This window comes from Grampus griseus, assembly GCF_964374135.1.
Source record: "Grampus griseus genome assembly, chromosome: 14".
Classification (NCBI taxonomy): Eukaryota; Metazoa; Chordata; class Mammalia; order Artiodactyla; family Delphinidae; genus Grampus; species Grampus griseus.
Genome location: NC_139008.1, coordinates 74,305,167 through 74,448,331, shown reverse-complemented (window position 1 = coordinate 74,448,331; position 143,165 = coordinate 74,305,167). Strand labels below are relative to the sequence as shown.

Sequence of the window (143,165 nt, the reverse complement as noted above, 5' to 3'; positions counted from 1 at the left end):
GTGTCCCTGCCTTCCACCCACTAGATGCCAGTAGCACCCCTCCAGCTATGACAAGCAAAAGTGTCTCCAGACATTGCAAATGTCCCTGGGGGTCAAAATCGCCCCTGGTTGGGACCCGCTGTTCTAAGAGCTTTCTCCAAACATCACACAACCTCTGCACAGCAGAGGGTTATGTCGTGGAGGTCTGGCGGGGAGACGATACTTGAACTCATGACCCAGCCATGACCCGAGAGGACATATCATATTGATATTTCCACAGAGTCACATTTTCCCACTTGGCCTGTTAGAGGGCAATTCTTCTCTTTGTCAGAGCCAATCGCCTGGTAGTTTCTGCTGATGATGCTAACCTGGTCCACACACGGAAGTTGTGGAGGAGAGCCAGAGGTGGGGTCCTTTTCCTGCCCCCCCCCCGCCTTACACAAAAGGTCACTTCCTTTTGTGTAAGGTGAATTTCCCAGAATGCATTGCAGCTAAAACCGGGGACTGCTAGGTCCCTATTAGGGTCAGAGGTGAAGAAGAGATCTGAGGCTGTTGGGGATGAAGCCTAGGAATGACCTGGGCTGGTCTCCAGGGAGGCTCGGGAGGATCTGGAGACAAGAGAAAGCCATAGGCAGGTCAGGGGGTAGGTACAGCTTCAGCAAAGATGAGGAGGCTGGAGTGAGCAGTGGTAGGGAGCGAGGGAAAAAATGGCCTGTACCCATTCCAGAAGGATAGACACGAGGACATCCTTCCTTCTCCAACGGGCCCTGCCTCTCACTTTCCCACCTGAGGAAGCCACCCCTTTTCCCCCGGGTACACAGTTCCTCCTAGCTCTAAGTCATTCCCTCCAAGCCTCCTTCCCACTGGGACTCATTACACAGAGGTGGCCTGCAGGGGCAGGAAAGGTGGATGCTTTGATGTGGGACACCGAGGGTTTCAATTTCAAACACAGATTGGAACTTACAGCCCTGTGGCCTTGGCCCAATCATATGACGGAGGACGACTGACAGTCAAAATATTTAACAACTGGCACAGCACAGGCACTGACCAGTCAGAGCAGATGACACCTGGAAAACAAACAAACAAACAGTAGTGCTGGCTGAACACCATCAAGCCTGCCTCTGCACCGCTACTCCACCTCCACAGAATGGTGACACATCTGCACTGTGGGGCTATGGGATGAAATAGAGGAAAAGCGCCCAGCACAGCAACTTGCATACAGCAGGCAATCAATAAATAGGCCTTAGCTTCCCCAGAGGATCCAGAAGGTGCTGAGGTCCCTGCAGCGGACCCTGGATGCCAGCAAAGACTTCTCTCTTTCCAGATGTTGAGGAAGCTTTCTAATGATTCCGCCCCGCCTCCCCCGCTGCCGCAACCCTCCAGGGCTCAGGAGCACAGAGGCTGGAGAGATGCACGGGGTCCAAATACATCCACTACAACCAGTGCGCTGAGGCTGTGGGCCCTGGACCCTTACCCCCAGGGGTCTCCATCCTGCCCAGGGGCCCTGGAACACCAACCGTCACCTGTCCCAGGAGGACCCGGATCTGTCACTCCATCCTGGCGCAGCCAGCCCCCCTCTCGGTGTGTTGAGGCAGCTTGTCATCATGAAATCCATTTTCTTTTTCCTTACCATATCTATTTTTCTAATTCTTCCTTAACGAGCTCCCCTGAAAATAAGAAAATCATTGGAACAATTTCCTTAAGTGTGAAAGATTAGTCTGAAATCGGCATTAAGGGGACTAATTACCTTCATTCTCCCACCTTTCCGACAGCCGTTTGTTAGTGGCAAGGTCTCATTCATCTGCTGCTCAGGGAGGGCCGTCAACATTTGGCTGCGATGGGATTCTCCGCTCCTGCTTTTACTCACAGGGTGCGTGCGTGCGCGTGTGTGTGCGTGCGTGTGTGTGTGTGTATGTGTGTGTGAAAGAGAGAGAGCGACAAATGGGAAGTGGGCACAGACAAGAGCAGAATGTCCCATGGGCAGGTCTGGGGGTGGGGGGAGAGTGGGGTCCTGTTCAGGGTCAGGGGTGGCTGGGTACCTGGGGGTGGTGGAGGCAGGGTCCTGCCACGCAAGCTCCTCCCCAGGGACCTCGATTCCCCACCACTACTCACTGGATGGCTTTGGGAAGTCGCTTTGTGTCTTTGGGCCCATCTTCTCATCGGTAAAACGAGAGTAGGGAATTCCCTAGTAGTCCCTTGGTTAGGACTCCGAGCTTTCACAGCAGAGGGCCCGGGTTCGATCCCTGCACGGGGAATTAAGATCCCACAGGCTACATGGTATGGCCAAAAAAGAAAAAAAAAAAGTAAAATGAGGGTGATTTCCCATAGCTACAGTAACAGCACTGTCGGGCTTTCATGGAGACCAGGCCCTGCACAGGTGACCCGGTTAGTCCTGGCTATAGCCCCAAGGGCATCCACTGTCATTAGCTCAGTGTACAGAGGAGAGAGTGGACGATCAGAGACGTTAGGGAACATGCCCCAGGTCACGCAGACAGCGAGTTCAGAGCTGCAGGTGGAACCTGGGTCTGTCTGATTCTGGAGCTCAGGCCCTGTCCACTCTACCTGGACTCCAGACCTCCATCTGCTCCCAGAATAGCACTCCCAGAGAAACAGGGTCTGAAGACCTGGGCTCCAACCCCAAATGGAGCTCATACCAGTGGTGGGACCAGAGACACCTCCAGGCACCTCTCTGAGCCTCGGTTTTCTCCTCTGTGAAATGGGGATGGTTGTCATGCTTCCCACCATAGAAGGGTGTGGCGAGGCCCACATGTTGGAACTGAAGCGTGAGGTGGCCGAGTGAAGGATGGCAGCGGCAAAGCTCATCTGAGGGTGGAGGACACAGGGAGAGGCAGAGACTTGCTCATAGGCGTCCTCGGAGTCTGTGGAAGCTGGGGACAAGAACCCAGGTGTCTGCACTCCCAGCTCCCCTACACCTGCTCAGCTGCTGCCTCTCCTGTCCCCAGTGTTGAGGGGCCTCCTTTTGGAACAAGGCTGTGAGCGGCAGGAAGGCAGACTGACAAATGGTGACGCCCAGAGCGAGGCAGGGATTATGGGCTCAGCGTCCAGCCTGGTACCTGGTATGGGAGAGGGGCCGTCACCCTTCCGGGGAAAACTCATTGGGGGAGGCGGATAAGCTCTGAGAAGATGATGGGAACATCTTCCATTTTCCATTTAACCACCTGATATTGAATTATAAATAATTCATACACCTGCCAAACATTTGATTAAAAGAACCCAATTCGCACTGCATTTGTCAAGGGGTAAGAATTGCATTTGGTGTTTTTATTTTAATCTGTCCTTAACTCTTTTACGAATATTTATTTATACTTGGCTGTCAGGTTTTATTCTATTTGCCCTGATTTGATTCTGGCTGTAGCTGGCGTTTCTTCCTTTCCCTTTTTATTTTGTCACTTCTGCCTAGTAGTCATGCATTTGAGAGCCCAGAGGTAATAAATAAGGAAGTGGGACTCTGTCTCTGCTCTCTCCCTGCACTCCTGCCCCACCCCTGTCTACACCCACTGTTTATGGACCCCTCTCTCCCCTGATCTTCTCCCCACCCACCCAGGCTAACCTACTGTGGGTCTCACCTGCCAAGTCCAGGGTGTCTGGGCATGTCACACACATACACACACACCTCTGTCTCCGGACCTCAGCCCATGCCCTTCCCTGTCATCCTCCTTCTTTGTTACCAAGCACAGAGGAAGCCCTCTAATAATTATTTTTTTGAATGAATAAATGAAGCAACATCATTATCAGTGTGTTTGGAGACAAAAAGGAAAGTATTGGTAGTCATCAAGTCTGGTGATGAGAATAAGCTGTCACTGTGGACTAGACAAGCTCAAAACCCCAGCCCTGCCACTTACCCTCTGTGTGAAAGTGGGTAAAATACTTCAGTTTCCTAGGTCTGCACTCCCCCCATCTGTAAAAGGCATACATTAAAATAGCACCCATGTCAGAGATCGATACAAGAATTAGTGCGTGTGCCCAGCACATAGGAAGCATTCAAAAACTAGGAGCTGCTAATTTTTATTATAATCTTCAGTCTCTCTCTCTGTCTGTCAACGCTGCCCATATTCCCACCCGCCCTTCCTGCTTGTCCCTTGAGGCTGAGTTTCGGGCGTTTGTAATATTATCCTGAATGCCGGGTGTAGGTCGACAGATGTGTCTGTGACAAACAGGAAAAAGAAAAGCGGGCCATTCCTTTTTTGCTGGCTACCTGCTTCCGCAATAACGTTCTGTGTTTGTCGGAGGGCTTACACCAGTCGGTTTGTGAGTTGACATAAAAACTTGTTTCTGCCAAGTGATTCAGGTGAGCTGGGAATTTACTTGAGACCTTGTGGTTGCTCTCTGAATACAAAGGGCCTGGGAGGCTGTATGCCCAAGAAAGCCTGTGATTTTGATAACAGAGCATTAGAGTGGGGATATGCGATTTTTTAAAAAGTTTATGAAACGTATTCTCATATACATCATGTGTTTCATCTCAATCTCCTATAAAATTCTAGCGTCTTTCAAAATCCATCCAGCCACCCTACTCTCCCCTGGCTTTCCCCAGTCCGCCAGGTATCTCACAGGATTAGACGGGACCTCAGGGCCCTATCTGTCACCTGAACTGTTCAGAGCCTCATCACGGGTTCCCTGCCTCCGGGCTTGTCCCTTCCAAAGCCATACCCCACACTGAGCGTTCTTTCTGAGACCCAGCCAACCCCATCACTCTCTTGATTAAACCTTCAGTGGTTCCCGCGGCCCTCAAAGTAGAGTTGAAGTTGGCCCTTGATTGTGAGTGGGGTCTGCCACCCCAGTTAGATGGTGGAGACTTTTCCTTTTGTCATCGATAATTTAATCCTATGAGAAGCCAAGGCACAGCTTCCCTGCGTGCCTACTTTATGTCATGTACTGTGCCTGGCACAGGGTTCAGGGGTGAGTCAGGCCCCTGCTTAGAGCCAGGAAAGCTGTGGGAAGAGAGAAAGCGCAGGAACCAACATTCACGGAGCACTTCCTATGTACATGTTGCCCACTGCAGCCTGCAAACTAGGTAACATCTTGCAGAGCAAGGAAGTGGCTTGTTCAAGATTGCAGGCTGGTAAGTGACAGACCTGGGATTCAAATCCAGGTCTCTCTGAGTCTGATATTCAAGGTCTATGTTAACACTACCTCCCAGAAACTAGTGGGTGAGGGTCTCAAGATAGAGGGCAGCCCCCAGACCATGAGGCCGAGGTCTCTGGGGCCAGCTCAGCTGGGGCTGTGGCACTCCTGGGCGGAGGCTGCAGGTCCTCTTGAGAGGGGGCTCAGAGTCAGGACAGCGCCTCCACCATGATTAGCCTAAGACACCAGTGGCCCGGAGACAGTTCAAAAGGCATTTGCACCCTAGAGCCTGAAGAAGTAGAAAGAGGGGCCCGTGACTTTCCTCGTGGTCCTGTGGTTAGACTCGGCGCTTCCACTGCAGGGAGCACGGTTTCCATCCCTGGTCAGGGAACTAAGATCCCGCATGCTGTGCGGCCTGGCTGGAAAAAAAAAAAAAAAAAAAAAGCTGGGCCCAGGCTATGGAGCCAGACAGCCGCAGTCTGAAATCCCAGTTTTGTCCCCACATGACACACATATGACCTGGGAAAAATCACTTCACTTCTCCATGCCCTGGTTTCCCCCTCACTAGAACACACATTATAATCCAGCCCTCAAAGTCTTATTGAGAGGATGGAGTAAGGTCACGTGGGTAAAAACATGCTCTCTCAGCTAGAAAATAAATTATACATTCTCTGTGCACATATAATTTTTTTTTTTTTTTTTTTTTTTTTGCGGTACGCGGGCCTCTCACTGTTGTGGCCTCTCCCGTTGCGGAGCACAGGCTCCGGATGCGCAGGCTCAGCGGCCATGGCTCACGGACCCAGCCGCTCCGCGGCATGTGGGATCTTCCCGGACCGGGGCACAAACCCGTGTCCCCTGCATCGGCAGGCGGACTCTCAACCACTGCGCCACCAGGGAAGCCCTGTGCACATATAATTTGGTCCTCCAAACAATTTTGTGAAATAGGCAGGGCAGAAATTTTTTTCAGTTAATTTCTTTTAAAAACTTAATTTTATAAGAAATACATGAATCCATTCTCTTAGAAACCAGGACACTGTTGATGAAACTAAAGTCCCCTTTATCGCCACTTCCAGTCTGGTCTCTTCCCCACGTCCCTAGAAACCACTCCTGGGATGAGTTTGATTTGTATCATTGCATGCCATTTTTATACTTGAGCATACATGACATGTACCTACAGAAAACAAGGAGCATTATTTTGTATTATTTTAGTGTTAATGGATTCCTACTAGATCTATCATCGCGCGGCGACTTGCTTTTTTCTCTCCTACGATGTGTTTGAAAGCTATCGACGTTGATGGATCTGGTCCATTCCATTTAAGTGGCTGTGTTCCATGGTATGAAAATAGCCTATTTTATGTGTCCCCTCTTTTACCAAGAGACATGTAGAATGTTTTCTCTTTTTCCCTTATTACCATCAGTGCTTCTGTAACTACGTACGCATCTCCTGGAGCATATGCTGGTGTTTGTCTAGCCCAGATGTAATAGATCATGGCGGGGCTTATTGATAATGATGATAGTTGTCCTATACTGAGCTTTTGCTGTGTTCTAGAAGTGTCACATGCATTATCTCATTTAACCCTCACCTAAAACCTTGCGTGAGTGAAGATCTTGTCCAGTTTTCAGATGAGAAGACTGAGGCGCAGAGACATGCAGAATTTATTCATGGTCACACAGCTGGGTTGGGGCAGAGTCTCCACCAGGCCCTGGTTTTCCTCAGCCCAGCACACACCCTGCCCCAGCAGTGGTGTCCCCCTCTGCTCATGGGGGTTTAGGGCAAGAATATTTGGAAAAACCAACTGGGCTAGTCTGCAGTCAGAGCCCAGAATCCACAAAATTCCAAGTGGCAGGTGTCCTCTGGTGATAAGAAAGGTGTCCAGGTCATTTCTGGGACAGGAGGCTCAACTTGTCAGCTGGGAGGACCACCCTCCCCCTTCCTGAGTTTTCCTTAACGGGGACATCAGAGGCTGAGGCAGCAGAGGCGGGGACTGGCAGGGACATTGAACCGTGAAATTGTAGGATCCTGGAGCTGGGCCTTTGAGGAGAAACTGAGGCCCAGGGCAGGGGTAGGGAGGACTTGCTGACGACCACACAGGCAGCCAGGGGTCGAGCTGGATCGGGAGGCTGCCGTGCCCCGTCCAATGGACCAAGCAACTGAGTCGAGGGGCCTGGAAGCCTGGGCCTGGATTAACGGTACTTGAGATGCAAAGCCGTTACTGTCCCCAGAAGGCCACAACCACATGGGAAAGAGCAGGAGGGGTGGCCCCAGGGAGCAGAGGCCCCACCCCTGCTCCCAGCTCCGCCCTTTCCCCTCCGGTTCTGTCGGAGGAGCCAGCCTCTCTCTGCCTGTGCTCCAGGCCCGGCTCTCCCGCTTCTGCCCTCCGTCTTCAGCGTGTCAGCACGCGGGCACACTCAGCTCTCTCTCTTTTAAAAGTCCCTCCCTCCCCCGCCACATTCCTCTCCAGCTACTGCCCGCTCCCTCCTTCCCTTCCCAGCCCCACTGATCGAGTTGCCTCCGTTTCACTCCCTCCCACTCCTCAGGCCACTCCAATCTGGCGTGGGCCCCCCTCCCCGTTACAACTCTCCCAGGGTCCCCGCGGCCTCCTACACCGCGATGCTTCGGTTCCTCACCTCCGATCCCTGCGCCATCACCGTCATCACCTTGGTCCTTCATCGACATTGGACGCCTGTGGCCCCGGCATCCTCCGAAATCTCCTTCCTCTGACCTCCGAGACCCCTCTCTCTGCTGGTTTCTAACTGCCTCTCTGAGAGCTCCTTCTCCATCACCTTTGCCATCTCCTCTGCCCCCTGCTCCTCCGTTTGTTTAAAAATACAAAAAAGTATACAGAGAAAAATGAACCAAAATGACTTGAAATCTCACCAGTTATTCCTCGTTGATGTTTTTTTGAAGTAGATGTGGCCCGTGAAGCACGTGTCCAGGAATATGCTGTGTCCAGAGGGCCCCTCCCCTGCCCTGCAGCCGCTCTCCAGAGGCAAACCCTGATCCCCCATCTCGTAATTCCTTCTAGAAAAATGTCTTGTTCATACTCCAGCACATATGTCTTTATATTATTTTTATTTACCCCAAAGGGGTCATCCTGACACCCCATTCTGTGCTTCGGCTCCCCTTTATATCTTGGAGCTGACCTGGGCCTTTTCTCACTCCCCTGGCTTGAGCCAGGGTGGTGTCTTGCGGGGTGTGATGCCCAAATCACTTGTTGCCAGCTTTCATTTCTTCTCTGGCTTCCAGACCCACACATTCAACTGTACAGTTGGCATCTCCACTTGCGTGACACCTCACACTTTTTGTGGGTTTGGCATCTTCCTCCCCCACCCCCAGCCCTGCCACCCCCGTCTCCCCAAATGGCTCTAGCACTCATCCAAGCCAGCAGCCTGGGGTCACCCCTGAAAGCCTAACGTCATCTCTGGTCTGTGTCTGAATCCTGGAGGCACCACTTCGGTTGTGGAAACACCGTGTGTTTCAGGTTCCTGGTGTGTCCTGTGGATTAAGAGATAGGACCTGCCAGGTGCTCAGAGGCTTCCCTGGCACACAGTACCTGCCCAAGAAATGCTGGTTGTGGTTAGGGATATTATCCATGTTCCCTCCCTTTTCCAATCACCCACATCCAATCCATCACCTACGATTGTCCATTCTCCCAGCCAGACTGGCTTAAAGGCCCTTGTCTAGCTCCCCCGCAATCATCGTGGGCCCCTCCAATCTGTTCCACTCTTAAGTGACCCTTCTGTAACCCTGATTACAGCCACTCCCCTATTTGAACCCTTCAGTGATCACCAACACGTGTAAACTCCACGGTCTCTCCCGTGGCTTAGGGCACAGCAGAGATTCAGCCGGCAGGTCCCAGCTGTGTATGACCAGTGTCTTTTCTGATTGGTTGGTGCCCTGCTGAACTGACCGTTACATATTTCCATGTGCCCCAGGTCCTGTGCGGTCCAGCCCCTGCCAACCTTGCCAGCCCCCTCTCTCCCGCCACTCCCCTTTCAGTTCAGGTTTCAACTGGAATAAACATCTTACGTGTCTCCAAACAGGACACACTTCCTCTCTGACCTCTGGGCCTTCTCACATGCTGTTCCCTGGGCCTGAAACCCTCTTCCCTCCTCCCCACATGGCCAATTCCTACTTACCCAACGGGTCACTCTCCAGGAAGCCCCTCCCTCATCCCGCTCCCGTAACAGCCTTTTGTAAAGTTTATCACACTCGGTGGTTTCTTGGTGATGGGACTCGGTGTTGCCTTCCATTACCGATTTAAAATTTGTTCTTAACTATGGTCTCTCTACCACTGAAACGCAAGCCATTTAGGGGTGAGAGATTTTTTTACCCATTCACTGCTGTATGCTCAGCTCCTGACACAGAGAGGGTGTTTAGAAAACGTTTGTTGAATCACTTATTAATTCTTCCACTTAACAAATATTTGTTGAACTCCTTTTTCTGTCAGGTATTGTTCAATGGCCTAAGGGTACATCAGGGAATCAAACCGACAGGAATTCCTATCCCAGCGAAGCAGATATGCCAGGGATGAGAGAGAAACAAGCAATAAGCACAATAAATAAGTAAATCATATATGAAAAGGTGATAAACACTATGAAAAATCAGGAGGAGGAAAAGGGGGTTGGAGAGGGGCTGTAATTTCAGATGGAGTGATTGGGTTGCTTTCCACTGAAAAGATGATATTTGAGCAAAGATATTAAAATTGATAAGGGAGGGAGCCCTGCCGATATTTAGGGGAAGAATATTACAGGCAGATGGAACAGACAGTGCAAATGCCGTCAGGTGGAAACACGTCTGCGTGTTCAAGGAAAACCCAGAAGCCCAAGGGGGCTGGAGCAGAGGGAGGGAGGGACAGGGTGGGAGGAGGGATGAAATCAAAGAGGCCATGATCGCAGACCATGCAGGGCCTTGTAGAAGCTCTGACTTTTACGCTGAGAGAAATGAGAGCCTTTTTTTTTTTGACAGCTTTATTGAGGTATAATTTACATACTATAATATTCATTCATTGTCAGCATACAATTTGATAATTTTTAGTAAATTACAGACTTGTGCAACCACTGTCACTATCAAGTTTTAGAACACTTGTTTTATCCCAGAAAGATCCTACAGTCAATCCCCATTCTCACCAGCAGCCCCAGGCAACCACTAATCTGTTTTCTGTCTCCGTAGATTTGCCTTTTCTGGACATTTCACATCATCAAAACCAAACAGTATGTGGGTCTTTTTTTTTGGGGGGGGGTCTGGCTTCTTTCATTGAGCGTAATATTTTTGAGATGCGTTCCACATGATAGCACTTATCGGCGGTGTGTTCCTTTTTATTGCTTAATAGTATTCCTTTGTGCTGCTATACCATACTTTGTTTCTCCATTCACCAGTTGATAGATTTTGTGTTTGTTTTTGTTTGTTTTGGCCACACTGCACTGCATGTGGAACCTTAGTTCCCCCACCAGGCGTCAAACCCACCCCGCCTGCAGTGAAAGCGTGGAGTCTGGACCACCAGGGAAGTCCCTTGATAGACTTTTGTATTGTTTCCACTTTGGGGCTATTCTGAATCATGCTGCTCTGAGCATTTGCTTACAATCTTCATGTGGACCTATGTTTTCACTTCTCTTGGGGAGATACCTAAGAGTGCAATTGCTGGATCATATGGTAAATTTATGTTTAACTTTTTAAGAAACTCCCAAACTGTTTCCCAAATGGGCTGCTATGTGGAGAATAGTCTACAGTGGATCAAGGGTGGAAGCTGAGAGACCAGTTGTTTAATGAGCATAATTTATTAAATAAACCCACTGGATCTGAGGAGAAAGGAATTAGAACAGTCATCCGATTGGCACCAGAGACCCTCATGGAGGACCCAGGCCAGGAGACCCCGGGCTGCAAACCCAGCCTTCCCAGCTCCAGAAAGGTACAGAGAGGCCTGTCTCACGCCCACCCCTCCCTCCACACTACCCAATCCCCAGACGACTTTCATGCAGCCAAAGCGTGAAAATCCCCCGTATGGAAAAGGATCGGCATCAGGCATGACTGTTCGAAGCTCTGGAGCCCTCTCCCCCCAGGGAGATGACAACATTTTCTTTGCAATTAAAATTCCTTTGAAACTGAGACCAAGGAAAATTCAGAGGAGAAAGCTTTTTAAACTAGGGGAAATACTCTTCTTAGCAATTACCATGTGTGCATTTCAACAAAAGCTGTTTCTCCTCCCTCCTCCTGCTGGCTGCAGGGAGCTGTCTCTGCCGGCACTCTGGTTCCATATTCACACTGAGCCCAGAAGTCTCCCTTGGCCTTCAAAACTTTTCCCTGGCTGGTCCTTGCTTCTCTGTCCACTGCCCACTCTTAGCTCCTGGCTCCCTCACACATTCCAGACTTCACTCCAGGCCTTTACTTACAATGTCACTTCCCGTGAGTCCTCCTTTCCCAACCCAATGGCTCATGTGCCAAGGTGAACTTCCATCCTTGTGCTCCCTCTGGCTCTATCCTCAACCCACTGCTATTGTCCCTCCGCATCCCACAGGGATCTTCCTCGCTCTGAGCTCACAGCTCTACCTTTCTGCGCAGCTCACTGCTCTGACCACAGCCTTCTCTGTTAGTATCTTGGCCTGGGAGTGTGATGTCCAACACATTAGAAAGAATGGGATGTTGGAGACCTGGGTTCACTGCATCCATTCAATCAACACATATTCATTGAGTCATTACAACGTGCCGTGCATGTTGCCAAGCTCCAGGGATTAGCAATTTCTGTGTTTAGAAACAGGAGGCTAGGTTTTTTGGAACAACCCTTCAGCTGAAAAGAGCTAAGAATACTGGATAAAATAGGAAAGGCATCTTATTAAAGCATCAAAGAGCTGACAAGTAAGCTCTTTGTAAGGAATTACCAGGAATTATTAGGTCAAAACTGAGGGAAAAGAGAAACCCAGAGAAGTTTGAGAGCACAGGATCTGTTTTTGTCCTGAGGGCGTTTGCTGATCTCGGAAATTTTGAATTTGTTTTTGATGATCTCCCAGCGTAAAGGGAATTGAAATCAAAGTCCATAGCCCAGACAAAGTGGGTGATCAAGAAGGAGACCCTCACCGAAATAAGCTGGGACTCTGGAGGGCTTCACCCTTGCAGTAAGGGTGAACCAAATGTAACCCAGCTTTGAATCATAGATTGGCAGCTTCATCCACACTACTTGGGCATTCCAGGGAACTTTGAACCTTGAATTTTATTTAAAGCAATCCCAGTATGGTCGCACCACAGCCAAATGCAAATCCTTTTTAGAAGCAAATACCTTTATTCTAGGCCTGAAATTCTTCCTAAAAAAACAATAAAAGTCCAAGTATTAGGCTGGCGAAAATTTCGTTCGGGTTTTCTGTAACATCATACAGAAACCCGAACGAACTTTTTGGCCAACCAAAATGTTGGTTGGCCGTTGTATTTTGGCCAACCAAATTACAATGGCCAGCACAGAGTCAAAAATAACCAGACAAGCCAGAAAGCAATGCTAATGAGCTAGGTAAGCAGTAGCGGTACAGTGTGAGCAAACAAATGACACCCCTTGCCTCATAGGGCTTACAGTCCAGCAAGGAAGACAGGTATCAACGCTCTTATCAAGGCCACTAACAACCTCTGCACTGCCTAGTGGAGTCACTTCTTCATCCTCAGTTTACTTTGCCTCTCAGCAGCTTTCAACACGCTGACCTCTAGTTAATGCTCTTGGTTTCCATGACACCACAGTCTCTTGGATGGCCTCCAACCTCACTGGAAGCTTCTTCTCAGTCTTTCTGTTTCCTTCTCCTCCTCTGTTTCATCTCTGATGTTGGAGTGCCTCAGGGATCACTTCTGGGTCTGCTCTCTGTCTCTTCCCAAGTGATCTCATTCATTTCCTCAGCATTAGATACCACCTACATGCTCATGAATCTCAGATTTATATCCCTTCTCCTTGGAGTCCAGACTGTTCCACCCAACTGCCTGCTACTTATCTCCTCTTGCAGATCTCGTCAATGTCTCCAACATAAGATACCTAAATAGGAACTCTTGCTTCCTCTTCCAACCCTTCCTTCCCTCATTTGCTCCATCACGGTAAGTGTCACACCATCCGGTGTTAAGCCAGGAATCTAAGAATCATCTTGAATCCCTGGTTTGAATTAGGGTGGTAATAAAGATGATGCAAAGTGGTCAACTTAGAGAGTTATTTAGGAAGTAAAGTGAACCAGACTTAATAATAGATCGCCCACGGGGGCTGCAGGGGTGAGAGTTGTCAAGCATGACTTCCAGCCTTCTGGCTTGGCCCACTTGACATATAAGGATGCCATTCACTGAGGTGGGGCGCCCAGGAGAAGGACCAGCATGGAAGAAGAAGAACGTATGTTTGTTTTTTCACATGTTAGGTTTGAGGTCTCTCAGAGGCATCTAAGCGGAAGTATTGAGAAGCAATTGTATTTTTTATCTCTGGACTTCAGAAGGGAGGTTGAGACTAAGCTTGGGGGTCATCATAGTATTGATGGTAATTGGAGCCATTGGCATGGCTGAGATTGCCCAGGAAGAGATTGAGGAGTTTGAACATGGGATAGAGGCAGATATGCCTGCAAAGGAGATGCGGAAAGTATTGTTAGAGAGGTGGGAAGGAACCCAGTTGTTTAGTTTCATGTTTCAGATGCTGCTGAGAGGTTAAGTAAAATGAAGAGTGGAGAACATCCATTGGATTTAGCAAGATGGAGGTCATTGGTGACCTCTGTGAGCCGTCTTGATGTAGTGCTGGGGATGAAAGCCAGATGGCAGTGGGTTGAGAAGAGAGTGGGAGGTGAGTAAAGGAGTTCGTGAGAACACCCAGTCTGCAGAGAAGTTCTGCTGTTAAGGGAAGGGGCTGAGAGGTGTCAAGAGGTGTGTGCCTATTTTTGTTTGCTTTAAGATGGAATCTTCCTGAGCACATGTAAATGCCAGGAGCCAATCAGAGACAGGTGGAGATAAGGCAGGAGAAGGGAGAATTTGTAATGTAAGGTTTCTCAGATGCCGGGAAGGTGTGAGTGGGCTTCCGAACCCAGATGAGGTGCCTGTCCTCAGACAAGAGACATTTTCTCTGTTGAAAAGAGGAAGAAAGAGGAGAGAGGAGATGTGTTCTCTCATCTATCAAATGGGGATGATAATAGTGCCTATCTCTGGGACGGGTGGGGTGGGGATTCCACGAATGGACGCTTATAATGGGCTCAGCCTGGGGTAGTAATGGCGGGTGGTTAAAGCTCTACAGACAGCAGCCACTACTATTATCTTTCACTCTCAAAGCTCTGATCCACTCTCGCTTGTGGGTAATAATCACCAGACCTCAGCTGGTTATAGCACTTAACTCTTTCCAGAGGATTACTTTGATATTCATCTATGTGAGCCTCACAACAGACCTGGGAGGATTTATTTCCCCTGTTCTCCAGAAGAGAGTGCTGCGGCTCAGAGAGGTGAAGTCACTTGCCCGACTGAGGTCCCACAGCTGGCAGCAGAGTTGGGAGTCCAGTCCAGGTCCACCTCCCAAGCCTACTGCCGCCACGCCAGTTCCTGCCTTCTCCACAAAGAAGAACTCGTATCTAGGGTCTCACCACTCCCCACATGCAGCCCCTACAGTATAGCCCTGTGTGTGAGCTCTGTTTTCTTCAACAGTTGCAGTGTCAGTGTCCCCTGGAGGAAGGGCTGAGGAATTCATGACTCAAATCTATAGCTTTAAACTCAGGAAGGAGAGGATTAAAGTTTGAACAAGGTGCCGAGCTCGGCTTGCTTTCTTATTCCAGCCCGAGACAGGAGATTAGGGAAGAAAATACCCAATCTGCCAGCTCCATCGCTTGTCAGGAGAGAGAGGAAAGTGAAGCCTCCTTCAGGCCTGGCATCGGTGCTGCCTATCTGTCACCCCAGATGAGGCCCTGCTCGGAGTCTGGGGAGTGATTTGGCCAAACTGGCTTGCAGCTTTCAGCTCCAGCAGTCCCAGCACGGGGATGTAGGACCCGTGAGAAATATTCTCTCCCTGTTCCCTTCTCCCATCTGTTCCAGGCAAAGCTAGGTCATAATGAGTATTTCCACCTCTAAGTTAACACCCAGCCCCTTGCCAAGGTGCTCAGCCTGGCCACACCTTACCTTTCTACCCTCTTCCCCACCTCCCAGTCCCACCCCCGCCCCGCACTCTGGATATCCCTTCCTCCAAGACATCACCCAAGTAGTTCCCTCTGCCTGGTTATCCCTTTCCTCTTTGTTCAACATGGTGAACTGCTACTTAACCTTCAAGGAGCAATTCAAATGTCACCTGCTACAGGGAGCGCCATGTGACTTCCTTAGAGAAGGAAAACGAGCGTTTATTGAGCACCTACTATGTTCTAGTCCCTGGGTTAGGCTCAGAGATGCGTCAGATCCTGGCCTAGCCTCCAGGGGTCCAGGATTGCAGTCCAGTAGGAAGAAGTGGCAAGGCTGGAAGTCCCTGGGGATTTGGACGGGAAGCTGCAGAGAAGGTGGGAAGTGACAACCCCGAATGGGCAGACTCGGGGCTGGGGGAGTGCTGACCTCAGGGCCCAGGCCCGGTAATGCAAGTGACAGGTCAGTTTCCCTGACAGAGCAGCCGCCTGTACTTCTCCTTGGTATGTTGGCTCCTCTTGGCATCTTCTGTCTGCTCAACTGTTCACAAAAAAGCCAGGCGGAGGGCAGCAGTGGGAGCACCTGGTGAGGAGCTTGGCTCTGATGTCAGACCACCTGTGCGACCTTGGGGAAGTCACCTGACCTCTCTGGGCCTCATCCCATCCACAAAATGGCAATAGAAATAGGGCCTGCCTTGTAGGGTTGTTCGAGAATTAAGTGGATTACACGTGAGGTGCTTAGGATGGTGGTATCAAGCACTCAGTGGGTGTGAGCTATTTTATTACTATTTATTATTTTCACTGGCAGAAGATTTGGGCCCATTATCAGCTCCCCCTGTGCACTAGGTCATCCTCTCTCTGAGCCTCTCTCCAACAGGGAAATGAGGAAAGTAGTGGATTTCCAGCTCTGATATTCTGGGATAGGAATGAAGGGGGGTAGTAATTGTGAGGGGTTGGGGGAATAGAAAGACCCAGGGACAGAGCTGGGCCCTAAGCAGGGCGGAGACCAACCCCCCCCCAACACCCCCGTACTGCAGGAAGCCTACTGTGTTGGTGAGCCACAAAAGGTAAGTTTCCAGAAGGGAGCTGGCACCTGGATCACAGAGAACCTTAAATGCCAAAACAGTGCTTCTGAGAGGTGACAAGTCTTGATCAATGATTTGGAGACCGTGTCTAATCATTAGACATGGGTCCTTCAGAGAGGCAGGCATCTCCCCATCCCCAGAGGAATGCAAGCAGAGGCTGAGATCTAAGAGACATCAGACGTCAGATGGATGGGTCAAGGTCTAAGAGGGCCTGAAACCCTCTAAGAGACTACAGCCCTCCAGGAACAGTGGTTGGGGGAAGAGGCGGTGGCCATAGTATTAAGTGCCACAGCCCTGGAGTCAACTGCTTCTTTGGTATGTGACCTTGGCAGTTGACCCCACGCTCCCTGGCCCCAGTTTGCCCGTCTCTAAAATGGGGTGATGGTAGTGTCTTGCATCACGGTTAGTGTGAGGATTAGCTGGAATAGCATCGATGTGCTCCTTTATTGCTGGGGTTACTGTTGCTTCTCCGCCTTGGCCTCCAGAAGCCTATTCTGCTGTCTTGGCCTCTCCTCTGTCCCATTCTAGGAGGAATCGGCCACACTGGAGATTGGGGCTGACGAGCCTCCAGCCTGAGGCCTCCCTAAGGAGCTTGCCATGGCTACCAGCTGCCTGCAAGGAGAGGCCATAAATCCTGAGCCTGGGGTGGTAGGAGGGAAGGAACCCGTGTGCGGGGTGGGAAGGGGGGGCAGCTAAGTGGAATTGAATCTTGTTTAAGGAGGAGGCTCACACCTCCCTGGGCCTGTAATTTACTGCGAGGTTGACAAGATGAAAGCGGAATTTTCAGTGGCATAATCACTGGGACTTCGGGAAGCCGCGGGAGACAAGCCATGAGGCAGGTGGTGGCAGCCAGTGTTTAAGCGAGATCTGGGGCGCTGATCCCGCTGTGATCACAGCGGGCAGCAGACTGGGAGCACAGGGCTCCGAGTGGGGCCGGCCCAGCTGGCTAAGCCCAGGGCTCAGGCCACGTCTTGTCTGCTGTCATCTCCAGAGCCAAGGTCAGGCCCCGATTTTTCAGCCAATTTTATGTAGTGGAACGTACCGCCCAAGACAGCTGTGACAGTGGCTGCTGACAGCCGTCAGCTGAGCCCCTTCACCAGGATTGCCCTCAGCTAAAGGGAGGTGTCTGGCTCAAGGTCACACCCCCTGGAGAGGTGGACAGCTCACGTCCAATATCTGGTAGATGCAAGGATTCCAAGGCCAGGCCCCTTGCCTCAACTTGGAGCATCCCAGCTCCAGAGCGCCCCATGGAAGCAGCTGGGGCCTCTGCTGTGACAGCCTCACAGCGCAAGTTCTCCCTCTGTGCAGCCTTGCCTCTCTCACCCCCGCCACAGTGTTCCCTTCAACTCTCCTCAATAAACCTCCCGGAAGCACATCTCTACCCTGGAGCCTGTTTCCAGGGAAGCGGACCTAAGGCTTTCCATCACCAGGAGGCTTGTTGTAAAACAGCTTTTGTGTACAGTGTTGTAAGAGGATCACAGAACCTTCTTTTCCAGATGGGGAGACTGAGGCCCAGAGAAGCAAGAAACTTACCCAAGAACACTTGGTGTTAGGGGCAAAAACTGGGATGCCGGACTCCCAGCCCCGTAGCCCAACTCCTCCATTTTGCACATGGGCAGACGGAGGACCAGAGAGTTGGGGGATGCAATTCAGCATCTATTACAAGGAACAGGGGAGAGTGGGGTCATGGAGGCAGTATGCTAGGGTGAAAGCTCACAGCTTTGGAGCTGGATCCTAGCCACATGGTGTCTCGAGCAAAGCCACCTCTTCTTAAGTACTTCTATTTTTCATCAGTAATTGGAGAGACTAAAGCCCATCTCGGGAGGATAGGGTGAGGCTCGCTTAAAATACTAAGAGCTCGCACTGGTTGGTTATTGGATGAGCCCTTCACACACACCTTGATGAATCACTGAGAAAACATGTTGCTCATAGTAGGTCCATGATGCTTGATCTTTCTTATACAACTTTCTGACCACCTGGTCCAGGGGCTCCCGGGTCAGCATCAGAACCTGCTAGGGAGCTGTCCCAGACCTAGAACAGGCTCTGGGGCCAGACTTTCCTAGTTCAAGTCCTGGATCCCCACTTCTTGGCTATGACTTTGGGCAAGTTACTTTACCTCTCTGTGCCCCAATGTCTTCATCTGTAAAATAATAGTAATAAAACAGACTGTGGCACAGCTTAAACCAGGGAACTCATGTAAAGTGCTTAGCACAGCGGTTAACTTATTTTTATTTCATGAAATACACAAGTCCTGGCACGTAGAAAGAACCCTATAAATGTTGCCTATTAATATTATTATCACTATTACTGAATCAGATGCCCCGGGGACCTGGGGATATGTGTTTTAAGAGTCCCTCTTGTTATGCTTCCAACATGACCCTGCTCCCAGCAGGTCCTCTGATGAGCTCTGGGAACCACAGTTTGACCTTCCATTGTACAGAAGCCCAGAGGGGGCGGGGACTTGCCCATGGTCACCCAGCACGGTGGGATCACATCCAAGCTCCAACCTAGTCAGCTTGCCTTCCAGCCTGGAGAGCTTCCTTCTGTGCTGCAAAGGGACAGATCCCTAATGTCATCTGCTTGGGTTGCAATAAAAATTAACTACCCTGAATATATGCAGCTCCAAGACAGATAAGGGACGGAAATGAGATGTGTCACACATGCTCCTGGGGTATCCAAGCAGTCTCTTTAATGACTCCCTGGAGGGCCCTCCACTCCTCTGTGAGGACAAGGCAGCTGGTCTCCTCTGCTCTGCCCTGGGTGAGACCCATTGCTAGGTCTGGGATGGGTGCCCCAATAAGCCTTGAGTGAGCAGAGCTGAGGGTGGGGCTTCACCCTTGGCCGGCCCGGCTCCAGTCCCCCCTCCCAACTCATCTGTGCATCTTACAGGTGCATCCTGACCGGGACCACCTCGGTTCTCACCCCAGCCCAGATGGTAGTGTTTTACTGTCTGAGTGAGGGTGATGGGTGAGGACCTCTCCCCTACGGATGCTAGAATAGAAGTTGATGCCCAGGGGCAAAGGACCCTGCTGTGGACCCCCAGTCTCTGTCCCTAGCGATCCTCTGCTACAGATAAACGTTAATAGACTCAGGTCTGGGGAAACCTCCCTGTGGCTGGAGCCATGTATTCCAGGAACTGCGTGGGGGAGGGAGAGACCCAGAGGGAACATCCAGGCCCCTGGTAGGATGGAGGAGCTGGGATCAGGTATGTGTGTATGTGATATGAACAGATACAGCAGACAGAAAAATGGGAGACAGACAAACAAGGAGGCAATACAGGGGGAGAAGAAGATAGAAGGGAAGGAAGAGAAAGAAAGAAGAGCAGGAGAAAGGAAGAAAGCAGAGGAAAAAGGAGAATGACTAGAATGGAGATATAAATCATGGTATACTCATGCAATGGAGTACTATACAGCAGTGAAAAGGAAACACGAAAGAACAAAGATGAATCTCTAAAACAATGCAAACAAGATGCAAAAGAGTGTATACAGCATGATTCCATCTATCTCAAGTTTAAAAACAAAAGAAAACTAAACTAAGACTTTAGGAAGGCATAATCAGATGATAAAGCATAAACAAAGGCAAGGGGCTGGTTACCGTAAAAGCCAGGGAGAAGGGAAGCAGTAGGTTATGGTCAAAAAAGGGACACAGTTGTGGGGCTTCTGAAGGGGGGACAATTTTCAGTGTTTTGATCAAAGGGTGATCCATGGGTTCATTTTATAATTATTTGTTAAACTCTGCATTTATGTTTTGTGCACTTTTAGGTATGAATGTCGAATTTCACAATTTTAACTGATTACAAAAGTCGAGAAAGAGGAGGAGGAGAGAGAGGAGGGAGCAGCTCAGGCGTGAGAGAGAGAAGGACCTCCCAGGGCTCTGCTTGGCTGGTACCACAGCAGGGCCCTGCCCCCCATCCGGCTGCATTTGTAAAATGGAATAAATATTGACACGGCCAGGATGGTATTCAATTTGTCCTGATCACTGGGCTGCAGTGAGTTCTGACAGGGCGAGGTGTAAAGCAGCAGCTCGGATGTAATTTCTACTGTCAACATGATGTACAGCAGGCTCTGCCTGGGGCACCAGCAGGCGGGCAGGGCAGGGGCAGGGCGGGGAGACAGGTGCAGGCCCCGGGGAACCTGGGCTGGAGGGTCCAGGTGGCCACCCCAGGGCAGGTGAGCAGTGGCAGCTAAGGTGTGTGTGTGCATGTGTGTGTAGTTGTGAACGTGCATACACGAGTGTGTTCATAACTTTCATGGGAGGTCATGCTTTAAGTAGACAGTCAGGCCTCAGGTAAGCAGTGTCAAGAGGTGTTTGAGGGGAGGGACATAGTCCATGCTTAGAGCTAGATGAAGGCCTTTCCTTCCTTCCCAGCAACCACTAAACACCTCTTTGCCCATCCTCATGCCCCTCCCTCTGCCACAACCCATTTGAATTCCACATCTACCAACTAGCTAGCTGTGTGATCTTGGGCAAGTCCCTCAACCTCTCTGAGCCACTGTCCTTTCTTCTGTAATAGAAATTTTAAAGAGAGCTGTTGCAAGATTTCAATCAGATCCTTGATATAAAGTGTCCTGCATGGAGTTTAGTGTCACCTCTTATTATTAGCTAATTGGATGGCACTGGGCCCGGCACACAGTAAAAGTTCTAAAAATGTTATCTGTCATCATTCTCACTGACTCAGAATCAGCTCAGAATATGCAGCCTGCCTCCATTTCTTCCTTCTCTATCCCTTTGATCTGCCAAGGATGTTGCCCCAAAGGAACAGAGCTTGGGACAAACCCCACTGGGTCCCATCAGCCCCTGCATTCTTATCAGAGTGAAGTGAGACTGTGAAGGGGGCTATTGTGAGGAATAAGCAAGGGATACCCATAAAGTGTCAGAACAGTGCCTGGGTTTTAGTAGGTGATCAATAAATGTCACTTAAAAACCAGGGGTCATGCCGATGTCGCTCTCCCTCATCACCTACGTCAGACCCATCAGCAAGACTGGTCCACTTCCTAAATATTTCATATCCGTCACCTTCTCTCCATCCCACAATGGCCTCCCTGGTCTGAGCCACCACCAGCATCTCTCCCCCAGACACCGCCACCGTCTCCTCTTAGGGCCCCTGCTTCTGGTCCTGCACATGCGCAGTTTGTCCTTTAAGCCTCAAACCCGTGACCTCCTTCAAAACACAAGTTTGATCACATCTCCTCTGCTGAAAACCCTTCAATGCCTTCCCATTGCTCTGAGCTAAAAATCCAAACTTCTTAAGCCCATTCGAATGTTGCCTCTCCCCGGCCCCACCCATCCCTAATGAGCACACGCTGTGCTCTGGTCCCTGAATTTTCAGGCCCTCAAATGTGGCTTTGCACATTCTGTCACCTGGGCCCCAGTATGTCGCTCTCATCCTTTACATTTCAGCTCAAAAACCCCTTTCTCAAGGAACTGCCCCTCCCCGGCCCCACCCATCCCTAATGAGGTTGTGCCCCTGTTAAATGTGGGAGTCCCCTGTACTTTCCCTCTGTGGAACCTGATCCCGTTGGTAATTGTACATTTACTTGTGAGATGATTGGATTGATGAATATCTCCTCCTTACACACACACACACACACACACACACACACACACACACACACACACACGGAACAGAAGGCCATGGGGGCAGGGACTTCGATTTGTCCACTGCTACATCCTCAGCCTCCAGCACAGTGTCCGGCATAGAGTAGGTGCTCAATAAATATTTAATGAATCAATGAATGGAACAAACAGAAGGAAACAATGCCATAGAAGGGCAGTCTCAGGGGAGATGGTGTGGCCGTAACCAGGCAACCCCACCACCTGGCCTTCCACCCATCCATCCAGCCATCCAGCCATGCATTCTTTCATCTGTTCATTCACACATTCAGTAGCACCCACTCTGAGCACGGCACAGAGGTGTGAGCTGAAGGGCAGAGAGCAGTGAGGGAGGTGCCCACGGCCAGCTGGCAGGATGCTGAGACCGAGACAAGAGAGAGTGTGGTTCTGAGCCACCACTCAGACAAGTGAGCTCACTGGGGTCGGGGGTGGGTGAATTGGGGGAGGCAGAGAGGCTGCCTGGAGAAGAGGGCATGGGCCCCGAGAGGTGGGTCAGTGTTGGATGTGGGGCAACATGGGAGAAGGGTATTCCTGGCAGAGGGAACAGCAGGAACAAAGGCCTAGAGGCACAAAAGTAGTAAACAGTGGTTGGTGCCACCTGCCCAGAGAGATGAGTACATGAAAAGATGCAGTGACAATAACGTAGAGGGGGGCGTCCAGCTCTCACGGGGTCTTGAGTGGCCGCATCCTCCCGGTTGTATCTTGGGCAAGTTTCATGAACTCTTTGTGCCTCAGTTTCCTCATCTGAAAAATGAGGACAAATAACAGTCCCCACCTCAAAGGACTCTGTCTGTGTGGAGTCATTGAACAGGAAAAACTCTTTGTTACTCTGAATGGTAACTAACGAGTGCCAGGCCCAAGTCTGGACTTTATCTTGAAGGTGAAAGGGAGCTGGGGAAAATTTTGAAAAGAAACTTCCAGGCTGAGCTGGGCTTCATGAAGGTGCGTCTGGCAGCATGCCCAGCATAGACTGGGGGCAAGACTGGGGGCCCTTGGACCAGCCTTTGCAGATGGGGTGACCCTGTATATGGGGTACATATGGCCCCAGCTCTGCTCATCCCTGTCCCCTGACCTCCCACCTTTGCCATCCTGGGTCCAGCTACCAAGCCCAGAAGCTTCGGCATGTTCTGACCTCCCACTAAAACACCCAGAGAGGCAGTTGCTACCCCCCCCAGCAATATAACGCTGAGCTTATAGGACACGTGCATCACCCCCAAGACCCCAGGGACAGCCCACGGACACGGCCCACACAGAACAGGCCCCCATCTAGTCACTCGCTCCACACTTACTGAGTGCCTACCACAAGTAGGAAGTTGTTCTAGGTGCTGGGATACGGTGCACACGCATGCTTCCCCTGCACACATCATTACTGATGCAAACGCACACACGTGCTCAGGCACACACACGCTCATGGATGTCAAGGCAGCCCAAGGCCGTAACTGGTCTGCTCTCCTGTTTATGGTTTCACCGTGCTTTCCCTGGAGCAGGGGGCGGGGGAGCAATGAGAGGTGAGCAGAGACAGGTGACCCTGCCCAGCACCCCTCCACACCTCAACAGCTCCCGCATTACTCTGGGATCCATTCTGGCCTGGAGGGAGAGTACTGAGCTGGTAGAGATCATTTCCCCCCAGGGAGAAGGCAGCGGCCAAGCACAGAGATCTGGGCTCAGGACCCAGCCGGCATGGTGCCCTTGGGACGCGGGCAGGGCAAACAGGAGCCAGGCTGCCAGACACAGTTCCCACTGGCAGACCGGGGAGCCAGGCGGGCACGGAGAAAGGACATATACACGCCAAGCCAGCGTACAGAATGGAGGGAGTGAATGAATGAATGAGCAAATGAATGAGCTGCCTCTTCCTGCATCCCCCAGGCACCAGCCTAGCCCTGGAGCCAGAGGACCTACCCTGACCCGGTACAAGTCTTCACTCTTCTTGGAACAAGGTGCACTCATGGGCTCATAGCAGTTGTTAAATATTTATTTATTTGTTTATTTTTTGGCCACACCATGTGGCGCGTGGGATCTTAGGTCCCTGACCAGGGATCAAACCCGAGCCCCCTGTATTGGAAGCGCGGAATATTAACCACTGGACCACCAGGGAAATCCACAGTTGTTAAATAAATGCATAAGTGAATAAATGAATGACTGAGTGGACAGATAATTACAAACCCCTTTTACCTGGTCAGGATACTTTGTACGTAATAGGGGTCTAGTAGTATGTTTCAAGTGACCAAAATAATAATAACAACAGTAGCCATTATCGGTACACTATCTAACATTTATTGCGAACACTGTGGGTCCCTTCACATGCATCATCTCATTTATTCCTCACACTAGGTCTAGAAGGTAAGCACTGTTATCCCCATTTTTCCGATAAGAAAACTGAGACTCAGAGAAATGGAGAAAATTACCAAGATCATACGTAAAGTAACACAATGGAATTGGGACTCAAACCCTGGTCTGACTTTGGACCTTGTGGCTTTAGGTTCCCTGAACATTAAATTCTGCCCCAGAGATAGGGGCCGGGAAGGTTATCAGGAATCTGGGGGAGGAGGCAGGGGTGAGGAGCCCCAGGCTGCACCGTGAAGTCTCCCCTGCTTTGTCCTGCCTGTGGAGTCACTGAGCCCAGCCCCTCTTCTTGGTCTTGGCAGAGTGAGAGTCTGGGAAACAAATGTGGGATGGATAGGATAAGAATTCCTTCTCTGTCCCCGGGGAGACAGCCAGATGACAAAGGAAGGCCTGGCGCTACTGAGCTTGCAGTGATACAGCCTTGGCAGCAGTGGTACTAGGGCACTGAGAAATCAAGAAAGGACATGCTGGTCACCCAGCCCAGATTCTGAAAGTATACAAGGTAGGCAGTGGCAGTGATGCCCACAGCAAATCAGCAAGTCTAGCAGCTCCTCAGTGAGAAGGAAAGGCAAGTTGCCCAAGCAGCTCCTCAAAGCTATCCGAGGCAAAGTTCTCCTTAGTCCCTCCCAGACCCCAGCTCCCTGTTCGGCTCTTCCAGGTGTGTGTGGGAAGGAGCAGGGAGGGATGGAGGAAGGAATAGGCATGATCTCTGTCCTCCAGAAGCTTGCCATTACTGCTGACACCAAGCCCCAGAGGAAGACCCAGCCATAGGGGTCTGAGGGGGTTCAGGGGAGAGAGAGAATGAGTCTGGAGGAAGTGGGGCTGGAACTTGGTCATCCAAACCCAGAATGAATAACTTTGGTGGTTCAACAATATCGTCAACGATACAGATTGTGCCCTCATTTCTTAGTAGGTGCCTTTGGCCTCTTGGAGTAGCTCCCCTCATTGTCCCAAAATGGCTGCTATTGCTCTGGCCATCACCTTTTCACACATGCAGAAAATAAAACATTTCTCCTCAAGGCATCTCTTTTTAAAGAGTAAAAAATATATATCCAGACGCTCTTCGGGAGTTATATTTCACTGGCCAGAATTATGTCACATGATACTTTCTAGACCAATCACTGGTGGGGATGGGGGAACGGCTCTTATTGGCTTAGACTAATCACTGTTCAGAGGGGAGGGGCTGTACACATGGCCAAGCTGTGGGAAAGTGGCTATCAAAAGAAAATTGAAACAAGAAAGAAGGATGGGGGGATGAATTAGCCTTTAGCAGCCAGCCCATCTTTTATATTTCCCATCGCTCTCTTTTACACACCATAAAACCCAGCCAGACTGCTGAGGTAGGGGCGGGAGCTGGGAGAGCAGGCAAAACGAACCTTCAAAAATCCCTAGAGGGGCTGCGGCCCACTCACACGTGTCTCCACCTATTCTCTTCCCAGTCTCTCCTGAATCCACTCCAGTCGTGCCTGCACACCCACCACTCAACCAAAATAGCTTTATTCAAGGCCACTAATGACCTCCGTGTTGCTAAATCAAATGGTCAATTCAAAGTCCGCATCTGATTTGACCCATCAGTAGGATGACCGTATAGATTATCATCCAATCTGAGAGCAAAAGAGGGTATGACGCTATTCATAGTTATGCCAGGACAACAGATGTAAAGTGGAACTGACACAAGCAAAGGTGGACAGACAGTCACCAGTTAATGCCTCCTTCTTCCTTTCTTCTGTGGGCTTCCAAGGTACCTCCTCTCTCCTCCCCTCCCCTCCCCCTCTCTCCCCTCTCTCTCAGCCTCCTTCGCTATTTCCTCCTCATCTACCTGATCTCTATGGGCTGAGGTGCAGGAACTCTTCCCCATCTACGCTCACTCCTTCATAAGCTCACTCAGTCTCAGCTCTAAATATCCAAATTCCCTCATTTGTATCTGCAGCCAGGACCTCGCCCCTGAGCTCCTGACTGTAAGTACTGTTGCCTGCTCAACGTCTCTGCTGGATGTCTAATAGGCATTGGATGTAGCACGTCCAAGACTTGATTGTAATATGTCCAAATGAGTCCCTGATTGTCTTCCAAATCTGCTCTGCCCATGCTTGTCTGCAGCTCCGTGAAAGGACACCCCATCATTTCCGTCGCCTAGGCTGCAGATGTGGTCGTGCTCGGTTCCTCTCTTTCCCTCACACCCCATTTCTGACCCATCAGCATATCTTGTGATACAGCCTTAATTCTCAGCACCCCCACCGCTCCCACTTGGTCCAAGCCGCCTTTACTCCTCGTCTGGATTACTGAAATAGCTCCCTTGCCCCCTCCCAGCGCCAGCTTCTATTTTGAATACAGAAGCCAAACAACCACAGTGATCTTTTAAAACACAAATCAGATCATGTCATTCCTCTGCTCAAACCCTCCTACTGGGTCCCATCTCACTCAGAAAAACCCAAAGGAGACCCTGCAGAGTCTGATGCCCAGCTCCACATCTCTCTGGCTTCATCTCCTGCTGCCCCCCTGCACTCACTCCATTTCAGCAACACTGGGCTCCTTGCTTTTCTCCTGCACACCAAATATGCACTGACCTCAGGACCTTTGCCCTTGCTGTTCCCTCAGCCTAGAATGCTCTTCTTCCAACTATGTGCACAGCTCTCTCCTTCCCTCACTTCAGATCTCTGTTCAAATGTCATTTTCACTGCTGGGCGTTCCCTGACCACCTTGTATAAATTATCATTTATAATACACGATTGAGAGAGAAAGAGGGAGAAAGAAAATCCCCATCCAGCACTTCCTGTGCCCCTTACCCTGCTTTGTTTTTCTCCATAGCACTTACCATCATCTGACATGTTATTTGTTTGTTTATCGTCTGAACCCACTAGACGTGCAAGGGCAAGGACTCTCTTTCTTTTCATTGTGCTGAGAACAGAACAGAGTGGAAACTCACAAATATCTGTGGAATGAAGGAATGGGCACCAGATACACACATGCGCTGGCATCCACGATTGCAGACCTGTGCCCGCACGCACGTAGGAACCACACGCACTTACGTGGGCCCGAGGGCACATGGGTTATAGGAGGTGAGGCTGAAGAGCAGACAGGGCAAAGCCAACATTTATGGAGCAAGGTTGGGGCTCGGCTTTTCATCCCATTTGGGATTAAACAACTGTGCAGTAGGCTGAGACGTGTGGCCCAGAGAAGGCCACCCACATGCCCAGGACCTCACAGAGAGGCCCAGCAGAGCCAAACGCAGCTCAAAGGCGCCACAGCTGTCTCCCCTGAAGGACTTGGAATGCCAAGACAGGGTCCTGTAGTTGACACCCACTTGGGAAAAGCAGCTGGAGCAGGAGAGAAAGGAAGGGAGGGAGGGATGGGGCAGTGAGGGCCTCGTCCCTCAAACGACAGCACAGGATGTGCCTCGTACAAGGGGGTAGGTGGGGACTGAGATGCAGCCACCCTTGTCTTGCCAAGCGTGCCTCCTGGCACTGGGCTGCATCCACTCAGGGGGGCGTCTTTTCCCATCCCCTCAAAGGTGCCCTCCCCCAAGGGGAATCCAAGTCCTGGGTTTGAGGCCCTGCTCCACCACCAAGGATCCTATGCAACTTTGGACAACACTCTTGGACTCTGCCCCTTTCTAAAGTGGGATTTGACCTCAGACCTTTGTAGCGCTTCCACAGGGCACTCCCTCTCCTCCCCAACACCCCAAATTCCACATATCCAAATCCCTCCTGTGCTTTAACTCCAAGTGCCACCTCCTCTGTGATGCTGTCCCTACTCTGCAACCCACTATGCCTAGCCCTCCAAAGTTAAAGGACTCACATCATGAAATTCGTGATTACGGCCATGTGCCATTTCAGTCTCCCATGGTTTTTATTGTATAAAGTCCCTCCTAATATTTCTCTGCACGCTCAGAATAAAACGGACACTGCCTTCCTTCCTCCAGTCTGCCTTGTACCCGCCCGCTCCTGATGCACCTTCAACCACCCCCTTGCTCTGTACCAGCTTCAGTGGCCTTACTGTTCGTCAGCTTGTTCCAGCCTCTGGACCTTTGTACACGTTCCCTCTGCATCGAACCTTGCTGTACCCTGCTGCTTCTCATTCTTCCAGATCAGCCAATGTCCCTTCCTCTGAGAGATCCTCCCTGATGCCCTGTCTATAATAACACACACCCCGGTCCTTCCATCATCCTCTTCCTCCCTCTTTCCTGCTTTATATTCCCTCTTATCAATCTCCAAAACTATATTGTAGATTTCATTCCTTTGTTACCAGAAGGTCAGCTCCATGAGAGCCGGGACTTTTTATTGCTTTGTCTCCAGTGCACAGGGGCTGGCATCAGGGAGGCACGGGTAAATATTTGTAGAAAGAGTAAATGAATAACCAGAAGAAATGCATCTCTCCCCTGTCGTATAGCTGAGCAGCTGATTGCATCTTGCCGTCTCACACAGAGAAACTGTTTTTCAAGGGTGTTGAATGAATAAATGAAGTGCATTTCTGTCTCCCTAGTTGCAGTAGATGCTAATGTATGATGAACGAATGAATGACTGAATCTTAGTATGTCCCCCTCTTGTAAAAGGTGTTATAAAGAAAGAAATCAAGGAAAGGAGGGAGAGAGGGAGGGAGAAAGAGCCACAAGAGGGTGCCTGCAAACATTGGGGGAATCTCCCCTTGTTCCCACTTCCTGCGCCAGGCCTCCCCAGAAATGGCCCCAGCCTCCGCCAAACCCTCCCTCCCACCAGCCCCTCCCCTCTGCGTCCCTGCAAGGCTGTGATGGGCCCTGAAACTGCCTGATGGAGCCTGGGGACCAGTTCCTGCAGCGCGCATGGAAGTCATAAGCTCCAGGAAATGAAGGCTTCGGAGCGGCACCTCCTTCTCACCCATGACTCCAGCCTCGTTACAACCAGCCCAGGCCATAACGTGGGGAATCAACGCTGGATCCCCAGAGGCGGCAGCACAGCTCAGGGATTGCGGAGAGGGGGCCGCTTGGGTGGGGGAAGGTCCACCCACATCCCTGGGCGGCACCTTCATCCCTAGACCCCATGGAGTGGGCGAGGAGGGGGTGGGACAGGGGAGCTGCGGATGCTCACAGCAGGGTCGTGGGCCTTCCTGATGTCCGTTAATTCAGGGTGGGTCCTACAGGGAAAGGGCTGGCTCAGGACTCCTCCCCTCTGCTCTTCCCTATGAACCGTTGATGTTTTCTTATTCTCATTGCCCTGAAATGCAGTTTTAACGCCCTCACCGTCACCCGCACCTCCCAACAGATGACTCCCTACCCTGGAACCCCTTCCATAAAGAAATTCTGGAGCTGACAGTGGGAAAGAGCACTGGGGAGTCGAGCATCTGCAAAATGGGTATAAGACACCAACTTTCACAGTTGTTGTGACTCATGTGAGTTACTGAGTTAAAGGTAGGAGAATCACCTGCTGTGGTCCTGGGTCACAGGAAGTGATCAACATGTCTTCTGCCCCAAAGAGTCCAGCCACTTCCTTTGTCCACAGGAGGACCTGGCTGGGGCCAGGTCAGACCCTCACAGATTCTCTGCTTAGCCACACACCTCATATTTCCAGCCTGGTCCCCCAAACTAGCCAGATCCCCCTTAGCCTGGCTGCAGATTCCTCTGTCAAAATGCCCATCCCTTTCTTCTCACCGATCAGATGCCCCCTCCTCCAAGAGAAGCAGCCCTGATGCCCTCCCACCCACCTGCCACTTCCAGACAGCTGTGCCCACTCCCTTCCCTGAGGCCCACAGCTGTCAGGTTGCATACCCTTTTACAGCTCTGGTCACAAACAACCTGGCATTTAGGTCGTTCGTTACTGGGGGTTTTGTCTCTCACCCCACTAAACTGTGAGCTTATTGAATCTTTATCTTAGCATCCAGCCCAAACCTGGCACAGAGTCGAAGCTCAGCGGAATGGAGTTGTTGAACTGAACTGAGCTTGGGGAGAGGAAAAGGGGGGCTGAGCCCCTCACCTCCGCTAATGCTTCTCCGTGCCTGAAACTCCTCCATGAAAGCAGCATTGCTGTCCCCTGTAAACACCCACATTAAGCCATTATTCATCATTATGGCTTGAGTAGGAGTTAGTCCCTCAGATCCTTTCTTGCTGAAAGCAGAATCTGATGGAGGGAGGGAATGAGAGATGGATTGATCTGGGGAGGCAGTGCTGGTCCAGGAAGGGGAAGTGTCTTCCAGACTTTGGGAAAGGAAGGTTTTTCTGGGGAGTGTGGAGACACCAAAGGCAAGCTCAGAGGGGATGTGACCCTGCCCAAAGCCACACAGGGAGCCTCCAAGCAAGGCCCTCTGGGACTCAGGTGCCCCACCCGTGAAAGGGAGTGTGCAGGGACTCACATGAGGTCAGTGGGCCTTCTCTGGGTCCCTGGTTTGGATGGAATGACCTCTCTGTGCTGCTGTGGGGAGGCAGGAGTGGTGGGTGGTGGGCTGCGTGCTGGACTCTGTGCCCCCAGGAGGCCTGGGTCCTGGGAGCTCTTGAAGACCCCTTCTGGAAGGGGCAGCTTCCTCTCTAGGATGGGGGTTTTCTATGGGGTCGGCCGGGCTGGAGAGATTGTCAGCCAGGGGGCAGGGAAAGCAGCTCATAAGGTCCCTGCCCCTGTGGGCACCCGGGCTGGCCCAGAACCACCAAGAAAGGGCTGGATGCGGGGGCTGTGAGGAAAGGAGGCGTGCTGGGAGAGTGGGGGAGAGGAGAGGTGTGCGACGGGAGTGGAAAGGGAGCAGCCAGGGCTGGGGGAGGGGGAGAGGCAGAGCTACTAAGCCGTGGGCCAAGGAGGCGGGAACCACTCTGTCTTGTTTGCCCCACGCTGCACAGTGCCAGGCACATGGTAGGTGTCTAATTAGTACCTAAAGGACAAAAAGGTGGACCCAACCTGCCCTGTCCCCGCAGAGAGCCTCCTCTAATGTTTTCTTGTTTTTCTCGCAGGCTCCTGGCCCGGACAGCCTCTCGTCCCCAAAGGACCCCTGTGCTCAGGGACCATGGCGCACCCCAGACTCCGGAGCTGCCAAGGCGCTGCCTGGTGATCCGGCCGCGGCGACGCCAGGGGGGCGCGGGCGGGGACCCCGGGGGGCCGTCCATGCCCCGGGTGCGGCCGCGCCCCCTCCCCCTCCAGCCGGGCGCCTCCACGGCTGGGCGGCGTTCAGGGCCGCGGGCCTGTCCGGGTGCCCGTCGGGGGCGGCGCCCCGGCGGCCGCGCTAAGGCCACCATGTGACGCGGCGCCGCTCCGTCCTGCCACCAAGCGGCGACGCCCTGGTACCTCCCGTCCATGATCCTGGGCCCGGGCCCCTCGCAGGCCAAGCATGAGGCCGCGGCCCGACGGTCGGGGGCTCCGGGTAGGAGCGGCGCTGTCGCCCGCGATGCTGCTGCTGCTGCTGCTGATGCCGCCGCCGCCGCCGGGACCCCTGTGGGCGGCGGGCACGCCTGCGCCCTCGGCGTACGGGGCTGCGCAGAACGGCGCGCCGGGCGCGGGCCGCGTGAAGCGCGGCTGGGTGTGGAACCAGTTCTTCGTGGTGGAGGAGTACACGGGCACCGAGCCCCTGTACGTGGGCAAGGTAAAGTGGGACCCCGCACCCGCTGTCCCGCGCCCGGGACCCCGGAGACGCCCGCTGGTAGAGGCAAGGGACCCCAGTTCCCCTCCCCCCCAAATCCCAGTCCCTACTGCCTCCTCCCGGCTGCCCCTGGTCAGGAGCAGACAATAGGGTCATCACTCTGCTCCCATTACTACTACGCATCCTTCTCTAGTCCCTCTTCCTTCTGCATCTTAGAGCAAAGAGTACTAGTAGGGAGGGAAACCCAGTCCATCTTGTCGCTAGATGCATCTAGAATGGAGAAACGAGTTTGCACATCTGATCATGTCACTCACAAACTGTCCCCACTGTGTTTAAAATTCCTCAGTAGCTTCCCATGCACTTGAGGTCAAATCCAGATTCCCTCCCGCCGCTTGCCAAGACCGGCTCCTCCTCCAGCCTCATCTGCTGCCACGCTCGCTCTGAGTTTCCGACCACACACCCTTCTGATGCCCTTCTGATGGTCCCTCCGATGCTCCCACAGGCTCCTGCCAGCCCCGTCCCCCCTTATCTAGATTGTTTGCCTCCCTCAACTGCTCTGTCCTGCTCCGTTCTACTACTTCTGCTGCTTACTTTATCTCACACTCAGGCCTCTGCTCAAATGCCACTTCCTGAAAGAAGCTGCCCCTGACCACACCAGGCTGGGACAGACCCCTCTGCATGTGGCCATCCCTCCCTGTTATGTGCCCTCCTAGGTCCTGGTATCTTTCCTTCATAACACTTAACTATGCGTGTGTTTGTTTGATTATGCAATTAATGCATGTCTTTCCTATTAGATCGTGTGTTTTGCTCACCATAAAATCCCTAGTGCCTAGCACAGACATTGCTCACAAATTGTTCATTGAATGAATGAAGGAAGGAATGAAAGCTGCTTTCTCAAACTCTCTGAGTAAATGTTGCTTAACGTGGCAGAAGATCTGTGCCCTAAGAGTATAAGGAGCTGGGAAGGACTTTCGTTCATCCATTTAATCCCTGCGCCCCCAAGGGTGCGATGCTGGAGACACCCTGGTACATAAAAAGCTTCACAGGTCAGCCCCTGGCACTGAGTAGGCATTTAATAAGTGGTATGTGTTGGCTGGCTTCATGGAAGTGTTTTCTAAATGCCTGAGCTGGGTTTTGATGTATGAGTAGGAGTTTAGGCTGATGGGGAAGAGGGCATAGCCTATCAAAAGACATGGAGGCCTGACGGAACCTGGCTTTTTCAGAGACTTGTCCGCAGTTGAGATGTTGAGGTGGAGGGTGCTTATAGGGCAGGAAGAGCAGCGCAGTGCCCAGGGACAGTTCTCTGGCTTCTGCCGAGGCCAGTCAGCTTTCCAGGAAGTTTTGGTCAGCAGAGGTGAGGGGGGACCAACTGTGGAATTTCCTGTGTGCTTAAATGAGTCTGAGAATTGGGAGGCTGACCAGGCTGCTCAGTTCAAGGCTCATGGCTCAGGACCCTCGACAAGGAGGAGAGGAAAGTTTGATGTAAACCTTGTGGGTTTGTCTTGCAGGAAACCCAGATTCTCACTGGTCTAGATACAGTCATCCCTGGTCCTTGGCTACTCTCCCCTCCATACATGTGGCTGAAGTTGATCCCCACAACAGAGCAAAGTGAAGATTTGACAGAGCACAGAGAGGTTCATGTCTCTGCTCAAGGTCACCCAGCAAACTAGTGGCAGAGCCTAGGACTCCTGACTCCCAGCCAGGGCGGTGAGATGGTGGGGCTGGTAGAATGGGGTGAGGGGAGGGGGAAGGAGGAGCCAGTGCCAGCTGGGCAGTAGCTAATGGTGAGGCAGCTAGGGATGCAGACTTTGGAGCCAGACATGCCTGAGCTCGAGGCCCGGTTCTGCCAACCAACCCATTAACCGTATTGCCTGAAACAAGTTACTTCACCTCTCTGGACCTCAGTCTCTTCGTCTGTAAAAGTGGGGCTAGGGGAGCCCACTTCTGAGGGTTGTTGAAAGGATTACAGAAGAAAACTGAGCACAGAAAGTGTTCGGCCTGTGGCCTGGTTGTTTGTTTATTATTGTTTTCTCATTATTCCCACGTGAAGCACTTAACCCTTAAACTGCAAGGTAGAAATCGTTCCCTTTTGTGGGCAAGGAACTGGAGGCGCAGAGAGGGCAGGCAGACAGTGGGCAAGTGGCTTAGCCAGGATTGGAACGTGTGTTCTGATTCTCCAAACATCTCCAAGACCTCCAGGCCTGGGAGAGAGATTTTGGTCCAGGAAGCCCCAGAAAGTCAGGGAAGGACTCTGACACATCTCCCTGAATGTCAGCTGTCGTGGTCTCAGGCGCCTCAGCCCGCTTGTCTACCCGGAAGCTGGGGCTCTGAGAAGGCTTCCTCAGCCGCTCACCTCCTGAAAAGATGAGAGAAACCAGCCGCTGATTCACCACTTGCAACCTGCATCCACCTAGCCATTATCGCCATGAGTCAAACGCCGCCCCTATTGCCTTGAACCACAGTCTGTCGGCGATGGGGGGACCCTAGTAAGTCCCTGCCTTAGAAGATGGGGAAGCTGAGGCTAGAGGCAGAGAACATCATGCCAAGGCCAGTTAGCTTTCCAGAGAGTTTGGATTAACAGAGATGGGGTGAGACCAGCACGGTGGTAGAACCAACCCCAAGAGACGAGGCTCTCCTGACACCGGGTCTGGGCCCAGTGCAATTTTTAAAAAAATTTTTATTGGAGTATAGTTGATTCACAATGTTGTACAGCTATACAGCAAAGTGAGTCAGTTATACATATACATATATCCACTCTTTTTTAGATTCTTTTCCCATATAGATCATTACAGATTATTGAGTAGAGTTACCTGTGCTGTACAGTACCGTCCTATATTAAGCATCTTCTATTAGCTGAACACTGTGCCCAGCCCTGGGGGTCTTCTCTTCACAGCAGCCTCTCGCAGCATCCCCACTGCTGTCATGACTACGTTATCTTCCCCCTCCATCATCTTCACCCAGAGCCCCTCCTTGCTTACTCTCAAGGCCACCTACAGAAAAGCACGCCATGCAGGAAGGAGAGAGAAGTTTCCATCTCTTTGCAAACATGTGCCCAAAGCACCCTTTCTTGTGAAAGATGGTATAGTGTGTGGTTCAGGGAGGCCAACCAGAGCCAGACTGCCAGGGCTCAAATCCCAGCTCTGCTGCTGATTCCCTCTCTGACCTTGGCACATTATTTAACCTCTCTGTGCCTTAGTTTCTTTATCTGCTGAGTGAGGCTATACCTGGCACCTCCTCAAAGAGTTGCGGTGAGGATTCAATGAGTTAGCATATGTCAGGAACCTGGAGAGCACCTGGTATGTGCCCAGTAAGTATTAGCTTTTATTATGATGGGTCTCACCTGTTATTTCCACCACCTAGAGTATGCATAGATACTATGAACCCCTGCCCCCAATTCCGAAAGCCTTCTGGGCAACCTGATGTCCTAGTTTCTCACCACAAAGTAGGGGGACGTGGTTGCCAGCCCACCCCTCGCTCTAGGAATATGAGCTCAGCCTTTTAAAAAAACCACCTGTCCCCTTTCCAGCCAAGTCCCACATTTGTTCAAGTGGTCGTGTGCATGCATGCACACACACACTCATACCATGCTCTCTCGCTCTTCAGGGAAAAAGGACTTCTCCACGGTTTCAGTTAATTCACTGCTTCCCGGTCCCCCGCCCCAGGGAGCCATAGGGAGCATCTGTCCTTGCCGAATTCCAAAGGTAGCTTAGCAACAGCACCATCAGCCGAGTGAACCCTGGGCACCCAACGGTAACCTATTTTACAACTGCCTCCTCCATCACTCACCGCCAGGCTCCTGTCAGCACCTGCAGGAACCACTGGCCCCAGTCGTTGTCACCAGGGCCCCACACCAACAGCTCCCTCTGCTGTCCTGCCCCCCCTACTCCCCACCCCCGGCAGCCTGGCTCACCTCTTCCCCTCACCTTCTCACAACACCCACCCTCAAAGCAACCTACCAACATTTCCATATAATCTGGGTACTTGGACTAATCCCTTTTCCGAACTGTAATTTCCCCCGAGGCTTCTGTCAGCTGGATGTGGATTTTGTAGGATTTTTAATTTCTTTTTTTTTTTTAAAGAGAGAATTATGGGGTCAGCACTTATGACCAACTCCTGTGGGCGGTGAGATCTATTTTAGATATGCGTCAGGATTAAGGTGAGGAGGAGAGCAGATTTAATTAAGTTGCTAATATTTAAAGAAAATTGATGAACTCCTGGTTTACGAGTAGCACAGACATGAGCAAACCCCTCGTTCCAGGGGAGGCTTTTTATTTGATTTGCTTTCCGTTTAAATCCTGGACTCGTTTTATTTGTGTAGCCGCACTGTCCGTTTAATTGTCTTTAATAAGGGAAACGTACCTCTGCTTGCATTTAATTTTGATTTAATTAGGAGGAAGTAATTAATGGCCTCGTAAATCCCATTTTTCAGCCCCCCAGGATGAGAAGCCATCACTCTGGTGTTTTTCATGTTGTTTATGATCCAGGGCTGGGGCTTAGGGAGGGGGAATTCCCTCAGGGGCCGTCTACACTCGATGCAAAGAACCGAGGATGTGGAGCCAGACAGGCCTCGGACTGCCTCTTGTTAGCTGTGTGGCTTTAAGTATGATATGGGCCCTCTCTGAGCCTCAGCTTGCCAAACTGTACAGTGGGGAGAGGATAATCTGAGTCCCAAGATCATTATGAGCTATCAAGGAGGTAACAGTAGGGGGTCTAGAAGTGTGCCCAGTGATTGACCTTCCAAGTCTAGCTCAGGTGCACCTGGGATTTAACAGAGTGACTGGATCCTCCAGAAATCCCAGCAGACAGTTGGAGAATTCTAATGACAGCTGTATATTTCATTATTCATGTATTCAATGTTTGGTGCTGTGGCCTATCCTGGGGACCAGGGAGCAATGAACCGCCATATGCTTGATCCTCAGGGAGCTCACCATCTCACACACACATACACACACACGCACACTCACACTCACCTGTCCCACTCCCCCTGTATTTTCTCTGCATGCATTGTCAGGACAGCTAGCGTGTGCCAGGCGTGGGGAGTTCAGACAAAGACAAATCAAAGTTAGTCCCTGCCCCTGAGCCCCATGACAACTGAGGAGACAGATTGCAACACGAAGGTGTTACAGGGGAGTGTGGAGCAGAGGGGAGTGTGCATGGGACAGGGGTACAGAGCAGCGGGAGGGCAAATGGGAAGGCATCTGGGAGGGCTGCCTGAAGGAGGAAACAAGCTGAGTTTAAAAGACAAGAAGATATTGCATGATGGCCCCTGTGTCTCCAGTGGGTCAGGATTTGAGCCTATGGTTCTCGTGTCAGGAGATGGGGGAATGAACTAGATGACCCTCAATCTCTTCTGAGACCAGGTTCCAGGAAAGGAGAGAAAACTCATCTTCACTGAGCACTCACTGTGTGCCAGGAGCTCCCACATATTATCTGATGAATCTTTGGACTCTATGGGGAAGCATTATCCATTTCATTTATAGATGAGAAAACTGAGGCTCAGAGGAGGGTAGCCTCTTGCTCAGGGCCAGGCAACAAGTGGGTGACAAAGCTGACGCTGGCACCCGGCCATTCCTGAATACAAGGCCCATCACCTCTCCTGATCTGTGCCCTGAAGTCCTTTTCCAAAAGATAAAATGCATAAGATAGAGGCTCAGATTGAAAAGGCCATCGATAACCATGGCCTGCGGGTACAGGGTGGTACAGGCCTCTCCCCCAGCCGTGAAGCCCAGTGAATGCCCTGTAACCTATTCCATCTTCCTTTCTCCCGCTTCTTTAGCCAGAAACGTTGTAAGTGGACTAACCAGGTTCCAAAGGCTGCAGAGGGACTAACCTGCGCTTTGGAATCAAACAGAACTAAGCCCATCTCAGTCTGTTCACCTGGAAAATGGGGAGATATTTACATAGGCCACAAAATTAAATTAGATTTCTGCAGAGGCCTGCAATCCGGCACATAGTAGGCGCTCGGTCAATAAGAGCACCGTCCTCCAGCCTCATAGCTGAGATTCTTGAGAAATACCCTCCTGGAGTAGAACCACAGGCACTTCTCCTCCACTCCAGAGCCAGGACCCAGGCAGGTGGGGCGAGCAGCCCCAACCCAGCCCAACTCTGCCGCTCTGAGCTCTCAGCTTCTCCGCAGGCCGACCAGCCCTGTTCGGACTCTGCAGTCCCCAGAGAGTAGCCACTGCACCCCACTGTGAGCTCTGTGTCGTGCTTCACGGAAGAGCGTCAGTGACATCACTACTGGGTTCCACTCCCTCCTCCCCCATCCTCAATGGTAGGTGATCCCTGGCCAGGGTCTGAGATAAAATGTCAAGGGCACCAGGGACATGATGGAGACAGAAAGGGAAGGAGACAGCCACTTACAGAGTGTGTAGGTCATTACCAACATGCTCACGTTTCATCTTCACCACACCTGTGCGAGGTAGGACTTGATCTGATTTCTCAGATGGAAAAACAGACCCAGAGGGGTAAAATTAACAAGCCATGCAGGTTGATCGCAACATTAGTGAGCCGTGGGATCAGGAGATTGGCTTCCTGCACTTAGCTGGGTGACAAAGCAAATGACCTCCCCTCCCTGTGCCTCAGTTTCCTCATCTGAGAAATGGGAATAATAATAATGTTTCATAGGGCGGTGACGAAGACTAATAAGATTACAGGTGTTAAGCATTCCCCCAAATGGTATCTATTCTCCCACACTCTTTGGGAATGTTTACTGATTAAATAAAAGCTCGCAACAGGTCTGATTGGAAAGTGGGTGGAGGCACCCTAAAAGGGAACACGTTTGCCCTCTCCTGTCCCCAGCTCCCCTGGGCAAAGGTGGAGGAAGAGCATAAACAGCAAACAGCAGAGACAGGTCTCCTCATCCCCAGCACTGCCGGTGATTCAGGGCTGATGTCTTGAGATAATTTTATTGGGGGTATTAAACTGAGTTATGAGGTTTTTACAATCCAGCCACTTATGAGAAATCTATTAACAGTAACTGGACAGGAAGAAGGCTTCACAGTGGAGCCCAGGATGGGCATTAATTGGGGCAATCCATAACAGGACAGGGACCCGGAAAGTTTCCACCCAACGCCTCCATTTACTCCCTGCAATTTCTGCTGAGAATCAGCAGACTCGCCAAAAAGAGAGAGATGCCCATTAATCGGCTAATGAAATATGAAAATGTTTATGGGCCATTCAATCTTCCAAATAGCACTTCTATAATCCACCCTTCAGACACAAAGTTCCACCAGCAGAATTTATACTCAGACTCCTCCTGCATGGCGGGGGGTGGGCTTTCATCCCTCTTCATGGTGATTTCATTGGCACCTGTTATCCTGCTGAGTGGGCTGGGGTACATGCTGTCCTGGCCCGAAAGGAGCCTTAGGGATTTTCTTGTTCACGTCCCATCTTTGCGGAAGCTTAGAGAGGAGCAGGGACCTGCCCAAGGTCACCAGCTTCATTGGATGCATTTTCCTCTGCTCAGAGCTGCCTCAGAGATTTGGACGTTGAAGGATAAGGACTTGGGCGTTTCTATTTGGGAGAACAGTCCCTCTGCTGGTTCCTTGCCCAGGAGATCTCAGTGCAGTGAAAACAGCCTGGGTTCTGGAGCTTAACAGTGCCTGGATTAAATCCTAGTTATATATAGCTAACATTTAGTAATAATATAATAATAACGATAGCTACCATTTATGGGACACTTATTATGTCACAGGCAGGGCTGATTTTCAGCTAGTACAAACTGGTATAGTTGTGCCGGTTGTTAAAATAGTGAAAAAGCTCCCCACCTGTGGTACATAGTCTGTTTCCTCTCCCTTGCCTCAGCCTCCTCAGCCCCTCCGACCTGTCTGTGATCCAGCATCCAAGGGGTTCCCATCTGAACCAGCAGGGGCTTTGCTGCAGTACCACTCCATGGGCAGTGCCTCTGCCGGGCTGGCCGTTACATATTGTGTCACCTGGTGCCAGGCAGGTGCTAAGGGCTTTATGTGGACTTTATGCTCAATTAACCCCTCCGGCACCTCTAGAAGGAGGTGCTATTATGACCCACATGTTAGAGAGGAGGCAGCTGAGGCCCAGAGAGGTACAGTGACTTGTGCGAGGACTCACAGGGAGGTGATGCTGGAGCCGAGGCTGGACCAGGCTGGACTGCCTGTTCTGCCGCCATGGGCTCCTCCCAGGAGGCCTGAGGATGGAGTGAGAAAGCCCAGGCTGTGGACCAGGCCGGTTCCTCCAGCAGTCTGACCTTGAGCAAATCATCCTATTTCTCTAATCCTCAGTGGGAAAGTGAAAAAAAAAAAAAAATCTGCAAAGTGACGATAGCAAAACCTACTCTAGTAGGGATTTTTTTTAATATTTATTTTATTTGTTTTTATTTATTTAATTTTTTAGGCTGTGTCGGGTCTTAGTTGCAGCATGCGGGATCTTTCGTTGCGGCACGTGGGCTCTTCGTTGCAGCGCGCGGGCTTCTCTCTAGCTGTGGCACGCGGGTTCCAGAGTACGTGGGCTCTGTAGTTAGCGGCCCGCGGGCTTTCTCGTTGAGGCGCGCAAGCTCAGTAGTTGTGGCGCGCGCGGGCTTAACTGCCCCGCGGCATGTTCCCCAACCAGGGATCCAACCCGCATCCCTCGCATTGGAAGGCGCATTCTTTACCACTGGACCACCAGGGAAGTCCCCTAGTAGGGATTTTTTTTTTTTTTTTTTAAAGAACTCTGAACCAGATAAGTATGTAAATTGCTTAGTACACTGCCTGGCACATAACAGGTGCTCCTCCAATTTGCATCCCCTTTCCCCCTCTGTCCCTTAACTCCCTGTCCCCGGCATGTGCCAAGCCCTGAGGCTGACTCTCCAGGTACCAGATGAGTAAGAAAATACCTCCGGGGGCTCAGAGACTAGGGATCCTGGACCTATAGCTCAGAGTGAGGTCATGGCCAGCAGCTTGGAAATTTGTTAGGAATGCAGATTCTGAGGCCCCACCCCAGACCTCCTGGGTCAGAATTGCTTTTTACCAGGATCTTCGGGTGATTTGCATGCACATTGAGATCTGAGAAGCGTGGCTGCAGCAGTCCTACAGGCTGAACGTGATAATGATGACTTGCTGTATTGCAAAGATCTTGGAGGGGAATGGTGGGGTTGGAGGTAGGGGCAGGGAGGGAATCCATAAACGCTTTTGGGAAGAGGCGGCGTCTGAACTGAGCCTCGCAGGATGAGTAGACTTTCCGTAGACAGAGAAATAAGGACAGGGCGCTCGAGGAAGCAGCAGAGAGCTGTGGAGGTGGTTCTGATTTCTTTGTAAGGGCGATAGGGAGCCATGGGAGAGTTGCAGGCGGGGGAGGACGTGTTCAGGTCTGCCCCTGAGGCTGACAGCTCTGGCGGCAGAGGGGAAGGTAGATTGCAGGGGCGGGGCTGGAGCAGGAAAAGCCATGGCGGGCTAGTGAAGCACTCCAGCCCAGACAGTGAGGCCTGGGACCGGGATGACGCGTGACTTCCCCAGCCTCAGTGTCTTCACTGAAGAATGGGTATGTCAGAGAAGAGATGTGCTTAGGCACAGGCCCCCTGTGGGACTTGGCCAGGGGGAGTGCCAGGAGGAGCCCCCACCCCAGCCTCCACCCTGCCTCCCCAGATCCACTCGGACTCAGACGAGGGTGACGGGGCCATCAAGTACACCATCTCAGGCGAGGGCGCTGGTACCATCTTCCTGATCGATGAGCTGACGGGCGACATCCACGCCATGGAGCGCCTGGACCGGGAACAGAAAACCTTCTACACGCTGCGGGCTCAAGCTCGGGACCGCACCACCAACCGCCTGCTGGAGCCTGAGTCGGAGTTCATCATCAAGGTGCAGGACATCAACGACAGCGAGCCCCGCTTCCTGCACGGCCCCTACATCGGCAGCGTGGCCGAGCTCTCACCCACAGGTGGGTTGCCGGCTCTGAGGGGCGCGGGGAGCCGGGGAACGGGGGAAGGGGAGCTGCCAGGTTGTGAGAAGGAGCCTGCTGCGGGGAGGGGCAGGGGAGACAGTGTATAGGTGTGAGCCCAGGTGCCCACACGGACTCAGGCACAGTCCCGGGCAGTCGCAGCTGCACTTCTGGACAGAGACACACACGTGATCTCAGGCACATACATGGGCACAGTCCCTATGTGGACATGGACCTACGTGCAAACACAGAGATGTACTTGGACATGCTTATACACCCACACAGAATCGCACAGGCCAAGACCCACTTACAAGCTCGGCTGTCCACGGCCCGGCTCAGGCACGGCCCCATGCGTGGACAGCATCGGGACAGTCACACACACAGGCATGGCTGTCCACCTGGACACGGCCCTTCCCCAGACTTCAACTCACCCAGACACAGCACAGCCCTTGGCCGCAACTCCCACACAAATGCAGGCACAACCGAACATGGGCACACCTACAACCTAAATCAACCAGAGTGGGCATAGCTGAAACAAGACCCCACCACACAACCAGACACGCCCTCACACTAGACACAGCTACGTGCAACGTCACCCAGGAAACAGCCCCTCACGTGGACGCAGCTTATGCACAGACACCTACCTAGACACAGGCGAAAGCCACAGCCAGACATCTTTACCATCCTGGGGTCGGGCTTCACCAGAGCGTAGCCGCAGACAGGCATGGGCACAGCCAGACGCGACAACCTCCAGACAGCTTCCTCCACGGCCCACAGGAAGCCCCAGTACACCAAGACCCAGCCACCTGGGGACACAGGCTCACAGAGGTGGCCGAACCCCCGGGCACAGATTCAGCCACCCCCTCCCAGGTGTGGCTGCAAACACCAGGGGCGCCGCACACACACAGTTGTAATAGAAAAGGCAGGACGCACACCGAAACACACATCTGCAGGAAGCCTTCAGACCCAGACATCCTCAGAAACACAGCAGCGGGACACTGAAAGGAAAGGTTGGATGAATCTGCCTTCCCCCACCGTAGGGCCCACAGGTAGTGGAACGACCATCAAGGTCCCACCTAGCCGAGGGCTCCTGGTAGAAGCTGGAGTCGTGGCGTGAGGGGCAAGCCAGTAGCTGCCACCTTCCCCACCGCGTTAGGCTAAGTCACCTGCAAGCTAGACCGGACAGGGAGCAGTGGCCCTAGGTCCTAGAACACGTGCTGTCGCTGACATACTGTGGCCAAGGGCTTGGCACTGCCTCTCACTTGGCCTTCCAGCTCTGCAGCTACATGGCAGAGGCCGGGGGAATTTGGGTTTTGGGGGAAGAGTGCAGTCAGCCCTGGCTTCCCCGGATTGGACCAGATCTGGCAGGTTGGTGGGTAGTGAGTGGGCAGCCGGTGACAGAAGAGAAGGGAGTGGACCGGAGAAAATGGTGAGCATGAAGGAATGGTGGGAGAACAGGGAATGGCGAGGGTGTGAATGTGGGTGTGGGCTGGCATTCACACACTCATGGTGCACGTGTGCCTGCTGTGCATACGCATCTCACACGTGCACAGGTGTGCCCCTGCACGGCCATAGCCTGTGTATGTGACAGGCTATGTGTCTGTTGAACGGATTCATTCATTCATTGAACAGATATGCATAGGCACTGGGGACACAGCGAGGAGAAGGTAGACCAGCCTCCCTGCTCTCTCACAGAGCGGACATTCTGGCCGAGGAAGACAGGCAGGAAACAAGTTAACAGATCATGGGTCTGGGAAGATGACACTGAAGCAAAGACTTGAAAGAAGTGACGGCATGGGCCCTAGGGAACAGCATTCCAGGCAGTGGGAACAGTACATGCAAAGGTCCCAAGGTTGAATTCCCTCTGAGGGGAAGCAGAAAAGCGACCAGATCACGCAGCCACGTGGTCATAGTCAGGGTTTTGCCTTTTAGGCTCAGCAAGCTGGGAAGTCAGTGGAGGGGCTTGTTCAGAAGAGTGACATGATGTGACTTAATTTTAACAGGATCCTGTGGCTGTTCCATGAAGATTAGATGGGAAGGTGGGGTAAGGGCAGAAGCAGATTGCCCGTTGAGAAGGATATTGCAGTTACCTAGGCAGGAAATGATGGTGGCTTGGAACAAGGTGGTACCAGTAAGGGTATTGAAAAGAGGTCAACTTCTGGATATATTTCAAAAGTATAGCTGAAAGCATTTGCTAATAGATTGGATATGGGGCGTGAGAGAAAGAAAATTCAAGGATGACTGTCGAGATTTTGACCTGGGCAATTATATAGATGGGATCTCCATTTACTGAGATGGGAGAAACAGCGGGAGGAACAGATTTTGGGGGGATGGAGGGAAATCAGGAGTTTGGTTTCAGACTTGCTAAGTTGGAAGTATTTATTAGAAAGCCAAGGAGAGATCTTGGAAAAGGCAGTTCAGTATACAGGTTCAGCAGCAAGGTCTGAGCTAGAGAGATAAATTTGGAGGTTGTCCATGGCAAAGACCCAGGGAGCACTTAGAACTCAATTTTGCAAGTGGGGAAACTGAGGCTCAGAGCAGGAGTCCAAGGTCACACAGCAAGTGAGAAGTAGCTTAAAGCCCTGCCTTCCCAGGTCCAGCAGCCCTCACTCCTGGACTCAAACTCTGGCCAAAGGAGACATGGCCCTCTCTCCAAGCAAAACTGAACTGCATGTTTCTGCATGGAAAAGGCTAGAAAGATGACGAGAGAGATAAGGCTGGAGAGGGAAGCTGGAATCATATGCGAAGGACTTGAGGGAAGCACATAGCCTGGGAAAGGCTTAAGCAAGGAAGTAACACGGGCAAACTTGCATTTTAGAAATTCCCCTCTGCTGTGGGGTGGAGAGTGGATGGGGATGAGGGATCCAGAAGGAGGTGCAGCCCCATATGCGCCATGGTGGCTTGCCCATCACCACTTCACTCACTTCAACTCCGAGTGGTGGCAGGACTGATGTCAACATCCCCATTGAACAGATGGGAACACCAAGGCTCAGAGAGAGGAGAAGATGTACCCACAGTCACATAGCAAGTCAATGACTGAGCAAGTTGGGCTTGGCTCCCAGGCTGTTGGAGCAGCAAGCTTCCTGTGTCACTCGTGGGGAAAGTGAGACCGAGAAAAGGGCAAGGACTCATTCAAGGTCACCCAGAGAGTGGGAGGCAGCGCCAGCCCCCAGCTTCATGAGCACGGCCCCAAGGAACCCCAGCCCTGCCTCACCTTCCTCTCCCGGTCCACTGACTCTGACATTCTGCTCAGGAAAAAGTGGGGACTTAACTAGGACAAGCCAGGGGAACCCAGGAGGGGGAAAGAGGAAGCAGAAATTAAATTAGTTTGTTTCATTTGAGCAACTTTTTGAAGGGGAGGCAAATCCGACACTGTGGTGCTTACAGAGACTCCAGGCGGCTTTGAAAATCAGTTACAATTACTGAGCTTCCTGATCTGGGCTAAGCGGGGCGGGGCCGACAAGCAGCACCAGGGTCTGGGCGGCTTCCCGAGATCAGAAGAAGGGACACAGCCTGGAACATGAAAGGCAGCAGCGCTCACCATTTAAACCACTCACAGCTTAAAAGGGAAGGGAGGTGTGCCGGGGGCATCCAATGAGCCATGCTTCTGAGGAGGGGCACGCCAGCCATGCTGAGCCTAATGTGGTGAAGCGGGTCCTGCATCTGACCGCCAGGAGGCCCGGCTCCCCGCGTGACCTTGGGAAAGTCCCTGCCCCTCTCTGGCCCCCAAATTCCCTTTTGAGCACGGAGGGGGCTCATTCATGCCTAGATGTTTACTGAGTGCCTACTCTGTGCCAGGCACTGTTCCAGGCATTGGGGATTCTTAGAAAGCCTACATCTAGAGCAAGGAGAGAGACAGGAAAGAAATAAACAAGTCAACATATAAATGCACCCTGTGGTGTAAGTGCTGTGAAGAATAAGGGAATTGGGAGTTATACTGGGGGAGTGCTATTTTAGAGGGGTCAGGGAAAGCCTTTCTTTTTTAGAAAGGCTGAAGAAACCAAGGGAATGGACAAAGGAGAAGAAGAAACCAAGGGAATGGACAAAGGAGAAGAAACCGAGGGAATGGACAAAGGAGCTATGTGAAACAGTGGTTTTCACAGTTTATTGTGCATCCAGGTTACTTGGAGGACTTGTTAAAACACAGATGGCTCCCCTCTCCTCCCCAGGGTTTCTGATTCAGTAGGTCTGGGCTATTAGAAATGTTTGCTTTTTTTTTTTTTTTTTTTTTTGCGGTACGCGGGCCTCTCACTCTTGTGGCCTCTCCTGTTGCGGAGCACAAGCTCTGGACGTGCAGGCTCAGCGGCCATGGCTCACAGGCCCAGCCGCTCCGCGGCATGTGGGATCTTCCCGGACCGGGGCAGGAATCCGCGTCCCCTGCATCGGCAGGCGGACTCTCAACCACTGCGCCACCAGGGAAGCCCTAGAAATGTTTGCATTTTTAACAAAGATGCTGTCAAAGGTGATGCTGATGCTACTGGTTCAGGGACCACACTTGGAGAACCACTAAGCTAGAGGAAGAATGTTCCAGGCGGAGGGAACAGCGAGTGCAAAGGTCCTGAGGAATAATGTTTGGTCATGTCTGAGGAATAGCAAGGAAGTCAATGTGGCTGAAGAGAAGAGTAAATGAGGGGGAGAGGATCCAAGGAGGTCAGAAGAGGTACCGGAAGGTGGACCACATAGGACTTTGTAGCCATTGAAAGCCTTGGTTGTACTGTGAGTGAGATAGGGAGCAGAGGAGTTATATGATGCAACGTAGATTTTTAAAAGATGATTTGCTGGCCGCCATGTTGAAAATAGACTGTAGGGGTCAAGGATAGAAGAGGGAGATCAACGAGGAGACAACTGCAGTCTTGGGGGCAAGAGGTGATGGTGACTTGGATCCTGGATGTATGCTGAAGGTAGAACCGACAGGGTTGGTGAGGGATTGGATGTGGGAAGTGAGAGAGAGAGAAGACAAGGGTGATGCTGAAGTTTTTGACCTGAGCAACTAGGTGGATGGAGCTGCTATTGCTGAGATGGGGAATGATCCAGGAAGAGCAAGTTTGCAGCACAAAATTAAGAATTCATTATTGGACACGTTAAGATTGAGATGTCTACTGGAAATCCACGTGGAGTTCTCAAGGGGACAGTTGGATCTCTGAGTCTGGAGGTCAGGAGCAAGTTCAGGGCTGGAGTTACAACTCTGGAAGTCATCAGCAGAGAGAGAGAATTTAAAGTTTGAGACTGGGTGAAATCAACAAGGGAGTGAGTTTTGGTAGAGAAGAGTTAGACTAGATAATCTCTTGATGTTGGGGGGCTAGACCCCTTCCCTAGGCTGTCACAACCCGACCAGTGGACCACAAGAGAATTTCACAGAGCTCCTGTGCCCGGTTCAACTCCACCTACTTATTAATGCCAACTATGTATAAGACAAAATACTTGGCACTGTTGAGGATACGAAAATGAGAAGTTCAATCCAGCACACATCTGTTAGCCACTGCTTTACTCTGGGCACTGCAGGGGATATAAAGATAAGTAATTGAATTAAATCCACAAATGTTTATTAGCACCCATTATATTACAAGGCCTCCAATGTACTTGGCTCTGGAGGGGTTGCAAAGATGAGTCACCCAACTAAGCAAACACTTATTAGCACCTACTTTATATATATATATAGCCCCAAGCGGATAGAAAAATAAGCAGTTGGTTTAATTCAGTAAATACATAATAGTTCCTACTGTGTACATGTCACTTTTTCTTTTCTTTCCTGTACGTGTCACTGCTAGGTATGTGGGGATACAAAGATAAGCAAGATACTGCCACTGACCTCAAAGGGGTAGCAGATCAGTTTCATCTGTGGTGCCAACTCTGATCGACTGGTAGTGACTGTAGGGCTGTGTTGAGGAGTCTGAGGTCTCATTTGGGCTCAGCAGAAAAGAATGCCACAGTCGATTAGTGATGTCTGCTGGGAGCAAAGGAAGGAGAACGTGGTGAAGGAGAACGTGTATGTGGTGGTACATATACCGTAGGATGGGCATTACTGGACCACAGGATTGGGGCTCAACAGACTGTCGAAACGGGCAGGGGCCCTGCCACAGCTGCTTTCCCATGGATTCCAATCCCTTCTGTGAGCAGCATCTTTAATAGATGGAAAAAAGACTTTCGTAGTACAGTCTGCACTTCTTGGGACAGTCACTAAATAATAGCTATCGGCCAACACTGCTTTCACAAAGCTATTTCCGTTTATTCTCACTGTCCTGGGGAATAAGCAGGGCAGGTATTTCTATCCTCATTTTACCAATGAGGAGAAAAATGCAGAGAGAGATAAAGTAACTTGCCTGAGGTTCCATACTAAGAGCTGGAGCCGGAACCAGACCCAGAACCTGGAATCAGAACCTAAACTACTTGGCTCTGTGTACATGGGAAACAGTCACAACCATCTCTTTAGTGTGCACAGGACTTTACAGCTTGCAAAACACTTTCACATCCCTAATCTCATTTCATCCTCCCAGGAACTCTCTTGGGTTAAGTGCTGATACCCCCATTTTACAGATGAGGAAACTGAGGCTCAAGAGAGGAGGGGAAATAATATCGGGAGGGCACACTATCTGATTCCCAGGTCCCATGCTTGGGAGGAGGGCGGCAGAGAGGAAAGGAGGAAGGCAGGAGGCAGTGTGCTCCCCAGGGGTCTCATTCGGGGAGGGCAGTGGCTGGCTGGGAGCCTCCAATTGTCCCATCTGCAGCTGGAGAGAGTGTGGCTCGACAGCCCTCAGGCCCAAGCCAGGAATCAATCGCTGGCCTCTGCAGAGACAACTTCTAAAGATGTTTTTAATTAAAGTCCAGGAAGATCTATATGTGCAATATCTCCTTGCCTAGCAACGGCACTGGCTCTCACCACCCAGGATGGGGAGAAGTGGGACAGGAGGTTTCTGGTGGAGAGAGGTGTCAGAGAAGAACAGAGGCCCTGGCCCTCAGGAGTCGGCCCCATAGCTTTCTTTGTCTTTTCCATCAACAAATCACTCAGCGAACACGAGCACCCTCGCTATGCTAGGCCCTGTGCCCGCGTGGCAGTGGGTACAAAGGTGACAAATCTACCGTCCTGCCCTCAAGGACCTAGCACATGGTAGGTGCTCCGTAGATATTGGGTGACTGAATGGAACTGAATTAGAAGCCAAAACTGTTTGCTTTCTGCAACTGGCAGAGGGACGCTACTGCAGAAACTTAGAATGTTGCTGTCCCAAACAAACAAGGTGACCGGACTACTCCGCAGAGGGTCCCGTTTAAATGTGGAGAGGATAGAAGAGCCTATGGGACTCAGTTAGGGATAGTAGGGGAGTCCCTTCTCTCAGGGGGACAGATGAGATCCACACACACACTCAAGTGTTGCCCGCCTGGGTGAGTCCGTGGCTACCTCTTTCTGTCCCACTCTCTCTCTCTCTTTGTCTCTCTCTATATCTCTGCCTCTCTTACCCTCATCTCTCTGTCGCTATTCTAATTTCTCCCTATGTGTCTGGGTACCTCTGTTTTTCTCACTTTCTCTCTGTCCATCTCTCTGCACCTCTGTCTCTCTGTCCCTTGTTTCTCTGTCTCTGACCCATTTTCTTGCTCCATCTCTCTATGCCTCCTTCTCTGTCACTTGTCTGTGGACCTGCCTCCTCCCCTCTATCCTCCGACCTCCCCTTCCCATGCAGCCACTTTCCTGAAGCTCCTGTGTATCATTCGTCTGCATTAGGCTGCCTTGGGTGGGCAGCCGGAAGTGCGGTGGAGGCCAGTCCAGTAAGCTGGCATTGTAAGTGACGAGCAAAGAGGGAGTTGGGAGGGGCATGGTGAGGGGGGGAGTTTGAGAAGGGGCTTGTTTCCTGTGTAATCTGAATGTTCCCAGGGACTTGACAAGTGGTTTTTAATTTTTAATAGAAAGCATTCCATACAGTTCCGGCAGCAGCAGGGGGTGGGACTCATGTTTCATAAATGTTTGAGAAGGTAATGGGAGCCAAGGGTTTCCCCAGGCCCAGCAGGGAGGCAAGGGGAGGTAGGGAAGAGGCAGGATGATAATAATTACAAACATCTTCATAATCATGACACTTGGTCACCTTAGTTGAGGACTCTGTTCTTTTCCAGAGCGTTTCATCTCCTTCATCTTATTAAGGGATATCCCTCACCCAGGAGACAGGAAGGGTAAAGTGTTGTTTCCATTTTACGGAAGGGGAACTGAGGCCCAGTCAGGCCGAGTAGTTTTCCCACCGCCACACAGAGAGCCAAGGAGAGGGCTGGAATGAGAATTTGTCTTCAATCCCTGACATCCACTCCACATGACATCACCTTCTCCCTGAGCAGCTGGAGGTCCTGGGGCCCAATTTTGCGCTTCCGTTGGATTTCACAGACAGCAAGGGTTAAAGGAACAAGAAGGGAAAGAATTCTGGCCTGGGAGCCAGAGCATGGATTCCAGTTCTTGCCCCGTGACAAACCATGTCAGAAAACAGATAAACTAGAAATGAGGAGTGGGCAAGGCCCCTCCTTCCTGATACTGGTACCCACGAGTCTCCTGCGCAGGGCCAAGGACACAGACCTAGAGATCTTCTGACCATACAGAGAGAGGAGAAAGGAATAAACTCTTATTGAGCACCTACTACGTGCCTGGCTTCACCAGGCACTTAAATCCATCATCTCTAATTCCCATAGCACCTCTGAGAGGCAGAGTGGGCCCCTCTAAAGTACCAGTGAGGAAACAGGTCAAACAGGGGGAAAGACTTGATTGAGGGCACAGAGTGAGGGAGTGGTGGGATTTGAACCCAGGACTCTCTGATGCCAAAGTCCACCCAGTCTCCATGAAGTTGTGAGGGGCATCTCGTTGTAGGAGTGTCCAACTTCTCATGCTGATTTGGTGGCTTGTGTCATCCTTGCTGCTTCCTTCTGGGTGCCGGTCTCAGTACAGGCACAGTGAGTCCAGGAGGGTGACATGCTGGCTACAGTGTTGTGGGTTTGAATCTTTTCCTACCACTTACTAATAACCTAATCTTGGGAAAGTCATTGAGCCTCTCTGTGACTCAGTTTGCTCATCAGTTCAATCAAAGGCTGGGGCATCAGTTCTCAGTCTGGAATGCACTTTAGAATCACTGCAGGAGCTTTTAAAATCCCCTTGCCTATGCTCCACCCCAAGAGAGCTCTATTAAATTGGTCTGGGATGGGGACCCAGCATCAGTTTTACTTTAAAGCTCCTAAGAGATTCTAATGTGCAGCCAGGTTGAGAACCACTGGTTTCTGTGCTCTCCAAGGACCAGCCTTTTCATAGCCAACATTCCACATGGAGCCCTGGGCTCTGAGATACTGTTTACCCGAGAATCCTTTGGGCAACCCTTCCTATGCCAGCCTGGAATTAGGCCCTTGATCCCGCGTAGCAGGACTGGGTGGCAGCACCATGGACAGCAAATGGCTCATTCTAGCCAATCCCACCCCTGCTTCTGGAAGCCTGGGCTTGAACCAGCTGCCAGAGAGCGAGAATCCTGAGCCCAGTTCCTTGCTGTTCCTCTGCTCTTCCCTCGCTCTCCTTTCTTTGACTCTTCTCTCATTTGTCTATCTACTTCTCCTACGGATCCCCTCTCCTACAGCCTTATAAGGCAAGGTACATGTGTGTTTTGACATCAGATCGACCTGGGTTTGAATCCCGCCTCTCCTATTTCCTTGCCGGATGAATTTAGCCAGGGGCTGTCCTTGCTGCTGAACAAGGAAATCTATTTGAGTTCTCACAGCGATCCTGAGAGCTTGTTAGTAATATTACCCCCGTGTCACAAATGATGAAATTGAGGCAAAAGGGGTTCATTACTAAACATCACTCAGTCTCCGTCTCCTCGTCTGCAAAGTGGAAATCTTAATAGAGCTTACTTCAAGGCTCTATTATATGAATTCCATGAGATACTATACATAAAGGGCTTGTTATAGCATGTATCACAAAGAAGTTTTTAATAAACCTAATCGATCATTATCATTGAATAAGGGTATATAATAATGGGTTTCATTATTAATTTACATTGTCACCCTTCACTGTGTGTAGCAGTTTCCTCATCTGTAAAATGGAATTGATGCAGGATTGCTCTGGAGTCGGCTCGTATCAGCTCATGAGAGCCAAGTATTGATTTTCAGGAGTTTTATGAACCACTTGATACCACATTCATAGCTTGAAATTGGCCATGGTGAGAGTATTTACACCGTAGAAATCAGCAAACACTACAAAGCAGGGAATTCCTCCCTACCCCTCCATCCCCCAGAGCCAATGGTTAAACACGTGCCAGCATGTCCCCTGCATCTACATCAGAGACTTGGTGTGAGGACTGAAGAAGAGAATGGCTGTGATGGCGCGTTGCAAAATGCAAACTGCTGAACATAGGGGCACGGCACAAGGTGGTCCTACAGCGGCCACAAGCCTGGCACCCTTTTGTCTGTGGATTCTGGGGAGCTCCTGACTTGTGAAGAAGGTGGGAGGGCGTGTGGGGCCTTGGGGAATCCGTGGTGAATCACTGACCCTTTGCCATCCCCACGTGTCGGCATTAACTGTAACGGCTGCAATAAAGAAACCCAGATCGGGGAAATGATTCCATCATCCCCGCGGGTGTCCCAGGGATGCAGCCAGGGATAGAGAGAGAGAGCTCATCCTTGTCCCTGGGGAGTCACTCAGCCTAGCACTGTGCCTTGCCCAGGGGGAGAGGGGAACATGCAGAGGAGAGTGACAGGGAGACCCTCTCTCATAACTGTTACAGCAGCTACTAGTTATTGAGCACCCACCGTGAGCCCGATGCTTTATGTATCGTCTCTCATTTCAGTTTGTCCGTGAGGGAGGCTTGATTGTGCCGTTGTATACGGGCATGCAGCATCTGCTGAGAGGACAGCAACCTGCGTTTATCGAGTTCTTAGTGTGGGATGGGCACTGTCCTCGGTGCTGCATACAGAAACCTATTTGAATTCTGAAACCAATCCCAGGAGTTTGGTGGTACTCTCACCCTCATTTCACAAATGAGGAAATTGAGGCAAAAATGGGGTTCATGACAGGCCCAAGGCCACACTTCTAATAAGCGGCAGAGTCACTGATTGTGATTCAGTACACCAGGCCACCATCCAGAGTCACTGTGTGTGTGTGTGCTGACTCTGGCTCCCAGAGGACTTTGGCCTTAGAGAGTCCTGGATTCAAATCCCACCACTTCCTCAGTCTGTGCCCTCAGTCGAGTCTTTTCCCCTGTTTGACCCCTTTCCTCACCTGTAATTTAGAGGGGCCCACTCTGCCTCTCAGAGATGCTGTGAGAATTAGATTTAAGTGGCTGGTGAAGCTAAGCATGTAGGGAGTGCTCAATAGGGTTTATTTCTTTCTCCTCTCTCTGTTTAAGAGGAGGCGCCTAGGATCATGCCCTTGCCCTGAATAGGAGACCCCTGAGTACCAAGCATCAGGAAGGAGGGGGCTTGCCCAAGCCTCTTCCCCAGCTTCTGCAGGCAACTCTGACATGGTTGATAGGGGGCCGGAGCCTCCAAAGAGAGAGGCGCATTGCAGGGCCGGTTTAGGAGGCTGGGGCGGGGGGGACACGGAGAGGGAAATGAGAAATGCAAAAGAGTGAAAAATAAATACATGTGTCTGTCTGGAGTGATCGAGGGCTGGAGGCGGGAGAGGTGGGTGGCCGGCTGGGCTTAGCAGAATTGCTGCAGTAGCACTTGCAGAGCCCCACTCATTAGCCAGGCAGTGGACTGGCGTCACCCCCCAGCGTGCTGCCCCGCTGGCCCAGAGAGCCCAACCCACCAGGAGGGCCCTACCCAGAACCTCAGGAGGCCTGGGCCCCGTCCCCTCACCATCAGGGCACCCAGAAGAGGGCATCTCCTTGAGGTGAGGTCTGAGTCTCATCCCCCTTGGATCCTATCCTGAGCCCCCAAGACTCCCTCTTGGGTCCTGCATCTCACACCCTCCTATCTGGAAAGGTTTGGATGGACCACACAGCTTTGCCCATCCTTCCATTCACCCCCGCCCCCACCCCTTCCATCACCCCCACCCTGTCCAGCCTCACATCCCAAGCCCTGCTTTTGTCAAATTGAACATGATGTCAAATTAGAGCCATCTCTGGGACAGGCCGAGAGGAGCTCCCAGTTTAATGAGGCAGCGTCGAAAATCAATAACTTAATTGCCGCTGTTTGATGGACTTTTATCCAATTTATACTCTCCCCAGCAGCCTACGTGCAGAGCATGAGGAGAAGTGTGTGTGTCGGGGGCGGGAACTGTCTGGGCACCCGGGAGGAGGGGCGAGGAGGGCACCAGGACCCACAGCCAGCTACTTCCAAAGGGAAAGCTGGCCGCTGCTCTTCTGCCTGGGGCCCAAGAGACACTGGCCCCTGAGCCCCAATGAACTTGGTTGTCCTTCTGGGATGCCCACACATCCCCATGGCGGGATGGGGGGGTGGGGGGATTAGGATGTGGGAGGAAGGAGGCAGAATTCCCTTGAGAAATCAGGAGGGGCTGGGATGGGTAGAAGGACCCCTGCTTTGGGAGTAAAGTGCCTGGTTTCCAGTGTTAGCTCTAACTCTGTGATGACCTTAATTGGTGAAAATAACCATTTCCACCACCCACTGAGATACTGCTCTGAGTTCTGCACTGGGAGATTAAAAGTGTTCCCTCATGAACCAAGGACTAGGACTGTCCCCATTTTGCTGGTGAGGAAACTGAGATGCAGGGAGGCTGTCTTCCCTTGCCAGAGTTTTACAGCTGGGAACCACCGAAGGGAGATTTGACTCCAGATCTGACTCCATGGTCATGCTTGTGCCACTGGGAAGGCCCCAGGTCTGGAAGCGGGTTGGGGCTTCATGTGGGGATGAGGACTGTGAGGGGATTGGCTTCAGTGACCTCCGGCCTAGGTCTCCTTTCCCAGTTTCTCTGGGAGTGGGGAGCCAGGGGGAGGACGAGCACAGCGGCCCCAGCTGACCCTTGTCTCGCTTGGTCCCCCGGGCCCAGGCACGTCGGTGATGCAGGTGATGGCCTCGGATGCGGATGACCCCACGTACGGCAGCAGCGCTCGACTGGTGTACAGCGTGCTGGATGGCGAGCGCCACTTCACCGTGGACCCCAAGACCGGTGAGGGGCGGGGCCAGGCCAAAGGGGCGGAGCCGGGGCGAAACCAGAGGCGTGGCGAAAGGGGCGGTGCCGGAGGGGGCGGGCGGAAGTCTCTCAGCGTTCCAACCAACAGTGCTGAGGTGTGGACAGAGGATACCGAGGCATCTTTCTGGCTCCAGGAGACCCCAGGGTCGCGGAGAGGGAGGGCGACCAGGTAGGAAGAGAGAATGACCGAGGAGCAGAAAAAAAAAATAGAGTGGGGGGCGCCTGCAAGACTGGTGAGGAAACCAAAAGGCAGGAGGCTATCACTATGGGCCCCCTGAAAGGACTTCGGAGGTCTGAACTCAGTGGCCCCTCTTGCCGTTGGAGCTGAACTGAGGCAGGCGTGTCCGCAGCCCAGACGGGGTCGGTCATGGTCATAAGTGTCGCTGGGGGCCGGGGGTAAGGGGGGACGGCCGTCGGCCGGTGAAAGGCACCTTTTCGGCAGTTGTGAAAGCTGTTCAGGTGCCAGTTGTTAAGGATCTGATGGGAAGACCGAGGCCGAGACGGTTAGGAAAGGATGGCTTCTTGACTTCCTTGCCCTCCCCGCCATTACCAAGCAATGGTGCAGCACTCCCACGCACCGTCCCCCACGTCACTCACTCTGGGGCTAGAACCTGAGTACATCTCTGAGGGGCCTCGTGAGAGTGGCAGGGAGAACAGAGGCAGGAGGCTGAGGCTCAGAGAGATGAAGTGGTTCACTCAAGGTCCCACAGCTGGGAGCGGCTGCCGGTGACAAGGGCAGTGCTCTCACTGTCCCAGGGACTGGAGAAGGCAGGGGATGAGACATCATACACCACACAGTGTTCATCACATGCCTTCCTGGGGCTCACAGTTCAGTGGGGGCAGGGGGACAGGCATCCGTGTGGGTAATCAGGAGGCAAGTTTCTTGGAGGCGGGAGCAGCAATCTCCAAAGGATAAGAAAGTGTTGGCCAGACCGAGATTCAGAGAAGGGCATTCCAGGCAGAGGGCATGGTGTACGCAAAACTGGGAGGAGGAGAACAGCCTGAGGCATGAGGGGAATTTTAAGCAACTCAGGACTGGAGAAGAGGCTTGTTGAGGGGTAATGTAGAGAGGCTGGCAGGGGCCTGACTGCCCCGTGTGAGGCGGGCTGAAGCACTTGGATTTTATTCTAAGAGTGGTGGGGTGGGAGGGTGTTTGATGCATTTGGGTTTGGGGTTTTTGTGTGTGTTTGTTTTGTTTAGGCGGAGAGGTTGAGGATTCCAGTCTATAATTGCATTCTCTTACACATAATATCTGCATTATTTTTTTCTCCTTGTGAAACTAATACGTTTTAGAAACCATTCAAACATTAAAGAAATGTTTTTTAAAAGAGACAAAGGAAGGAAGGAAGAAAGGGCTTCCCACCCTCATCCCCAGTAATTGCAACCCCAAAGGTAGCCACTTGGTATATATATCCTATGAGACCTTGAACTCATTCACTTGTAAAGTATTGAGGTTTTTTTGAAAAAAAAATAGATAATACATTTCAAGGTTCAAAATTCAAAAAGTCCAAATTTGTATTTAGTGGAAATTCTTCACCCCCTCTAGTCCCCCAGCCACCCAGTCTGTATCCCCAAGGCAACCAATGTAATTTTCTTGTGTATCTTTCCAGAGCTATTCTATGCATGTACAAGAAAATAGGTACATGTATTTGGTTTTTTTTTTTTTTTACACAAATGGTAGCTATAAACACACACTATACACACTGCTTGCCTTTTTCGCTTAACAATACATCTTGCAGATTATTCCATATCGGTACATAAAGAGCTTCATCATTCTTCTGTTTAACAGCTGTTGTGGATACACTAAAATTTATTTCGCCAGTCCCCTATTGATGGACACTTACGCTGTTTCCAATCTTTTTCTACGACGAACAGTGTTACAGTGCATAACCTCATACATAGATCATTTTGTGCTTGTGTGAATGTATCTGCAGGATAATTTTCAGGAAGTGGAAAAGCTGGGTCAAAGAGCATAGTGCGTTTGGAATCTGGATAGATGATGAGGAAATGTACCAGATTACACTCCTGAAGACCCAATTACGAGAGAGCCTGTTTCCCTTCCCCCTCACCAACACTGTGGATTCATTGATGACTTTTAAGCAGGGAAGTGACATGCTCAGGTTTTCATTTTAACAAGATCCCTCGGGCTGCCACTGTATAGCATGGCTCAGAGGCAGGAACTGAATTCAGGGAGACCCAGGAGCCTGGAGTGCCCAGCAGAGAGCCCCGAAAGACAGAAGCCAAAGCCTGCGCCCTTTCTCAGCACCCACCCAGACTCCTTAACCTGCTGCATCTAGTTAGGGAGCCAGAGATGATACGGGATTGGTAGAGAGGGTTAGTTGAGATACTGAGGAGGGAGAGTGAGGGATGACAGTGAGAATCTGCAAAGGGCAAACCTTGGAGGCCTGGATGCATGTACGGGACTATATTCAGGGAGGAATCTGGGGGTTCCTAACTTTGGAACCTAGGATGGGAAGGGGCACCACCTACAGAAACAGAAGGAGGAACGTGGATTAAGAAAACTGTCTAGGGACAGAGGAGTTACTGAATGTGTTCCAGGATCTGATATAGAGCTAAGTAATTCAATTTTAACTATATTGGCTTTAAGATGAGAGAAGAGGAGGAAAGAAACATCTAGGATGGGCCGTCTGAAATATGGGCCTAAAGCTCCAAGAATGGTTGAGGCTCTTTAAGCTTTGGTTTCCCCATGTACACAACAGAGGTAATAATACTCATGTCACATGATTGTCGTGAGGATCCAGTGGGAGAGTTCATTCATTCATTCAGCAACTCTTTATTGAGTCCTGTACATGCCCAGCTCTGCTCTAGGCTCTAGGAAGGCAGCAGCAGGGAAACCCAACACCCTACCCTCATGGAGCTTTTATTTAAGTAGGAAATACAGAAAATAAGCACATAAACATACAACATAATGTGGAGTAGCAATGAGTGCTAGAAAAACACATAAACAGGGTAAGAGAGTGGACTTAGACAAAGAAATCAGGACAGGCCTTTCCGGGGAGGTGATGTTGGGACTGAGTCCTGAATGAAGTGAGGGTGTGAGCCACTTCGTATCTAGGAGAGATACTGACATGCTCAGTGCAATACGTGGTACATAAACGTAAACCAGGGGGATGATGGGGATGATGATGAAGCCTTCGTCCATTCAACCTGAGGAGGTGAAGTCCTTAGAGTTGATCAGCTTTAAGGTGGGGAGGAAAAGACAGAACACAGAAATAAGGGAAGGGCCAGGATTGAGTCTGGGAGGTGGCAGGGGTGGGCAGATGAAGCGTCAGACTCCAGAGTGAGAAGGATGGCCAGGTTCTAAGAAAGAACATCCCCCACTGCAGAGAGTCGGGAGGAGGGTGGCAGGCGGGAGGCCGTGGAGCCTGGGAGGGCAGAAACAGTTCTCAAGAAGCCAGAAAGTGGGCACCAGGCGAGGTAAGTGAAGAAACACAAACAGCGTCCTTGTTTCTAGGGTCCATCAACTTTCTCTGTTTGGAAGGGTCTTTGTAGACATTGCCCAGGAAGGACCCGATTTTTCCTCCCCCTTCCTTCGGCCCCATGGTAGGAGCCACCCTGGTGCCATTTGCAGCCCCAGCTCCATTTTCCCAGCCAGGAATATTCCGCTCATGCGGGTCTATATTTAGCAGCTGCTGCGAGGTACAGTCTGTTCTCGCTGTGCAGATAGCAGGGAGCAGAGCCGGAACAGGGCCTGTGAGGAAGGTGTGAGGGAGGGGAGAAGGCGGGGCGCCACGAGGCTCGTGCCAGAGGAAGAATTAACTTGTGTGTTTTAAAGGCCAGGCCTGCCCGTAGACCCCCAACAGGGAAAACAGGGATGGCATTTGCGGGCTAATGAGGCATCACTTGGGCTCCAGGGCCCCTTCTGCAGCATTTGCTGTTCTCCCCGGGGGCGGGGAGAACAACAGCTGGAACTGGGACGACTGCTGAGGACAAGGCTGTGGGTTGCCGGGGCCAGGTTCTCATTACCAGCCCCCGCTCACCACCACCCCAGCAAGAAGAGAAAGCCTCTCTCTCTCAGAGACTCCAAGATATCTGCTGACAATTCTCAATTGAGCCAGAGATGTTTGCTTTTCCTGGGAGGGAATGAAACTAACCTTTGTAAGTACCAGATCCTGATCAGGGTGATGTACTAGATCTGGTTTCTGCCTTCATGGTGCTTTTGTTCCAGCAGAGAAGCCAAATACAAAGAGACAACTACACCCAGGCTGCAAGAGGCGGGCAGAGGGTCTATGGTTGTAGGTCAATAAGTCAAAATGTTTATCGAACACCTACTATATGCCGGACCCTATAGATAAGATGATGGATGGACAAGACCAGCATGAATCTCAGCCCTTGTGGAACTGATTTATGAGGTCCTCAACCCAGGACTTGAGGAGGGAGAATCATCAAGGCATCTCCAAAATGTGGGACCTGCTGCTGGAAGCTTTGTCTCATTTAACCCTCTTAACAACCCTTCCAACTGGGTATCCCCATTTGACAGAATAGGAAACAGAGGCACAGAGAGAGTTAAGAACTTGCCCGAGGTCAGATAACGTATAAATGGTGGAAGGAAGGCTTGAATCCATACCTGTCTGACCCCAAAGTCCTTCAAAATCCCGAAGTGCCTCTTATCTGACTCTGTGTAGCCCTGGCACATAGTAGGCCGTCAGTAAGGGTCTAATAAATGGGTCAGTGAGTGAATTTTCAGAGCCAGATGGTTTAAGAACAACTTCATCAGCTGATTTGGGAATTTTCCCCCAGGCCCCCCAGGAGGGCACCAGCCTCCAATATGCTTCTCCCAGCATCAGGAGTGGGAAGTGGAACAGAGTAGATAGCAAAATATGCCATCAGTTCCTGCCATCCCTGAACTGCCTCTTGGTAAAGTGACTGTGCTGGAGAGAGGAGGGGTCTATTTCCCTGCCCTTTGAATCTGGGCTGCCTTATGACTTGCTTTGGGCCAATAGAATGTAGCAGAAGTGATGTTCTGCAAATTCTCAGATTAGGCCTTAAGAGACCTTGCAGTTTTCACTCTTCTCTCCTGGAACATGGGCCTGAGACTACCATATAAGGAAGCCAGCCCAGCTCAATGGAGGATGAGAGAGGTCTGGCCAATAGCCAGGGTCAACCGCCCGGCAGGTACATGAGGCTATCTTGGACCTTCCAGCCAGATGACCCTGCAGTGAAACGCAGCTGTGTGAGTGAGCCCCAAAGAGGGACGGCCTAGGGAGCTCGATTTCTCTGTTAACCTATCTACTGCTATATGACAAACCGTCCCCAAACACAGTGGCGTAAACAGCACCGATTTATTATGTGTCACAATTCTGTGGGTTGGATGGGCAGTTCTTTTGCTGGGGTCACTCCCATGGCAACAGTCAGCTGGCAGGTCAGCTAGGACAGCTGGCATGGCTGGGCCTGCCACATGGCCTTTCATCCTGGCCTTCTTCACAGCACAGTGGTCTCAGGGTTCCAAGAGGACGAGCCCCAATGCACAAGGGCTGATCAAGCCTCTGCTTTTGTCACACTTGCTAACGTCGCATTAGCCAAAGCAAGTCGCACGCACGGCCAAGGCCAGAGTCAGTGTGGGAGGGGATGACCCAAGGATGTGGATCCCAGCAGGCACCCTTCGTCAGGAGCTATCACCATAGCAACCTATCACTGGGTGTGACCCCAGGAACAGGGTCCAGAGGCAGCATGGCCTCAGGGTACCAACCTCCTAGTTGCCCAGAGATGGCATCTAATCACACACTGTTTACCTGTTTCCAGGTAAGAAGACTTCAGTGTCCCCAGTTCCCCTAGAGCTGGAAGTGGCAGGGCAGCAAGGAGGCCAGCCACATAAGCATGGCTCCTCACCCACAGGGGTACACCTCAGCCAGACCCCTGCTCGGAGCCCCCTCAGAGTGAGGGTCGCTGAGCTTCTGGTCCACAGGCTCACAGATGTACAGCGGCCCCGATCCCATCACCAGCCTCCGCATCAGTGAGATCCTAGGTGTAAATGACATGCACAAAGCTTAGCACGTAGTAAGTGTTCGACTGGCCCGCACCCCTCCTGCCTTTCTGCCTGGCTCACACCAGGAGCCCTCTACCGCGTCTCTGGCCCAGTGATCACTCCCCCGTCAGTCCATCTGTCTACCCTCTCCTTCCTCCCTCCCACCCTCTTTCTCCACCCCTTGCTGTCCGTCTGCCTCTCTGGTGTCCCTGAGAAGCTCTGTTCACGCTGCCCTTGCTGTTCTTCGTCTTGCTTTCTCCCCGTCTTTCTCTCTTTCTGTTTCTCTCCAGGTCTCTGTCTCTCTGTGGATCTCTGTCTTACTGCCTCCGCCTGCGTGTGTGTATTTCTCTCTGGCTTTACTGCTCCCCTCCTTCTTTCTCTCTTTTTCTGTCTCTGTGGGTCTCCCTTTCCCTCTCCTCCCCTCCTTTCCCTTCCTCTTTGCCTCTGAGTGTGTGGCTCTCTGTCTCTTTCCCCTCACTAGATTGCCCTCTGTCTGTCTCTTCTCTCTCTTCTTCCCTCTCTGCCACCTTCATCCTTCTTCCTCTCCTCTCTTTTCCCTTTCTGCTCTTTCTCTCCTTCCAGCCCCCCAGGGGAGAGGACGTGACAGGCCCACATTCCCAGTACAGCCCCTGCTGTCCAGGACTGCAAACACTTAGCTAAGAGACCAGCCAAGGCCTTGGGCCCCATGCTCATCCCTAGAAGGGCATCCCTCTGACAATCCCAGTGTTGAGGTGCGGCTCCAGGGGGAAGGGACAAGGGGCCTGCTGCGTGATTGGAAGCATGTCTTGCCTGATTAGGACTGAGACGAGCACGGGGGCTGTCTCATGAGCTGAGACGGGACCACATAAACAGCATTGCTCTGTCAGAGGCCTGGGCTCTCCCCTTGTACCTGGTGGTGGGGGAGGGGGGGGATACCAGGCAGGCTGGGCAGGGACCCTCCGTCCTTACAGTGGTCCAGCAGAGCAGTCCACAGCATGGATTCTGGCCCCAGAGTGCCTGCTGGAATCCTGACTGTGCGCTTCCTACATGTGTGACCTTGGGCCAGTGCTTAACCTCTCTGTGCCTCCATCTCCTTATCTGTAAACTGGGTATAAGCAAAGCACCTTCCTCCCAGGGGTGTTGAGAAGATCAAATGAGGCAGTTCACTCAGATGCACATCAGGGTCAGTTATTGTTGTTATTGTCACATGCAATCCTCGTGAGATGAAACTCTGAGCCAGTGGTTCTCAACCGGTTTTGTCCCCAGGGACCATTTGACAGTGTCTGGAACTAGGGTTGGGCAGGGAGGGTGCTGCTGCCAGCGTCTAGTGGATGGAATTATCCTGCCCAAAATGTCCATGGTACCAAGTTGGAGAATCTTGTTCTTTAGGGAGGTATTGTGATTGTCCCATTTTACAGATAAGGAAACTGAGGTTCAGAGAGGTGAAGGGATCTGCTCAAGATCACATGGTCAACAAACGGCAGATCTGGGATTTATCCCAAGTTCGTCTGCTTCCAAGTCTCCCCTGCCCTTGGAAAGACCAGTCCCGGCTGAGGAGGGGTCAAGAGAGAGCTTACTGAGGAGTCTTGAAGGCTTCTGATAGAGAGTCTGTATGACCCCTGGTTAGACAGACTACACTTTCCATATCTCCATGGGATCCCTCAAAGTAGGGTCACCCCCTAGGTGCCCACCCCTGGCTCCCCCAGCTATACACACATGCACACGCACACGCGCACACACACACACACACACACACACTCACACTCACACTCCAGCCTCTCCTCCCATTCCGTTGCCTTTATTGGCATCTAGAGGCTGTCTGGGGACATCAGGAGTGAGAGGTTGGGTATTATGGGGCACATCATGGGGCTGCTGGTGCGTGACTCCACCTGGCGCTCAGGCCCTGGGCACCACCTGTCACCACTGGTGCTCGCAGGTTGGAGTGGGTCGGGGGGGTGGGGGGTGGGAGGGGGAGGCTCTGAATGGCTCGTCCACTTCCCCCTCCCCCCTGGTCTCCCACTGGCAGGGAGACAAGAAGCCCAGGCTTCCCCTGCACAGGATCAATCTTGTGGCCACCCCAACTCCTGCCGCCTCTCCCCCTGCTTCCGTTAACAGCTTGAAGGATTGTCTGATTAGCGATTAGCTGGTGCCTGGACAGAGAATCTAGGGCCAGGCCTGAGAGGAAGGGGCTGGGACCCGCAGGGCAGGGGGATGATTTAATCGTGGAGGGGTGTGCGGGGGGGAATAAGTGTGTGCAGTAGCTATGCGTGCGCGTGTGACCTCATGTGTGTTACGTATGTAGTACATAAGTGTGTGAGACATATCAGTGTTTGTGTGCACGTAAGTGTGACTCCAAGGTGAGTGTGTTTGAGGGTGGGTGTGAGTCCAGTTCATTTTGTTAAACACTCACCGAGCTGCCACTCCAGGCCTGGCTCTGGGCTGAGCGCCACTGACCCAGAGACAAATCAGACACAGGCCAGGCTCATGCAGAGAATTATTGCAGGTTCCCCCTCACATGGGGAAACCGAAGCCCCCAAAGTGGGATCAGTAGCCCGGGGGGTCACACAGCGCCTGGTTCTAGATCCTACGCCTCTTTTTAGTAAACCAAATAGTCTATATTCTATTGCTTTTGTGTTGCGTGTGTGTGTTTGAGAGTGTGTGTTAGTATGTGTGTGTATGTGTACGAGTGTGTGGGAAGGTGTGTTTTAAAGTGTGTATGTGTGAATCTGATAGTTGTGTGTATGTGTGAAAGAGTAGTGTGTGTGTGAGTGTGTGTGTAGCATAGAATCTGTGTGCGTTATCTGTGAGCCTATCTATATAAGCACGTGTGTGTGTGTGTAGCATAGAATCTGAGTTATCTGTGAGCATATCTATAGAAGCACGTGTGTGTGCGCGCGCGCGCATGTGTGTGTGTGTGTGTGTGTGTGTGTGTGGTGGCTGCTGGGCCCCACACCTGCACAGCGGCCATATCCGTGTCTTCTGCATCAGCCGCTCCCCTCCTGAACTTGAACGAGCCCGGCTCTGCCTAGGGAGGGGTCTCCGTATCAGCTGGCAGCTGGCAGGGGGGCATCCCTGGCCTCACCCTCCCTCATCCACAGGCGTGATCCGGACGGCCGTGCCTGACCTTGACCGCGAGAGCCAGGAGCGCTACGAGGTGGTGATCCAGGCCACAGACATGGCGGGCCAGCTGGGCGGCCTCTCCGGCTCCACAACTGTCACCATCGTGGTCACCGACGTCAACGACAACCCTCCCCGGTTCCCGCAGAGTGAGTGAGGCCTTCCCAGAGGGAGGAGGCAGATCCGTGTGTCTGTCTGGTCATCCCTCCAAGCCACCCACTGACCCCGAGCTGCCTTGTAGGCTTCCCGCCATAGAGGAGCTCCCCCATCTGTCTGTGTCCATCCATCCGAGTCACCCACGTACCCCCTGCCCCTCCAGCCACTCTTTTTGCAGGGGATGGCCTCAAAGTCGTCTGATTTTCCATACATCCAAGTAACGCGGTTACCTTGCCACCCCTCACCTTGCTTCCTGCCAAGAGTGAGCCCCGTCTGTCCACCCACCCCGACCAGCCCTTGCACACACCCCTGTCCTGCTTATTGTGTGTGTGATCTGCTACTGACCCAGGCTTGCAAAGGGACATTGGAGGTGGGAGGACAGATACAAGGATATCTTAGGGATGTAGACAGAGGCTGCAGCCATGCCCAAGCTGAGTGACACCTATAATTGTGCATGGAGATGCCAAGGTCTGGAGTGACAGGTCTTACCCTTTTCCTCTGAGCCTGGAGGGCAGGATTCCGTGCTCCTGAACTAGGAGGCCTTTCCACTCTCTGCCTCCCCAGGCACAACAGGGTGGAGGCGGCTTCTCTGACTCAGCCCCCCACCACCCCATCAGCCCAGCCAGCCCCTCTGTCCCAGGTTCGGGCTGAGCCGAGTGAGAAGCCGCCGAAGCTGGCAGAGACTAAATGCCGTGGGGAGCTGGGCTGATTCCTATCGGGCAAGTCATTACTTGAGGTCTGCTGCTCTCACATTAGGCCCCGCCACAGGGGACTGACCCCCGAGAGATAAGGGAATCCAATCCCTTAGCTGAGAGCACATCGCAGCCTGAGCGCCTCAGTCCAGACGCACAGCGGGGTGGGCAGAGCCGGCCAGCCAGCTCCACATCGTTGCCAGGGAGCCTGGTATGGCAGCCGCCCCCAGCCACTCCTCCAGCCCAGCCCCACTCACCGATGGGAAGCTTCAAAGCACCGTGTGGAGGGGCGGGGACCACCCAGTCTTCTGCCCAGCTGTGTGATGCTCTGTGCCAGCCCTGAGCCAGAAGGGGTAGGGCAGAGCAGAGGGGCCAGGGTCCCCCAGAAGACTCCTGTTTATTCATTCATGTACTCCTTCATTCTTTCTTTATTGTGAAATACACACACAAACAGAAGTATGTAAAATAGAAATGTCCAGTTCGACAAATAATTACAAAGCAAACACTCCTGTAACCACCAGCCAGGACCCCAGAAGCCACCAAAAGCCCCTTCTCTTTTTTTTCCCATCCAGCTATTCCTTTATTTTATTTTTTAATTTTTTTTAACATCTTTATTGGAGTATAATTGCTTTACAATGATGTGTTTGTTTCTGCTGTATCACAAAGTGAATCAGCTATACGTATACATGTATCCCCATATCCCCTCCCTCTTGTGTTTCCCTCTCACCTTCCCTATCCCACCCCTCTAGGTGGTCGCAAAGCACCGAGCTGATCTCCCTGTGCTACGCGGCTGCTTCCCACTAGCTATCTATTTTACATTTGGTAGTCTGTATATGTCCATGCCACTCTCAAGCCCTTTCTTGATCATAACTTCTCCCCCCAAACCCTCCTCCGGAGTTAACTTCCATCTGCTTTTGTGATCATCTCCTTGCTTTTCTTTTTGCTTGAAGTGTAGTTGATGTATAATATTATATAAATCATAGGTGCACAATATGGTGATTTGCAAGTTTTAAAGGTTATACTCCATTTATAGTTATTACAAATTATTTGCTATATTCCCTGTGTTGTACAATATATCCGTGTAGCTTATTTTAAACCTAATAATTTGTACCTCTTAACCCCCTCCTCCTATCTTGACCCTTCCTCCTTCCCTCTCCCCCTTGGTAACCACTGGTTTGTTCTCTATATCTGTGAGTCTGCTTCTTTTTTATTATATTCACTAGTTTGTTATATTTTTTAAATTTTTATTTATTTATTTATTTTTGGCTGTGTTGGGTCTTCGTTTCTGTGCGAGGGCTTTGTCTAGTTGCGGCGAACGGGGGCCTCTCTTCATCGCGGTGCGCGGGCCTCTCACTGTCGCGGCCTCTCTTGTTGCGGAGCACAAGCTCCAGACACGCAGGCTCAGTAGTTGTGGCTCACGGGCCTAGTTGCTCCACGGCATGTGGGATCTTCCCAGACTAGGGCTCGAACCCGTGTCCCCTGCATTGGCAGGCAGATTCTCAACCACTGCGCCACCAGGGAAGCCCTATTATATTTTTTAGATTCCCCATATAAGCGATATCATACAGTATTTTTCTTTTTCAGTCTGACTTATTTCACTTAGCATAATGCATTGTAAGTCCATCCATGTTGCTGCAAATGGCAAAATTTCATTCTTTTTTATGGCTGAGTAGTATTTCATTGTGTATATATATACCACATCTTCTTTATCCATTCCTTTAGGGTTGATTCACCCATGTAGGCATCGCCTAACATTTAGTTTAATTTCATGTTTTTTAACCTTATCTAAATGGAGCCACACAATACAAATGATTTGTGTCTTGCTTTTTTTTCTCTCAAAATTATGTTTGTGAAATCACATGTTGTTGCTTGTAGCTATAATTTATTCATTTTCACTGCTGTATAGTATTCCATGATTTATCTATTCTCCTGTCAGTGGACATTTGGGTTGTTTCCAGTTTGAGGCTATTATAGAGGATATAATTGCTCTCTCTCTATATATATATAATGTTCAACTGCTTTGAACATTGTTGCATGTGTCCTAGTGCCATTTTGCATACATTTCTGTAGTGTACAGAGGAGCAGAATAAACTCATCTTCAATTTTACTAAATAAAGCCAAATTGTTTTCCCCCACGAAGAAATGCATGTGTCCATTGTACCATATCCTCACCGACAGTTAGTACTGTCAGATTCTTTCATTTGTGTTCATCTGGTGAGTGTATACTAGTATCTCATGCTGCTTTTCATTCATTCACTCACTAGTCACTCACACATTTCACTTATGTGACAGCCTGGTGTTCTGCCAGGCACCGGGAATGCCTGATGAATAAGGGATGTGGTCCCAGCCTTGCCGGAGCTCACACCCCTGAGGGAGGGAGGGGGAGAGAGAGAGGGAGAGAGAATAAACAGAAAATGATAGGGAAATGCAGTAATCCTTACAATGGGATGAGCTTGGGGGCCCTAGACACACAGGAACAGAGCCTGGAGGTCTGGGAAGCTTCCCTGTTGGAGGTAATATTCAGTGAGACTAAAAATGAGTAGGAACAGGGGAGGTGAGGGCAGAGAGGAGAATAAAGAGAGGGAATGTCTAGAGGTGGGACAGAGCAAGTCATCCTGAAGGAATTACAAGAACTTCAGCCCGACTGAAGCTCAAGTTAGGGTAGGCGGTTGCGGGCACGAGGCTGCAGAAGTCAGCAGGGGCCAGGCAGCAGGCATCTTGCAGGGCAGGCCAAGGGGCTTGTACAACTCCATCCCAAGGGCAGCGGTGAGCTATGGCAAGGATGAACGCAGGGGAGCGGCGAGGTCAGCTTGTGTTAAAGCGCCCCCCAGCCCGGCTGTTTATGTGACAGTGAATCAGAGGCAGCCACTCCACACAAGGGTATCCAGACCAGAGGGGGTCCCAAGAGACACATCCCCATCTCCACAACCCCTGCTGGCCCATCATTTAGCAAATCACCCTCACCTTCATCTCGGCTCTGGGAGGAGAGCAGGGAGCTGTTTGCGTCCCACCCGACCCTCACTCCTTCTGGTTCCCCTGCTTCCCCTCCTCTGGCCACAGTGGTCATCTCGCCATTCTTCAGACACGTCAGGCATTGCACCCACCTCAGGGCCTTTGCACCTGCTGTTCCCTCTGTCTGGAATGCTCCTTCTGAAATATCTGCTTGACTCACTCCCTCACCTCCCTCAGACTTCTGCAGAAATGTCGTCTTTTCCTCAATTGCCTTATTTAAAACTCCACACACACCATCATCATCACTCCCATTTCCCTTCGCAGCTTTATTTTTCTCCAAAGTACCATTTGACCTGCTGTTTTACTGATGTGATTGTTTAGTGTCTTTCTCCTTCCATTAAGAGGAAAGCACTGTGAGCCCTGGGATTTGGGTCTGTTTTGCTTGTTGCTGGAACCCCAGTGCATAGAGCTGCATCTGGGACATCATAGATACTAAATAAATATGTGGAAATGAAGGAACCAATATCATTAACATCAACAGCAACAAAAAATCAGCATGAAGCCCCACTGTTCTAAGGCAATTTGTTCCATTTATTGGGTAGCTACCAGGTGTTGGACCCTATGCTAAGCAATTGACAGGCATCATCATCTGAGTTAATTGCAGGATGAACAGTGCTGTTAGGAAGGCACTGTTATTATTCCCATTCTACAGATGAGGAAAACCAAAGCTTGGGATTACGCAGCTGGGACTGACTCTAGAGCCTTAGCCTTGATCACTGTGCTCCTCTGTCCCTTCACTGGGCAGATGGGGACACTGAGTCCCAAAGAACTGCAGGCACTTTCCCAAGTCAATCAGAGAATAAAGCCAGGGTGAGAATTAAAACCCTCCTCTTTGCACTGCATCCCACATTTCTGCAGGGGACGCACCTCTCCCAGCATCAGTCCTGGCCAAGCAGGGAGCGCCTTTAAGACACTGCCCCTCAAGGAGCCCATCTGAGACACCCCCCTCCTCTCCCCTAGTGCTGGTGGGAGCTGGGGGAGGGGCTGTCACTCCATCCCTGCTCACAGCTGTATTCCCTACAGAGATGTACCAGTTCAGCATTCAGGAGTCGGCCCCCATCGGCACAGCTGTGGGACGCGTGAAGGCCGAGGACTCAGACGTGGGCGAAAACACAGACATGACTTACCACCTCAGGGAGGAGAGCGGCAGCGGCGGCCATGTGTTCAAGGTCACCACAGACAGCGACACTCAGGAGGCCATCATCGTAGTGCAGAAGGTGCGGGGCTGCCCCAGGAGGGGTGGGGGAGGCAGGCCCCAGGGCAGCAGGGTCAGGAGGGCCGTTGAGTGGCCAAATATCCCCACCCCACTCCACTCCAGGGATTAAGTCTCTCCGGAAACTCTGGACCAACCTGGTGTCATTCCCATTTTACAAATGGGAAAATGAAGCACAGAGAGGTTAAGTGACTTGTCCAAGGTTGCACAGCTGGTTGTCAAGAGCCAGGATTCAATCCAGATTTGAATCTGTGCTCTTCAACACTATGCTGAGCTACTTCAAGTTCATACCAGGCCCTTCACACTCATTGTTTCCTTTAATCCTCATGTTCCCCTCTGAAGGAAATATATTATGCCCATTTTTACAAGTGAGAAAACAGAGGCTCAGAGAGGTAAGAGGGCTCGCCCAAGAGCACACCTCTCCTTCCTGAGTCTAACAGCCTCCTCACCCACTGGCCAGCCTCGGAACCAGAAGCTAAAACAGCAAAGTCAGCAACCCCTAGGGAAAGCGGACGGAGGTCAAATAAAAAAGCAAAAATCCATCTTCCAGGACTTGGTCACAGGCTTGGCAACTCAGGGCTGCGCAGGCCTTTGAGCCTGTCCGCTCCAACCCTGCTGTCCCATGGGAGGTCTAAATCCCCTGCCCTGGCCCACAAATGGTCATAGGCCTTTGTACGTGCCCGGGGATGGGATGCTCACTCCCTACCATCGTCCAGCTCTTCCTCCTCCCATTCAGCCAGAATCCGTCTCCTTTAATCTGCTCCTATCAGCCCAGGTTCTGCCCTCTGGGACCCACAGAAACATCTGCCCCCCGACGGCCCTTCATTCACTCAATAAGCAAACTCTCTACCTGGGCTTGAGGGCTTGAGGATAGAGAAAACTCCCAGTTTCTTCAACAAGGATAATAATATAATACTAATACTTATAATGAGTGTTTACATTGTGCCAGGAATCCTTCCACTGCTTTCCATGTATTAACTCAATTGATCCCTACAATGACCCTCTGAAGTACTATTATTGCCCATTTTATAGATGAGAAACTGAGGCCCTGAGAACTTCAGACATTTACATCCAAGGTCATGCATCTTACAGAGCAGTTGTAGGGCTATGGGTCCGGGCAGTCTGGCTCCAGGATCCACCCTTTTAAGCATTAAGTGGTTTTCAGTCTTCTGACCTCCATTTGTCCTCACTGTAAGATGAACCCATTTCACAGATGGGGAACTGGAGGCCCAGAGAAGCCCAGCATCACACAGCAACAGAATCAGGCCCCAAGCCCAGCCTGGGGACCCCAGCACAGCATTTGCTCTCATCCACAGTGCTGCCTCTATCCTGTCCCCCTCTCCTCCCTGGCTCTTGGGCCCCCCTCCCGCCTGCTCCAGCAGTGGCGCCCGAGGTGCCTCTGTGGAGTCAGTGCTGGCTCAGGGAGCAGAGCCCCCGCCTGATGGATGACCTGGCTCCAGAGCCCATCGCTCACTCCCAGACCAGGCCCGCGCCTGCCTCCCTGCATCCTGATTTCCCAGGCAACAGGATGGAGGAAGGAGGCAGGAGGTAGCCCTTCTTTTTTTTTTTTTTTTGGCTGCTGGAGAAGGGGGCGGGGGATGGGAGGTTCTGAGAGGAAAGGACGGTCCCTACACACAGGGCAGATCTCCAGGAAGGTGGCCCCTGCTGCTCAGATAGCTCCCCCACCGTGTAACGGAGGTGCCTGTGGTTCCACCGGTGCAATTTCTCTTTGCTCTAAGGCATTGTCCTTAGGAGGCCAGCACCCATACAGCCATGGAGCTTGTCCATCAGAGCATCACCCACCAGCACTCTCTGATGAGAAGCAGGGCTCAGCATGGCTTTAGCCAGATCTCGGAGGAAAGCTCTAAGGCAGCCAGGCTTATCAGGCTCAACTCACATTAGCGGCTGCCACCAGTATATACCAGGAACGTGTCATTTAACCCTCCCACCTGAGGCCCAGAGAGGCCAAACAGACTGCCGGCAGACACAGAGCCAGTCAGCGCGGATCCAGTACCTTTCCTCTCACGGGCCTGGGACTTGGGAGCCGACCTTGGGCAAGTCACAGAGCCTTCTGGGCCTCGATTTCCTTGTGTGTAAAATGTGATAATAATAATACAAGCCTCTTTGGGATGTTGTAAAATAGATGAGCCACTATGTTTAGAACACAGGCACATAGCGCTTTGTAAGTTATAATAATAAATAATAATAAATCAATGCCCCAACCTACTGTGCTCTGTAGCGGGAAGTCTGGGTATCAGTACTTGACCCTGTGTCCCTGGACAAGACTGTCCCCAGCAGGGCCTTACTTTCTCCACTTGTAACCAGAGAGGGTTGGTCTGGGTCTTGGACAGCCAGTTCCGGGGTGCAGCCTGATACTCCGGAGGCCCTGCTGAGTCAACTGTCACCTTGGGCCAGCTCCGCCCTCTCGGGGCCCATCCCCCCTGACTTAGGATCTGTCCGCCCGGAGGTGTTGAGCAGACCACAACCCACTCACCGGCCCTCTGCTTCCTCCCCACCAGCGCCTGGACTTCGAGTCCCAGCCCGTGCACACCGTGGTCCTGGAGGCGCTCAACAAGTTCGTGGATCCCCGCTTCGCTGACCTGGGCACGTTCCGCGACCAGGCGATCGTGCGTGTGGCCGTGACCGACGTGGACGAGCCCCCCGAGTTCCAGCAGCCCTCCGGCCTCCTGGAGGTACAGGAGGACGCGCAGGTGGGCTCCCTGGTCGTCGTGGTGACGGCGCGGGACCCCGACGCCGCCAACCGGCCCGTCCGGTGAGACCCCCGCCCGGGGCCGACGCCTGCTGCCTGCTACCCCGTCAGCGCCCTCGGACAGACGGCGGGCAGAGGGGGAGGGGGCAGGTCGGGGAGGGGAGGGGGAAAAGATGGTGTGGGGGGAGGGGAGAGAGAGAGATGGACACAGAGATGGAGAGAAACAGGCCGGGAGCCAAGGAGACAAAGGAAACAGGTTAGAGAACAGTCGCAGAGAGACAAGGGACCCAGGATAAGGAGAGAACCAGGTGTGACAGACACAACACAGTGACCTGGGCTCAACCTCAGTCCTCCACCAAAAAAAAAAAAAAAAAAAAGATAATTTCATCCTTTCAGCTTTTCAGGTCAAAAATGTTGAAAACCATCCTCGAGCTCTGTTTTTCTCTCACACCTCCCTCCAGTCCATCAGCAGCCCCTGTCATCCCTGCTTTAAAATCATCAGCAGAATCAGACCATTTCTCACCTCCTCCGCTGCTGCCACCCTGGTCCAAGCCACCTCCTTCTCCTGCCTGGATTACTGCCTCCTCGCTGGACTCCCTGCTTGTGTCCTCACACCTCTTCAGTCTAGAATGGGCACAGGAGCTAGACTGATCCCACCCAAATGTAAATCAGAGCGTGGCCCTCCTCTGCTCAAAGCCCTCCAAAGGCACCTCTCGGGCTCAGGATAAAAGCCCAGACCCTCACAGTGCCCCCCAGACCCTATGCGGTGTGGCCTCACTGTAACCTCTCAGACATCACCTCCCACGACCCTCCTTCCCTGGTTCACTCTGCTCAGCCACACTGGCCTCCGCCCAGCTCCGCAGATACACCCAGCCCGCCTCTACCCCAGGGCCTTTGCAGCTCCTGATCACTTTGCTTGGAATGTTCTCCCCCTTAATATCCCCATGGTTGGTCCTTTCACTTCCTCCAGGACTTTCCTCAAGCATCAGCTTCTCAGTGCAACCTTCCCCAACCACTCTTTCTAAAATGTCAACCCCACCCCAACCTGTCCCCACACTTCGTATCCATTTTCCTGATGACTTCGTTTGTACCCCCCCTAAAAGATAAACACCAGGAGGGTAGGGATGCATGTCTGTGTTCACGGCTGTATCCTCAGCGCCTCACCCACTGCCTAGCGCTCGGTGGACACTCCCTGACGCATGGTGAATGAATGACATGTAAAATCAGAGAAAGACTGAGAAAAGAGAGAGACTCATGGAGGGGTAGCGAGACCAACAATGAGAGGAAGTGACCAGAGAAGGAGGAGAGCCGGTGGAAAGAGGGCAGGAGTAACTAAAGGACAGAGGGACCTACCTGGCACTGTAGGAACAGAGAGAGGAGACTTGGAGAGAAAGCCAGAAAGGGGAAGAAATAGAATCAGACACAGAGAGAGAGGCAGAGCAGTGAGCGGGGCAGGTGGGTGGAGGGGAGGGGATGCTGCGGCACTATCAGTGTCCCAGGAAGGGTTTGAGAGCTGCAGCGGTTAGGGAGTCCCTGACTGTGGCCCAGGTTGGAAGAATGTCAGATAGAAAGTGATCCAGAGGAGAAGGTCGGGGTGGGGCGGATGGCCATTGTTGGATGGATGGGAAAAAGAGCCTGTAGCTTCCTGCTTTTTCCCTAAAACCCCTGTTATATAGTCAGTGAATGATCCCTCAGGCAACTGTGTGCCTAGCTCTGTGCTGAGCATTGGAGAAAGAGGGAAGGGAAGTTACTTTGAGGATCTCTGCATCACATAACTCCAGATGCGTGACATTCCCACCATCATCCGTGTGAACGGCTCAGATTTGTACAGTGCGCAGGCTGTGCAACCTTACATGGCAACCCGAGGTGAGGACACAAAGATGCCATCCTGCTTAACTACTCATGCACTTCCAGACTAGGAGCTACCCTCAGGGGTCTAGAAAGACTTCTTGAAGGAGGGAGGAATTGAACTAAGCTGGATACCTGAGCCTGGTCAGGTACAACTATGAAGAGAAGGCCATTCCCGGGTGCAGGCGTATGGAGGCAGGGGAGTGGTAGGTGTGCCTGGAAAAGAGTAGACTGTGATAGCTACAGGAGGCGGAGGGAGATGAGCTAGTGAGAGAGGTCTGACAGGCCTCAAAGGTAGGCCAAGGGGCTCAGACTGGTCCAGAGGTCCAGAATGCCTCCTGGGCTGCCTCCACCCTTCTCAAGGCCAAAACTGCCCTCCACTGCCTCTGAACTCCTCCACCGCCCTTCCATCCCTGCTACTGGTAGGTACAGTCTTTAAACATCCCCATCAGCCTTGGGCTCAGCCCAGACCTCTCCCAGGAGGGCATTATCACCCATGTTTGGCAGGAAACTCAGGCCCAGGGAGGGGAGGAGTTAAGAACCAGCAGTAGGAGCCTCATCCTTGCCTCCCAGGTCCCTGCTTCAGTCTGCCTGGCCCCCTCCTCTCCAGTACAGCTCTCCACACCCCCTCTCAGTCCTCTCCCTCCCACTCTCCGTTGACTTCCCTCCCCCCACCCCCCGCTTTTATCTGCACTGAAAGGGCCAACTTGGAAACCTGCTCTCACCTCTTTTCATCTCTCTTTGCTGCCTCTTCCCTGGGGCCCCTCAGATGTGGAGGTGGTGAGGAGCTTGAGACAGGTCCAATTTCATACGACAAACATTTACCCAACTCCTCCTCCATGCCCAGCCCTGAGCCAGGCCTGAGATGACTCAGCCACGGGCAGAGCTGGAGAGGAGCGCCCAGTCCATAGGGGACAGGCGTGGAAATGGGAGGCCAGAGAAGCGGTCCTCACAGGCCGCGTGTGCGGCCGAGCCCAGCTTATATTCCAGCTCCCCCAGTTCCAAAGTTTCTAGACTCAGCACCTATGCATTGAGACATGTCATGTCAGCCACTGACCCAGGAAATGGGGAAATGGTGATAAGACCCAGTCCCTCCCCTCATGGAGCTTGCGGGCCGTTGTGGGGGCAGACAGTCAACAAGTAGCTGTTGAGACACATCAACAAATGTTTAAAAGGGATCATTGCTGATAAGAACTATGAAGAAAATAAACTACTATGTAATGGGATAAGGAGGACTGGGGCCACAGGGGGCTACTTTGGCTTAAGTTGTCAAGGAGCTGGCAGATGTGTTCACATCAGAATGATCAAGAGAGAGCCACCCAAACAAAGATGTGTGGAAGCGCTGTCCAGGTAGAAGGAACAGCAAGTGCAAAGGTCCAGAGGCAGGAACAAGCTTAGTGCGTTCCTGGAAATGAAGTGGTATCCTGGGAGATTTTGCCTAGCATAGTAGGCACCTTGGAAATACAGAAATACAGATGTACAGAGTGGTTTTTCTGAGTCGCTGCACTGGAGAGAGTGGAAGATGCCTCATACTGTGGCGTTTGGCCCTCAGGATGTAGTTAACTCATTCTACAGATGAAGGAACTGAGGGTCTGAGAGGAGAAGGGAGTCTCCCAGTGTCACTCGGCCTGAAAGGGGAAGGAATGAGATTTAACCCATGATTGTCTGCTTCTTGAGTCCAGCCTCCTGCCATTTCACTCCTGCTTCTGACTCTCTGTTTAGTTAGAACTATTTCCAACCTTACACTGTGCCCTTCCCCGTGCTTGAGGCCCAGAGAGTCAGATGGGGGCGATGGGAAGGCTGGGGCCCCGTGTGAGTGAATCTAGTGACAGATCTAAGCCTGAGTGGGCTGAGGCAGGGGCTAAGGACTAAGGAGCTCCAAGCAGGGGCAAGGACTCTGGGCACCAAGGAGGGATGGCCCCCGAGCAAGGATGAAGAGGACGAGGTTGGAATGGGAGGACAGCACTCCAGGGTGGAGTGATAGTGAGGGCCTGGTGGCAGGAACAGAATCATGGAGCCAGGAGGTTAAGTTCAGGGGCAGGGAGGTCAGCTGGATGAGCTCACGTGAGGGGGGTGGGCTGGAGATGAGGTCATGGGGGGGCACTTGGGGACAAGCTGTGAAGGGCCTTGAATGTCAGATGAAGGTGTGGGACTTTATCCCTAGGCAGTGGGAAGTCTTGGAAGGCTTTTGAGAGGAGGAGGAGAGGGCTCAGATGGGCCCATGCCTGGATTAGGCAGCCTTGCAGATAGACCGGCTGTTTATCAGCCCAGCCCCAGCCCTACCAGCCCCAGCCCCCTCGTGAGTCTTCCTTGAATGCCAAAAACAGGAAAGCCCACACTGGACCAGAGAGAGAGTAAACACTTCATTTCCTCCCAGCAGTCCACAGTGGGGTGCAGCAGAAAGTACATGCACTTTAGAATCATGAATCCTAGCTCAGTTGTAGAATTGTGGGAAAATCACTGCACCCACTCCAAGCCTCAGTTTTCCCATCTCTAAAATGGGTGTCGTGGTAGTTCTTGCCTCATTCATTTATTCAAAAAAATAGGTACTAAATGTCTATCATGGACCAGGTTCTACGCTCGGTGGTACCGGGATTAGAGGGAGGATTAAGTGTTTGGTACATAATAGGTCCTCAGGAAATGAACATTACCATTTTTCTCGGTGCTCTGGACACCTGTTTCTCCCCTTCATTCTGCAACCAGAACTAACCACACACAAATTTCTAGGTGTCATGTGCAGGCTTTGAGTGTGTGCTTTAAAAGGGTTAGGGGGAGGGGAAAGAGTCGAAGACAGAATGGGGTGAGCAGAGAAGAATCCCCGGGTCAGAGGAGCAGCCCCTTTTGCATCTGAAGTTTCCCCCACTAGTAGCTCAGGTGGGGGCCGCATCATTCAGCCTGCTGCATGTACACGAGCCTGGACACAGGAGCACCGGGCAGCCTGGACACACATGAATCTGCAGACTTTCCTATCTGTCATGCCTGTGTGAGCTATCTATGCACATATTTATGTGGAGAAAACCCACATGCACTCAAGGCAGGAAGAAGTACCCTCCCCACTTCTCTCACCCTGACCTTGACAGCAGCAGCGTTTTGTGCTGTGCCCAGGGTGTGGGAGCACCCGCAGGTATACCTGGCTGGTCCTCAGGAGAGTACCCTTAGTTAGATCTGGGAATCTGGACAGACAGACGTGGCTTGGGAACTTGGCTCTGCCACTAACCAGCCCTTTTGACCCGGGGCGAGGCACCTGGCTTCTCTGAGCCTCAGCTTCCTCATGTGTAAAACGGCAGCGGCAGTGATGACTGTTATCTGCAAGCACTGGAGGAGCTCGTGCATGTGAAGCCCTTACACAGGCCTGTCACAAAGTCTTGCTGAGCAAATAAAAATAAGAGCTAATCCATACGTCATGTGCTAGGTGCCCAGCGCTGTTAAAAGTGTTTTATTGGTAGTACTTGTCTAATCCTCACAACCACCCTGTGAGGTAGGTGTTATTATTAGCGCCATTTCTAAGATGGAACCAAAGACCAGAGAGGTTAAGTGACTTGCTCAGGGTCACACAGCTAGGTTTCAAACCTAGCCAGATAGCCACCAGATCCGCACTCCTGACCGTCATTCCCAGGCTTTCTTTGCACGTGTGCACACGCACACACACACTAGCAGACACATACCCATACTCTGTCACTGTACTCTTCCACCCACACCAGCTGCTGTTCCCCTTCCTGCCCTTCAGATCCTGGCTGACCAAATGAGAAGTAGGGCAGTGAGAACTGAGCAGAACCTTCTAGACCACAGATGCCTCCTGTCCTTCTCAGACCGCTGGCAATGCTGCCATGTCCATACATGGTGCCTCCCACCCCCAGGCACACAGACCACACACTGGGTTGAAGGGTCACCTGTGTCCCCCTTACCAGACATTTCGGAACGCTCATTAGAATAACAGTAGTTCTCACTCCGGGAGTCATTTTCCTGGAACCCAACTAGGCACCTGTCCCCTAGCTAGGCACTTAATCCTCCCAACCAGTTGCAAGGTGGGAGTAAAATCGGTTCCATTTTGCTGAAAATTAAGGCTCAAAGATGCAGTGACTTGTCCGGGGACATCATGGATCCAGACCCAGGGCTGAGCGGCTGCCTCTTGTACCTTCCAACTGCAACACAGCGTCACACACCAGTTTCCACCCACAACACAGACACACAACTCTTGCACCTACACGTGAGGGGTACACGAGCGTCTCCCGCTGCCCCCCACATCTGCCAGGCCACACTCCTTGCCACACACCACGCCCTCCGCCCCTCCCTCCCATTCACTCGCTGGCTCCCTGAGCTGGAACAAAGCCACCTGGGCTCAGCGGCCACACTGACCTGCAGCCCCAAGTCTTTAGCTGGTTAACGGAGGCTCCCCGCGGCTCCCGCCCCATGGCCTTGGGAACAGCTGCCTCCACTTAGATTCCAGACCCCCTTCCCCTCCAGGAGGGAACAGAAAAGAACTGGGAGGAGGAGGGAGAAGAGAGCAAACAGGTCTGAGCCGAGAGGGGAGGAGAAACAAGAAGGCGGTGGGCATCCTCCCACCAGCCTGGCCTCACGCCCAGCCCTGACCAGGTGATCAGGAGCCCCAGGCTAGGTCATGCCCCTGGCTCTCTCCTGGACTCACTTCTCCCACCTGTAAAATCAGGAGGAGGTCTCCACGTTCCTTCCAGCTGAGCTGACGCTACTCAGAGTCTGGTTCTACCTCCTTTGGACCCAAACATCCGACAGGCCAGGCTCGGGGCAAAGGCAACCTGAGGCTCCATGCATTGCCACTTTGGATGGTTCAGTGCGCTAGAAAGAACTCTGGGTGTAGAGGCCCATATTGGGGTACAGATCCCAATTCTGTGACAGTCCCTGTGCAACCTTGGGCGGGGTTATCACTAGCCCATATGGCACCTTTCGTAAATAAGAAAAACGTCGCCTTTTGAGAAGATGCTCCCTGGGCTAGGACACATGGCTGGGCAAGCGGAACACTGGCTGGACTTCACCCCCACCCCCTTCTTCCGCCTGTTAACTCTGTGCAGGGCACAACCTGCACAACCGTACTTGGCAGCCCTAAGCTTGGCAAGTTTCCTCTCTGAGCCTCAGTGTCTCCATCTGCAAAATGGGGTGAGATCACATCAGCCTCACAAGATGCCAGGCAGGGATGGACATTGTCTGTCTTGTTTGCCATTTTATCCCCAGGGCTTAGCACATAGCAGCACAGAGAAGGCACTCAGTTAATGTTTAGGCGTAAAGGAACGAAGGGAGGGATGGCTGGAGGAAAAGTAAGCTACAAACAGCTAGGAGCTATACCGGTGAGAGGAATTGTCATCTTGGATCTGAACCTCCCCACACACTTTCACCCAGGTCAGGAGGACCCAGGCTGATCAGGGCCAAGGAGAATATAGGCTTAGCAGCTTAGGGACAGGAAGGGGCAATAAACTAGGGACTCAGGAGATGCCCACTACACCCACGTGCCCAGGCCTTTTCAGTTTGACACGATCCTCCACTTCCACTACAACAGTGAATATGAAAATAAGGGCTGTCACCTCTGCCCAGTTCCATGAATTACCTCCTCTAACCCACACCAGTGTGAGGTGAGTATGAATCACCCTATTTTCCAGACAACCAAACAGAGGCCAAAGAGGTCCAGTGACTTGTCCAAGGTCACACAGGTGGAATAAGAAGCAGAGGATTCAAAGCCAGCTCCAGCTGCTCCCAGATCTGTGCAGTCCCACTGGACATCATTATCCCCATTCAACAGATGAGGAAACTGAGGCCCAGAGAGGTTTGGTAATGCAGCCAAGGCCCCACTGAAGGGTCATCTCAGGGCTTCGGGTTCCCACAGAGGGTGTTTCTTGTATCCTCAGTTTCCCCGCTCTGGAAGATGGGGGAAGGGCCCCTTTCCTTCTGCTGGTGGAAGTGGGAGGGGCGCCCCGCTGGGGCGGAGCCCCACCCCACCACGCTCCTTTGTCGCCGCTTCACAAAGAGCCCTTGCTAGGCATTAGGGGCCTTCGTCGGCCGTGCAGCCTGGCGGCGCCCCCTCCCGCGTTATCAGCGCCGGGAAGCGGCGGAGAGAGCTGGCGGGGCCTCTCTGGGCCGCCGCCTCCCGAGACATGTGTTGGACACGGGCCTTTCAGGCCTGGAGTAGCCGCACAAAGGCCGGGGAAGAAGGCGGAACAAAGGGCTTTTTCACGCGGCAACGAAAAAGCCGCAGATTAGCACGGGCATGCTAAGCTGGCGGGGAGGGGCCGGCGGCCATCCCCCCAGATCCCTTCCCGCCGCCTCCGCTCAGCCCGTGTGCCCTGTCTGGGGCCTCCGGAGAGCCTCAGAGCGACAGAGTCAACCCACTCTCTCCTGCTCAAAATCCCCCTTGGCGCCCCAGGACGCTCAGCCCCCTGAATTCTGCACTCTGCCTGTTCTGATGCCTCCTCCTCCCCACTTCCCAGTTCTGGCCGTTTTTGCACCATAAGCCATTCCCTGAGTAATTCTCACCGCCCTTTGCAGCTTCTGTTCCCCCTGCCTGAAATGCCGTCCTGTCCCTTTCTCAAGCCCAACTCTAGGGTCACCTCTTACGGAAAGATAAGAATCAAATATCCCGCGGGTGCTAACTCTATGCTGGGCCCTTTGCCTTCTTCCAGCCCTCACAACGACCGTGGGACGCAAATCATTAGCCCCATTACCCAGCTGAGGAAACTGAGGCTCAGAAAGCTTGAGGGTTGCCCATGGACACATGGCAGGTACCCAGTGCAGCTGAGATGCAAACTCAGATCCATTTCCACTCCTCTGCTTCTTGTGTCTCCCAGGCAGGTGGTTCCTCTTTGGGGGTAGGGTGGAGGGACATGGGCACAGGCTCCACTGGCGCCAGGCCACCTTCAATCAGCCCCGCCCTGCCTCCCTCAGGTACGCCATTGACCGTGACTCAGATATGGACCAGATTTTTGATATCGATGCGGACACGGGCGCCATCGTAACCGGCAAGGGGCTGGACCGAGAGACTGCCGGCTGGCACAACATCACTGTGCTGGCCATGGAGGCGGGTGAGCCAGGGGGCGTGGCGCATATGGGAGGGAGGGGCGATGGCTGAGGGCTGGAGCTGGGGCGGGGCAAAGCCCAGGGGGGAGGGGCCAAAGGCTGGGGGCGGGGCAAAGAGTAAGAAACTGGGCAAAGCTAGGGTGGGGGAGTGGTCAGCAAAAGCTGACCCGCAGGAACAAAGATCTGGGAAGGCTCCCAAGCCAAAAAATGAGGGCCAGTCTTGGGTCTGGCTTTCTTACCTCAGCATTTATTGAGCACCTACTACACACCAATCCCTTTTTTAGAGGCTGGGGATACAGCCCTGAACAAGATAGAAGAACTCCTTTCTCCATGGGGTAGAGTTAGACCATCAACAAACTGAGAGAAAGGGCGTACGCATGTCAGCTGATGCTAAGTGCTAAGTGCTAACAAGAAACTGAGAAAGAAGGAAGTAGAGGAAGGGGATCGGGAGGGGATTGTTTCTCTTAGGGGAAGGGCTCTCTGAAAAGGAGACATTTCAACAGAGAGCTCAGTAAGCTCCCTCTGAGCTCTGCCGCCGTCAGAGGGAAGAGTGTTCCAAGGAAAGGGAACAGCCAGTGCAAAGGGCCTGAGGTAGTAGTTTGCCTAGCGTTGGAGGAACAGCAAGGACAGTGTGGTTGGTGAGGGGCAAAGTGGTCAGCCATTGCAAGGTTTTTGGACTTGACTCCAAATGAGGTGGGAGTCACTGGGGGGGTGTTGAGTAGAGGAGGGAGGTTGCCTGACATGATACCTCTGGCTGCTGCATTGCAAATAGACCAGGAGCTCCGAGGCGGGGGCGGGGGCGTGGAGGGGGAACAGGGGCTCAGCCAGAAGTTACATGCGACAGTGCCCAGAAGATGAGACAATGGCCTGGCCCAGGATGATTAGCCATGTTAATGGTGAGACGTGGTCAGCTTTGGGAAACAGACTGAAGACAGAGCCCGCAGGACCTGCTGATGGGATGGTACAGAGGAGAGATAGAGAGGGGTCAAAGGATGACTCCAAGGTGCTTGGCCTGAGTTTCTGGAAGTGTGTGTGTGTGTGTGTGTGTGTGTGTGTGTGTGTGTGTGTGTGAGAGAGAGAGAGAGACATGCAATTTGGCACAGCTGGGGAGGAGTGTGAGCTGAGAGAGAAAGAGGGGGCCCTGGGACATGGGGGCCAGACAAGTCAGGCCGTGGAGGAGGAGCTAAGAGCATGGAGGGTCACGCCACCCAGGAGTGGGGACAGGGCAGTTCTAGGCCTCCTCCACAACCACAGCAAAACTGCCACTGCCCCTGCCTGGACCTGCTCTGCAAGCTCCCCCACCCTGTCAGCTCGCCAGGTCTCAGGAGCCAGCAAAGCCTCCAGGAAGCAGTGGTGACAACAGGAATACTCAGAGTCTCTGAGCCTTGGGTGGGGTGGGCGCCGTTCAAACTCCCCTCTGCATACCTCAGCCCCAGGCCCCTCCTGCCACTTCGAGGCCTCCTGGTGGCCTCCCTCCTCCTCCGCCTGCTGGTGCCTCCCACTTCCCAGGCGCCACCAGCCCATTCCAGACAAGGAAGTCCCTAGGCTGAAGTTCCCTTGTCTCTTTCAACTTCGGTTTAAAAGAAAATACAATGCTGGCTCAAACCTCAGTGCCTGCTGCTCCCGAGCCTTTTAATCCACTTCTCCACCGCATGAAAGGGAGATAACAAAGGTGGCTGGAGAGGAAGTGGTGGCTGGACTGGAAGGAAGACAGCTCACCCTCCTTACCTCCCCGAACCTGCCCCTTGGGCAACCATGGGGACTGGCCCAGCTGCTGGGCAGAGATGCCTCCTCTCCCTACCCACAGATACATCTCCTCTACCAGCTGTCACACCGCCCAAAGGCCCACCACTAGCAAGCCCGTTCTGGGGTTAAGCATTGTGCTTCTACCCAGTGAGTCTCTTTCAGAAAGCAGCTAGAGCCACATACAAAGTCTGCAGTGCTGCTGTTTCACACGAGAGAGCGTGTCCGGGGGACTCTCCCCCACAAACATTTTACAATGTTTACCTAATAGCTACTGAGCTCCATGCTTCCTAGCACGTACTTTATTGATCATGATCTGTTACAGAGCCACACCCATTTTACCGATGGGAAAATCGAGGCTCAGATCATTAGGAGATTTGTCCAAGGACGTGCGGTGGCAGAACTGGGATTTGGACCAAGTGTTCCTGGTTTCCTCTGCAGCTTTGCTACGTGGCCTCCCTTTCCCTGGTACTCTGCTCTCGGGACCCCACCCCAACCCCCAACCCTCCCCAGCAACTGAGCTGGGGAAGGAGATGAGTCTCTGCAAGGAAGGGACTGGTCGCTGGGCTAGAGATCACTCCCCTCTGAGCTGCAATTCACAACCCCTGCCCAACCCTCACCGAGGATATTAATCAATGGGAAAATGAATGATTCCCACTTCACAGTGCTGGTGGGAGGATTAACTAGGATAATACATGGAAAGGACTTAGCCTAGTACTTAGCTCTCAGTTCATGGTATCTATCGATCTCGACTCTGTGCACTCGGCTTCAGCACCAGCTCTGTGCCAGGCACTTTACAATGCTGTGCTCGTTGAATCTTGCCACCTATCTGGTGTTGATTCTGCCGTTATCCCCAGCGCGTGGATGAGGAAACTAAGAGAGGTGAAGTCATTTGTCCAAATTCCCAGCGCAAGCCTGTCAGACTGCACAGCCCGCTGTCACCCAGATGCCCCTCAAGTCATATGTCTTTGGTACCAGGCACGAAGCCAGGAGTGTTGCAAAGAATCCACCCACTCCGGCTTCTTGCCATCTCTGTGAGACAAGGACAAATTATTATCCCCACTTTACAGCCAAGGAAATAGAGGCTCGGGAAGGAACAGCGATGGCCCGGAGTCACAGAGCGAGTCCACGCAGGGCCAGGGCTCCCAGCAGCCAGCCGGGCCCCCAAGTGCAACACCCGTGTCTTCCTGCTGAAGCATCCCTTTGGCTTCCCCAGAAACGGGGGATGGTGGTGGGGTCACGGTGCCCCGCCTGCTCTGGGTGTAACAAACACGAGGTGACAAGAATCAGAGGGAAAATATTTATACACAGCCGCTGAGCTTTGCCAGCACCTCGGAGGATGCAGCGCTCAGCCGGGAGCCGCCACCTGTCACACCGGATTACCTCAAAGACTCCCGAACCACTTAGTATGCCCGCTCCCCCCCCCCGCCCCAAACTTCTGAGTCATCCATTCTGCCCATGCAGACGCTCCTTCCACTGACATTATCTTTAACGTTTTGTAATCATGAAATATTAATGACCGTTATTGAATTTAAAGCACAATTTGTGTCTGAATCCTTCAGTGGAAAGGGCAGTTGTAAAGGGACAGTCTTCAAAGAGATGGCGGGGTGGAGGGGGAGACTTGGAAAGCCCGTGCTGGAGTGGGCGGTGCCGGGGGGCTGCATCCGGCCCCCTCTTCCAGGCCCTAAGCCGGAGGGGTGGTCTCTAGCCGCCCCGGACAGCAAAGAGTTAAGCAGATTAGCTAGAGCTTCCCCATCTGGGTCACCCCAGGCCAAGTCACGGTTTTACAGCCCCCTGGATTTTTCCTTATACCGCAAAGCGCACTTTATGATTTATATATGCATTTGTGTGCGTGCTTTGTTCATCTCTCTTCCCCAGGAAACGGTACCTTCCATGAGGGCAGGGTCCCATGTGTATCTGTAGCATTCACACCGGGCCTGGCACTTAGAAGCTGTGTATAAACATTTCCCGAATGGATAGATAGATGGGCTTGCCCACCCAGTTAGGAAGGCAGGGCGACATGATGGAGAAAAACTGGTTCTAGTGGCATGGCTCCCGGCTGTGAGTTTGGGCAGTTGTTTCCCCTCTTCTTGCCTTAGTTTTCTCATCTATTAAATGGTACCGTATTGGATAGCTATAAGGATAATAACTGTATTGTTAACTATTAATAACAGTGGCTTCTATTTATTTGAAGCTCACAATATACCAGATATTGTGCTAAATGCTTTATATAAAGTGTCTGCTGAGGGCCTCTTGTCACCCACCTGCTCTGGGCACTGGGATCTGGTGATAAAAAGTCTTGGCCACTGACCTCAGGAGTTCACAGGTGGGCAGAGAGACACATCAACTGTCAGTGGCAACGCAGAGTGCAAGGAAGGGGGAGGTGGGCATTCAGGAGGTGTAGCCAGGGACTTGCCTCCCTACAGGAGAAGGCAAGAGACTTCCCCAGAGGAGGGGACATTTGAGTTGGGTCTCAAAGGCTAAGGAAAGGGGGTTTGGGAGCTCCCAGCAGAAAGAGCCCCACATGCTCAGGCCTGGGGGCTAGGCCGGCAGAAAGACCCCTGTCCGTTCTGAGAATGGAGAGACTGGGCGTGGCCAGAGGCTGGAGCCAGAGAATGGCTGGAGTAGGTGGGGTGAGGTGAGTGTGCGGAAGCTCACTGGGCCTCTACAGGAAGGACCTCGGATGTTCTGTGAGCGGCCGGGCATCTCCTGGAGACGACAGGGAGCCAGTGCAGGTTTTAGAGCAGAAGAGGAAGATGGTCAGCTGTGCAGTCCGCAGCAGTCACTCGGGCTGCTGGGGGAGGGTGGACGGGATGGGGCAGCCTGGAGCAGGCAACAGACGGGAGGCTGTCGGGAAGACTCGGGCTTGGACATGTGCTGAGGGTACAGGGCAGGGTGGGGACGGGCAGGAGGAAGTACCAGGGAGGCTGACTGTGGTGCCATCTGGGGAAGAGGCCTGGCACAGCCCTGCACGGAAGGGCTTGCTTCGTAAGGCAGTGAGCTCCCCATCACCAGAAGTGTGGAAATGAGGCCTGGGTTCCTCTTGGATTGGGTAACTCCCGGGATCCTGTGCCACCTGTGTACTTAACAGATGCCACCACGAACAAAGATTTTTGTGATGTCCATGGAGTCTCATAAGACAGCCCAGAGTATCAGGACCAGCCTAGCCCTAGGGAGGAAAACTTTCTCCCACCCCACCCCCCAATGCCAGGGCCCCTGTTTTACCCAGAAGTCCTCCAGCACCCTACGGAGGACCAAACATCCCCACCCCAATAAGGTCAAACCTCCAATCTCCACTTGGACGCCAAACAGATAATCAAAGAAACAGAGAAGGGCACCCTAACCTCATGCTCCCAATGGAGGTGAGTGGGCACGGGGCAGGGAGTGCAAGGCGACCGCCTCTGGCAGCCCTGACACCCCCCTCCGCCGGGCACACTCCCACCTGCTCACCCAGCCCCCCTCGACGTCCTGCCTGTCTTGGCCAGCTCGTAATTGGGATGATAAATCTTCCTGCCCAGCTGGCCAGCGCTAATCAGAGCCTGGTGGTTGGATGCAATTTAATTCCCTCGAGAGGAGGGAGGCGCTGAGGGGACGGTGGAGAAGAGGGTCCAGGCTCTGGTCCTCCCACCCTTGCACCACTGCAAGGAGGTACCTTCCAGCTGCCCCCCACCTCTCTGCCCCCCTTCCTCCCCCCTCTCCCCACTTCTCACTCTCCTTCCCACTCCTGCTCTTGTGACCCCACTTCTCTCTCTCTCTGTGACAGCCAAGGAGAACTTCAGAGTCCAGCTCCATTTGTTTCACAAATGAGAAAAGCTTGGTCCAGAGAGAGAGGCAGGAAGAGGGTCACACAGCTTGACTGCTCCCTAGATGGTGGGATCTGGGCGGGGGGAGCGTGAAACCCTCACAGAATTAGTCCATCCAGAGGTCTCAGTCTCTCCCTGTCGTCACCTCCACAGCATCCCAGCATAGTCAGGGGTGCCACAGACAGTGAAATCCATTCATTCGCTAAATCTTTAAGTACCTACTGTGTGCCATGCACAGAGGGGCTGTGGATACAGCAGCAAACACAAGAGACCAAAATTCTGCTTACTTTCTGGTGAGGGAGATAGATGATGGGCAAGTTAAGTGAGTAAAAATATAGCGGGTGTTGGGTAAGTGCTGTGGAGAAAAGTAGAGCAGGGAAGTGGGTAGCTGGTGGGATGACAAGGAACAAATTTAAATAAGGTCATCAGGGGAGGTCTCTCTGGGAAGACATCTGGGCAAAGATCTGAAGGAGGGAAAGGAGGAAACCTGGAGCAGAGGGAAGGGGAGAGCCAGGTGAGGGACGAGGCCAGGGAGGAAGATCGCAAGGGCCTTACGGGCATGTAGGTCTTGGGCTTATAGTCTGAGTTCCCAGGACTAGGGCAGTCAAGGAAAGCTTCCTGGAGCAGGCAGAGACATTTGTTTGGGGCCTTGAGGCAAGTCGGATTCTGGCAGCTGAAGATGGTCAGAAAGGCAGTACCATTTGATGGTTAAAACTCCCCTTTTGGACCCAGACCCAGGTTCCATTGACGGTTCCCTGTGAGACTTCGGGCAAGTTCTTTAGCCTCTCTGAGCCAGTTTCCTCATCAGCAAAACGGCAATAATTCAAATCCCTACCTCCCACGACAGTGGACAGGATGAAATGAGGCAGCACAGACCCTGGCCCACGGCAGGTGCTCGATATGTGTTTGCTGGTGTCCTGGCAGGAGCATATCCCTAGGAGTTCCCTAACAGGGTCACCAGGCCAGGCCCCATCACCCCTACACTTCCTACTGGCCTCTAGCCCTCCAAGTCCAGTTTGGTCCAGACACCAGGTTAGGAACTGCTAGGAGGTGGGGGTCATCCTTAGAAGGAATCCAGAATCTTACTATCTACAGCCTCCCCTCCCACCCCAGGACCTTTGCACATGCTGTTTCTACTGCCTGGGGCACACTTTCCTTCCCATCCCCTTCATCTGATTACTTCCTAGTTGGATCTCAGCCTAAAGGTCACCTACGCCAGGGCAAAAATCCCTGCACCCCACCAGGGTAGGCACCCCTGCCTCATACTCTCACAGTCCTGGACTTTTTTCTCTCTACTTTTATCACAGTCTAGAGTGATATCTGTCCCTGCCGCTAGACCAAGAGGCCGTGTTGGTCTTGTTCAATGTTGTGTTCTTGGTACAAAGGAGGCGCTCAAACTGTAATAGTCAGCAAAAACCAGAAGTCTCAGTTTCAAATTGCCTGGTTCAATCCCCCGTCTGTTATACGTAAGGGATGCTGAGGCCCAAAGAAGGTTAAGGGGCCTGCCCACACAGCACAGCAGCTCTCCCACCCAAGCCTGCTCTCTTCCCAAGGCACCCAAGGAATTGCCCACCCTCCTCTGCCCCTCGGCCCCCCAGGGCTATACCTGCCACCTCCCCAGGTTAACGGTGAGCCGGCTCAGAGAGGAAGCACCGGGCTGAAGCACGTTTAATTTTAATTTAGGAATCGGTTAAGACTGCGGGCCTGCTCAGCTCTGGGTTGTCAATCAGCCTTCCTCAAGGCTGCATCAATTAGTTTAAAAATATTGAATGTAATTTTGCCTGACACAACATATTGCAGCTACTGCAAAATATAATTTATTTTAGAAGAAGAAATAATTAAACTAATTTGCATGTCAGTCAGCTGAACTGAAATGCCAAGGGAGGGGCGTGGGACCCATGGGGGATCCAGCCCCTGGACACAGCACCTGCCACTGGGCATTAGGTGAGGTCAGCCTGGGCCTCGGTCCGAGCAGTAGCTGCGTCTGGATGGACAAATATTCAGGCAGCAGGAGGGCCCACTGGCATTGCATCTAGACCACGCACTGGACTTAAGAGTCGGGAGACCTAGGACCCAACCTCAGTTCTGCCACTGACTTGCCTGTGGCTTTAGACAAAGTCTTGCCCCTTTCTGGGCCTCAGTTTCTCCATCTACAAAATAGGTTTAGGGAATTCCCTGGCAGTCCAGTGGTTAGGACTCTGTGCTTTCACTGCCGGGGCCCCGGTTCGATCCCTGGTCGGGGAACTCAGATCCTGCAAGCTGTGTGGCGCGGCCAAAAATTAAATTAAAAAAAATGGTTTTAACAAGACCTCCTTTATGGGTTGTTTTCAGGATCCAATGATGTCATAGATAAGAAAGTTTGTTATAAATTGGAAAATCCTGCACAAAGAGGAATGTTAATTAATTGATGGATTTCTTATTTTATACTAGAAACATTTAAGTTGGTAAAAATTACGCATTATTATCAATTATTACAAATGATGCTAACTGTGATCGGGAGGGGTTTGGAGGAAGCCAATCAGAGGCGAGATACCCGGTTGGACCTCCCCCAGCACCTGCCAGTCACCCCAGGCAGTAGTTTGCAACACTTGCTATTGATACATATTAGATTCACCTGGAGCTGTTAAACAAACCGTCAACGGGCTTCCCTGGTGGCGCAGTGGTTGAGAGTCTGCCTGCCGATGCAGGGGACACGAGTTCCCTGCGCGTCCGGAGCCTGTGCTCCGCAACGGGAGGGGCCACAACAGTGAGAGGCCCGCGAACCGCCAAAAAAAAAAAAAAAACAAAAACATCAATGACCAAGGCTTGGGCTTAGAACATTTTAAAGGCTTCCCAGGTGATTCTAATAGCCAAGTTGAAGACTGCCACGATGTCAAGAGCACAGGATGCTGACTTAGGGCTGGACCACAAGCTCTGGGGGGTCCAGACCAGCTCCCAATTCAGGGGTCTGTGGGATAAGCTCTGTAGGTGGCAACTTTAGCGACGTAGAGGCACACCTCTCGGCTGCCCTGCCTCTCAGATCTGCCAAATCCTCACGCCAAAAAGGATTCAGGGCCTTCCCAAGAGGTGATCCATGACATTTGAAAGGAGGAGATAGGACAACAGCAAGACGGTAAGGTAAGGATGTTCTAACTAATCTTATTGTGACAAACATTGCAATATCTACATTTATTTTACACCTTAAACTTACACGGTGTTATATATCAATTACATCTCAATAAAGCTGGGGGAGAAAAGAGGTAGGAGAGGCCCAGCAGAACCCAGAGGAATGCTACAATAATGGGGGTCTCACCAGCAGTGGTCCCAACCCTCCAGCAGAGTGTCTGCCCACTGAGGATCTTATCCTACTCTGAGGTCCCCCTTCTGCATGGCCCCATAGGACCCTGTCTCTCCCTCCAGCCCTGCACACCCCACCCGCTGCAGGGGAGGGGCCCTGGCCACCCCCTACCCTCCTTCTGCCTCAGTGGGGAGAGAGGTGCCTGATCCTGACAGCGGACCTCAACCTCCCCTCCGAAGCACCCCCCGGCTGGCTGTTTAAGTTCTCTGGCAAAACACTCTTAAAAATAACAGCTCACCCGACATTCCCAGTCACGACTGCCATCTCCCACCCCCAGAAAATCCCCCACTAATCGCTGAAGCAGCAGATCTGGGTGAGCTGAGAAGATAAGGCGCCCCTGCCTAAGGGGAGCTCCAGAGGGGAGTCGGGGTCTGAGTTAATTAAGGACTCCCCCCCTCCCCCTGCTTCCTTTCCCTGACCCCCCGCAGGAGGTGGCTGCACCTGCCTCCCAATCTCCATTTCTCTTTTTATCAGCACAGGAGCAGCTGCAGTCGGCATCCAGTGGGGCCCTGAGTTCAGAGAAGGAAGCAGCCGCCCAGCCCCGACTTGCCCCCAAAACTCATGGGATTCCTGGCTGCCTGGAAGCTTCCAGGCTGCCCCCAAAATAGCTCCCTGTCAGCCGGGTCAGAGACCCAGCCTTCAGGTCACCTCTTGGAAGCGGGTAGTTTCCTCTCCCAGTGGATGTCCTTGATTTCACTGGCGGGTAGAACATGTCAGTAATGAACTCATGGCTAAGATAGCCAAGGACAGGGCACCAGTAAACACTCAGGGGTCTGGGTGGGGGGCTATAAAGGGCCAACATTCAGGGTGCTTCTCGGATGAAGTATCCCAACAGCCTAGGGTCACTGAGTGTCATTCAAGGATATCTGTTGATTTAACAAATCCTTATGTAACACTTATGTGCTATGTACACAGTTTTAAGTGCTTTGCACCTATTAACTCAATTTGTCCTCTTAACCAACCTGTTACTAGTAGCTCCATTTTGTAGGTAAGAAAACTGAGGCACAGAGAGCTCAAGTGACCTGGCATGGATCACACAGCTACTAAGTGACAGAGTTGAGATTGGAACCACTTGGCTCCCAAGTCCTTGCTCTTAATCTCTATGCGCTGTTCATTTTCCAGGTGTGGAAACTGATACCAGAGCGGGTCAAACACTGTGTCAGAGACAGAGCCATGCCTGAAATTCAAGACTCTTTCTGTCTAAATGTTTCCAGGCTTCATTCATTCATTCAACAAATCTATTAGAACCAGCTCTATGCCACATCCCACAATGCTGGGGACCCAGGGGTTAATACAACAGAGGCCTTGACCTCAAAGACATTGCAGTTGGAGGAGTGGGGACTTTGTGGCTTTGCTGAGGACCTTGGCAAAGACCCACCTCCAGTGGACTTGTCTTGCCCTCTCATGATCAGGTCTTAAAAGAGCAGAGACAGCTTTAGTTGTCAGCTGATCAATTCTTTAACTTTAGCATGTTTTTTAGTTTCCCTTATGCAGTTTGGGGATAGAAATTGTACCAAACCATAGGATTTCTGCAAGGATACCTGAAATAATGGATACGGATACTCCAGGAGAAATCTGTGCACTCCACGGTGATGGAATGGAGATGGCAATGTTGATTGTAGGGTTGTTGGAGGTGGGAGTGGGGGGTGGTGATGTGATAGTGATGTGGGTGATGATGGCGGAGGTCATGGTGTATTGGTGGGGCTGGTAATGGAAGTTGTGGTGGAGATGGTGGAGATAGTGAATGATTGGTGATGATGGTGGTAATATTGATGATGGTGGCCACAGGGGGGTGATGGTGGTGGTAAGGGTGGTGAGAGTGATGGCCTTAGTGTTTGTGATGATGGTAGAGATGAGGAAGGTGGTATTAGTCAATGCAGTGGTGGTGGCGGCAGCGATAATTCTAATGGTGATAGTATTGATAATCTAATGGTGATGGTAACAAAGGAGTGGTGATGGCATTGGTGATGGTGATAGTGGTGAGGATGGTGATGGTGGTACTGATAGTTATGTTGCTAGAGGTGGCAATAATAATGCTAATGGTGGTGATGGTTTAATGGTAGTAGTGGTACTAGTAATGGTGATGGTGAAGGTAGTAATGGTGGAGATGGTGACGGTGTTGGTGATGGTGATGGGGTGGTACTGGTGATTACGGTGATGGAGGTTGTGGTGATGATGCCAGTGGTACCAGTGCTAATGGCAGTGGTGGTGGTGGCAATAGTGACAGTAATGGTGATGGTTACAGTGGTGATCTAATGGTGGTGATGATGATAGCAATGGTGGTGGTGGTGATGACCCAGTTAGCCAGACATCCTTGGTCCTGGTCCTAATATGAGCTTGATCAACCCACAGATCTCTCAGTGTGACCTCACTGCCTACTCTTGTCCTAGCAGTAGATGGGGGGGGGGTTGTCTAAATCTCACACTTGATGCCTCCCACCCTACGGCTGTGCTCTTGTTACAGACAATCATGCCCAGCTATCCCGGGCATCCCTAAGGATCCGAATCCTGGATGTGAACGACAATCCCCCAGAGCTGGCCACACCCTACGAGGCAGACGTGTGTGAGGATGCCGAGCCAGGCCAGGTAGCACTGAGGGGCTGGGGACTGGGGGTCGCTGTCAGGACTGGCCAGGACACCCTCTACTCAAGCCCAGAGTGGGCTTGGCCTCACCTCCGCTCCCTGCCCCCTCTTCACCCTTCAGCTCATCCAGACCATCAGTGTGGTAGACAGAGACGAGCCCCAGGGCGGGCACCGCTTCTACTTCCGCCTGGTGCCCGAAGCTCCCAGCAGCCCTCATTTCTCTCTGCTCAACATCCAAGGTGAGTTATCTCAGAACAACCAAATCCTAGGATCCATGGGGGGAGGGGCTTAGCCTCCCCAACCCCTTCCCATATTACAGAGGCGCCCAGAGGGCCAGTGGTGGGTCCAAGATCACACAGAAAGTCTGAGCCAAGCTGGAGATGTTACCCAGCCTGCGAGCCAGACCCTGAAGAACAAGCAGGAGGTGGGTTGGCTGAGTGGAGGAGGGCTTCCCAAGGATAGAGAATGGTAGATGGAAAGATACAGAGAGGGAATCCATGAGGAGTGGGGCGGTGGCCCAGCATCCAGGGTGGAAAGAGCCCCTGATCTAAGTGAAGATTGGAATCAGCCACACGCACACACTCCCACCCCTCCGTTTACAAAGTGCTTTATCCCACTCGCGTTTCTCTTTACATCCTCACGATCACCTTGGGAGGTGGTTTTCTTACCCCTCCCCCCATTGTGCAGGTGATGAGACTCTAAGAGGATAAGGGACCTACCCAGGGTCATATAGGGAGTCAGTGGTGAGGCTGGGACTCAAACCCACACCTGTCTTAGTTCCAATGTACTTCCTGCTTGCTACCTTGAAAGCAAACTGCCCCTCCCATCCTGAGCTGATCCCATTGTGAGACCCACCCCTGCAAATTCCCCTTCAGTGAGAAGTTGAGGTCTGAACCTTTGAGGAGTAGACTGGGGGACGGGGTGGTCAAAGAACTGGGAGTGAGGGACCTGGGTCCCAGCCCAGGCTCAGTTGAAGGCTTTCTATGCAACCCTAATGCCTGCCTCAGTTTCATCATCTGTAAAATGGGGCTGAAGATGCCGGCCAGGCAGCTAGGTGGTCCCAGTGAGATGTGGGTTACAGAGGTATATTGTCAGTACCTAGAACATGGCCTTTCCTTCATTCAGCAATTATTTGTTGACCATTTATTGAAATACAGTCCCTACATGTCAGGCACTGTTCTAGGTCCCGAAAATGCAGCGGCATGCAAGACAAAATCCCTGCCTTCATGGAGTTTATATTCTACAGAGGGGAAACAGAAATTAAACAAATGAATATTATGATGGGGTTGGTAAGTGGCTGGCAGGGAGGAATAATGCAATCTTCACGAGTCTGGACTTTGTTCTATTCAGTGCTGGACCCTGGGTGCCTGGCACATAGTAGGTATTCAAAAATTTGTGTTAGGGAATTCCCTGGCAGTCCACTGGTTAGGACTCCAAGCTTCCACTGCAGGGGGCACGGGTTTGATCCCTGATCGGGGACCTAAGATCCCGCAAGCCACGCGGCGTGGCCAGAGAAAAACATATAAACAAAAGCGTGTTAGACAAAACAGGAGGAAATAAAGCAAGGCAAGAGTAGAAGCTGTTTTAAATAAGGTGATCTAGGAAGGCCTCTCTGAAGGAATCAATAGTGAGTAGGGATCTAAAGGAAGTGAGGGGCTGAATGATCCAAGTGCAAGAAACAGCAAATGCAAAGACCCTGAGGTGGGAACAGGCTTGGGACGTTCAAGACCTGCATAGTTGGGGTGAGTGAGTGACAGGACTGGAGGAGATGCAGTCAGAGAGGTACTAGGGGCCAGATCACGTGGGTTCCTTCTGATCCTGTTCCAGGTCTGGTATCACCCCCAAGACCTTGACACCCCTTCCCTCAGTGGCTTCTGAAGCCAGACCCATCTGTATTTCCAGGAGTAATATTAAAAATATTTAACAACCAGTGCAGCTCAGATAATCAATCAGAAAGGACCCTGGTCATAAATAATTTGGAGTAGGACCATGGAGCCTCTGCTGAGCCAGGCTTGAACCCCTTAGCGACTTGATCGTGTTAAAGTTGGGGGTGTGCTTGAGGGAGAGGCTGAGGCAGCAGGGAAGGACTTGGGGGACTCAGAGTCATGGCTATTTAAACCTCTTTGGAAGTAGTTCAGTATTTTAAGAACTTTTAACGACTAGTGCTGCCCTGATTGCTCACTATGGCAGTGGTACCCCAAGCTGAGCGCCGGAGACACAAATAGCCCTGGACTGACCTCACCAAGTTCACAATCTTTCCAACCCGAGGGGCCTGAGGTTCTGCCCCAGCTGCCTCTCTTTGACGGGGGATGGGGGCTGGGGGCTGGGTTGGCCACCAGGGCTCCCATCCGGCGTGACCAGCTGCGTACAAGCCCTGGGAGCAAGGCCGGCAGCAGCGTGCTGAGGCCGGCACTGCCAGGAAAGGGCTCCTCCTCCAGTCCCCCGGCCCCTCCCACGGTGTGCCAAGCCCCCTCCTCCTCACCATATAAATATCCCAGTTGACAAACGGCTACCCCAACCCATCTGTTTCTTTGTACAAATTTGTAGCCAGTTTGGAAACGTGATTTATAAATATTGCTTTTGCAGCCAGGATTGACACTGATGTATGTCAGGCCAGATGGATGAATGCAGTGCTGGGCGCAGATCCTGCCTAGAAGGGTGGGGTAGGGGCCTGGGGTGGCCACTGGCTTCCCCAAATGAAGCCAGCTGCTGCCCAGGAGGGCAGCTGAGAGGGAAAGACATGGTGCTCAGGGATTTCCTCTTATGGGGTGAAAGAGTAGCAGGAACCAGAGCTCTCCAGACATATGGTTCCACGACCAAAGACAGCAACCCTGAGAAACAAATATGTCCTCTCCTCTCCTCTCCTCTGTTCTTGCTTGGGAATTAGAGGCTGAGTCAGAGCCATCCACTCATTTTTCAAATCTGTCCACTTCTCTGTGCCTCCACTACCACTCTTATTTCACATCTAGAACACACAGTAGCTTCCTAGCTGGTCTTCCACATCCACTGTTGTATTTTAGATTAGAGGCTCCCTTGCTTAGAAGGTAGGCTTAGCAAAGGCAGGGACCATGTCTGTCTTGTTCACTGCTGTATCCTCAGGGGCTAGAATAATCCTGACCTGTAGAGGGTGTTTAATTAGTATTCGCTATTGAATAGAGGGATGATATGCCACTAGGTTGCTTCTTTGCCCATCAATCGATGGCCTCCTGTTGCCTTTAAGAAAATCACCCAATTCCTTACCATGGCCTCTAAGACTTGCTGTTATGAGCCCCTGCCTCCCCCTCCAGCCTCTCCTTGACTCGCTCTAGTCATCATCCTTATCCCTCCAGCCGCAAAGGACTGCTCTCAGTTCCCTGAGTTCCTATGCCTCTTCTAACCTCAGGACCTTTGCATGGACTATTCCCTCCCCTAGAATTCATTGTTCAGGGCTCACAATAATATCATTTCTTCCAAAAAGTTCTCCCTGATCCCCCAGACTGGTCAGATCCTCTGTTAGATGCTCTTCCTATACTTTTCCTTCTTAGCACTCACCATGGTTTGCAATTGTACACTAAATTGTGAGCTTATTTGATTAACCTTTGTCCCTCGCATCAGAATACAAGGCCAGATCCAGGACTATGGTTGATTTAGCTCCCCATTATTCCCCACCCCCCATGACTAGCATGGTGCCAAGCACAGAGTAGTTACTCAATAAAGATTTATTGGATGGATGGATGGATGGACGGAGGATTCGATGGGTGGCTGGAAACGGTAGCTATGCCACCAATTCACGGGATAAATTCAGACAAGTCCCTTCTGTCTGAGCCTCAACGTCCATGTATGTAAAATGGGAATAATGTTACAACTCTTGGTGGTTGTGAGGATTAAACATTTCTAGGTACTTAAAGTATCTACCCAGTCCTCGATACATAAGAAGTATGCGGCCAGTGCAAAGGAGCCCCACGCCGTTCCTTCTTTTCCTCATCTTGCCCTTGAGCCTTTCTTTCCCAGGGGAAGGCAGATGTTGTCACAGCTCGGTTGACTCACCCTTTGGCAGGAGGGCTAGAGTTCAAGCCGGAGCTTGAGGAGCTGACCCAGGACCACCAGTTACCCTAAAAGATGTGGTTCGTTCAAGCATCATTCTTCAAGGCTGGCTCAGTGCCAGGGAAGAGACAGGCACACGCTACCTTAACACAGCATGACAAGTGCTGTAACAGAAGCGTGCGTGGCGCCTGCACAGTCAGAGCAGGGAGGGGGAAGCCATAAATCCTTCCTTCCCAGGGAAGCGTAGAAAGGAGGCCACAGAAAAGAGGTGACATTTAGCTGGAGCATGACGGATGAGGAATTCGCCCAGGCAAGAAAGTGGAGAGGGTGTTCCAGCTAGCAGGAACTTAGTGAAAAAAGGCAGGGCAGCCTAGACAGAGCGCGGGCGTGGGGTGTAGCACGTGGGGGTGGGGCATGAAAAAATTAACAACCAGCATTCACGCAGCATTTCTACGTGTTAGGAACTGTTCTAAGGGTTATGTGCTAATTACACTGTTTAATCCTCACACCTACGTGATGCTATTTTCCTCCATTTCGGATGAGGAAACTGAGATCCAGGGAAGCTAAATGAGTTTCCCAAGCTAGTAAATGACCAACTCAGCATTAGTTATTAACATTTTAATGGAAATTTTCAAAGGTGTATACAAGTAGATAAAATAACACAGTGAACTCCTATGTGCCCATCACATGAGCTTTAACCCATGACCAGTCTTGTTTCAGCTGGACCTCCAGTCCACTTCACAGGTGTGCCCAAGGTCACAAGTCGGCCCTTCCAAGGGCTCTTCTTCCTGCTTTGTGTTCATGATGGGGAAGGCCAGGCAGGCGCACTGAATTGGGGGCTGCGGGGAAGAGGCTGAGTTAACTGGGACCGCAAAGCTGGGGAAGGGACCCAGGCTGTCAAGGTCTGAGGTCAGGGAGACCAGCCTGAAGCCTGCGAGGGCAGAGAGAAGGACTCAGGAGGGAGGCCTGGGCCCCCAGCGGGAAGCGGGACCCCTTTTGTGGAGCTGGCTGTCAAGGATGGGAGCAGCAGGGAGCTGGGCTCTGAGTACTTCTCGACTACCGCATTGGCAGCCACCAGAATGACAGAGGGTCAGTGATGGCCTGGCCCATGCAGGAGAGGTGTGGAGGGGTCACCGGGGCGGGGGAGCCCGTGCTCTACACCCACCCCCCGAGTCCTGACTGGCACTCCCAGCACGAGGCCAAAGCAGTGCGATGAGTATGACTCATGTGAGTTCACTGTTCCCTCTGGCCATTATGCATCAAAAGGAAAGAGACCGGTGAGGTGACCTTGGTACCCTGGGGCGTCCCCATCAGGCCCCTGGCCCTCCAGGCTCAGCTCTTAAAGAGACTCCTGACAGAACCATGCCTCAGTCAAAGGCAGGTGCCAGCCTGTGTTCCCCGTCTTCTCTGATGACCCAGAGCTTGTCAGTGCCCAGGAAGCCACAACCCAAGGACCACAGGACCCCAGGATCAGGATGCATGGGACAGCTGGGGTGGAATCTGAGAGAAAAAAAGGCTGTTGAAACAAAAGGCAAAAACAATTTTCTTGATATAGCCAGGGACAGGACCTTGGCACCACTGGGGACAAAATCTTGGAATAGCTGAAAACAGAATTTTGAGACAGCTGGGAATAGAAGCTTAGGACAGCTAAGGACAGAATTGAGGGCTCTATGGCTGGGCACAGGACCTTCAGGCAGCTGGGGGCAGAATTTGGGGAGAGTCGGTCACAGAATTTTAGGAGATCAGGGAATAGACCCATGGGTCAGCTGGGAGACAGTAGCTGGGGGCAGAGTGAGGCAAATCCCGAGGTGGAATTGGGAGGTGACTGGGACGGGGGAGGCCGAACCCAAGTCACACACCACTCCGTTTCTTCGAAGCAGACAATACAGCCGCGGTGCACACGCAGCACATGGGCTTCAACCGGCAGGAGCAGGACGTGTTCTTCCTGCCCATCCTGGTGGTGGACAGTGGGCCGCCCACGCTGAGCAGCACGGGGACGCTCACCATCCGCATCTGTGGCTGCGACAGCTCCGGCGCCATCCAGTCCTGCAACACCACGGCCTTTGTCGTGGCCACCTCCCTCAGCCCTGGAGCCCTCATCGCCCTCTTGGTCTGTGTCCTCATCCTGGTCGGTAAGTCCACCAAGAGCCAGCCCCCCCCCGCCCGACTGGCCCCCATCCTTGGGCCCTGGATGTCCTTCCTGAGGTGCCCCCATGGGGGTCTCACTTTCCCTCCCCGTCCTAGGAAGGGCTGGCTCGATTGATGTCCAGGTTCTAACCTGCAGCTCCTACGAGAAGCCTCCTAAGTACGGAGCAGCCCTACCACCAACTCCAGAAGGTGTCAGCCCCCAGCTGAGACTAAGTTCATGCTGGCCCACCCTCTACATGGCCCAAAGTCTCTCTAATTTTGAAAAACCAAGCCTATTTTTTAACATTCTCTCATGTCTATTGTCCTATTTTAGTCTTTATGTAGTACTTTTAGTAAAAAAAGGGCTCTTGGGAACCTCACAACCCCTCAGCCAGATGTATCATCCCCATTTTTTAGATGACAAAACTGAGGCTCAGAGTCGTTAAGTGGCTTGCAAAAGGGGACCCAGTTCATCTTCTGACTTGAAATCAGGCCTTTTCACCCTGTGTTCCCTGCTCCTTTAACTACTCCACCTGCTGGGAATCTAAACTGGGGGCAAGACTTTGAGGCAGCTGGAGTAAAACCTTAAGACACTTGGGAAGGGGGCAAAAATCTACTCAGGTATCAGTTCCACCAGCAGCCAGTTGAACCCCCCAGAGTGTCCCCAGGGAAGAGGTCAATTTTTTCAGGAGCTAAACTGGATTCAGGTGGCCGCAATGCCGCCTCTCACTGTTAAAGCAGAAAGGCCTCACCTCAGTCCTGACTACTGGACAACAGTCAGAGCTGGAGGAACTCCAGGGAGGGCCAGATGGCAGGTCCCAGGTTTGCTCAGTTCCCTGGGAGATTCAGCTGCCTCCCACGCCTCACCACCCACCCCTGGGACCTGCGGAGGTCCTGGGCAGGCCCCTCCTAGCTGGGAGGCCCCCCCCTCCTCTCCACTCCCCAGCCCGTGGCTCAGAAACCCTTTTTCCAGAGGATGCACTTTACAGCGGTTTCATTTTCCGAGGCAGTGCAAACAAATTTCTGCCTAATTGCCCACAAACGAAGAAAGTGCACATCAGTGCTCTAAAGGTGATGGGCAGAATCACTGATCAGGCCTGGCACATCTGTCTCCTGCCGCCCGCGCTTCCCACCATCTGCTCTCACGGGCACCCCCCTCCGCAGCTCCCGGCCTCCAGCTTCAGAAGCCGACCATCCATCTTTCCCACTTCTCTCCTGACACCTTTCCTCCCTCCCAACCTGCCCCTGGATCCCACCTCCTTCCCGGTCATGATCCACCTTGTTAGGTCGTGAGCCAGCACCCTGCCCCATGGCCCTCGCAGCTGGTTCTGCCCACTGGCCTGGCCTGAGCTGTTTGGAGCTGCAAGAAGAATCCAGTGCCTGAGAGGATACCCAACACATGTCTGTCCATCCATCCACCCACCTATCCATTTAATTCTCTCATTTGCTCGTCGGTTCCTAATTTATCCGTCCAGTGAGTACCCCCACCCATGTGCTAAATTATTCTAGGCACTGGGATTCATCAGTGAAAGAAAGATACAAAAAGCCCTGAGTAACTGGAAAGTTGAGGTTGCCATCGCTGAGACTGGGAGACTGAGGGTGGGAAGGGGGAAAGATTATCCTTTCAAATTTGGACACATTAAGTTTGAGATTCTCCTGGTCAACCCCGGGGACTTGCTAGAGAGGAAACTGGATGTACAATCTAGATTTCAGAGGAGAAGTCCAGGCTGGAGGCTGCAATATGGGAGTTGTCAGCCTCTAAATGGAATTTAAAGCCACGAGACAAGGAAAGCGACAAGAGAGGGGGTGTGGAAAAAAGACCAAGGACTGAGTCCTGGGACATCTGATGTTAAGAAGTCAGAGAGGAGAGGAGAAGAGAAGCTTGCTTATAAGGTTGAGAACGAGTTATCAGTGAGGTGGGAGGAAGAAGAGTATGCAGAGTCCTGGAAGGCAAGTGAAGAAAGCCAAAAAGATCTGCTCATCCTTGCATCACCCAGGTCTCCATCCAATTCTTCATTCAGTCAATCATTCAACAAGCATGGTTCTCTTGCTTACTGCATGCCAGGCACCACTCTCGGGGAACGTTCCCCAGGTCCCCGAGAGCAGTTCACAGTGTGTATTTTGAGGCGGAGTGAGACTGACATCTTAACATGGCAGGTCTGTGCTATGAATGAGCAGTGACTTTCAAACCTGAGCTGCCTGGGCATTACCTGCAGGCCTTATTGAAACAGACTGCTGGGCCCCACCCAGTAGATCTAGGACAGGACCTGAGAATATGCATTTCTAATAAGTTCCCAGGAGATGCTGATGCTGGTCCAGGGTCCGAACCAGGGGATAGAGAGGAACCCCTCATCAGGGGAGCTTGGAGGTGATATCCTGAACCCGGCCTTGAGCTCTCAGGGAAGGGCTCCTGCAGGAGATATCTGGACCAGAGACCCAGAGGGCGAATAGGGTGTTCAGGGCTTCTGGAGTGGACAGAGGAGGGCAAGGGTGAAAGAGAGGTCAGGGTCAAGGACATTTCACTCCCCCCAGACCTCAGCTGCCCCATTCCCATCGCCACCCCCCAGCACCCAGAGACCTCAAGGGGATGTATCTCTTCATAGAGTTAAGGATGGAGACCTCAGAGTTTGGGTCCAGCCCTCAACACCCATGAAATCTCTTAACACTGCTCTCTGTCCCCACCCCACCCCCAGTGGTGGCATAGGCTTGATTTGCACACCTCCCAAGATGGGCAGCTCACTACCTTTCCAGATAGCCAGCTACGGTCTGACTGTGAGAAAGGTATTGTTGCACAGAAATCTAGGAAATTTGCATGAGCATTTAGGCTGAGCCAGCTCTGCTGGGGAGGAGGGGAAGGGTGGTCCCCGGACTGCCCTGGGGGGGCGCTGCCCTCACGCGCCCCCTTCTGTCTCCCGCACAGTGCTGGTGCTGCTGATACTCACCCTCAGGCGCCACCACAAGAGCCACCTGAGCTCGGACGAGGACGAGGACATGCGGGACAACGTCATCAAATACAACGACGAGGGGGGCGGCGAGCAGGACACCGAAGCCTACGACATGTCGGCACTGCGAAGCCTCTACGACTTCGGCGAGCTCAAGGGCGGCGGCGACGGCGGCGGCGGCGGCGGTGGCGGCGGCGTGGGCCCGGGCGGGGGCCCGGGGAGCCCCCCGCAGGCCCGTCTGCCTTCGGAGCACCACTCGCTGCCGCAGGGGCCGCCGAGCCCCGAGCCGGACTTCTCGGTGTTCAGGGACTTCATCAGCCGCAAGGTGGCGCTGGCGGACGGGGACCTGTCGGTGCCGCCCTACGACGCCTTCCAGACCTACGCCTTCGAGGGCGCGGACTCGCCAGCCGCCTCGCTCAGCTCGCTGCACAGCGGCTCGTCGGGCTCCGAGCAGGACTTTGCCTATCTCAGCAGCTGGGGTCCCCGCTTCCGGCCCCTGGCCGCCCTCTACGCCGGCCACCGCCCAGAAGGCGAGGCCCCGGCCTCCTAGCCCGCCCTCCCTGCAGCCCAGGACCCAACTGGACCCCAGGACAAAGCACGTCCCCTGCTCACCCCCTTCCCCCAACCCTCCCAGGGCGGCGGGACAGGAGGGGGACCTTGTTCGGGCAGCGGACTCCCCGACGGCATCCCTCCCCTGGGGGGGCGGGGGGGCGGGGGGGGGTTGGGCAGCTTTTGCCCAGAAGTGCGGGAATTATGACCAACATCATTAAAACTGCAGCGAGAACGGGCACTGCGTGGCTCTGGGGTTAGACAGGGAGAGAGGGTGGTGTGGAGCCCTCCTGGCTTAGGGGAGAAGCTGGGGGGAGGATGCTGCAGAAGTGCCAGCCCAGGAATGCCCCATCAGAGTTAAGAGGAAAGAAGGGCTGTTCGTTTACTAAGCGCCTACTGTGTGCTGGGCCTGTACAAAGACCATCTTAGTCATCACACAAACCTTGAGGTGGGGCCCTGCAGGTAACAGTTGGAGAAAGCCACCCAGAGAAGTGGCTGGGACCTGTCCAAGGACACCTTGCCTGTGTACTGTGGAGCCACAGCACTTACCGGCTACCTGGCCTTGGGCAAGTTACCTCTCTTCTCTGGGCCTCAGTTTCCTCCTGTGTCAAACGAGGCAAATAGCAGAACCTACCTCGAAGAGTCTTGAGGATAAAAAGGCTTCGTATGTGTCAAGTGGTTAGGACAGTGCCTGGCACATAGTAGGTGCTCAATAAATGTTAGCCTTTGATACTGTTATTATCTTTGTTGTTATTAGAAGCCCAGCATGTCTGCCTCCCGGATCTGAGCTCTCTCCCCCTTTTCCCAACATCTCCAAGGATATAGAAAACCTGACTATTGGTGTTGCTTCTGCTCTGAGTCGGGGATAGGGACGTTCCCAGAAATTGGAGAGCCTTCCGGTGTCTCAGGCGACACTGGAATAGGACACCTGGCAGGCGTGTGATGACAGACCAAGAGATGACAAGGTGGGCAGCTCCAGGACTTGGATGAAGTGGGAGGGTTGATGGGAGATGGAAGGGTCAGAAGCCACTGAGTGTGATGGGGACCTTATCTGTTTGTTCTGGGAACCCAGCAGTTTCCCCATCCATGGACCCAAGTTAAGAACCCCAGGGCTGAGTCACCACTAAGAGCCTCCAGCTCTGAAACCATTGGATTATAAGATACAGGTTATTTGTCCTCCTGCCCCACACCCAAGTGATTAATTCATTCTACATTGATTGGCTGTGAATTCCAGCTCCTGCTAGGTGAGCATCCTTCATCAAGGTTCTCAACTGCTGAAGCCTCAGTTTCCTCATCTGTAAAATGGGGCTAATGATAGCCCCTACCTTAAAGGATGTTAAGAGGCTTAAAGGAGATAAAGAATGTTAAGCTCCGATCCCAGTGCCTTCCTGCCACATTGAAATTGCTCAATAAATAAATGCTCATTTGCCTTATTCTCTTACCCTCCCAGGGAGCATTCATTCATTCCCTCCACATTTGCCAAGGTCCAGTGTGACAGATCCGGAGATAGTCATTATGTCCTGAGTGCCTTGCCTGTATTATCTCACCTAAGATACTGTCAGCCCCAGTTCACAGGTGAGGAAACTGAGGTTCAGAGAGTAGTAACCCGTGCAAGGTTACACAGAGCGTGAGTAGTTCCTGCCTTCCAGTAACTTCCAACCTGGGTTGGGGCAGGAGGCAGGGGGCCAGAAGCAGCCAATAACAATGCATTGGGTAAGAGTTGTAGCAGAATTAACAGAAAAAGATCCTGGAAACACCGAAGAAAGATTGAATAATTTCCAGAGGAGGTGACTCCAACTGGATCTTGAAGAATGAGTATGAGATGTACGAGATGGCCAAGCAAGAAGACATTCCAGGCAGAAAGTAGAGCATCCTCAAAGGCTGGGGACAGGGGGGCAGCAGGAAGCATGTGGCAGCTTCAGGAGTAGTGTGTGGTCCCCAGAGCTGGACCACTGGGAGGAGGAATAGTGAGATGTGAGCAGGGAAGGCTGCTTGGAGGTGGGTTGCGAAAAGACCTTTAAGGCCAGGCTAAGAAAGGATGCTTTGTTCAACTTGACCATGTCTCCTAAAGTCCCCTGAGGGATAGGGGGTTAGTGTGGTTAGCCCAAGTGGGGACGCATCAGGACCCTCATGCATATAGGAGCCTTAACCCACGGTTCCTGTAGCTCATGATATGAATGGGTATTGTAATTCGGGGACCACTGGGGTGATGTGTGATCCCCTCTCTCACCCATGTGTGCCCAGCTCTCACGTACAGAATCCCAACTATTCTCAGGTTGGTTATTGCCATCTCCATTGTAGACAGGGAAACTGAGACCCAGACCCAGAGGAGTAAAGTGACGGGCTCAAGGTCACCCAGCGGGTAGGGGACAGAGCTGGGATAACACAGGACCTCTGATTCCAAGTCTCTGTTCCTTCCACATATGCCCGTTGCCTTGACAGACTCTGACCCTGCCGAGAAGGCGATTACAGGCAGGTTATGTTTCCAGAGGGACGAACAAATACAGAGTCACAAAAACCCCTGAACATCTTGTCCAAACCCCATACATGGGGAATGATTTTCTCAAGGTCACACAGGGTTAAAGAGCTTACAGAAATAAAAAAACATTATTCATCCAGAGTCACCTTCTGAGCCTCTGGCTCTTCCGTTTTCCAGCTGTGTGACTTCAGACAAGTGTTTTACCCTCTCTGTGCCTCTGTTTTCTTATCCAAAAAGTGCACCCACTAGAACACCTACTCCACAGGGTTGCAGCGAGGATAAAATGCAGAAATAACCACTGACACTTACTGAGCATTTCCCACACGCCAGGCACTGCTCTAAGCACTTCACGTGAATTAACTCTTTTAATCCCTCACCAGCCCAGTGAGGTAGCCCTCATTTTATAGGTCAGAAAGTGAGGCACAGAGAGGTTAAGTAACTTGCCAAGATCAAACAGCTAATAAGTGGAGATGCCAAGATTTAATGGGAACGCTCTGGCCCCCAGAACCTACACCGTCTGCAGCACTCACAGTGCCTGGCACAAAGGAAGCATTGGACATGTGGCCTGGGAGTATCTGATGTCCCCGCCTGTGTCCTGGGAGAACTTCACTCACCGCCACATTCTACAGCCTGTGGGAGTCCTCAAGCCTCCCCGTGATTTCTGCTAATAGTGGGGTGGGGATGGAGGGATAGATCACGTTCCCTTAATCCCCTCTGCTTCCAGCTCCTGCACCTGCATTTGCCTCCTCCACTGGGCCCTGAGCCAACCCAGGAGTGAAATACGTGAGTCCGGCCCCTTCTCTGGGTTCCACAAGGTGTCCACTAATGCCCCGCATTTCGTGAGCTTTGTACACTTTTCTGATGGTTTGGGGTCACAGACAAGGGCCTGGTTGTGGCGTACACAGACTTTAACCATCGCCTTCATTGGTTGCCACCACTTTCCCCCACGAGCTCCGTTTCCTCTCCCTGTGTTACGCAGAGCACAGCCACCCCAGCTCCAGGCTCTAATTGGGCACACCCGACTCTATCACGGAGCTCAGAAAACAAAGAGCCTTCCCTTTCCCGTGTCTGCCCCCCTTTCAAGGCATCTGAGAAAATGAAAAGAAAAAAATTTCCCTTTTATTGTCATCATCTCCATCACTGTCGTCAGCACGGGATAGAAGAGCAGTCAGGGTCATGAGCAAGAATCGATATATAATTGGCCAAGAGTTTTAGAAGCAGGGATGTTAATGACAGTGACAGTGATGGTAATAAGGATGGTGACAGCGCCCATACATGGCGCTTGCTGCGTGCCAGGCACTGTTCTAAGCCCTATATGTAATTAGTACTAATACAGGTAAAACCCATGCAAGGTGGACTCTTTGTTTACTGTGTTTAGCGCTTTATTTAAGTGGCCTTGTTTAATTTTAAACAGGTACATCATTAGCCCCATTTTATAGATGATTTATAGATGAGGAACCCAGGGCTCCTGGGTTTATAGATGAGGAACCCAGGGCTCACAACTGGGGAGGGACTAACTCTGGGATACAGAGCGTATAAGGGCTGGGACCATTTCACACGCACCCCACCACAATTCTGAGCGGAACCAGGGCAGCTCGGATTCTGAGTGGAGTTTCTGGGAGAGTGTGGGGAGGGGAGAGAAGCAGGTGGTGAGAAGGGGAGGCACTTGAGACAGATGGCAGAGCTGGGCAGCAAGGTGGAGTCCAAGCCCGGGTCTGCGTCTCTGGTATGTCCCAACATGTGTGTGTCTGCACGTGGATGTGGGCACGCACGGAGAAGTGGGAAGGCAGCGCAGAGCACACAGGTCAAGAACTAACCTCCCACCTCCTGCTTCAGGCGGCTCAGAGAGCTGGCTGCTGTCACGGGGCGGCTAAGCGCTGCATCTGTCAGCCAGCCGTCATGACTGCCCACCCCCGGGTCACGAATCAGCAGCTCCACTTACCTCCTGCCAGCCAGCGCTCTCAGGCCAGCTCTGTCACTGGCCGCTGAGCCTTTGGAAAATGTAACCCTGTCAGCCCTCAATCGGAGGCAAGAGGGTTCACGCTTCAGTGCGTGCACAAGGCGGTACGAGTGCGCCCACGTACTCACGCCAGCACACAACACAGGCGCGTGTCTACCTTCAGACGTGTTGCTAGCTGGGTGCGCGTTGCAGACACACATGCTTGCAGCCATGCACGTAGAGCACACCCCTGCAGGTCTGCAGATGTGGTCACGTGCCCGCGCTCTATGCACGCACTAGAGGCACTCTCACGTGTGCACTGACACTTGTCCACAAAATTTGTACACAGCCTTCCATAGCTGTGTTCTCTTACATGCGTGTAAGTGTGTGTCCACTGTTACCCTTCCAGGAGCCAACACATTCCCTCATTCAGGCGTGCACATATACACATTCATGAACATATGTGTATCTCCAGACACTCCCAGGCAGGTACGTGGTACACATATGCATGTCCCCTCCCACGTGCCTGGTCACATGAGCTCATAGCTCCACGCGTGCATTCATAATGCAAATGCACATTTGCATGCGTGCACGGGAAAGCATGCGTACGTAGCCTCGGGAACCGTTGGTTACAATCTAACTGCATAGTGCCCAGAGGTGTATCTGCACGTGTGAGCACATAGGTCTGTGTGTACATAATACACACGATCACTCACAAGCATCTCAACACACAGGCGTCCTCCAGTAAGCGCTTGGATCTGCACCAAGGACACACACACATGCAATGGTACGTACCCCCGCACATCTGCCTGCCTACATGTGTGTACCTCCACTTTCACACCACCTGTCCTCAGGTACCTAACCACCTCTGTTCACATGCGCCTTCAGGCTGGCCCACCACGGCTCACCCACGGCCGTGCCACATGTGTCTAACTCCACACCCAATCATGCACACAGACAGACACGTGCCTCCGAAGCCCGTCTCCCACACGTGTGTGGGGTCAGAGCCCTGGCACGTGGGAGCACACACACCCACTCTGGGAAGCAGCACGTCCCAGCCCCAGATTGTCAGGTGTGCTGGGGACAGCAGGAATGGTGCCCACTCACAGAAATCACCACTCACGCAGAACTGCATCTGCCGCAAACGTCTCATCTGCTGTGCAAACGATGATTAAATGTTATTGTGCGAGAGAAAACGGCAAGGAGGGATTCATTAGCTTTATTGTCAGAAAGGACTCCCTGGGCTACAGCTCCCGTCTCCAAGGCTGGCTTAACCCCCTGAATGCTGGGGACATTGCGCTCCGACGTGGGCTTGTGGAAAATGAAGGCCCCGGAGACAGAGATCCCAGCGTTGGGCCCACATGAGCCAGCTGGGTGCAGAGAGCACTGGGAGGGAATCATGAGTCCAGGCAGCTGCTGCAAACGTGCCCCTCATTTGCTAGGTAGGCTTGGTCTTGTCGTTTCATTTATCAAATAATTTCTCCCCCCTACCATGTCCCAGGAATGCAGAGATACAGAGGCCATGGTCCCTCCTGGCTGCATGAGGCTTCTCAGATAGAGCAGGGCATTCCAGGCTGATGAAACAACTTAAGCAAAGACTTGAAGGCTGGGAGACACGGTAGTAGTGCCAGGCTTGTCCAGGAATCACTGGGCCTGGACAGGTCAGTTGGAGGACAGATTGTAAAGGGCCCAGTAAACCCTTCCAAAGAGCTTGGGCCTTTTCCCAAGAACAATGGAGAACCATGAAAGGTGTATGGAAAGGGTTGACAGATAAACTACAGGGTGCCCAGAGGTATTTGAATTTCAGATAAATAACAAATAGTTGGCCTAGTATCAGTATGTGCTAAATGTTACACAGGCCGTACTTATAATAAAACATGTGTCATTGTTTATCTGAAATTCACATTTAACTGGGAATCCTGTCTTTTTATTTGCCAAATCTGTCAACACTGTGTATGGATTTGCATTTTAGAGGGATCGCCCTAGCTTGCTCTGTCCAGGGTAGAGTAGAGGGTGAGAGAAGAGAACGAGACCAGTGAAGAGATGAGGAGCTCACATTCTCACCTTCTTCCTTAATCAGAAAACCCCCAATTTTCAGCCGGGCACATGGCCCTCTATCACAAGGACCGCATTTCCCCGTCTCCGTCACAACTATGTACTGCATGGACTGAGTCATAGTCAACACAATCTAAGCAGAATTGTTAAGTGGCGGCTTCTGGGAACACCTCCTTAAAAGACTGTTGACCCATGCTTTTAGCCTCTTTTTCCTGCTCCTTTCTCCTTTCTGCTGGCTGAACACAGCTGAGATGGCGAGCACTCAAGCAGCCACCTTGGGGGCTTGGCTTGGGTAAAGGAGTGGTGGGGATGAGTCCTCTTTCCCACTCCAAACCGAGAAAGAGGCTGAAACCCTGGGACCCCTCACTGAGACCTTTAGTGGCACCTGCTGTATGCAGAACACAGAGCCACGTGGGGAGAGGGGGAAAATGGGGAGAAAAAGATACGCTTGCTCTCGGGAAGGTGATGAAGCCCAGCCTTGCCAGGAGAGTTTAGATGAAGCTGAGATCTGGGAACAAGGGAGGGATTGGGAAAGGGACAGAGGTGAGGTTATCTAGCCCAGAGGAGGGACTGATGCCCTGAGGCCTTGAGGGCAGTGTGCTTAGCACTAGAGGGAGCTTAGTGGATTCCACCGGGCAGAGCGAAGATGTGGGATAGCCTGCTGATTACAGCACGGGCGCCTGTGAAATGGGTCTGCAGGAAACAGAAGAGCTATAGGAGAAGCGCTTTTTTAAAAGGTGTATTTATTTATTTCTTTGGTTGTGCCGGGTCTTAGTTGCGGCACGCGGGATCTTTGGTGCCGCGTGTGGGATCTTCCTGGCAGCATGTGGGATCTTTAGCTGTGGCATGTGATCTCTTAGTTGTGGTATGTGGGATCTAGTCCCCTGACCAGGGATCGAACCGGGGGCCCCCCTGCATTGGGAGCACAGAGTCTTAGCCACTGGACCACCAGGGAAGTCCCAGGAGAAGCGCTTTTAACGCTTCATATCCCCAGATCTGTTTGCTAGGACCGCTGTACCAAAGCACTAGAAGCTGGGTGGTTTAAACAACGGAAATGTATTATCTCACAGTGCTGGAGGACGGATGTCAGAAATGCAGGTGCCAATAGGGTTGGTTCCTAGTGTGTGGATATGTGGGCCTAGGTGAGGCCCAGGTATGTGAGGCTATGTGAGGGAAGGATCCGTGAGAGAGAGGCCTCTCTCCTTGGCTGGTAGATGGCTGTCTTCTCCCCTCTGTGCATGTCTGTCTCCCTGTCCAAATTTCCCCTTTTTATAAGGATACTAATCATACTGGATTAGGGGTCCACCCGACTCCAGGATGACCTCCTCTTAGCTAATCACATCGGCAATGACCCTATTTCCAAATAAGGACACATTCTGAAGTACTGCGGTTTAGGACTTCAACATATGAAGCATCCGCCATGCCAGCCTCAGCACCAGACAGCACCAGAGACACCGGGCTCACAGGCTCTTTAACGGGGGCCATGTGGGACTTCCGTCCTTTGGTGGAAGCTTGTACAGTCTGAGGGAGGAGGCCTTGGGACCCTGACCACAAGCTGGAATGGGGCATAGTTTTCTCCCTTCTTCTTTCTTACTGGTCGATTCTCTCACAACTTCACACTTAACCACACACACACACAAACATACGCATATATACACATCCTCACAGACTCTCTACTCAGAGAAAAGCCCTGAGACCCTCCCATATACATGAAGGCACATACACAAAGACACTCAGGCAGAACCCTCACACACAAAGAATCACGTGTGCATATACTCGTGCTCACAGCCACGGGGACACACAGAAACCACAACTCACACACATCTTCCAGATGCGTGCTAGCAGACCCACACAGGGACAGTGACCGCCACATCGATGGACGCACAGGGACATATCTATGGCCTCCCAATCCTACACGATGCAGACCTGCTTGTGCATTCTCACAGGCCCTTATAGCCACACACAGACACAGAACATATAGACAAAGGCTTTCCCATGCACACACACCCACACAGGGGCTGTCTGCACACACAGGATTGTTTAATCCTACTGTGGTTGGCAGAGCCTGGCATGCACACACCATCCCTCTGGCCTCACAGCTCACCATCCACTCCCTGGTAATTGGAAGCAATTTAATCCCCCACCTGCCCAGCCAATTGCAGTCTCCACAGAGCAGGCAGCAATCAAAGTGCCCCACCATGGAGGCAGCGAGGCAGAGAGTCCCCTCCCCACTCTGGTTTCCCCATCCACCTTTGTAGTTGAGATGGGATTTACTAACCTAGACGCGCGTGGGCGCGCGCGCGCACACACACACACACACACGCGTGCTGAAGTCTTGAGACTGTATACACCACACACACAATCATGTATACACAGAAACACACAATTGCATACACACACACAACCACACATAGAAGCATAGGAAGATAGATTACACAACAGATATTAAGCCACGGTGAGATAGAGGGTGTCTGTATCTACAAAGACACACGGTCTCTTGATCGGTGGTGTGAGTGTGTGTACATCGTTGCAAAAGTTCTACTAACGCGTGTGAACACATAGACATAGGGTGATACCTTGAGTTGGAGGACGTGTATACACAGCCATGCACAGATCTCCACGGGTGCTCAGTGAACACCCTCCTGGGGTCTGAGCATATGCACACCGAAACACAGTGACAGTAAGAAGGTACACAGCACAGGGACTTCCCTGGCAGTCCAGTAGTTAAGAGTCCACACTTCCATTGCAGGGGACACGGGTTCGGTCCCTGATGGGGAAACTAAGATCCCACATGCCACACGGTGAGGCCAAAAAAAAAAAAAAGGTACACAGCACAGAAACACAGGAGTAGGTGTACACATGCGTGCACACACACACAAAACACGCAAAACCCTCACTGGCCCATGGCATGTCCCTCCGAGGCCCATGGTCCACGTTTGCTGAACCCAGAGATGGCCCGGTTCCCTCCTCTGTCAGGGCGATTTCCCATGAAAGGGGGGGTGAAGACCCCACCTGTCAACCCGCTGTTTGTCACTCCATCATGACCGGTGTGCTGACATTCAAAGCCCGGCACTGCGATGATCGCGTCTAGCTGTAATGTACCACAGATTGCACTGACATTTGGAAAATATTCCACCTCGGGACCCATTCAACTTCAAACTTTTTTTCCTGGAAGAGGAGAGAAATGGCAGAGATGGGGCAGCGAGGGCCTGCCGTGTTCCGCCAAGGAGCTGCTTTCCAGCCCAGACCCCAGGAGCTGACTCCCGGCCCCTCCTCCCAGAGACCCCGGGTCACTGGCTGCCCCATCTGCATCTACCTGGGGACAGGGGGATGGGGAAGAGGAATGGAGGTTCCCAAGGAAGAGACGAGGTTCCAGCCCATCAGCACGTCTTCACAGAGGGTCTGCCGGGAATCCCTCCATCAAGTGTGACCTGGCGATCGCTCCCTGTCATCAGTAGAGCACCTACCAAGCACCAGGCTGTGTTCTAAGCACATTACATACGTGACCTCATTTGCAACTGTAACAACCTTGTGAGGCAGGAACTGTCATCATCCCATTTGAATGGTGATGGACCCAAAGCTCAGAGAGGTGAAGTGACTTGCCCAAGGTCACACAGCCAGAAAAGGCTGGAGTTGAGATTTGAACCCTGGTCTGTCTGGCTCCAGAACTTGCCCTTTTCCCACCTGCGTGTGGTGAACTTATGTGTCGTGGAGTCAGGCAGATGCTGAATCCTCCCCAGTCCCTCCCACTGCCTTTCTCTGTCTCTTCTTTCCCTTCTCCTCCCCTTCCTCTCTCTGCTTTCTTTCTCTCCTCTTGCATCCCCTCTCTGCCTCTCTAAGCAGAATGAGTGTTCCCAGAATGATGGCACAGTCTGAGACAGCTTCCTGGAAGGGAGGAGCAGGTCTGAGCTGCACCTAGAGACTCAGAGGACTGGATGGGTGGGATTGACATCTGCAGAATCAATGAGCAAGCCTCGCAGAAAAGCCTCTGGAAGCCACTGCCTTTGGGTGGATGGAATGTTTGAGTCCTTCCTACATTGAGCCAGGACTTGGATGGTTGGATGGGGGAGACTGGCCTGGGGTGGTCCAGCCCTCTCTGAGGTTTTGCTCAGTCTGGAATCGGGGCAACAAGGCCATCCGAGTAAACTAATGGCAGCCAGCGATGTGCCTACCTGTCCCCTAAAGGGGAGCCGGCAGAGGCCCCTGCTTAAGTGACCTGGGCAGTTGTGGTAAAAATACAGGCGGGGTCGTGGACAACACGTATTTTGAAGGCACGGTAAAAATGACATGGTCCCAGCTAGTCCAAGAAGAGATAGAAGAAGTAGGAAGACTGTCTGCTTCTCTGATGAGCTGATTAATCTCCTTAAATAACTTGCAGTCCAACTTCCCAAAAGGCAAAGGAAAGTTAAGTTAATCTACTCTAAATGACCCCTGAGCTTCTCAGGGGTGGTAATCAATACACACACACTCTCTCTCTCTTCATAAGTAATTCTCAGTAATTGCAAGAAAGAGGGGTTTTTGGTGGAAAATGACATTCTCACCACAGAGAGGATCCCTGGCAGGGGGATCAATAGGCCACTAGCTGGGAGGCTGGCTCCGCAGCTGGGGGGAGGCCACGAGCGGGCCACCATCACATCACACCGCAAGCTGCAGGGTCATCCTGGGCTCTGTCTGCCTGCAGGAATTTTAATTGATTGGGGAAAAGGAGACTGAATGAGATCTCCAGGAGAAGCAAAGACTGGCTCCTCCCCATGCCATCACTGATGTCACTGAGAGAATGACTAGTGCTCAGCAACAGTGCCCACCCCGGATGCCAAAGGAGTACCATCAATGCCCATTACCAGTAACCTTGGGAGTACATCAATGCTTAGCACCAACACCCAGAGGATACCATCAGTGCTCACCAGTGATGACTCTGGGGCACCGTCGATGTTCATCACCAGGGCCCTTGCAGGTCCATCACCTATATTCTCAGGAGTCCCCATCTGTATCCATCCCCAAAGCCTTTGGTTGGCATCCTCATTGATGCACAGGGATTGTATCCTTTTTGGTCATCATCATATCTCCACTAGCCACAGTGCCTGGCACATAGTAGCAACTCAATAAACATCTTTTGAAGAGATGAATAAGTGGGTGAATGTTCTTAGGAAGGACAGGAACTTCTTTATCCTGTTCACCCCCCTACCACCCTATCCTCAGGACCTTACCCCACTGCCTAGCCAAGGAAAGTGCTCCGTAACTATCTGTTGCATGGATGACTAGGTGGGTAGATGAAAGGATAGATGAGTGGGTGGATGCATGGATGGATGGATGGACGGGTGGGTGGATTGCGGATGGATGGTGGATGCATGCATGGAAGAAAGAAAGGATGACCTTGGCAGCACTGTCAGTGCCATCTGTAATTCCAGGCAATCAGCCTCCAAGACCAGAGTTCAGCACAAAGTAATCCCGAGAGAGAAGACGAGCCTGCCTGCTGCCCCAGCCCTAGTGGTTCTGGGCCCTCCGTGGTGGCTTCACCTGATTCCCTCCTTTGCTATGGGGCTGGGGTCAGGGGTGCAGGTGGGCAGCTGGGCAGAAGAACCTCTCACCTCCTGGCCTTCCTCTCTCCCTCCCACTCTCCAACCTGAATACAATTTTCTAGAATGTCCCCAGGTCCTGGAGGGAGAGCCCATTACCTGCAATCTGCCCATAAAAACATCAGTAGCTGCCTGCTGGCTGGGGAGCCAGTTACTCTCAGCCCCGCCTGGCAGCGGGTGGGCAGGGAGGCCGAGGTGTGCAGGCTGTGGGAGCAGCTCAGCCTCTCTGGAGATGCCAGTTTTGTGTAGAAACAGCCATGACCTCTGGCAGAGCTGGCCGCCCAGAGGGCCATTCCAGGATGGAGAATCCTCCGTCTGCCTGCCATATATTCCACACGCATTCATTCCCAGCCCTCAACATGCTGCCTGTTATTATTATGAATAACAACGTCGGCAACCCAGGTTGGGGCCCTCTCGGTTCCGGGTACCTCCTGGCCCACCTCCCACCATGCAGCCCCGCCCACTGTCGGGCAGGGTTTCCCACAGCACATCTGCTACACAAATCACTGCCATTGATTTCTTGGAAAGCAGCTTTAGGGATTTTGTGATTTTTTTTTTTTAAGTTTGATTTTAAATCCTGGTTTATTCTCAGCACCTTAAAAAGGAAGTGGAGATTTGAAGGCAGGCTGGATCCTTCCTGCCACTTGGTTTTCCTGCTTTTTCACCCTACTTCACCCCCAAACCCAGCCCACCTCTTTTACATAACTTGTCTCTTCCCCCAAAGGGAGTGGCACGGGGACCTCTGCCCTGCCCTGAGATGGGAGGAGGGGATGGAGTGAAAGATGATGACTTGGAGCCCAGGCACTGTCCCCTGTCCTCCTGGTGATCCCCCCACCCAAGCCCTAGTCAGGATCTCCCCTTCCTACCCCCAGCCTTGGGCTCAGGGCACTGTCCCAGGAGCCCCCTAAACTCTGCCGCTTCCAGCTCTGTGGCCTCGGGCGCACCGTTAGAACTCTCAAGGTCTCTGTTTCTTCCTGCAAAATGGGTATAGAAGTGCAATCTCCCCGAACCGTGGAAGGACCCACGGAGATAACCAAGGCAGTGGGGGCTTTGCGAGTGCTCTGAGTCATGAGGGGTTCTCAGTGATCATCGTCTCGCTGGGAGAGGGTCTGGCTGCCTCACAGGGGCCACTGGGTACAGGTGGAGTCAGAGAGGCCTTCCCAGCTGAGTGTTTCAAGCTCAGGCTCTGGAAATGTTGCAGCTGCCACTCTGCTACGACCCAGCTGGGACCCACTGACAGCATCTTAATTTCAGCCTAAGCTTTTCTCCAGACGGACTGCTAATTAGGGCTAATGGGCAGCTCTCCCTGCTGGTTCTCGCTGCCTTCTCCTCCTTTATTAAAGGGAGCCACTGAGCAGGGTCGCTGGGCTGATGCCCCAGGGCCCCATGGGTGAGTCAGTCCTCTGGGTTAAACACTGCTTCCAAAGTCTCTTGGCCAGGGTGAGCTTTTCTCTTGCTTTTTTACCTGACAAATGGGAGGTGGAAGAAGGGGCAATATTCATCCAGGCAGGCAGTCAGGCAGGCAGTTCAGTGACCATGTACCCACTTCCTACTTTATGCCAGGCCCGTGGGAGGCACTGAGGCCATACAGATAAGCTGAACCCGAAGCCAGACATTCCTGAATTCAAAACTTAGTTTAAGCTTGTTCTGGCTGTGTGACCTTGGGCAAGTTACTTAACCTCTCTGAACCCAAGCTCCACATTTGTAAGACAGTCCCTACTTCACAGATGTGTTGTAAGGATGAGATTAGATGAAGGAAGCTGAACACAGTGAACAGCACCACGGCCATGAGGCTGGCAGGAGTCTAAGGGATCATAAAAGGCCTTGAACACCATCTTGAGAAGCTAGAACTTCATGCCTAGAGAACAATAAACAAGAACTATTATTCTTACCATGTCTATCTCTGTTCAGTGCTTATTAAGCACCGCCAAAGTGCTGAGAATATGATAATAGCTACACTTACACAGCACTCACTATATGCCAGTCACTGTTCTAAGTAACTCGTTTAATCCCCACAACAACCCTACAAGATAAGGGTGATTATTAGCCCCATTTTACAGATATAGAAACTGAGACACAGAAAGGTCTTGCCCATGACCACCTAGTCAGTATTTAGTTATCTATCGCTGTGTAACAAATTAGCCCAAAACTTAACAGCTTAAAACAATAAATATTTATTATGTCACAGTTTCTGTAGGTCGGGACTCCACAGGCACAGTTTACCCAGGTGCCCCAGGTCCTCACTGCTACTGACGGGAGATATTAGTTCCTTGCCATGTGGGTCTCTCCATAGACCATAGGGCAATTCATAACATGGTAGCTGTCTTCCCTCATAGAGAATGAGCAAGATAGGGTGCCCAAGATGGAAGCCATCATCCTTTTATAACCTACTCTCAGAGGTGACATTCCATCACTTCTGCTATATTGTATCTATTAGAAGCAAGTCACTAGGTCCAGCCCACACTCAAGAGGAAGGTACTCCACAAAGGCATAAATACCGGATACCACCACCCCATCGGAGGCCATCTTAGTGGGTATCCAGTGCAGCCGGTAAATCGAGGAGCTGGGGCATGAATCTAGGAAGGCTGGGTCCAGAATCCTTGTTCTAAATCCAGAATCTGGTTAATATCCCAGCTCCACAATTGTTGCCTGAAAGATGAGAAGTGAGACACCATCCCTGCCCTCCTGAAGCTCTCCATCTAGAGAGAGAAGCAGAAAAGGAAGAGGGTGAGATGAAAGGTACAGCAGCAGAGGAGGGTGGAGCAGATTTAGCAGGAAGCCTTCCTGAAGGAGGTGATGCCTGATCTGAGAAGCAAAAGACAAGATGCAGGGCTTCCCCGGTGGCTCGGTGGTTAAGAATCCGCCTGCCAATGCAGGGGACACGGGTTTGAGCCCCGGTCCGGGAAGATCCCACATGCCATGGAGCAACTGAGCCCACGTGCCACGACTACTGAGTCTGCTCTCTAGAGACCGCGAGCCACAACTACTGAGCCTGTGTGCCGCAACTACTGAAGCCCGCACGCTTAGAGCCCACGCTCCGCAACAAGAGAAGCCACCGCAATGAGAAGCCCGCGCACCACAAAGAAGAGCAGCCCCCGCTCACCGCAACTAGAGAAAGCCCGCGCGCAGCAACAAAAACCCAACGCAGCCATAAATTAATTGATTAATTTTTTAAAAAAGACAAGATGGAGTTGGTAAGCAAAGAGGGGTATGGAAAAGAATCTGGCAGCTGGAACAATTTGTGCCAAGGCTCACGTGGAAGACTGGTGCTTTGCGTGAAGGCCAATGCGTGTATGGGGAGAAGAGGGGAGGGCTGGGTTGGGAAAGCAGGAGCTGGAGAGGTAAACAGAGACCAGGGTGTAAAGGGGCAGGTAACGGAGCTTGGATATTATTCTAAAGAACTAGGGAGTCGTGGAAGGCTGTCCACGATAAGATTTTTTTTTTAAATTTTTTCAGGACTATTGATTTTTTTTTTTAATTTATTTTTGGCTGCGTTGGGTCTTCATTGCTGCGCGAGGGCTTTTCTCTAGTTGCGGCGAACGGGGGCTACTCTTCGCTGCGGTGCGCGGGCTTCTTGTTGTGGAGCACAGGCTCTAGGTGCATGGGCTTCAGTAGTATGGCACACGGGCTCAGCAGTTGTGGCGCACGGGCTTAGTTGCTCTGCAGCATGCGGGATCTTCCCGAACCAGGGCTCGAACCCGTGTCCCCTGCACTGGCAGGCGGATTCTTAACCACTGCACCACCAGGGAAGCCCTAAGATTTTTGTTTTAAAAAGACTATCTTGAGTGGTGTGGAGAATGGAAGAGGGTGGCTGGGGGCAAGGAGAGGAGTGAGGAGGTTCTTCCTTGTTTTATTCATTCATTCAGGTCACGAATATTTAGCAAGGGCCAAGTATATATACGGTTCTAGGCACTGGAGATACAGCCATCAATAACACAAGGCTATTTTCTCTTGGAAGTCACATTCTACTGGGAGAATATAACTTACAAAACTAATAAATAAAAATGAAAATTACTAAGGTGATAGGTGCTACGAAAAATCATAATCATAAAGCAAAGTAGCATAACAGCAAAAGTGACCACATAAGCCACATTGACCTTAAACCTGAATGACAAGAAAGAGCTGGCCATGGGAACACAGCATTCCAGGCAAAGAAACAGCTAGTGCAAAGGTCCTGAGGTGGAGTGGGTTTGGTTGGAGGCCAGTACAGCTGAAGCATACTAGCCAAGAGGGAAAAGGACAAGAAATGAGGCTGAAGAAGTAGACAGAAGCCAAAACAAGAGAGCCTGCACCTGACTCCCAGCCCTGGTAGCAGGGAAGAAAGGAAGAAATGCCGAGGGGTGACATGAAGAAGGCGCAATCCACTGGCCTTGTGCAAGCAAATCGGAGTAATGATGCTGGGTCCAGTGGACCAGGGAAGCCATGGCAAATGAGGGAGAGAAGAGAGGCTGGCCTAGCCCTGGCCCACTTTCCAAACGGGCCTCCTCCCCACGGGTCCAGCTGCAAATTAACAGTCATCCCCACGGCAGACCCAGGCAAAGGCAGCAGATAGGCAGTATTTGCATATTTGTTTAATAAAAAGTTATGGATGTACAAAGATGGATAATTAATTACCCGGCATATTTTCCCTCTGTTCCCCCGCCCCTCCTCCACATTACCACCATGGCCCCAATCACTTTCCTCTCCTTCTGGCTGAGTCAGCAGAATCTTTGCCTCTGCTTGTGGGGAGCGGGGAAGCCAGGCCCAATAAATATGTACTTATGAAGTGTGTATTGCGGCCCGTCAGGCTTGCACAAGCAGCAGCCCCAGACTGTTCTGCCTGAAATATTTATGCCAGTACCTAGGGCCACTTTATCTATTTATTTCTGCAAAGAAATTAAATTAGATAGTTTGATAGCTTTCAGTGTAATTACAAAAGAAATTTACATGAGATGGTTATGAGAAGGAGGGGGATCGTTAAGCACCCAAACCCCAAGGATATCCATTAGTTGGGACCCCTTCCCTGATTTCCTCCCCAGCTACTGCAAGACGGTGGGGAGGTGTCCCTCCCAGGGAAAGCCGGGGTGGGGGGATTCAAATTGCTGGAACATGAGCCCCAGGAGGGTGGGAGCGTCTGTCTGTTTCAGCCATGGGCGTGGAGCATGGTAAGTGCCCAGCAAATGCTCAGAGTGAGTGGATGCCAGCTCCCCCAAGCAAAGGGGTTTCTTATTTCTGAGCCTCAGTTTCCCCATCTGTAATAACGCCTCCCTCACCAAGTTGTTCTGAGAATTCAACGAGATAATGCACGCAACATTCTCTCTAACCATAGCTGCCATTTATTGAGTGCTTATAATATTTCAGGAACTGTTCCAGGTACCATATTGAATCCTCTCAACAATCATTTTTCCCCGGTGGTCTGGTGGTTAGGACTTGGCCTCTCTCATAACAATCATTTAAATCATATGTCAGTACTTTAAGTTTATCGCCATTTAACGATGGGAAAAGTGAGAGCTGAGCAGGTTAAATGAGTTATCCCAGCAGATCAGGGCAGGGCCAGGTTTTAAACTAGGCAGCTGGGCAGAGCCCACACCTCTGGTCAGGAGCTAGGAAACCACCATAGCTATCTTTGAACTGGGCGGGTCTTGTATTTCAGAGTTAAAGACCTACTGCCTTCACCTACACCTGAGTGTAGCCAGGGAAACCCGGACCCAGGAAGGAAGAGAGAACATTGTACCAGCAACCCACGGAGCAAGCCGGGGCTGGAACCCTCCTAGCACCACTGTGCTCACCTCCCCATGGGCTGAGTCATTATCTGGGTCTGATTACCACTGATTGCGGAGGGGCGAGGGGGGGCCGCGGGGAAGAGGAGGGAGCCCCACCTGGAGCTGGGCCTGAGGGGTGGGAGAGTAAGGGCACTGGGGATTCCTCTCAACCACCTGGTCACCCGCTCGCCAGGCCAGGGGGCTATGATCTGAGCCCTGGAGGGACGCCCCCTGAAACCCAGGGCTGGGGAAACACTTTACTCCCAAACTGGGGAGCTGAGGCTGGTTGAGGAAGTTACGGGGGGGCCCAAAATGCCTGAATTCTAATTCTGCCTCTGCCACTTAAACTAGTTGTGTGGCAAGTTAATCTCTCTGAGCCTTGGTTTCTTCATCCACAAAATGGGAAGATAATAATAGTCCCTTCCTCCTTGAGTTTCATAAGGACAAAAGAAGATCTGAAAGGAGGTAAGCACTCAAGAAACATACCGTTATTATTATTATTATTTCCCGAATCCCTGAAAGTGGGAAAAGCAGTGATCTTTTTTTTTTTTTAATTTATTTTTGGCTGCGTTGGGTCTTCGTTGCTGTGCACAGCTTTCTCTAGTTGCGGCGAGCAGGGGCCATTCTTTATTGTGGTGCCTGGGCTTCTCGTTGTGGTGGCTTCTCTTGTGGAGCACGGGCGCTAGGCACGTGGGCTTCAGTAGTTGTGGCATGCGGGCTCAGTAGTTGTGGCTCGTGGGCTTAGTTGCTCTGTGGCATGTGGGATCTTCCCAGGCCAGGGCTCGAACCCATGTCCCCTGCATTGGCAGGCAGATTCTTAACCACTGCACCACCAGGGAAGTCCTGAACTGTCTTTTTAACCAGCGGCTGCAGGGCTGATGGAAGCAGGAGAAAGCTCTGCCCTTGGGGCTTAGAGGCAGGGTGGGGTGGCCCTTCTTCCGGCCCTGTGAAAGCCCCCACCCCACGGCTGCCCATCTTGGGGGTGGGCTGAAGAAGGAAACACCATGTGTTAAAGGTCTCTGTGTGCCGGGTAAAGTCATTCAGGTGAGTCTCATTCCCAGATGAGGACACAGGTGCAGCCTGCAAGTCCTTTGCACAGGTCACCCATCAGGGGGGCGGAGCCAAAATTAGAACCTGGGTCACTCTGACCCCAAAGCCTCTGGGGCATCCAGGGCACCAGCTCGAAGCCTTCTTCGTGGCATGGGAAGTCACCTGGGCCCTGGGTGGCCCTGCCTGTCCCAGGCCCGGCCCAGGGCAGAAACTCAGCTAAAAGGAGTACAGAGGATTTGATGGAGGGGGCTAATCAGGGAATCCTAGCGAGGACGCCAGACAAGATTTAATTAGAATGCCGGTCACCATGAGTTCCCTGTTTTAATTTACCACAAATTAGCTTAAAAGGGGGGATGGAAATGAAGATATTAGTTTTTTTTTTTTTTTTTAAGAGCCAAGAGGGAAAATCCTTTGAGGATTTTATTACTTGTTTCTGTTTTAAAAAAAAGCCATTCTCAGCTGAGGGATTTGGGTTCCATCTCTATCCCCATCGGAGGCAATTTTCAGGGCCAGCCTGTTAGAGTGCTGGCATGGTAACCCCTTTATAATATAAAACACCATTTCCTGAATGAGCACTTAGCACGTGTACATTCCAACCCTCACCACCCCACAGATCAGCATCATTGCACCTGTTTAACTGAGGCTCAGAGAGGTGAAATGATTTGCTCCAGGTCACCCAGCTGGGAAGTGGTACAGCCTGGTTCCAACAGCCATGTGCTCCCCACTGCAGCCAGGCTCTTGTTCAGCCCCAGATCCTGGTCCAAGCCTCAGACCCACTCTGGATCCTGCTTTAGGAACCAGCAGATTTGAGGAGGGGACACAGGTGGGCTCCAGCCTGTCCTCTGCATCCTGCAGGGCCTGCCAGAGGTCATTAGTATTCCAGAGGCGCCATGAACTTCCTGACCTTCACTCAAGGTGGGGTAGTCCCAGGAGGGGGGCAGTGATTTCTGGACCCCAACACACACACACACACACACACGCACACACACACACACACACACACACACACACACACAGGAACTGGGTCTCTGCCCTTCAGCACCTCGCAGCGGGGACCCAACCCATTCATCACTGTCTCCTGGCAAAGGCCAGCTCCTGCCACCACCACCCCACAGTGACTGGCCCTGGCAACCGGTGCCCTTGATCTCACTGCAGTGTCCTCCACTCCGTGTTCCCCCCATCCTCCTGTCTACTGGAAATAATTTGTTTTGCCGATGTGGAAACAATACAAACTTAGGCTCAGCAGCAAGAGCAATCCCCCCACCGTGTCTTCTATATAGGCAACAGCACCCCACCCCCAATTCCCCGAAGCCTGAGGGCACTCCCAAGCTCTCTTACAAGTTCTGGGGCAAGACCTTGGCAGAGACAAAGTTCCCACCCTTCAGGGCTGTGTATCTTTGGACAAGTGACTTAACTTCTCTGTGCCTCTGTATCTTCATCAGCAGAATGGGCATAATAAAAATCTAGTTCACTGCGCTCAAGAGCCTGCGAGCCACAACTACTGAAGCCCGCGCGCCTAGAGCCTGTGCTCCGCAACAAGAGAAGCCACCACAATGAGAAGCCCGCGCACCACAAGGGAGAGTAGCCCCCACTCGCCGCAACTAGAGAAAGCCCATGCGCAGCAACAAAGACCCAACGCAGCCAAAGTTAAAAAAAAAAAAATCTAGCTGAGAAGGTTATGGTGAGTGTTCCATGAGACCACAGTCATGCCAGGCCCTGGTACCCAGAAGATGCTTAATAAATGTCACCCTCTTCCCTCCAAAAACTGGGAGGTGAAAGGCCCAGCTGGGATGGGGATTCTAGATGGAAGAGGAGGCAGGAGAGGGCTGAAAAGATGAGACAAGACTTCCTTTAATGGTGTCCCGAGTCCACTGAAAGGGAGATAAATGAGGCATCAGGGGCTGGGTGACAGACGAAAATAGCTCGGCTGCCTCCCTGGCCAGTAGTAAGGGCCAGGGCAGACCTGAAACTTCCTAGGTCATTGCTTCCTAAGTCATTGCCAGTGAAACAGTATCTCTGCCCCTGGTGGGCACTGGGAGAGCCAGAGCCTAAGGTGACCTCAAGGTTTGGTGTGAGCTTGTTTGGGGGTGAGGCATGAATCTGAGGGTGATTCCTTGGATTCTGGTGGCAGCCCAAGGCTGGGGATGCCCAAGCTAAGGGTTAGAGTCTAGTTCAAGGAGACGTCTAAATCCGGGGTTGTGCTGAACCCACATTTGGGGGAGGTCGGTATAGGGAGTTAACTCTGAACTTGGGGCTGGCCCTGGTTGTGAAGTTCCAGGTTTAGGAGGCGGGACTCAGCATTTGGTGTTGACACTGAGCTGAACCCCAAGTCTGTCTGTGAGCCCGAGCCTAGGAGATATCAGACTTTGAAGTGAGCTCTGAATGTGGGATATGCTGAGAGTGAACCTTAAACTATTGGGGTATCTTCGAGCCCAAGTATGTGAACTTCACATCTGACGGATGCGGTCTGTTTAGGGGCCCTGTGTGTGAGGGTCCACACACCAGCTCTCGAGGTGTGTTGAGGAAGGAGACAGGCATCCCAGGGCATGAGGAAGGAATGAGTCCTGGGGGGCTCCCCGGGCAGCAAGTGAAGCCCCACCCAGTTCCCCGTCCTGTGGCTCATCCTTTACCCTCTATCAGCACACACAAACCTCACCATCACCCATTCATATCCCCTCCCTTACCCCCATCTCTGCCCTGAACTTCTCACTCTCCAGAAACCTCTGTTCTGAAGCTCAAGACTCAGACGCCTCCACATTCCTTCCCTGGGTGAAGAGGATCAAGGGATGAGGGGGAGAGAAAACCCATCATCATCTCCTCCGCCAACAGGGTAAATCCTCCCCAAATCACCCTTCGGGGCCTGGGAAAGGCAGATCCGATTCTTGGGGAGCTCAGAGCCCTGCTTCCTTATCTAAGCCTCTGGAACAAGCGTTTTGCATTTATTCCCCCAAATGTGATGCCAAATTGTGTTCCAGCCTATGGCTCCCAGCCATCTGCAGAGAGAAATCCAGTTAGACCTTGTATAATAAGTTCCTGACAATCTTGCCGAGGACGCTGGGTCATAAAAGTCTCCTGGTTTTATCGCTGGTAACAGACACGGAGTGAAATGAAGTTGTCTTATCAAATTTAGATAATATATATCCCTCTAGAGTAGAAGGCTCCGCATGGGGCTTTCATGGTATGAGCCCAGCAGGGGGACGGGGAGGGGAGGAGTGTTCCTAGGATGTGGCACAGGGTGGTGGCCATGCCGGGGAGCCTCGCAGAACTGGCAGGCAGGAGGACAAGGTTACTGATGTCCCAGGTCCCAATGTCAGCCAGGCCTGAATTTGAGACCTGACTCTGTCATTTCCATGCTGGGAGAACCTGGACAACTTCCTTTACCTCTCAGTTTCTTCATCTGTGAAGTGGGCATAACGATAATAGCGCCTGCCTCCTGGGTTGTTGTGAAATTTAAATGAGATGCTGCATGCAATAGGCTTAGCCCAGCGCATGGCTGGCGAGCACTTGACATGTGTTGTCTGTAATTTGGGAATGGGAGAAGGGAAACAAGGGCTGGATGCTGACATTTATCTGGTCCATTCTCTTCCCATTTTATAGGTGGGGAAACTGAGACGGGGAGTAAGTAGACGGTGGTCACACAGCAGAGTGGGTTCCCAAGTCACCTCTTCAGGACTGAGCCATCCCAGCTCTCTTCCACCCCAACTTGGGCCTCCTAAGGAGCTGAATGTTGCCACTTTTCTGCCTCTGTCTGTGGTTCCCCCCACGTTTCAGGGCCTTGCCCCAGGGAATGGACGGACATTCATGGAGGGAAGCTTGGCCATCCCTTTGTTAGTGGAATGGGCTCCCAGGGCATTGCCCAGTGTCAGGCTTCCAGGCTTGCCCAGCTGGTCCTGAAAAACTTTAGTATTTCTTTTCTTTCTTTTCTTTTTTTTTTTTTTTTTAATTTGGCCACGCCACACAGCTTGCAGGATCTTAGTTCCCCAACCAGGGATCGAACCCAGGCCCCAGCAGTGAAAGAGCCAAGTCCAGGACCGCCAGGGAATTCCCTGGTCCTGGAAAACTTATCCCACTGTCCCAGGAGGGGGCTGTCACACTCCAGAACCAGTGTCGGCCTGATGGAATTGACCTGCCTTTCTCCCACAGCTGGGATCTTCTCTGTGGCAACCTCACACATTGGCATTCCTCCAGTGATGGAGAGCTCATGACCTTACCAGGCAATCATTCCATTTTCCCCAGCCTGAGTGTAAGGCAACCTCAACTCATCTGACTTCTAAGCTAAGACTCATTCATTCTAAAACCACACCCTGCCATCACAACTTCCTTTCAGCACAGCCCAAGTGTATGAGCTTGTGTATGTTAATGGTTTCTCTGTGTGTGTGCCACACTGTGAGTTCTAAGGGGAGAGGAAACTGGACTGGTACAGCTCTGTGTTCCCAAGGAACACACAATAGGACTCAAAAAATAATAACCATAGCTAACCTTTATTGCACTTACTGTGTGTCAGGCATGAGTTACATGCATTAACTCATTTAATCACTATAATAACCCCAAGATGCTGCTACCATTATTATCTCCAACTTACAGAGAGGAAACCTGAGGTACAGAGAGGTGAGGCAACTTGCCCAAAGTCACACAGCCAGGACAAGGGAGAGCCAAGATTTGAATGCAGGCTGTGTGAGTCCAGAGCTATGACTCATCTCCCAGGTATTCTTAAGGATTATTTGGAATGAAGGAAGGAAAAGAAAACAGGAAGGGCAGACCCAGGTTTGTGTATCTATCTCTTCCAAATAGACTGGACTCCTGGAGGGCAGGAAATGTGCGTCTCTCCCCCAGCACTTAGCACAGTGCTTGGCAAACATTAGGTGCTTAATAAATGGTTTTTTTCTCAGTAAATTTTAAATGACTCATCATATGTATATTTTTCTCCCCGGCCATCCCAAGAGCCCTTGGATCAGGAACTGAATTATATTCATCTCTATAGAGCTGTCACTAGCCCATTCTGTATGGATTAGAAAAAAGCAAGCATGATCCCCTGAACATAGCTTGTCAAGCTAATGGCCCACTGTGCAAAAAAAAAAAAAAAAGAAAGAAAAATCTTCTTCTGCCACTAGGGGTCTCAGTTTGACAAATGGAGCCCCACTCTCCCGGGGATGAACCTTTATGCAGCACATAACCTGAAGAACTGTGCGTGGAAATCCTGATCCGGCTCCCTGGGGCCCAGCACTGAGCCTGAACATGCAATAGGCATTGTGAGTGTTTGTTGAATGACTATTTGCCAGTATTTGCCTCTCTCCTACCCTGTTTCACCCGTAGCCAGTCTGAGCCCCAGGAGAGCGATTGGTGGAAGAGCCACCAGCTGGGTGTCGTGCAGCCATGGTACTGACGGGGGAGTTTGCAGAGACAAGAGGGACAGACAGGGTTAGGCATAATTGGTAAATGTTTGTCTATCTAATCAGAGGGTCTTTTTTTTTTTTTTTTTTGCGGTACACGGGCCTCTCACCGCTGTGGCCGTTCCCGTTGTGGAGCACAGGCTCCGGACACGCAGGCTCAGCGGCCATGGCTCACGGGCCCAGCCGCTCCGCGGCATGCGGGATCCTCCCGGACCAGGACACGAACCCGCGTCCCCTGCATCGGCAGGCGGACTCTCAACCACTGCGCCACCAGGGAAGCCCCAGAGGGTCTTTTAATTAGCAATTTCATCCTTGCAACTGGTTTATTCTTTTTTTTCTGCGGGAAGTCAATTAAATGTAACAGATGGAAGAGAATATGGGGGTTTCCTTGTCTCCCACCATCTGTCCCATCCCACCATCACCACCACTACCACCCCCAGCTGCACTCACACCTCACTAGTGGAGCTGCCTGCCAGTCGCCAGAGGGAGGCAGGGCCTCTGACCCTCAGGAAATGCTCCTTGATGCTCCCAGTCTCCCAGCTACCCGGCACATCCAGGCTGATCCTGTCTGCAAGACCAGTGGCCCCAGGTCCTGACACGCTCTGACAGCTGGGGATCTCCCCTGCCTGCCTGCCTGGAAGCTAGTATCATGGAAGGTGTGCAAGTTTGACCTCCCACCGCAGGCCTGCCAGGGACCGCATCCAGAGAAGACTTTTGATTAGTGCAACAAATCTTTACTGAGTGTCTGCTCTCTGCCAGGCAATGTGTCAAGCACTGGGGACATAAAACGGGCAGTCCCTGCCCTTCAGGAATTTGCAACCCATTGGAGAAGACATTCATTCATTCACTTATTCTCTAGATATTTATTAAGCAGCATGTGTGTGTCAAGCTCTGTGCTGGGTCCCGAGGACACAGTGATGAATCCAACCATTCCCTGACTTTAAGTAACTATTAAGCAGAGGAGACAGGCACGTAAATCCATACATTTGATAAGTATTTACGGAGCGTCTGCATGAGCTGTTCTGGCCGTTGAGTACACAGCAGTCAACAGTACAAAGTTCGTGTCCTTTCTAGCAGGGGGGCAGGCAATGATCAGATGGATGTATAATGCCAGGGGTGCCCAGTGATTTGAAGAAAAAATAAGCATAATGTTCTTTGGAATCTAACTGAGCTCTGGAATTAGAAATCCAGAGCCCTTGGCATGGCCACCGAGGGCCCTGAACAGCAGTCACCCGATCACTTTCCCTCTAAGACCATTTCTTGCCTCTCCCCGCCTCTCAGGCTACATTCCAGCCACGTCCACCTTCTGATGACTTCTCCAACCTGCTGTGCTCTGTCCTGAGGACTTCACCTAGTCTGTTCCCTCTGCCTGCCACACTCTTATCCCTATTCTTTGCCTGGCTAAGTTGCACAGCTGAAACATCCCCTCTGTCCCCTCTGGATCTCTCAGGCTGCGTTAGTTTCTTCCACTGTATTTCTGCAGCCCCAGTGCTCCCCGAATCCCAGATTCTTCTTCCAGCTTGGTTGTTGCCAGGTATTCATCCATCTCCCTCATCCTGCCTGGGAGCTAGCTCAGGGCCCAGACTGTGTCTTTCTCGCTCCTCTGCAGCGTGTCGCCAGCACCAAGCACGGTGCTTTGCAGATGCCTAGCAATTCCATGGATATCGACTGGACCGAATTAAACCAGGCAGAGAAAAGGAGAAAGACATCCCAGTCATGAGCCAAGATTTGCAAAGACAAGGCAGCATGAAAGATTCCCAAGAGTTTCAGAGACAGGGAGCAGCCCAATGTGGCCAGATTAAGGAGAAGAGCTGTGTATGAAGCTGGCGTTAAGCCTTGAGTGTTAAACTACGAGGTCTAGACTTTATCCTTGTAAGCCTATGAGCCAACGTCTAATTACTCACTTTCCTCTTCCATGATTTTTGCCAGAGGTCCATGTGTTTCTGTACAACTGTTGGCTTTTTTCTTTCAATGATCGCTTTTTTTTACTGTATTTTTTGATAATGACTTTATCAAGATATAATTCACATAACATAAAATCCGCCATTTTAAAGTATACAATTCAGTGGGTTTTAGCACATTCACAGTCGTACAATCATCACCACTATCTAATTTCTGAACATTTTCATCACCTATTATCAGTCATTTCCCATCTCCCCTCCCCCCAGAACTCCTGGCAACCACTAATCTATTTTCTGTTTCTATGGACTGTCCTATCCTGGACATTTCAGATGAATGGAATCATGCAACACGTGATGAGACCTTTTGTGACTGGCTTTTTTCAATTAGCAGACTGGTGATGAGATCCATCCATGCTGTAGCATGTGGCAGTACTTCACTCCTTTTTGTTGCTAAATAATATTCCATTGTATGGATATCCCACATTCATCAGTTGTACATCTGAGTTGTGTCTATTTTTTGGCTCTTTTGAATAATGTCACTGTCAACACTCACATACAAGTTCTTGTGTGGATGTATGTTTTCGATTCTCTTGGGTATATACATAGGAATGGGATTACTGGGCTATATGATAACCCCAACTATTTCCAAAGTGACTGCACCATTTTACAATCCCACCAGCAATATATGAACATTCCAGTTTCTCCACATCTGTGCTAACACTTGCAAAGATTGTCTGTCTTTTTCATTTTAGCCATTCTAGCAGCTAAATTCTAATGGGTTTGAAATGGCATCTCATTGTGGGTTTAATTTGCATTTCCCCAATGACTAATGATGTTAAGCATCTTTTCATGTGTTTATGGGCCATTTGTATGTCATCTTTGGAGAATGTCTATTCAAATCCCTTGCCCATTTGTAATTGTGTTGTCTTTTTATTGTTGAGTTGTAAGAGTTCTTTAAATATTCTAGATACAAGTCTCTTATAAGACCTTTTTTGGCTTTATTCTTAAGAGGAAAGTTTATATCACTATCTAAAGTAGAAAAACCAGTGACAGCTGTCATAAATCAAAGGTGATTGTAAAAACATATATAATTCATTAATTCAAGAAACAAATACTTAATAATCATCTCCAACGACCCAGGCACCATTCTTTGGCTTTGGGGATACAGCAATGAACCAGACAGGTTCCTACTGAACATTTTACTAACTAAAGTTCTTGGTCTACAAGTATATGGGGAAAAGCAAAAACCAAACAAAAGAAACAGATAAAAATGTCATGTCCTGCTGTGCTTGAAGAGGCAGATGTGGTCCCGTCTGGGGGTAACCTGGCTATTGGATGGTCAGGGAAGTCCTCTCTGAGGAGGTGACCCTCAAGTGGACAGCTAAAGGAAGAGAAGACACTGAGCCTGCAAAGATCAAGGTTGAGAGGATCCCGGACAGAGAGAATAAGGTGGAACTGAGCTCCGTGTGACCAGAACACAGTGGGCAGGGCGGAGAGTCTCGTGGGGAAGAAGAGTGAGAAACAAACAGAAAAGGATCCCAGTTACATGGGTCCTTGTAAACCAGAGCAAAGGGCTTGGATTTTTTAAGCATAAGGGAACTCCCTTTGAGACTCTTAAGCAGTGGAGTGACATCATCTGATTAATGTTTTTAAAAGCCTTTCCGGCTGCTGTGAGGTGGACTGTAGGGGTGCAAGGTGGAAGCAACAGGACCAGTGAGGAGATGACTGTAATGCGCAAGTGAGGGATGAGGATGGCTTGGGCCAGGGCAAGAAGCCATGGAGGGAAGTGGCTGCTTCAGAATATGTTTTGCAGGTAAAGTTGACAGGTATAGCTGATGGATTGGGTGCGGCAGGTGAGAAAGAGAGAGGAACCAAGGATAACCCCTAGAGGTTTAAGCATCTCCTGCAACAGGGCGGGCAAGAGGGGAGGCAGAGGTGTGGGGTAACTAGAGCTCCATTTTGGACTTTTAGGTAGAGATGCACCTAGTGTTGTCAAGAAGGCAGCTGGACATTTCTCTGAGTCTGAAGAGAAGTATTTGGTACTCACTGGTGGTGGTGTTGAAGTCCACGGGATCGGATAGAGCCCCAGACGAGAAGCGACCTGATGGTACATGAGCCTTAGAGGCCCAGCCCCAGAGGACAATCCAGGACACTGGGGAGAAGCAGCCAGTGAAGTGGATGCAAAGAAGAAAGCGTGCAGTTGAGGGGCAAAGAGGAGAGGCGTTTTGAGAGGAAGGAAATGGTTGGAGAAACCTAGATCGAAAACACGTCAGTGATACTGAGTTCGAACAGAGGCAATTGCTTCCTGATGGCTCTGAGTCTGAGCCTGATCTCCCTTTGGTAGAAGGTGTGAGAGACAAACACCACCAAAAGAGATGCTATTGAAAGAGAACTGGAAAGTCTCAAAGGACCCCAGATCATGCACCACCTAAGATTATCCCCCAACTCCCTGGGTTCTCCTGGCGCACTTGGAGAATCACATCCGTGGGCAAAGGGGAGTCATCGAAGGCTGTGGATGAGGCGGTGACATGGTCAAATGAATGGGGATGGAGAATGGAATAGAGGAGAAACTGGGCAGGAAAAGCAGGGAGGGAGGGAGGAGTAACGGCCCTGAAAGGAGATGTGAGGTCTGGTCTGAAGAGAGAAGCCTAGGGATCTTCAGGTGACGTCACCTGAGCCTAACCCCTCAAAAGCCTCAGAACCAACCCCTGCATTTCCACCTTACCTTCTGTTCATCTTAAGGCCCTCCTTTCCCGCAGCTCTCTCTGATCCCCACCCCCACACCCCCATCCTTTCCCACTCTGCCATACGCCTAACACGCAGGTTAGAATTTAACCCCTCCACACAGATGAGAAAACTGAAGCACAGAGAGGGCTAGCAAGGCGCCCAGGGTCACACAGTGAAGATTCCAACCCAGCGGCTCTGACTCGAGTCCATATTACAAGGATGGAGAAAATGGAACCCAACCTCCTATCTCTCAAGGAAGCCCTTCGTCAGTGAGCCGCTCCTTGCATACCTCCGGCGATGGGAGTTTCACCACCTCCCAGGTCAGTCTGCTTTGCTGGTCAGGTTGGTTCAGAAATCCCTCTTTTTCCATCCCTACAATCTGTCTCCCTATAACTTCTCCCCACTGGTGATACAGCAGAGGGCTGGGGACTGTCATGGATGGTGGCATAAAGGTAACAGGAGGGCTCTGAGATCAAGCCAACCTGGATTAGTAGCTGTGCATTCCCTCACGGCTCTGAGCACCAGTTTCCTCACTCAGGAGCCTGGCTGATGATTGAACCTGCCTCCATGCTGTGAGGATTGATTGACAGATGCCTGGTCCATCGCCAGGCCCACCGAGAGCTCTGGGCAGGTGGGAGCTGCTAGGGTCATGGTGACATCTTTATAGTCTGTCTCGCCATCCCCGGGGACCCCAGTCATCAGTCCAGGTCCTCAGCTTAGGCCCTGCTGTGGTTTGTCCCTGGCTCAGCCCTGGGCTCCCCCCAGCCCACCACCCACCCCGGGCTGCCTGAGGCTCAGGTGAAGCCTGCTGCCTAATCAGGGTGCCAGGCCCCCCACGCCTGCCCCCCTGCAGGACCCTGGGCGGCTCCTCACTAATTCCTCTTCCTCAATCAGCCAGCACTCTCATGGCCTCTCAACTGATTGCCCCTTTGTTCCCTGCCAGGCCAGGGCCACCTCCAGGGCCCAGCTCTCCCCAGACCGCCCTCTGGGTGCCCTGCCCCCCACCCACCCCCCCACCCCCAGCTCTGTCTCTTAGGCTGTGTCTAGACCTGCAGGCTGCTGAGGGGGCTGGGGTGTGACTGGGGCATGTACAGATAAAACCACTGGGAGTGTGTGCTTGTGTACACACACACACAAAAGAGAATATCAACACATGAGCGGGAAGCAAAGCACTCACGCACGCATTTTAAAAGGACATCCAGGACGAAGTGAGAGAGTGGCATGGACATATCTACACTACCAAGGGTAAAACAGACAGCTAGTGGGAAGCAGCCGCAGAGCACAGGGAGATCTGCTCGGTGCTTTGTGACCGCCTGGAGGGGTGGGATAGGGAGGGTGGGAGGGAGGGAGACGCAAGAGGGAAGAGATATGGGGACATATGTATATGTATAATTGATTCACTTTGTTATGCAGCAGAAACTAACACACCATTGTAAAGCAATTGTACTCCAATAAAGATGTTAAAAAAAAAAAAAAAAGGACATCCACATAAACCAGGAAAACACATACACACTTTGGGAGACAAAAAGGCACAAACGCCCCAGGGACACACACACACACACACACACACACACACACACACACACACACACACACACACACACTCCAGCACGTGCTCCGTCCACTGCAGCCTGTGTTTCAGCTCCTGCTACCCTCTGCTTGCAGGCCCCTCCCCACTTCTTAACTCCTTGGATAGGTTAGTTAATGCCCAGGGCCCGCAGCCTGAGCGGGCATACTTAACAGCACGAATCTCATTTGCAGAGCCGGCTCCACCCCCGCCCTGCTGCCTCTGGGCTGCACTCACACATCAGGCCCCCCACCCAGCCCGAAACGATGGTCAGGCTGTCTGCACTTTACCATCCCCCAGAGTCACTGTGCCCCTTCCTGGGAAGAGGAGGGGGAGGGGAGTTCCAGGACAAGATCAGGGAGAGCAGGGGAGGCCCATCCTGCCCAGTGACCGCTGCAGAGCCTTGACTCTCACCGTTTCCCATGGCAAAAGCTGGCCTTGCTCAGGAGGCCGGATGATCGCATCCCAGCCAGCTGGCTGCGTCCACTTCCAGCTCAACGCTCAGGGTGCAGGGGGGGATCCCCTGAGAGCTGGGTGAGGTACGGGTTGGGGGAGGCAGGAAGGCTCCCTGCGTGCCCTTCAGCCTTGGGCTCATCCCCTGGCTCAGTGGCCTAAAGGCCAGCGGTCATGCAGGGTCTTTGGGGAGGGGACCCAGACACTGCCAGCCAGGGTGGAGAGAGAGGGAGCAGGGGGCTTTGGGGAGCTGCTGCCTCAAACCCTTGCCCTGCTCCAAGGCTGGCGTTCAGCTGGAGCACACCATCCCGCTACAGGGGATGCGAACATACTGAACCACACCTGACCCTTGAACAACACGGGTTTGAACTGCACAGGTCCACTAATACGCAGATTTTTTTCAATCAAGGCATACTATGCTACTACACGATCCGAGACTGGTTGAATCTTTGGATGCGGAATTGCAAGTATGGAGGGGGCCAACTGTAGTTACACGTGGATTTCCCACTGCATAGAGGGTGGCCGCTCCCAAGCCCCACATCGTTCAAGGGTCAACTGTACTGCCAAACATACTGGTAACTAGGTGCTGCCCCAAGCTCGCCAAGCAACCCCCCTCAACAGGGATCCCTTCCCTGACTCTCTCCTCATTCCCAGAAATTAAAGAGTTAACACCTGACACAGCAGGGGGCCTCCAAGGACCTGGTCTTCCGAGGGCCCTTCTCATTGGTCCCTGCAGACGATTACAGGTGGACAACAGGTGGAGCATCGCCCAGGACTATGATCCTGGCCCTGATTCTGTTGCCTCCACCCCTCGCCCTGGACCCAACCCCTCCCCCAGTCCAGCTGCCCTGTTCGGGTTGCCCTGCCTATCTCTCTGACTCTGGGAGTCTGGAAGTACCGGTGCCTCAGGGCCTCATAGCGGTAGGGTCCTGCATCCAGTCTCGTGGGTATGAGTCTTGCTGGGCAAGGGGCTTCAAAAGGGAGTTGGAAGCAGAGGTGGAACAGAGCTGCCCCACCCCAGCCAAAGGCTTCAACGGGAAGGAAAGTCAGCGGGATCCCCTCTCTGGGTCTCAGCCAAGCGAGGGTGGCCACGGCCCCCCCACCTGAGCCTCAGCTCCCTCTGCCCCTCGCACCCTTGCTGCCTCCACCCTGCCAGAGCCTTCATCATCTGTAGATTTATTTCACGATAATTTCATTTCATCCCTGACTCCAGAAAGATGGATCGGCCAGTGAGGTGACTGGGGAATCTGGGTTGGCTCGTAAATGTCCTGCCCTGCTGTGAAGCCCCCACGAAGTGCACTTAGCGAGGTGGGTGGAGAGGAGTGAGTGTGCCTGGCTATCATCCACCTCTCCTTGCCACCCTCTCTGGGGGCAGGAGAGGGGGCGGCACATTCATGGGGAAGGGAATTTTTTTTAATATTTTTCTAATTTTAATTATGCTTTATTATTTGACCTACATGCTATTTATGATTGTATTGATTAATTTTAAATTCTTTTTTCTTTTTTAAACCCCACATTTGTTTATTTATTTATTTTTCTGGCTGTATTGGGTCTTCGTTTCTGTGCGAGGGCTGTCTCTAGTTGCGCCAATCGGGGGCCACTCTTCATCGCGGTGCGCGGGCCTCTCACTATCGCGGCCTCTCTTGTTGCAGAGCACAGGCTCCAGACGCGCAGGCTCAGTAGTTGCGGCTCACGGGCACAGTTGCTCCACGGCATGTGGGATCTTCCCAGACCAGGGCTCGAACCCGTGTCCCCTGCATTAGCAGGCAGATTCTCAACCACTGCGCCACCAGGGAAGCCCAGAAGGGGGAATTTCCCTGCCCTAGAACTATTGAGTGTTTTCTCTCCACATTAGTTCCAAACAAGGCTGATTGTCACTTGGCTGGCAGGATGACCCACCTTCCCCTGCCCCTCACCAGCCCCCAGCCGCGAGGGGAGGCTGTCTCCTGATTGGGCACTGGAGCTGGCTGGGGGGAAAGGGAACAAGAAGCAGGGGCTGTGCCCTCTCCTCCTTCCTCTCACTGGTCAGCAGGAGGCTTTGTGCTGGGCGGGAACGGGAGGCTTGTGAACAGCTAGCCCCTTTTGGGAGGGAAAAGCGCGCTCATACACACACATCTAACAAGCATACACACAGAGAGAGAATAGTAGCACACCCACACTAACACCTGCTAGAGAAGAGATCCCAAACGCAATAGCAGAATCAAAGCCGCATAAGAAAGGGGCACGGGATTCGGGATACCTGCTGCGCTGTGTTTCCTTGGGCCACTTACTCAACCTTTCTGAGCCTCACCTTGTTCAGCTGTAAGGATAACTATACCCCCTCAAAGGGTTGTTGTGAGGATCAAATGAGATCATGTGTGAGAAGTGCCTGGCACATTAATGGAAGAATCATGATGACTACACACACACACACACACACACACACCCCTTCACTCTCCTTTCTGCATCTCCCCATAGCCTCACCTCTGACCTGCAGGAGCTGCCCAGAATAGAGCCGCCTGGGGCCACATTCAGGTCTTCTTCCTTCACCTCCCCCTACCACCCAGAGCAGACACTCACAGGGAACTAAGGTCTAACCAGTGGTTTTCAGTCCTGGTAGAATCTTTGAATCACTGAGAAGCTCTTAAAAAAATACCGACGCCTGAACTATTACCATCCCACCCCCACCCCACAGACATTTTAATTTGTCAGGAATGAGGTTTGGGTCATTCTCAGTGTTAGGAACTCAAGCTTGGTATCTAAAGAGGGCTGAGCCCCAGCTTGGCCCCAGCTGGCTCTGATCTGGGATGAATCCCTCACTTCCCCTCTCCCAGCCTCAGTGTTCCTCAGCTTAGATAAGGAGCCTGCCACCCAGGAGGGCTGCCGTGAGGATTGTGGCCACCGGTCTTTAGCACATGGTCTGGCCCTGGTAGCCTGGGAGCAAAGGGGACACTCCTGGGAGCCAGCTGGGTCCCCACAGCTCCAGGTGGGACTGAGGTTTCTTGCTGTCCACCCTCACCCCGGCACATCCCTCCAGGCGCTGCTGGGCCCTCCTGCCTCTCTCCACATGAAACTCTAGCCCCTTGCCTTCCTCGAGGGCCGAAGGCTCAGCATTTCATGTCCCCCAGCCCCCAGCCCCCAGCCCCCATAGTAGCCCTTCCAGGGTCCAGGATGGATCGGGCCTGCAATTAGATTTACTCGCGGTATTTGTTTCACCTCCGGATCCCCGGCTTCCCGGATGGGGGGGGGACGGGAGAGGCAGCTGGGTTCCTGATTTGATCCCGGCACTCCTGCCTAATTAGTATTCCAAGGAGAGCTGGCTCCACAGGCCCCAGGATTTGTTTGCCAGCCGGCCAGTTCCCTGTCTCCCCAGTTCAGAGTGAGTAATTCTGTCCCTCCCAGGCCCATTTAAAGGAGTGAATAATTAGTTACATTCAATTAGTCCTCTCGCTGCCACTGTGGCTCCTGTCTGCCTCACTTGAGGGGACAGGCTCACTAATGAGGTGGCACATGTCTGACACGGGGCGGGGGGTGGGGAGTGGGTGTTAAACACCAGTGACCCCCAACCCCTCCGCAGAGGAAGGGAGAGTGAAAGAGGAAGCGGAGGTGTGGGGGAGACGCCGTAGAAGCAGGAAGGGGCTGAAGAGGAAAAGAGAAAAGCCGCCTAGATGTCCATCAATACGGAGCCCTCACTTGAATCAAGGCTCCAGCTGGACAATGGAATCCTATGCAGCAATTAAAAAGCACGTTGTCGATCTACATTTATTGGCATGGAGAGATGTCTGCCGTACACAGCTAAGCAAAGAAGATGCTTACAAAGCAGGGTATGTACTAACAGCCCAAGTGGAAAAAATATTTTTGGCACGGAAAACAAGTCTGGAGGGACCTGTAGCTCTCAGTTGGGGTGTGGGGAGGACTTACAGGGGGACTGATTTTCCTGTGTGTTGCTTGGATTGGGGGCACAAGGAGTGCAACGCACAGGTGTGACTTTTGTGATTAGCCCAAACAATAGTACTTGTTCAAAAGAGAACCAGGGTGAGACGCGAGGGCTGGGAGAAGGGAAAGGAGGTGGTCGGTGGGGGAGGGGCAGAGACTGCAGAGGGTGGGAGGGGGTCTTGGAACGAGGAGGTGGCAGGGAACTAGCTCGGCGCCAAGGCCCAGCGGGACGTGCCAGTCAGCGGGAGAGAGGCAGAGAGCCCCCAGGGACTGGGAGGGGGGACTGGAGTAGAGAAGCAGGGCACCCCAGCCGCCCCGCCCCGTCTGTCTGGGCGAAAGCTGCTCACTGATTTTACTGAGCAACACGAAGCCGCAGCAGCAACGTTGCACGTCCCAGAGGACGTGCCCCCGCCATGAGCGTCTCCATCCCCCAGACTCCAGGACCACAGCATGGGTGTTTTTTCCTTTTTTTTCAAATTAAAACTATCTCCCCACCCCTGCCGGTGGGTTTGTAATTTTCTGTGCCAGAATCACGGGGGGAGAGAAATCCTTCAGGCAGAGTCTTTAATAACTTCTGCTGCTCAAGGAATCGACCACAGGGCCCTAAAGGCTTAAGAGGAGAGTATGTGGGTGCATGCCTGGGAGGCTGAGATGGGGGGGTCATAGGATTAAGAGGACATCTACACCCAGCTCAGCCCCGGCCCCTCGGTCCTAGAGTTTCAATGCTTTAGACCCAGTTAACCGGGGACTTCCCTGGTGATCCAGTGGTTAAGATTCCGTGCTTCCACTGCAGGGGGTGTGGGTTCAATCCCTGGTTGGGGAACTAAGATCCCACATGCCCCGCAAAAAAAAAAAAAGAATGCTGAATAGAGCCAGTTAACCAGGGTCACAGGGTGGAGCCTAAGGACCTCTCTGCAGCCTCCCAGATGGGGTGCAGAGAAAAGAGACAACCTGCCTAGGACATGTTGCCTAACTTGGCTCTGGACCCTCCCAGGGCCTCAGTTTCCCCATATAGAAAACAAAAGTGTCGGACACAATGAAATTCCCAGTCTCTTTTAATTCCAACCCTCTGTGACATGCTTTCTTGGGTTCTCACAGAGTTGTTGTTTTTTCTTTTTCTTTTTTTTTCTTTTATTTTTGGGATTGGTAGCATTTAAACATTGGGAGATTTCACATAGAAATCTGGATCCCCAGCAATACATAACTCTCATCCCTGGAGGGCAACCATTAGAAGCAATCCATAGATGCTGCCCCACCAAAACGGGCAGAGCCTCGCCGCTTTGCCAGAGTCTGTGCCATCCTGACTCCTCCTGACCCGGCCTCCCTCACTTTCCAGCTCCTGTGCGCTCCGCTGAGTCTACAACTGCTGTCCTAGAGGTGAGTTGCTCCTGCCGTGGGCTTTCGCTCCGCCTGGGCAGTCACACTGTCTTTTAACGGCCTGATAACATGCGCCTGTTTTTTTTACTCGCTGAGTGGGTAAGAAGCAAAGGTTTTTGGATCAACCTAGTTAGGTCCAAATCCCAGCTCTGATTCTTCCGACCTTAGCAAGTCATTTAGCTTCTGAGCCCCATCTGTAAAATGGGCGTTAGAAGAGACTGTGCCTTATGCAGGGTTGTCCTACGGACTTAGTGCATGTGAAGTTCTTAGGACTCTGCCTAGCGCAGTGAGCCCTCTGTCCATGTGCATTCTTAGTGCTGTCCTGCACAACCCTAGCTCGGCGAGAGGCCGCAGTAGGAATGCAGCTGATGCTTGTTAAGAAGAAGGAAGCAGTGGAGAGGGAGACCTGGGGAACGGATGAAGTTAGTAGAGATCGCAGGAGGCTCAGGCGGATGGACGGTGGAGGGAGGAAATGAGAGTTGGCAAAAGCCAGACGCCAGTCTTCGGGCATTACTTTGGCGCCACCTTCTGGCTATTGTGAGCCTCACACCCACCCATTCATCCACAGGCCAGAGCAGACACTACAGTGGGCTGATCGCCTTATTTTTAGAATTGGCAAGATCCTTAGAACTTGTAGAATCCCAACCCTTCATCACATCTGGGGGGAAAAAAGCTCAGAACCAGAGAGCAGCTTTCCCAAGGTCACACAGAAGGTTCCTGGCTGAGCTCCATTTAGAACCCAGAACTTGCTACAGGTGCCAGGAATAACAACCCCTTCTCTTTGCTGGGGATGCCAAGATATACAAAATTATACCTTCTCATGCTTGACCTCTGCTGACTCTTGGGGGGGGGGGACTTCTCCAAAAGCAGACTCTGCAACAAGGAAAGAATGTAGGTAGTTTACTGGGGAGTTGAACCCAGGAAGCACCAGTGGGGTGGTGGAGAATGACACAGGGAAGGGAAGACAGCCATGGAGGGCATCTGTGGCTCGAGCCCTCTGGGGAACCTAGGAGACAGTATAGAACACACCTCAGATTTGTCCCTCCCAAGGGCAAGGAAGCCGGGTCATGTATCCTCCAACTTTCACTCCTATTTGGTTGAGAGTTTTGGGGGCGTTAGCTCTCCCAGGTACATCTTACCTGCCCTACACCTGCACCAAGCATTTTTTTTAAACCAAGGAGGGACTTCCCTCGTAGCACAATGGTTAGGACTCCACGCTCCCAACGCAGGGGGGCCGGGTTCGATCCCTGGTCCGGGAACTGGATCCCACGTGCATGCCGCAATTGGGAGCTCGCACGCCACGACTAAGGAGCCAGCAAGCCGCAACTAAGGAGCCCGCCTTCCGCAAGTAAGACCCAACGCAACCAAATAAATAACATAAAACCAAGGAAAGCCCCGAGGTAAGCAATCCCAAGTGCTTGCAATCAGAAAGCGACTGCTTATCAAGAAATGTGAATGCCAAGGGTGGTCGTTCTCAAAGTGTGATCCTGGACCAGCATCGTCACCTGGGAAACTTGTAGAAATGCAGTCTTGGACTCCATCCCAGACCTACTGAATCAGAAACCCTGGAGGTGGGGCCCAGCAATCTGTCTTTTAACAAGTCTTACAGGTGGTTCTGATACATGCTCAGGATTGAGAACGAAGGGCCTAGGAGAGAACGAAGGAAGCACCCACAGCGTCTGTCCGTTAGATTGTGTCCATTCGCCAGATGAGCAAACTGAGACGCTAAAAGGTGAAAGTGACCTACCCAAAGCCACACAGATAATAGGTGGCAGAGATGGGTCTTTTGTCTCCTTCCACCATACGGTCACGTACAGTACGTAACACTAGCATTTTAGACTCTAGGCGGGGGATAAAGGTGAGGTCGCAGAGCTCCCCTCCCCCCACTCCACACCACCACCACTTTGCACTGCTTTCTGAAGCAGACGTCTCCCCCTGGTGCCTCCCAATGGTTCTCTTCTGGGAAGCCTGCCAAGCCAGGCGCCCCTCCCTTGGCTCTCAGCTGCCCTCACCGCCTCCACTGGGGCAAGCCCTCTCCACGCTCACCCGCCAGGCGGCAGGACGTGTTGGGAAATCCAAAGCAGCTTCTCACGAAGGCGGGGCTGGGGTGAGATCCCTGGGGTAAACCCGGCTGGCCTCACCCTCGCCAGGAACCTCTGTGCTGGGGCTTTGCAATCCTCTTCCTTCCCCTTCTTGCCCTACAAGCTTCCCCTCTCCCCTCCCCTGCCCTCCCCTCTGTTCCCTCTCCATCTGCTGCTCCTCCTGGCTAGGCTCCCCCTCAGTTGGCACAGCAGGAAAAGAGAACAGGACGGTTTATTTTTATCCTAAGATACTGCTTAGGGGGAAGGGGACACCATCTGACCGAGAAGCAGCAGCTCCTGTAGCAGTTGGGAGGTCAAAAGGAGATAGAAGGCCCAGGAGCTCCCTGGGAAGGGGCTACAGATGCAGGCTCCAGAGAGCAGGTGGGGCTGGGAGAAGCAGCATAGGACTAGGAGTGGGGAGCTCTGAGGGGCACCACTCTGAACGGCTGTGTGACCATAGATAAATTACTTCACCTCTCTGGGCCTCCATTTCCACCTCTGTTAAAGAGGGAGGGAGGAAAGGAGGGATGCTGGCCCTGCCTGCCCCGAAGGCTACTGTTATGAATGTGAATCAAATGGGGAAAGCCCTTTGCAAACATGATGCCAAACGTGAGTGCATGTGGAAACCACCTTAGAAGGGCAGCAGCCTGGGGGACGTCCTTATTTATCCTCCGAAAGTGCCCTCATTCTGTGAGCCTGACAGCATGTGAAGCAGCTCATGTCACCCAGCGTGTCCGCTCCCTTTTTTCTTTTTACACGTTTGATGACTTTTTAATTACATAAGCAGTCTGTGAATTCACTCTCCTTTTGGGGAAAAAAAATGAAGCATTATGGGAGAGTCAAATCTTTCTTTAACCAACCCTCCCCCGGACCCTTCTTCCCCAACCAAGACATTACAATTCTTTGAGCTGTGCATGTTGTGTGTGTCCTTCCAGAACCCCCCTGCCATCCCAACATATATAACATATACTATGTTTATACACATATCTGTAGAAGATATATTGTTTTGGGTTACTTGCTTTAAAAAAAATGTTTCCATGCCCACCATTCTACAACCTGCTTTTGTTTTCCCCCCATGACAGTGTTTTCAAGATCCTGTTGCATAAATATATTACAGTTTTATTTAGCCAGTCCCCTGTTGATGGACAGTTAAGCAGCTTCCAGTTGCTCACTGTCACAAACAGTGCTGCGATGTGTATCTATGCATATGCCTCCTGGGCTCCCAGAAGCCACCGCGTTACACCTGTTGGCACCGAACCGCTGGGTTGGAAGGTTTGGTGGATACCCTTGTACGGCCTCCCCAAAGTTTTGTTACCATCTTTGATATCAAGTTGGGAGACTGAATGGGCTCCACGGCTGGGGTGAAAGGTTCCCCGAGGTGAACTGTTTCTGGACTGCAGGGGTGCAGGCAGAGGGGGGCTGTCGCCCTCACCAGCAGCAGCCCCAGGCTCTCCAGCCACGTGCCCACATTCCGGTGCCACCACGCTCCTGGGCACACACAGCTTCACTCTCGCTCCTGCACGGAGATGCGGCTTTCTTTGCCATCCTCCTGGGTGACCGGCTGACACCAGTGTAAGGTTTCCTGCACTGGAGGGGTGGAGTGGGGGCCGAGAAAATCCTCTGGATCAATCGTCTCCACAGGATCCTGCCTTTCAGCCTTAGGGTGCAGAGCCTGGGGAGACAAGGCTTGGGGTTACCCCTAGCATCTCAGCCCTTCCTTGGAAGCGATTCCACTCTTCACCCCTTCCCCTTTCCCAAACGGAGGGTCAGTGCTCATTCCATGGGTGCGTCCTGCCCCCTGCTGGCCACACCAAGGGTGTCAAGAAGCTTCCGCAGTAGGAGCCAGTGGGGTTAAGGAAATGTCCCTCCATCACCCACCCATGGATCCCACACCAAGGCCCCAAAGATGCGGTTCCCCCACATATCCAATGCCAGGAAAGAAGAGCAAATGTCAGACTTTGCCAGCGGTGCTAGGGCAGCTCTGTGGGAAGGTGAGCTCAGGAGATGAAAAAGGCAGGTGCTGAGGGAGAGAAGGGGAAGAGCCCTGGAGCACAGGGGAGGGGGCGAGGGAACAGACCTTGAATCAATGTTTCTGCCATATAGGCAACAATGAATCAGTCTTTCTTTCCAGTCTGACAAAACTCAGCCGGTTCCCCAGGGTGACCTACCTTAGTCTCCTGCTTCTTGACCATCTTTCCTAGAGAGAGAGAAAAACATATAGGATGGGGAGTCACTGAGGCCAGATCAGGAAACAGGTGACCCGTCAATTGTACCTTCTGCTGCCTCTTCCCCCATCACCTCCCCACCTGGGGACTCACGGATACAGGCAGATACCAACAGGACAGTGAACAGGATCACCATCGTGATGGGGATCACCACCAGGGCTCGCATCCGATTCTGGAAACCTGGAGAGATCAAGACTTCAGCGATGGCTCCCCACCGCCCTTCCCGAAGCTGCTGCACCTTGCTGGACTTCAATGTCTAAACTCACCCATATCAGAAGTTTCAAACAGGTGGCTCCTGGTAAAATGTGGCCAGCAGATGTCTTTAGTGTGACTGGCACATTTTTTTTTCTTTTTTTTAATATTTGCCGACATTTTTAAATGGGAGATTGTGTATTTAAAATCTGGATATCTGATTTCTCTTGCAAATTGGGAAGATCCAGCCCTAGTGGGCCAGCAGCCCACATGGCGCCCACTGGCCAGAACTGAGTGGTGATAGTTGTCTCTACCGGCTCGCTACACTGCCACCCCTCCCTACTCTTTGCCCAATACCAAGGCCCAGCATCATTTATGTCTGTAACATTGCCTTTGTTATAGAAGAATGGAGGAGAAGGGAAAGTATTTCTTGTGCCTAAGTCTCTATTCTAAATGGGAAAATGAAAAAAAGACCAAGAGACAGGGTAAGGACTAGGGTAAGGCTAGTGAAGCACTGCCTCAGGACAAAATTTAAGGGGACACCAAAAAAACTCAATAACTGGGACTTCCCTGGTAGTCCAGTGGTTAAGACTCTGCACTCCCAATGCAGGGGGCCTGGGTTCCATCCCTGGTCAGGGAACTAAGATCCCACATGCCACAACTAATAGCCTGCACGCCAACCTACATGCTGCAACTAAAAGACCCCGCATGCCGTAACTAAAGGTCCCGGATGCCTCAACTAAAGATCCTGTATGCCGTAACACAGGATCCAGTGCAGCCAAATAAATAAATAAATATTTTCTTAAAAAACTCAGTAATCAAGATAAGTCATATTTTAATGTCATGTTTTAAAAAATCATATCAGCAAAGTCTGGCCCACAGGCCAGCTGCCTGTTTTTTTAAGTAAAGTTTTATTGGAACCAGGGATG

The 143,165-nt window shown here is 52.1% G+C and overlaps 2 protein-coding genes across 2 annotated transcripts in view; one reads left to right on the top strand and one right to left on the bottom strand.

Moving 5' to 3' along the window:
- Positions 1–31,466: 31,466 nt before the first annotated feature.
- Positions 31,467–101,569, top strand: CDH22 (cadherin 22; the record flags this gene model as incomplete). The annotated part of the gene is made up of 11 exons (XM_082671084.1): positions 31,467–31,718; positions 41,315–41,609; positions 54,568–54,687; positions 63,775–63,942; positions 68,677–68,870; positions 71,386–71,639; positions 80,331–80,467; positions 91,809–91,930; positions 92,049–92,166; positions 97,831–98,082; positions 100,998–101,569. The coding sequence occupies 11 exons, from the start codon at positions 31,467–31,469 to the stop codon at positions 101,567–101,569; spliced, it is 2,484 nt and encodes an 827-aa protein (XP_082527210.1).
- Positions 101,570–140,955: 39,386 nt separating this feature from the next.
- The window catches only part of CD40 (CD40 molecule), a 10,310-nt gene continuing 8,100 nt past the window's right edge, over positions 140,956–143,165 (bottom strand). Inside the window, exons 7-9 of the mRNA XM_082671471.1 lie at positions 142,138–142,224; positions 141,988–142,016; positions 140,956–141,491 (exon numbers count right to left, since the gene is read on the bottom strand). Of these exons, the coding sequence (XP_082527597.1) occupies positions 141,324–141,491; positions 141,988–142,016; positions 142,138–142,224 (284 nt within the window). The 3' untranslated portion in view covers positions 140,956–141,323. The remainder of the gene's footprint in view (positions 141,492–141,987; positions 142,017–142,137; positions 142,225–143,165) is intronic.